Here is a 121896-nt window from a genome sequence, read left to right as displayed (position 1 = left end):
CTGTGCAAAAAGGCACATTCTGTGGGACAAGGAGGAAGCCTTATTCTGGAGTGACCACTGCTTTTGTGCAACTTCCATTTGCAGTGTGGGCCTTGTAGGCAACAACAGTGTGATGAGTGCAGCGATTTATGTTTGAGGGAGTCTCATCTTGAAAAAAGGCCGTTCCAGCAAGTGGGCATGGGTGCCTGTGAGTGGCAGGTGCCTGGAGCAATGACAAGTTGCGTGAGGGATGACTTGAAATTCTGTGCATGACCTTCTTAGTTTACTACCCACCTCTCTTCCCCACATTTTAGCTTTATTTACAGGGACAAAAAACCAACCTTAGAAAAAGTTAAAATCATGTGTTATCTTACCATTCATAGACTTTTTTAGTTCTACATTTCTTAGCTGCCTCCTTTATGCTTAAACTGACCACCTTCCTTTGGAAAGACTTGATACCCACTTTAAAACAAGTTCACAGAAGACTTCTGTAGCCCAATTCAGATTTCAGCTTCTACTCTGACTATTCTCTTCTGACTCCCTGCTTTAGAACACATGCTTTTTGGACTATTACACTTTAACACGTAATTTCTCTTTCCCATCCTTCTCTGCTTTATTATTGTCTAGCAGAGACACAAGCTACCCAATGCCCAGCCAGCTCATATCCCCTCTCAGCACCTACCTGTTTCCAGCCACCTCACTTCAGCAGGGATTTTTGTTTCCTGTTGTCTCAATGCCCAATCCAGATGGAACTAGAAGGACCAAGCAGTGCAGTTGGGTTTTGCAGGGTGATTCTCTGAAGCTGCAAGTGCTTGTGATGCCTGGAAGGCTCTACTGGTGTGTTGCAGCTGGCTATAGTTCCCAGGTTAGGAATCCCTGATGTTTTTCTGTCTAACACTGGTGGTCTTTTTAGAATTTGGACTGAGGCTAGTATGGGTTATAATTTAACTTGATTGGTATGAAGCTACTTTCATTCCAAATACTGCTGGCTGCACCAATCACACTGTTATACCTGGGGAGCTCAGAGACAGGGTAAAGGTGACTGATAATGTCCAAATTTTTTGTTTGCTGTAGAGGAAATAGATGGTGAGCAAAAGTTGGAATGAAGAGAAGGAGGAAAATCTGACAAGTGAGTATGGTACTCTAACACCTAATTAGTGTTTACTTGAGATGTAGGTTATAGGCTCAACCTTCTGAAAACCTACCAAGAGTAATAGCACTAGAGGAATTACTATGAAGTGTCTTCCTGCTGAATGTTGCAATTCATAACTGTATGGATTTATTGGTTTTTAGAGATACTGTGTGTGCTGTCATAGCAGTTAAAAGATAATATTGTTTTAAATTAATTTATTTTGTATGGCTATTTGGGATTTTCTTAGGCATATTAACATGTTGGTGCCTGGCTGCAGCAGCAGGTAAAGATGGGATCTGTCACCTGTTGCAATCACTGATTTTTAAGTTTCAGTGAGCACTATTTTAAAGACTTCTCTTTGCTGGGCTATTACTCAGCTGTGCTGTGTTTGTAGACCTAGATCCTGCAATGCAGGTACTGGCCCAGTTTATTGAACCAGAGAAGTGCCCTGTGAGGTGTTAAACTTGATTCTGCCTGGTGTGGTGCACTCTGGACTGCTGTGATTTTGGCATCTACTGCTAAATTTTTATTCCACCAAAACCAGGTTTATCTTTAAATGCCTCAAGGTAGTGCTTCTGGGAGCAGTGATTGCTATGGTAATCCTGCTCATGCAGTAGGCTTGTGAATACACCTACACTTGGGCAACTTCAGTGGCTGCAGATATAGCTGGTGACACAGCAGTCAGTAGGAAGAGTTGCAATTGTTTTGTTTAACATGGATTTTTAAAAATTGGAACAGATTGCTTTCATCATCCAGAGCTTTTTATCAGAAAAGGAGCTGAGTGAACAATCTGTTGCCTACCCTTAAAGTTTTCAGTGGGGGAGGCAGAAAGCTGTAAGCCAGCCTTGGAGGTCTGCTCTTGCCTGCTAGGAAGACAGCAGTCTGTGAATGACTCAGTTGGGAACCATGGCAAAATGGAGCTTATGTAAAGGAGGTATTGCTGCCATCAGCCATCCTGTCTGGGTGAATGGTCCAGAAGTGAGGTCACTGTGCAGTGCCTCACACACAAGGTGCCTTCCTATAGCCATCAATGATTTGCAGCAAACACCCCTTCTTTGTGACCCAACATAAAAATATGTGAACAACATCATCTTTCCTGGGGCTAGGATGAAGCACAAATTACAGAGGGCACCTTATAAACATGTTTAAGGCAATTTAGACATTTATGCAATCTTTTAAGTGTCTTTCCTTCTCAAAGCAGAACGTTTTTGTAATTCTGTTTTGCTGCCATTTTTACTTTACTTTTAGTAAGAAAATAGCCTCTCTGCTCCCTCATTTGGTTTTGGTGATACCGAATAAATTTAAGAATTTTAAATTGTTACCAAAAAGGTTTAAAATAATACTTTCTGAATTGGGTAATGTAGATTTACAGATTCTTTACTTTGCAGTAATATAGCTTCCATAGAAAGCTGCATTTGGGCATCTCCTGTTTTGACTGAAGGGTCTATTGTGTTCTGTCCTGCCTAATCTTTTGGTAATAGTTGGATGAAAAGGATGACTACCCTCAAATGTATACTTTCATCTTGACAAATGTACTTTCATCTTGACTTTTCCATACCACCAGTAGTGACTCTTCTAAAGAGCAATAACTCTTTGTATAGAGCTGTAACAAAGTTTTTGCCTGCCTGACCTTTCAGCATGTAAAAGATTGCAGGAGCCAACAGAAACACCAAATGAGGGACAAAATTTGGTGTTCACAGTTACAATTGTTTGTGCTTGATTAAAGGTATTTACACTGCAATTAAATAATATTTTGGTATAAAATTCATAACAGAAAGGAAAGATTCAGGGGTGTGTCGTAATTACAGATCAAATCCCTGGAATGTGTTTAATTACGTGTTTAGAAATCAATGGACTCTGCCTATGTCTCCAGATTACTTCTCTCGCTATTGCTAGTAGCTGCAAGGTAATGTGAACAGTGACAGCAGAGATAGTAAGACTGTAAATGTGTGTAAAGCACACACCAATTTTAACTTTATGTTGTTGTCCCATTTCTTTACCAGAATTCCTTTTGTTGTGCATTGCTTTTGAAAGATTAAAGCAGACATCATAATGTTTTCTCAACAGCTGGAGTGCTGTGTTTGCTAAGGTGTACCTCAAAATGATGCAAAAAGGTTCAGAGATTTTTTCATAACAACAGTGACTGATGGCCACATATTTGAAGACAATTGGCCTTCTTACTCTGAAAGATGAAGGTGACTTTGCTATAAGCACTTCTCTGTATGAAACTTTCCTATTGATGATGGATTAATCTTAAATGGTGTCTTGAAAATATCCCCACTAAAGAATGATAGGAGATTTTTTTGTGAATAATTATAACTTTTCCGTTTTTCCATCTTGATTCAATTTATCAGCTTCATTTTCTCTCTATAGAAAACCAAGTGGGACTTCCATATTTGATGCCTTCAATTCTGTAAAGCACATCCTCATAACTCACAGTATAATTTGAGAACAGTGTCCTAAATTACTTATTATCCTCAAAATATTTCCCAGAGTGATTGTTGGCACAGAGCAAAACAAGATTAAGTGTTGTTCACAATGGGTCGCTTCAAAGTTGTTTTGATTTTTTCAATGTGTTTTGTCTTGTTTTCAAAGCCAAGCCTTGTGGTTTAGCCTCAATTAGCAAGCCAGTGCAGGCACCTGCTCACCTGAGAGCTGGAGCTGAACCCCTCTGTCACCCATCAAACAAAACAGTTTGTAGGACTTCTGGATGTAGTTTAGTACCCTGAAACTCAGAGCAAGTAAAATTCTGGTAGGCTGAGATACCCTGTAATATATTATACCCTGTACATATTTATGCATGAGCAATTTGATTCCATGAAACCCTTCCTGGGCAAGATTTTACCTGACATCAGGAAGCCTGAATGAAATTCTGAATGAAATGCAGTCATGTTCAAGGACAGAAAAATCAGGTGAAATATGGTAATGAAGTAAATGCATCTTCATATATTTTGGTTAGGAAAGTGTTTTTGAGTTGAGTGTTTTTTTCCAGCACAACAATTAATTTAATAAATTCTCTTTAGAAGGAAACATTGAAGTTCCCTAAGAGTAATGGAAAAGAAAAAAATTTTCATAACCTGCAGTACTAAAATTTGAAATATTTTATATAATTTGGACAATGGAAAAATATCAAAGCTCTGAGTCCAGCAAAAAGGGAAAACTCTTGTTAGCTTTTAGCAGGCTTTATCTATGCCCAGGTGTTTGCTTGTACTCCTTGCATAACTTTACACTTAGATAAATACAGTGATGTAATAGTTTATGGACCATATCCCAGGCTGCCAAGGTAATTCACCTGGCTTGCACTCTGCTTTTGACCATCCAAGAATTTCTTGTCCTAGCAAAGGATGAACCACAGGCCAAATCCATATTCTGATGGTAGCTGCTTATTTGACAGTCTTGACCTTCTCTCCCTGCCAAAGACCAAAATGAAGCAGTGAAGAGTTTTGCGATCTGTGCAGTAAGCATATCTCTTCTGAAAATGTTCTGTAAATGTTCTGAACTGTACACACATAGCAGTTTGTGACATGATAGGAGAAAAACTGAGGTGCATTATTCTAATCTCCATAACCGACAATTTTATCAGCAAGGTGGATTCCTTTCTATTAAATTAAAGAAGTGTTCACAATTAGGGAAGCTACCTACGCAAAACTCTTGAGGTGGGGAGGGTGTAGTGAAGTTATACACATCTGACAGTGGGATAACTAACATAAAAAACTTTCTATTTAGATTAGAGTGTTATTCTGAAGCAGATTTTCAATTTGCTTCTAACCCAACAGAAATCCATTTGATCATCAGTGTCTGAATTACACCATAAAATTGAAGCATTATTCTTAATCAGGATTATAATTAGATAGATGCCAGGGAAATGGAAGTTGTGTTAATGAAGATGAGAAGAAGCTTTAAGGCCAAGGAAATTGTTACTGCCTTTCACCTAAGTCCATGCACCAATAATAATGGCTGATGAGGATATAAATCTAATTTCAAGCTGTGTCCAGGGATCTGGGACGTTCAGCATCAAGAATTTCTGCTGGAAATATTTAGTAACTTTCCAGAGGGAAAGATAGTTCTAGGACAAGACATGGGGACAAACAGTCAAGTGAGGTGCATAGGATAATCCCACTTTGTGGAAGGCACAGGTTGCTGTCCTAGGTGATGCAAAAAATTGAAGGTAGACTGCTTCTCTGTCTGTCTCATCTTGTTTAAACTTCCTTTCCCTTAAAGACAGAAAATCTGATTTATGCTTAAGCTTATTGAGAAATTTTGGAATATAAAATACAAGACATGGCCTTGAAAGTTAATGTTTGACGGCATGCCCAATTGCTTTGAGGATTATCATGAAAAATGACTACTACTGAAATTCTTTGTGGTATTGTTTTTAAGCAGGAGTTTGTTAACTTTCCAGACATACTTTTCATATCCACCTGGCTTGTAATAATTTACTTGATAACACATACTGAAATGTTTGTCAGGCTTATTAGGATCTCGGTTGGTTAGTTTCAAACAAATACAACTAAATATTTATAAAGCTTCTTGCTGATAAAAAGGAAATGGTGCAATATACACACCATAATACTGTAGCTGCCTTGTTGGTCATCAGTTCCTTCTGTGCTTGGAAGTGTGTGCATTTCTTGAACATGCTGTAACTCATCGCTATTCTATATTGGTGCAAATTCCTGAAAGTCAAGCAAGCATGCTTTTTAAACAGAATCCTTGGCAACAAGAAGAAAGGGAAAAAAAATCCAAAGGGCTTGTTTTTCTAAAGACTGACAGAGGCTACAAGTTGAGAGGTGAATCAAGTAAGCTGGATAATGTCCAGAAAGTGAGATTAAGAAGAAAGGAAGGAATCCTAGGCACAGGCAGCAGAATGATAGAGTAATTTTCTAAGACTTAATAGCGTGACATCAGTGGGCCTTTTAGTTCTGTCTGCCAGTGCATTTATTTCCTTTCTAACTTAAGTTCAGTTTGTTTTACTTTTAATTCTGTTCCTAGCAAAAGCATGAGTCACCTCTTGCAAATAGATCCATGTTCCTGAACAGTACAAGTTTTTATACGTGAACTGAACGGTTTTCAAAGTCAAGAGAATGCAAAACAAACAAGTTCTTTAGAATATACTTGAGCTGCTGTTGATCACTAAATAGTTGCAGACAGATCCTTTGCTGATGCAAATGGGTATAACTTCCATTGATTCCAAGAGGGCTGTGTTGAGCCTTTACAATACAATAAGGTACTGGGTAGAGAGCTGTTACCATCCCACAATCAGGTTTTGTTGAATAGAAGTCTTGCAAAGTTTTCTCTTGAGCGTCTATGGAACTGCTTGCAACAGGCTTCAATAAATGCTGCTGAATGAAGGAAATAGTTTTAATTTTCCTCTGCTCAGTAAGTATTTCCAGCCTGGTCAGTACTACTAGTCACTTGAAATGAGCTTCTTCATTTACTGGAGCATCCATGAAGTTCTAGAGCACCAGAACCCTAAGAAAAGCTCTATTTCCTGTGGTTTCACTCCCAGGTCCAGCATGAAGAGTCAATAGCTAATATCAGCTCAGAAGAGTTGGAACAGGAGACATCCAGCTCTAGGACTGAATACAAAACAAGTATTAGATTCTTTATGCATATGTTGGCTGCTTCCTGCTGTGTGATAGAACAGTCAGAGTTAAAAATTTGCTGCTGATAAAGAAGACATCATATTGCATCTTATTGCCTGTGAAGGAGTTACATTATCAGTTTCTTTAGAAGTTTCTTTAGAATAAAAGGATGTAAAGAAAACTTTATAGTAAATATGTTTCCTTCTATTGAACAATCAGGTGTTTAAAGTTCAATAGTTACTTTTTGGCTTTGCCAATATATAGAATTTTATTCTATTATATGATCATGTTTTTTCCCATATGTGCATCATTTGGGATATATGGCAAGTATATTTAGAAGAGTGTCAAAATGAAACATATCACTTATAATTTATTTGAATATATTTTCTACCTACAATTGAAAAAATTTTTTGCTTTCACCGACATGTAAGTAATAAAAATCCAAGAGTCTTCTAATGCTATAATATTGATTTACTTATACTAATTTTATGGTTTACTATATAGTATCAGTTTCCCTGTATTGTAGTTGAAAACTAAAATGATGAGTAAAATGACAGTGGAGGAAACCTTCTTGCTCCCTCACCTTTTTCTAGTGCACATTTCAGGACATTAAGAGTATTAGAAGCTTTAGCTAGTTAAATTGAAGTACTATATAACTTATTCCCTCTTCTAGATTATGTAGAGGCCTGCATAGGTGAAAATACCATGCTTTAGGACACATTTTTAATTCTTACCTACTGTCAGACATTGAAAGGGGTATTTATTTCTCCACCGTTGGCTATCAGTGCAATACAAATGGGTTACAGCTAAAATTCTAGACTTTTGGAGCAGATGTTAATCCCTGATTTCAGATGAATCACTATACCCTGTTCCTGGTGGAATAAGACTAACTCAATTTAAAATCTAAATTTGAATACAGAAGTAGACTACCCCTGTGCACAAATTCATTTGAGTTTGCTGCAATATTGCATAGTCTACTCATAAACTATCTCTGCTTAAATGCATGCTTAATAATGCTCAAATGTATAAATAAATACATTGACATTGGCTGTTTCAGTTTCTCAGCAGCACCCTGTAAAGATCTCAGTTAAGGCTCATGGCTTTCTAACAATATTATCAGCAAACATTTTCGTGTAACACATATAAGGTAAAGGGAGTCTTAAATTTGCTTTCATTATAAGTGGTACATTTGGTGCTTCTCTTTAATCAAGCTCAGATTTGACCAAGTGAAAACACATCAAAAGGAAACTAAGTTGGCTTGGTCTCTTTGGAACGGATTGTGTGAAGTCATAGTTGAAGATGGAAGAAGGACCTCTGAAGACTATGCAGTCAAAGTTCTGTGCAAAGGAAGGTCATGTAGAGAAGCTTGATATTAGCTGTGTCCAGTCTGATGTTGAATATCTCCAAGAATGGAGACTTTATAACCTCTGAAACCTGTTCCAGTGTTTCATCACCCTAAGTAAAACATTTTTTAAACAATTTCCAGTATTCCCATCCTCTCTCTGGCTACTACTGAGAAGAGGATTGTACATGCTCCCATCAGATACTTCTTCAGGCTGAACATCCACAGTACTTTCAAACTGTCATGTGAAAAATGTGCAGTCCTTTCATTGCCTTTGCTGCTCCGGTATATTTATGTCTGCCTTGCAGCCAGGGAGCCCAGATTGCACACAGTGGCCTCAGCAGTGCTGAGCCTAGGGAGAGAACTGCCTACATCAGCCTGCTAGCTATTGCAACTCAAGATGTTGGCAAGTTTTGCTGCACAGGTTGGGTCCAGCTTGTTTTCCATGAAGATCTCCAGGTTTTCTACCACGCCACTTTCCATTCAGATGCGCCCCTGTGTGTGCCTGGGTACTAGGGGTTATTCCTCCTCAGGTGAAGGATTTTTGCACACCCCTTGCATTAAAAAGTATTACTACTTTTTAAAATACTGTTTTTCTTAGAGATTACATAAAGCTTCAATAGCAAAATGCTTTGGATTTGGGTAGGACTATGAGAATCAGAAAAGCAAATTAGGACCTTAATAGTTCTGAATACTGTAACCTTAAATCAAAACTTGTGGGTAAGTACAGATGTAAAATGAGTTTATATAGACAGTCATTTTATCCTAATTTCACCGTGTATTTCCCTAATACTCCCTAGAAAATGCAAATTTGCAAGTGAGGGCTGGTAGTTTTGTACAAAGTGCCTCTTCCAGATTTTATTTTCTAAAACTATTTGTGCAGTGCTTCAAGTGGGTGGCACTGGTGGTATGTACTGCTGGAATTTTGCCTTGACCCTGCCAAAATTCATTCAAGCAATGATCTTTGAATACTTCTTTCCAAACCACATGATGGGCTTTTGGCTTCTGCAAAGGTTATGTTTATCCAAAATCACCCTTAAAATTCAGTCCAAAAAACTCCAAATGCCCTGTTTAGGATATCTAAACTCAACTTCTTGTGGTTGTTTTGTTTTTTTATGCAGCCATTGGTCATGAGCTCAGGCTGTGCTTCCAGTTGGAGTGATTAGTTGTAATGCCACTGTTCTCCTATCCTTGCTGGCCACGTGTGTACGTGCATCTATAAAGATCTTTTTCCTTTTACTAATGCTTGATCCAGGGTAGTAATATAGTGAAAAATTTCTTTTGATAAGTGAAAGCTGTCTTTGCTGTATTTCATTGCAAGAGCATTTCAAGCATCAAAATGAAAATTAAAGAATTTAAAAGCCAGCTAGGTTGCACTTGCCACAACATATGTATCTGTTGTGATGACAGATTTGCAACAGAGGTCCTGTGTAGCTGGGGAAGACTTAGTATGGCTTCATTGCTACCAAGAAATGAGATGAGTGTTCTTATCTTAGGGCCTTAAATTCATTTCAAAGTATTACACACTTACAAAAGTATGATAAGTTTGGTTAAGCAGCAAAGCTGTGGAAAAACTTGCTGATCAATTAAAAAATACAGTAAAAGACAATAAAATACTGTACAAGCTGCAAAGAATTTAATAGTTATATTGCTCTGTCTTCTGCAGATAAACGTGGCATCAAACCTCTGTGAAAGCATCTTTTTGATACATTCTAAAGTAAAAAATAATTTTAATAAAATTAAGGGTCTGTAACTCCACCCCCTTGTTGGACTGTGCTTGTAGGAGGGCTCTTCACAGCACAACAAGGTTGATAGTGAAAAGAGGTGGTGACAGGTTATCTTTTAGCATCTCAGGGATGCCTGAATGCAATCCCCATCATACTAGCACTAGAAAGGTTCCCTGCTCCTGGAGCTTGGCAGGTCAATGCAGTGAGGCAGCACTAAGTGACACTCTGCAGTGTGCTGAACCTTCTTTCCATTAGGCATGCTCCCTTGTCCTTCAGAAAGGAACCTCAGCACATCTTCCACTCTCTTTCCAAAGGGTTCTGCTTCGGTCTGTGTAGGAGATACAAACATAACAGCTCACACAAGAAGTAAAGTACATCAAAAGCAAAACATCCTGGTAAAATGTCAAACCCCAGAAGAAGATACCTCTGTATGTGTAGGTTGAAAAAAACATAAAAAGACTTATATCCAACTGTGCCTTTAGTGCCTAGCTTTCTTGCTTCCTTCTTTTACTGAAATTGAATATCCACTGCAGTGCATTAGCTTTCCCAATCAATGCAATTTGACTGGAGTTAAGTGAACACTTGTGCCATACTTTTTGTCCATTCTTTAAAGAAGCATTTGAAAGTAATTTCATAGGGATGAGTGATTTAAGTTGGTAGTTCAACATCTTCCCATGACCAAATTAGTGAATTTATTATGCAGTGAAATAAGGACCATAATGTGAATACTGAGGTGTCACAGTCAAATTCTACTTTTCCTCAGTTCCAGTTATAAGAGCAGGCTTTGTAGAAGAGTACTGAATAATGAGTTTGTGCTGGGGAATGCCCATGGCTGCCCAGCATTTGATGCACTGTCATCTCTATTTCCTATTTCACAGCTATAAGACTGCCTTTTATCTTGGCACATAAATATTTGGCAGACTTTCATTATTTATGTTTATCACAGCCCTTATGCATTTGCATAAATCATTATGATTGGTTTTTAATGTGACCTAGATAAATAGAATCTCATTGTACATTGCAAGAAATTTTAACTTAGAATCCTGTTTCATGAATACCTGTATTCATTATCTACATGAGTACAACATTGATGCTTGTCACACTCATTGCTTTCATGTTTCCAAAGACAAGTTTGGAAAGGTATGCATGAGAAACCTACTGCTGAGACCTGGGGTAGCAAGTTTCCCATAGCATTCCTAGAATAACAGAGGAAGAAATATGCAAATCACTTCAAACCCAGACACTTTGGACACAGCTTACAAATTAGTCTTTTTGGCATAAATCCTAGTTCAATAGCTTGATTATTCAACTGTAGTTTTGCACTCCTGCTACAAAAGGAAGGAATTTCAAGCACGTTGTTTGTGAGCTGCTTACAAGCCCTCCCCTATGAACCCTGGACCCTTTTCTTAACTGCAGCAAAGCAGGCTGAGAACATACCACAGAGCAATGTGCTGGAATAGTTTTTAAATGTTAATGAATAATATGATTACTTTATTAGAGGACCCTTCTGTGATGTGTTTCCAGGCACTGTTCAGGAATGTATTTATGCACACAGTGTTTTATTTGCTTAAGAGAACTAGTAATTTTTTTTTTATATCCTTTGACCTTCCCCTCACTCCCCCTTTTCAACTTTTCAAGTTGTTGATGTAAAACTTCTGTGAAACAAAGCAGGGTAACTGGCAGAGAACAGTGTTCTAATGTCTGCTATAAGTATTTTTGAAGAGTCACGAACTATTCTGTACCCAAATGATTAAGGAGATCGTGTCTATGCAACAGCATTAATCACTCCTTCAATCATGTCCCTGAACTGCTTCCAGAGCTCTGATATCTTATTTCTTCATCTCATATTACATGTGACAGGAATGAAAAGAGGCTGTAAAAAAGAAGTGGGCACTACTTCCTATTCTAGTTCCTGGTATACATAAAACCACAATCCTACTTGTATCTGCCATTAAGAATCTGGATAACATTCTACTTGTGCAGAGAATACTACAACAGTGACAGGAATAATTCAGGCATTTTTCTTTAAGCAGGTTTTCAACTTGAAAAACTGTGCTGTAAATTAAAACAGCTCATCCAAGCAGCTGTAAATTGCATGACTAGCACTTACTCAGCAAATGACTTCCTGTGGACCTCACTGACCTTGTCAATATTGTGAGGGGCATGGCTTCACATGGAGAGAAATTGCTTTTGAATAGTTACTCTGAACATGTACAAAAAATTAGCTCTGTAACAAGGAGGCATGAGATAACTTAAAAATACATGAGAATTTTTAAAGCATAGAAAGAACATACAAAAATTTTCTGTGTATTCCATGTTCCTGATCCACAGCTTTCTTGCTTGTCTCACTATTTTTTTTTAAGTTATCATTTTAATAATAGTTCTTTAAAAACAAAAACAAAAACAAAACCAAAATAATCTCAGCTTGTTTGGAGGGAAGGTTATTCATTAGCTGTCATATTTATGTAAGAGCTTCCAGCTGTCAACTTAATTGGACTAACATGCAAAATAAAGCATTCTTAGCCCAAAGTTTTACTCCTGATGTCAGGTCAATTTCAAGCCAAGCTGAGTTTTTCTGAGAATCTAAATTATGTGTGTGTCATGGTTCCAGTTGGCAATATTGGTGAGATCTGCTGGTCTGCACTAGATTCCTTTGTGTACTTGTTTACATTAAAGTAAATATTACCTATTGAAAAGACATTTTTTCAAGGCATAACACTCATTTTTAGCTTTAAGAACCTGGATTCTGTGAAATTTATTCTTTCCTTTTTTTTCTCCTAATAACTTTTTGTAGCCAAAAATTTATCCACGTAACCCAATAGACAATCACAATAAGATTTGAACCCTGCTATTTTTAAACTTGTGAATATTTTTTCTCCCTTCATAATTTTAATTTTTTTTTTTTGCAATTGCCTCTGCAGTTGTCTACAAAGTAGACAAATTACAGAACTGTGCTGTGAACTCTCTTGCTTCTTGACAGAAGTGATTTTATTTGCAATTTGAAGGATTTGCTGTCTCTTGCCTATTGTTTCCTGACTATCTGCTGCAATGGCCTTGGCAGCAGGGAGTATTTGGAAGTTGAACAGTGTAGCTCAAGGAAGCACCGTTTGACTCAAGCAGTTTTGCTGTGTGCTGAGATGAGTCCAGCCATTGTGACTTAGGTAAGACAGCTCAGAGCTGTTGCACACCCTGAAGTGTTCCTGGACTGTAGAACTTGCATTGTGGATCTTTTGCAGATTTTTCGACATTTCAAAGTGGGATCTTTCAACCAGCACTGACACTATGGTAATGTCCAGAATTTAAGGCTGTCAGGTGCTCTATAAACTCAGATACTCTCTGTGCTACAGGACTTAATTCACACAATACCCAACTGCCTGTAAGAGTAATTTCAATGGAACAAGAGAGAACGGAGAAAATCGCAATACAATAATCTGCTTAAGGAAACTGGTAAGGCCTTAGATTTCATGGTCAGTTCACTTTCAATACAGGTGGGAAAAATCTCATGGAAAGAACTGATTTGGAAAACCAGTTCAGTTCTAGGCTGTTCATTCCTGGCTGCACACAAAAATACAGCTGATAATATGCAGTATATTCTATCTGCAGGTGGCCATGTTTGCACTAAAAATTCAAACCTAATTTAATCTCCACCTATAAGATAGAGAAATTGATAAAAGGGTAGTAAAATTGCCAGCCCAGGCTTACACTGTAGAGAAACACCAAAGGACAGAATTTCTTATGATCTGCATACTATTTGCAACACATTTTGCCCTTATTACCCTTATCTGAAACAAAGCTAATAACATTACTTCCTACTGAAATTATTTGGAACAAAAGTATTAAATCAAAATTATTCATTACATCTGTCTCTAATTCATGTCTTCTTAGATACAGTAACCTGTATTGAAATTTAAGTACAAAAATGTTCCACTACCTATGTGCCAGTTTAAAACAACTTACCATCACTGTGTAAGAATAGATTTCATAGCTGGCTTTGATGAGCAGTGCAAAAGTCTAGATTCCAAAACCAAGTGTTCCTACAGTGTGAGTTTTCACACTTTGTGTTCAGATCTGCTTGCTTCTACAAATTAGCACAAGAATTCAGAAAGAAAAGCCAGGTCAAAGGCATTTTAGTAAGGCATATATCATCATGGCAGGAAGTAAAGTAAGCTGATAGAAGAGACACTTAGCTGAATCAGAAGAGAAATTCTCAGGTGTCATGTCTGTTGCAAAAAAAACCCCAACAAACCTTCCAAGTGCTTTCAGCTTTCTGGCTTGGTGTTTTGTTGTTGTTTTTGTTTGTTTGTTTTATAATTGTAATTAACCTACCACCAGAAAATCATATGAATAGTTTGTTGGGCAGACTTGGGAAAGGTCAAGGCTTGTATCTTAGGAATAATAAGCCATGTATTTTAGGTATCTCAGCACTGCCACACCTCTGAATTTTACAAGACGTAATCTGTTATAAAACTGTTAAAGTGCAGTTCTGTCCATATGTTACTCCTTATGTTATTTGGATAGAATTCTGGTAAATTCAGTAGCAGCAGCAGGCGGCTTATGAGTAGTGATGGCAGTACATATACCAGATTCCATAGGCTCTGGTCCTGGCCATTTTGTTTTTTTTTTTAGCCGAATAAAACGATTCATTCCATGTATATTAAATGTTCAGTTACTTAGGATAAGACTTTGCAATTTCTCGTAATTCTAAATTTAATTCAATAAAATGGAATCATGCCAGTCATATAGCCCTGATTCCTGAAGCAGCTGAAGGATCCGTTTTCCTTAATGAACTTTGGACTTCATGAGCTACTTTTAGGGTTTGTGCCGGTTTCTAAATAGAAACCAACCGGTTGCTTGGCATTTTGCAGAAAGTTACTGCTGACATCTAGTGGTGTTCTTTGAGAGTACTAAACCCTGACAGATATGAAGCCTTCAGTAAGTGAAACTGCTAACCTGATGCTTCGATGCTGCCTTTTCAAAATAATACAAGGCGACACTTCCTGTTATAAATAGCTTTCTTTGCTAGGGGTGGGGTGGAATATGCCAACAGCACCAATTGCAGCTCTATGCTTTTGAAATTATCTTACTCTCAAACAGAAAAGGGGATTCAATGCATTTCTCCTAACTTTCTTATAATAAAGGTACCTAAAATATTTCTCATAGTTCCATTATTAGGTCAGTTGCTAAATAATGCAGTACAAAAAAAAAAGTATTCAGGATCCATTATTTTTGTATCAATCTATTTGTATTTCAGCTATTAGCCATAGTAAAGCAGTGACTAATAGTTTCAGGTCTAAAAATCTCAAGGAATTTCAAGAAACCTATTCAGTAATTGCTTACATATTTGGCCAGGTAGTACTATATGAGATCAAATCTGCTGTCTTTACTACCTCCTATAGTTTCTCCAAATAAAAAAATCTTTTTTTCGGTGCTTTTAATTTAAGGTTTTGGTTTGTTTGGATTTTTCCCTGATACTAATAACACAAGGAATTCAAATCAGAAGAGATGCATAGTATCCACTGTCTTACAGTAAAGGAGATCACTTCAAAAGTAGATTCTTGGCAGCTAGAGAAACTTCAGTTATGTAGTTTGGAGGATACAAATAAGAGTTTTGAGACACTCTGGTTGATGCTATATATACACATGCATTTGTTTTCACTACAGGCACAGATATTAGGTATATAGATTTAAGATGCTGAACTTCAGTTGAAGAGAAATTAATTTGATTTATGGTCATGTTTATGTAGATATGTGACCCTGATTTTACAAAGTATTTCCCAGTGTGATCAGGAGCTGGGATGAAGAACATAAAACCATACCCAGCTTGTGTGGTGCAATTAAAAGGAATCATTGATGTGAAGTGACTTTTAGACAACACAGCCTTGTGTACTTTATTTCCCCAATATGGATTCTACTTTATGCTTGACACAGCCATGTATCCTGAACTGAAGTAGGCTTCTTACATAAGCTGAGACTTCATTCCTCGCTTAAATGTCAAGATGTCCAAAACATTGGAATTATTAACTAGACAGACACATACAATGGTAGAATTATAATTCTAGACATAATCTTTGGACAGTTAATACAAAATTTCTGATGAGTTGTGTTTATTCAATTGGGTAGTATTAGGACAAGGATGCAAGAGGCTTCTACTGCCTAACAGATGACCTTCAGAAGGTCAGCCTGTTTTAAATTTAAACTGCCAATAATCTTTGCATGCAAGTCTTATTTTCACATGTACATGATCACAAACAGTGTAAACATGGGAGAACAACATTGTGAAGAAACTGCAGTAAGGCTGAAGCAATAAAAAAAGGCAGTATTCCAAAGGGAAGGGCTCCAGGGAAGCTGGAACATAAGCATGGTGTTTTGGCTAAATACATGTTCTGGGTTTACTTTCCTCATCTTCAGTAGTGATGTCAGGGCAATGAGCTTCAGGCAGATGAAACCCACCAAACCTTTCTCAAATCTTTCAAGATTCATGCAAGACACATGCAGAAACTGCTGCTTCAGAAGGCTTCTAGACAGTCCAGAAAGCACTGCTTGGCAAGTTCCCCCTTTCTTCCCCCACTGTGCATTGCTTCTACAGACTGTAATGCTACAACATTAATGTAACAGTTTTTCACAAAAGTTTTTAATGCTCTTCTCACAACTTCCTCTGGCTGTCTGTCTCTTTACACTTGCTTTCTCCTTAAGCAGCTTCCAAACAACTAGGCCTGCTTTCACCATCCAATAAGCAGAAGACAGAATTGAAACCTTAACAAAAAATAATAAACTAAATCTATGAATAGAGATTTTTTTTTTCAGGCTATCTTCACATCGAGAAAAACATCAGAGTGCTAGTTTTTACTTGTTTTCTATTGATCAAATGAAAAGAAGCCTATAAACTCATCTTTAAAAGACAATTTCTGATCGTGCATAATGTCAATGACATGACTGCAACCAATAGACCAACATGTTACATGTTTGCATTTTCCTTTTTGGAGAAACAGAAGACAGGGATTCTAAAATCTCCCATTCTTTTGTTAAAAATAGGTTTAGTTTCCTGAAAAAGTAATGCCGTAATCTCTGTATTGCTGAGCAACCCAGCAATTCAGATAAGTGTGTGGTATAATATCTGTAAACCATAAGCAAGCTATCAGTTGACAGGAGGCAATGTCTTGCTTCATGTGACAATTTCTCTTATAATTCTTTGCCCTGTAGATATTATAGACAGGTCTACAACAAATTTTCTTATTGTGGGATGCTACCATTGTCAAGGTATGTTCTCACTCCTGCAGTTTTCCTGTGCAATATTCTCTTTGCTTTTCAATTTGTACTGCAGGTTTGGGGCGCCTCACATTGTAGGTAGTGTTTTGTGGTCTGTGACAGAGGCCTGTGCAGAGGTTTGATAGATCTTCCTGATCTAGACTGTCTGTAAAAGCAGGAAGCAGATCCCAATGACATGGATCGTCACCTACAGGTTTTATTTGGCTGTGTTGCTTGGCAAGATTTTCTGCAGAATGTAAAATAATCTCTTGAAGAATCTTTCTAGCTCTCAGTATCTTTTTTTTTTTTAATTAGCAATGATCAGTGATTGGTTGCATAACACAAGGTTTCCAATAGATATTAAAAGCTAATTAGATTTAAGTAGTCTCTCTGGTGACCTTCAATCATCAGGTCATTTTGCATATTTCCTGTGTTATTAGCAGTGAGTGATAAATCCTTACTTCTGGTAAATTAGGTCAGAATTTACTCAATGTAACCTGCTGTTGAGCAAGCTGCGAGTCTTAGATGGAATTTTTCTATCTACTCTGTCCTGAACCCTTGTCCTCAGGCTTCTTGTGTTTCTGTGTGCCTGGGGTGCTCTCATTACTGCAGCAAGGATCCATATTTTAACGATCCATTTTTTTTTAAGCACTATATCTCATTTTCTGTTGTTTGCATAAATGCATCACACACTGCAGGATTTCTTCTTGTCTTTACTGCCTATTTATATTATCCTCACGCACCCTCTGATACTTTAGAAAATAGAAACTCTACAGAAAACCAGTTTCCAATGTTACAGGCATGCTGCTTTAGTTGTGCTAAACAGAATGGTGACTCACACTTCCTTAACATTGTTCTGCAGTTTTACTTTCCCTAATGCAAATTAGTCTGAAAGTTATCCTGTTATTCCATTAAATTCCCCACAGGGTCAAAATTACAGCCAAGTTACTGGCATATTAGGTAATTAAATCCACTTATCAGGATGGTTAATGGAGAACAGTAGAGCTATTACCATGCAAGGGAACGTATTTATATGCAAATGCCTATTTGTATTTACAAACAAATGTTTCAAAATTTATTTTGTCTGCTCAAAGCAACAAGCTGTAGGCAAGAGGAAACTGACCTCAAGGAATGCATTTTGTGCAATACAGCAAATAACTGTACTAGTCTCTAGCTTCAACACACTGAATCAGGCCCAGTCACTTACAATTTGTTTTTAAAATATTTCCTTGAATTTCACAAATTTTAACAGATAAACTTTTGTCCATAATAGCAATACTTCCACTACTTGCATACAGCTTGGAACAATAATTAAATGAAATTGTAAATGTGTATCAACTGTTAAACCTAGTACTTTATTTAGCCAGTTACAATAAGACCCACTTCTCTATTTTTGGTGCCCTTTTTCTGGCTAGGAGAAGGAATTGAAAGATATTGTTCCATGCTTTATTTATAGATAAGAGTTTTCACATTCTTAATCTTAGAAAAAACAACAGATGTTTAAGGTCTGCAGGTGAATTTGGTAATAATCTAACACACAGGACCTCATATCTCAATCTGGCAATATTATAGTTAAAGCCTGATATTTTTGCCAGTAGTTGTGGCTGACCTTTCTTTTTTTTTCTTCTCTGTGAATGATTTTCTAACTCTCTCTGTTTGTCTTGCAAAGAGAGGGCTGCAATGGCCCTGTAGACAATTGACCTAAAAAAGCTGTTGATTAGATTAAAATAGCTTTTGTATTCACTAGGATTCAGAATTAAAAATAGAAATTTTAAACACCTGTAGAATCAAAGTTTTGTTCTAAGAACATTGAATCATGTTCCTTCATCCTATACTTTTACTGAATTCATAATTGTTGTGTTACATTTGTTAAATTTAAAATTACACAGGTCACGTTTACCACTGCTAAAATAAAATCTAACATGAATGAGGAAGTTGAAATTATTTGATATTTCTTCTTCAAAAACTTTGTCCAAGTAGTTCTTCGCCAGATACCAGAATCTGGTTTTATAAGGACTGTTACCATTTCTTTGGCTATCGTGCTCAGCAGCCTCAAACCTGTAACTAAAATTGTATTATGTTGATTTCAGTAGTTAAAAGAAGGCACATTAAACAAAGTTGTGTTGGGAGAAATGTGCGAATATCCTTGAATTTTCACAATAAAACAAAGCATTTCCAAAATCCCACACAGTTAGATAGAATAGACGGATCATCTCTGTGGAGTCCATGTAAACAATGATATTTCCACAAGGTTCACCATCAATATTCACTGCATTTAAAAGCATGCTCATGATTTGATTACTACCTTGTAAGGGAAGTTAGATGTGGCAACTCGTGTCTATGGCTGTTGTGATACACTTGAGAAACTTTTTAATACCTGGCAGCTGAGAGTGTCTCCTTTCATTGCACTGAAATTTGATAGGGCTTAAAATATACTTATTTTCATAAAGAAAAAACAACCTAAAGAGTAACTCATTGCTACTGTTTCCATATTTTCATGGGAGACATTAGAAAATAAGTGCGGACAAGACATGTGCTTGGGCCATTGAAAAAAGCAATTTTGGATTTTGTTGGAGAATTTTGCTCAGAAATGGCTTAAAAGGCAGCTGTGAGGAGCAAATTCTCACAGCCTGTTTCTGTAAACAGCTAAGTTCTCAAGCCTGTCTTCAATAACATGGAGGCCTTGAGAACTTTTATATCAGGGTGAGAACACAAATCTGGGTTTCAATAAACAAACCACAGGTATTGAAAACAAAGGGAGGGGTTAGTGTTTGATCTGTGGCCTATGGTGAGCTCGAGTTTTGCAATATGTATGAACTTAATTAACACGGTTATAAAAACGTGCCTTTGGATCAATAAATGGAGTTCGATGCTGATCAACAAGGATGGGTCGTCTCCCTTCGCTGTCAACAGGATTTGAAGTCAGCTGTCAGCACAGCCAAATTCCATCCTTGCATATGAGGAATTACAAAGTGTGGACTATCTGTCTGCTTTCACAGTTTTTGCCTTTTGTGCATCTTATTTTCTGTGAGCTCAAAGGGAATCTGAGTATTTAGATCTTTGAAGCCACAGTGACTCCTCAGGAAAAACAATCGACGAAAAAAGATATTGGATAGAGATTTCAGTAAATGGAAAGTTGAAATGCAACTGTGGTTCTTTTAGATACAGGTTACCTTCAGAGTCCAGAGATTCCATTGCCTTAAAAACATAGTGGGAAAATATTTCAAAAAGTGGTAGGCTTGTCCTAATGTTTGCTCTTTGTGCTGCAAGCATGGCTGTAAATCAAATGATGGAATTTCTGCTTTATTATTAAATTTTGCTCTGTTCACAGTGAAACCATTTGGCATAGGAGCCACAATACATGACCTGATTTGGGGTATAGATTTTCTGTTGGAAATATATTGCAAAAAATTGCATGGCAATGTGCCAGAAAAAGGGGGAACAACAAAAAAGGAAGGGATTCTGAAACCAGACAATTAAATACTGGGGGAAGATGCTGTTAAATAGAAACTATTGCAAATAAAAAATATTTAATATGCATGCTTAATTGAGAAATCTGGATAAGAATAAGATTTTAGGAAGGCTGTCACCTTTTGGGGAGAATTCTTGCAGGTACAAAAATATTTCCACAACACAAGAATATCTAAGTCCTAAATTCTAGCTTATTTACTCCTTCCTTATGAAAAAAGGCTAAAATATTTAAGAGCAATAGTTATATATACATTAATCCAGTGCTGCAAGCATGAAGCATTGAGGGACCTCTTTTATAAAATAGTGGCATAATGAAGTGAAACATTTTGACCTTCTCTAACCCTGTCTAAAAGGTTAACTTAAAAGTTAGTGACTTCTCCTTTATCTGGCTCCAGGGTCCTCTTTTTGGGGTTGGAATTCCCTGGATGAAAAGTAAAGGCATTGACATAATATATGTGCTAGTATTGATGCATCCTTGCTGGAGCAGTGGAAGATGCAGTGAAACGGGTTCCAAAGCCTTTGAAACTGTCCCAATAAAGAGAGGAGAAGTAGTGCTTGAACAGGAATCCATCCCAGAGCTGAATTCTCAGTTCTCTAATTTGGCTCCTGGCTAGGCTAAGTAAAGCAACCTAACCATAGTGAAATGAACTTTTGTGAATGCTCTTACAAGGCAGAATATTTCAGATACCTGTTCTGTTCTGCAATGTGACCTATTCTGCAGTAGCAACTGATCTTTACAGTAAGTGCAACACATCAGAAAAGTGTCAAAGCTGATGAGTCAAAGCTGTACTTTATCTCTGCATATTCACTGGCATTTTGAATGTTACTTCCAGGTGAAAAACATTTTAGTCAAAGCCACTGCTCTTGGCTGGCTGCTAGATATCTTAAATCACAAACAATGGCTGGCGTTTTCAGCTACCTGCCCAGGTCATGTTCCCAGATTTCATTCACAAGCACATTTTTTATTCCACAAGAGGAATTAAACAAAGAAATGAATGGAAGTAAATTCTTCTGTCTTTGAGGTTTGGGAGGATGCTAATGAACATATTCTGCCTGTGAATCTCCACGTACTCTTTTCCACTTTTGTGTCCAAAAAAAGCCAATGTAATGTAATTTTTACAACTTGTAAATAAGCAGTATTGACTGAGCAGCCTTAGAAGAACTACTGGATCCAAAAGTCGCGTGACCTGCTAGGTATTTCAAGAGCACAGTCAAACTTAGCTAAATTAATATAATCACAAGAGAAGAAGCATCTATTCTTTTCTCAGGAGGCACATCCAAGCTAACTCTGTGCCACACTATCCTCCCTACTAGCTGCCTTGATGTTGCAGGAAGTCCCCCGCCAAGACTTGACTCAGATCTTTAATGTTCAGGTCTGCTCTTTCCTGCTTTTTTTCTCCTGGAAGCTGCGCTCACTTCCAGACATCTTTAAATTCTGTTTCCATGAACCTGTCCATTGCATAGGATATCTGAATCCAAGCACAACGAAAGGTCCTTTCCCTTTTGAGTGGCTGATAGTCATTGAGTCATTGCAGCGTCTGCATGTGTTCTCTCAGTTTAGGTCTTCTCCCTGATACTTGCAGTGTGACTTGCAGTTTACAAAAACACTGAAGTCCCATTGTATTAACTGGGAACATGTTAACCCTTGTGCTAAGTTGATTTTTGTACACATTTTTGTATCTGAGGATGGGGTAAGATGAGTAGACTTCCTTTTTCCTAGGCTCAGTTTTTGGTGGCTCTGGCTGTGTTCTCTGAGATACTGCACATACATCCCCATCCTTCTGCATTTATAGACCAGATCAGCTTAAGCTGGGTCTGTGCAGCAGCTGGTTACACGCTACTAAACATGTAAATGAAATGGCTGCATCTCCAGTATTTTGCCTGACTGTGTTTTGTCACCATTCAGAACCACCTCACTCAAGCTTACCCTGACCCCAGTGTGAGAGCCTTGCCTAATTTTTGAGCTGCTTTTTTTCTAAATTATTCCCTGGACATGTGGATTGCTTAACTCTGCCCTCCATTATGCGCTGTCATGTTCTTCCCAGCACTTGAAAACATAAGTATAGGGTAAAGTAGGCTACACAGTGGTTATGGCAACTTGGGAACCTGATGAGACTGCACACTGCTGAAGTAAGCACAATTGTATCCACTTTGCTGCCTACCAACCATACTTACTGAATCTGCAATGGTTCTGTAAGCCCTAGATTGTAAATTACACTGCAAAATGTTTACAAGAGCTTCATTGCTTTGAAATTTTCTGTACTAAAATAAATGTTCTTACTCCCAGTGCAAGAGGTCCAAAAGAATGGAGATTTTGACCAACCATGTGCTGTTGTCTCCTTGAGCCTTGGATATTTTTGAATGGCTAGAGTGTTGAAAAAGCCTTAGTGAAAAAATTAACAGTTTCAGCATCATTAGATGGTTTTCCTCCATTGTGCCTGGGACAACTGTAGCTTCCTCACAGTCTCTTATGTGTATAGGGAAGAGAGGTTTGAGAAGCAATAAATTGGGAGGTAAGACCAAAGACCATATTTTTTCTGTAGTTATGAGCATGGTGTAGGGAGAGATAAAATACCTGAGAGTATTGCTATGCTGGAATAGTGATCTACAAATATTGTTAATTACTATGTTTCTTACCATCAATGTGATCTTCTATGTTCTAAAGCAGCAGAATAACAACACACAAAGCAAAAAATTCTCTTCAGATTAACTTAATGTGACTTCAGCTGGCTGTCCTTCTGATCAAATGACCTTATCCTGACCCGAGCACACTGGACAGCATGGAAGAGAAATTTACTCTTCCCACACCAAGGAGAAAAGGAGGATCAAGGTTTAAAATGGGAATCAAGGTATAAAATGGGAATGAAAGGCTTTAGAGCCTTTCAACTCCAAAGGATCTTGGCTCTGGTCTCAGTTTGTGCTCCAATTCCAAGAATAAACATTAATTTATTATATCCAGCAATTGCTGAAAGAATTCAGAGAACAGAAGTGGGAATTAAGGGCCTCAACCTCATTGTTATCCAGCCCATCTCCCAGCCAGCCTCCTCCACAGCAAAAATGTTGGTAGTCCCATATTTAGGGTAGAAACCAGCACAAGCTCCCTCCCTCCCCAGAGCTCCTGATGGGCAGGCAGTTAACACCTTGCTGCAGGTTATAATTTCAAACACCTCCCATGACAAATTAAAGCCCAACTTTATTCTTTTCTGGATTAGTCTGCAGCTACCCAATCTTCACTTAAGAGGGAACAGCACAATTACTTAAAAATGTCAGGTGACCTCAGCAGTTAATGTGCCCTACGTATACTGGATCAGTTCTGCAGAATATTCATGAATGCCAAAGTAGTTGAAGCAATAGCATCCTGTCATGTTCAGAAGGTGGTACTGAGAAAGTCTCCTCCAGGAAACTGATGGTCAGGTTCTTTGGAAATTAGGGGCACACAGATTCACAAACAGTATCAAGAGGACACACATATGAAAGCTGTACCTGAAACTTTAACTTAGACTTAAAAAAAAAAAAAAAAGTTGTTGGTTTCTTTTTAATTAAATATGAAATATTTTATTTCTCTCTTAGAAATTAAATATATTACTATCTCACATAACCAAATTCCCTTCTAAAGGGAATACTGTACATGGCTCCGTAGGAAACATTGTTGCTGTTTCTACTTTAGAAAACTTATGTCAGTAATCTATCAGTCAGGATATTGGCTTTTGGTATATGCCCTTGGGGATTTTCAGACACTGGAAATAGCCAGGAATAAATAATATCTGAGTTTTAAATAGGATGGCGTGATGCTGCTGCTCATCTGTGATAAATCTGTGTGTTTCAATCTGTTTACTTGTGGTCAGCATCCACAAGGAGCAGCCGGACTGTGAGGTTAGGAGCTATTCCCAACCCTCAGCACCTCTGAAACCTTTCATCTCAGGAGGTTCGCTGCGAATGGGGGACCCGCGGCTGCCGCTGCCCCGGGGTGTTCATCCCGCCGGCTGCCCGGGACCCTCATCCTGCCGGCTGCCCCGGGATGCTGATCCCGCCGGCTGCCCGGGACCCTCATCCTGCCGGCTGCCCCGGGATGCTGATCCCGCCGGCTGCCCGGGATGCTGATCCCGCCGGCTGCCCGGGATGTTCACCCTGCCGGCTGCCCCGGGACCCTCATACCCTCATCCTGCCGGCTGCCCGGGATGTTCATCCTGCCGGCTGCCCCGGGATGTTCATCCTGCCGGCTGCCCGGGATGTTCATCCTGCCGGCTGCCCCGGGATGTTCATCCTGCCGGCTGCCCGGGATGCTGATCCCGCCGGCTGCCCGGGACCCTCATCCTGCCGGCTGCCCGGGATGTTCATCCTGCCGGCTGCCCGGGATGTTCATCCTGCCGGCTGTCCGGGATGCTGATCCTGCCGGCTGCCCGGGATGTTCATCCCGCCGGCTGCCCGGGATGCTGATCCTGCCGGCTGCCCGGGATGTTCATCCTGCCGGCTGCCCCGGGATGTTCATCCTGCCGGCTGCCCGGGATGTTCATCCTGCCGGCTGCCCCGGGATGTTCACCCTGCCGGCTGCCCCGGGCTGTTCATCCTGCCGGCTGCCCCGGATGCTGATCCCGCCGGCTGCCCGGGATGTTCACCCTGCCGGCTGCCCCGGGGTGTTCACCCTGCCGGCTGCCCCGGGATGCTGATCCTGCCGCTGCCCGGGATGCTGATCCCGCCGGCTGCCCGGGATGTTCACCCTGCCGGCTGCCCCGGGATGCTGATCCCGCCAGCTGCCCGGGATGTTCACCCTGCCGGCTGCCCGGGATGTTCATCCTGCCGGCTGCCCCGGGATGTTCATCCTGCCGGCTGCCCGGGATGTTCATCCTGCCGGCTGCCCGGGATGTTCATCCTGCCGGCTGCCCGGGATGTTCATCCTGCCGGCTGCCCGGGATGTTCATCCCGCCGGCTGCCCCGGGATGTTCATCCTGCCGGCTGCCCCGGGATGTTCACCCTGCCGGCTGCCCGGGATGCTGATCCCGCCGGCTGCCCGGGATGTTCACCCTGCCGGCTGCCCGGGATGTTCATCCTGCCGGCTGCCCGGGATGTTCATCCTGCCGGCTGCCCGGGATGTTCATCCTGCCGGCTGCCGGAGCCGCCCCGCCGCTCCCTTCTTCCCTCGGAGCGCCTGGCCGCACTTTCGCTTTCACTTCTTCCGGCTCTGGGCAGAGAGCTTCCTCACGGTTTTCGTATGCTGAGAAGCGAGTGCAGAGGTGGGATGCTTCCAGACCCAAGGGGATAAAGCCCGCAGAGGTAAGTCGGTAAAATTCTTCATTTCTTAAAAATAAATGTGAATATTGAGGTGCAAAGGTAAAGCGCTGCCCAGGAGTTCGGGTGATTTCCTTGATCCTGGATTTTTCTTCGCTTGCAAGTTAGCCAAGTCAGTGCCAGTTTTTAAAGTTCTTGCTCATACTGTTAAAACTGTATTTCTTTCTTTTGCCCATCTGAAACGCTGTGTATGAAGTTTGATAATGGGTGTGTGCTTTCTTCACTGGACCCTCCCCCAGGCAAAGCTAAAACACCTGAAGTTGGTTTCAGACTTCTTACAATGAGAAATCCAGGAAAAGGCAGCCCATTGGGCCTCGCTGGAAGCCAGCTAAAGAACCTGATTTGTGATTGCGCAGTACAATTCTTCCGCCTTTTAAACTTAAAGGTGAGCCTGGCAGCAATTGCTGCTGCACCCAGCAGCTGGCTGATCACCCTAAAACTAGCCCTGAGAATGATACAGACCAGGATGCAAGCTTCTGTCACAGATAAAACTTCCCTTTTGTTTTCCTTAGTGTTTCCAGCAGTTGGGGTGCAGAGAAAAGAGGCAGGACAAGTGGTCCTTTATTTTCTCAGCCACGGGACATGGGTGCTGTGCTTGGCAGCAGCTGCAGCAGGAGTTTGTTGTCCCCTTCTCCTCCCCATTAACCAGTGGCAGATGAGTGGAGACCCAGGCTATAAGAGCTGCAGGATGTGGGTCAGCTTGACATGCAGTACCCAGCAGGGAATTGTTTTTTCATTAAGGTTTATTTTAATCCATCTTTTGTAGTCCTTTGTGTGTGCCTTTGCCATGTTTTATGTCCCTCTATCCCTTGCTTGTATGCCCACTCCCACTGGATTGTACAACTGTTTCCCCTTAGATGGCCATGTTGCTGCCAAAAGGCAGCCATGAGATTCCCCTCTGGCCACTCTAATGTGACTTTTGCCACTGGAGCAGTCCTGATGCATGCCCTCTGAAAAGGCAGGTCAGCTGTGGAGTCAAACTCTGCTGGGGTCTGACCTGCTAAGCTCCTGTTTGGCTGCAGGTTGCAGTGTCAACTCCTTGGAGTGTTTTGTTATGCTAATGGAAATTTGTCTCTTTAGAAAATATCAGTTATGAAGAATTCTTCCCTTTTTCTATACAAATGTGCAGGTTTAATTTCTCTTCTCATTTCTTGTTTCATTGTTTGCTAAAGCCTGATACTCTAATGTGCTCAAAGCTCAATCATATTAATCAAACACAGCATCCTAGCAAAAGAAAGTGGGAGCTGCAGAAGAAAGAAAGCTCACACTTCCCATGAGTTAGTCTTTTGAGAAGCTCTTCTAGCTTCCTGCTAAGTCTAGGCAGGTTTATTCCCATCTATAGCCTGTTCTGTACTGGGGCACTGATAGCCTTCTCTGCCTGGGAGCCCGTCCTTCTGAGACGGAACTAATTGGTAAATTGAGGTTGGCAGGTAGGTTCCAAGCTTGTTGGCAGAAGGCCATACAGATAAGTGTGTATAAGACTGTGGAGACACTGTCAGACATCAGGGTTGAAAGTATAAGCTTTCTATTTTTTAAAAAAGAAAAATATTGAAGACAGGAGCCTAAGCTTATTGTCCTGTGCTACAGCATGAAAAAAAACATTCTGGCAAGCACTCACAAAGTATATTCTCCCTCTACTAAGGATTAATTCTGTAGAGAATAATATGGAAGATACAGAGGATTCTTCTTTTGATTAGAAGAAATTCCATTTAATTAGGCAGGCTCTATGACTCAGAAGACTAGTCAAACCCTTGTCAGCTCACACAGCTCTGTTCTGATCAGAATTTTTATGGAATCAATTTTCTTTCTTTGGGCAGTAAAGTTTCATTACAAGATCACCAGGTGAATTTAAATCTAATGGATACCAAATGGAAAATGAACAAAATATGAAAAAAGCCTAAGATTCATTAGAAATGTAATGACAAAACAGGTATAGCCATTGAAAATTAGAATTTCAATGTTGATACCCTAATCTAAATGAACAAAAGATATAGGGTGGAGTATAGAAATTCTTAAATGTATAAGTTTTCCTGAAAGTATTTGGATAATTATATTGAATCTAGGGGCAGTGTCTCCTCTACACCTTGGCTGTTATCGATTTCTTTCTCTGATTAAGTTGGTGCTGATTTATTTTTTGTGTTCACACTTTCTCATATATGTTTCTATAGCCTGGTATTCCTTCTTTCTCTATAAGATGGAAAGACAGATAGAATTTTGTGTGATTGACTTGGAAAATAAAAACTGGCAAGAACAGTAAAAGAAACAAGTGGTATATTACGTATTTTTACTGCATATAACTGTAAATATTTTAGATGTAATTAAGCTCAGGGATCAGTTACTAACATTGAGAGGCTTATGTACAATTTGTCATATTTATTGTATTTTATGAATGTTAAAGCCATGCCAAATTAATCAGAAAAGAGAAAGCAACTGGAAATTTTCATCGATAATAGATAAAGTTGGTAGCTTTTTGAACATACCTATTTTTGTGCGAGACAATATTATTGCTTTTAAATAAAAGTATTTATTTAGAGCGATTATTAGACATAACTCTTCTGCAGAAGTAAATGCAGAAGAAGTTCATGGATTAAAACCACTGACTGCTTGCTCAGTATGAAATCACATATTTTTTAAGACTTGCTTGCTTAGCCTTCAGCTGAAGACGCAAGTCATGTCAAAATGATTGTAATTTGCAGTGTTCTTTTTGCCTTTGCAGATAGAATGATGCGAAACGCTATTCTTTGGTGGAGCAGCTTATGTGTCAGACTGATGTTTGTCTTCTGGCCGTGTGCATCAGCTGGAAAGCAGTGTCATATCCAAAATGAAATGGCTGACTGCAGTCACCTAAAGCTGACTCAAATTCCCTCTGATCTTCCAGGCAATATAACGAGTTTGGACATTTCTCATAATCAGCTAAAACAGCTAGGTCCTGTAAATTTGACCAAGTACAGCCAGCTGGTTTACTTGAATGCAGGCTACAACAGCATCTCTAAACTGCAACCAGAATTGTGCCAAAATGTGCCCCTGTTGCAGATTCTGAAGTTAGAACATAATGAATTGTATAAGCTCCCTGACAGAGTCTTTGCTTCCTGCACCAACCTGACTGAGCTCAATCTAGGATACAACAGACTAAATATAAAAAATCATCCTTTCAAAACCCTGAAGGTAAGAGTTAGAAATGCACCTTTTCATGTAAACAAAGTATAAATGGGGAATTTACTGTATTTTCCAGTGTTATACAGAACTGCTTTGCTATCTCAAAATACCCAACATATAATCTTTCACTGATTTTTGCTGAAGAAGAGGCCTTGTGGCTTCTTCTGTTATAGCATGTTGGAGTCTCAGTCATCTTTGTGAGTCAATGCTCTCCATTCCTCTTTCTGTATTGCATCCCTTTGAAGCATCTCTCCCATGCAGGCTGTGTGCTGAGCCAATAGCAGCAGCAGATGATGACAATATTGAAGTGGATGCTGTGGAATCTGAGCTGCCTGGGTAGCTGGTAGCCTCAGTTCTCAAAGTTGAGGTTTAAATATTCAAACCAGGAAGGCCAGTGCTTAGGCTGAATGTATCTCTCAGGACTTCAAGAGCTGTGAAAGAGTAAAAATGTTTTTATTGTACCTTTGCTTTCTCTGCTAGTTTACATGTGGTTAAATATTCGTGTCTGTAGCAGAGATTGGGGGACCACCACAGAAAGCAGGAAAGGACTATTTCACTGTCTTTGTACCAGGCAGGACTCATGCAAAATGAAGAGCCCAAGGACAAAAAAAAGTAAAGTAAGGACAATGTGTAGGTACTAATTGTCACTCAGTGTTCCAATGAGTATGTATGTGGTTTGGAATAGGTCTGAGCTTTCCTGCTAAACTCAGTATTCCAGTTCAGTTGCATGAAGTGTACTTGCTTGCACTGTAGGACTGCTGGCACAACTAAATACAGTGAGTGCAACCAGCTTCCGTGTTGGGAACTTCACCTTCCTCATTCCATTTATGGGACTGGACCACGCTGAAAAAGCATGGAATGCAATGTCTTACACTGCAATAGTTGTAACTACAGCCATCTGTAGGCTTTTGCATTTATCACTTTATATGAGTGAGGGCCTTCAGTGAATCAAGGAGCTTTAATTAAATCTACTTTGGTTTGCAGTAAATACTTTAGCAGGTTAATACCATTAATACCATGAAAGTTACTGGTGTGAAAAATATAGAATACTTGTTTCAGCAGGAGCTTGAAAGCTGCCATTTCTGTATTGCAAATTTATTTTAAGTGTAGTATTGCAACTAATTTCTGATCAGTTGTACTTTAATGAAATATTTCTAAATTTTTTTGTGTATTGCATAAAATAAAGATTAAAAATTAATTTTATACCTTTTTTTCTTGCATATTCTCTCCAGAACTTGAAAATTTTGGACCTATCTCATAATTCTTTGAAGTCAGCCAATTTAGGATTGGAGCAGCAGTTGGAGAAACTTCATGAACTCATGTTGGGGAGCAACCAAATCACTGAGTTGAAAAAAGAAGACTTCAGTTTTCTTAGCAACACATCATTAAATAGTCTTGATTTGTCATCAAATCCACTAAAAGAGGTAGGAAGTATTTCAACAGAAATTTAACAGGTGTAAGTATAAAATGGAACTATTCTGATTTGCCCTTTATGGTTGTATGGCGTTTACATTACAATTTTGATCCAGTGAGGTCCAAAACCCATTCCATTTTATACAGCATTCCTCCTGACCTCCAGCAGTGATTTACAGAATTACTGTTTTGCCACTGAAATTGGCACAGGCTGGTTTCATATGGGTTGGTTCCATGTAGATCAGAGGTCTCAAGCAAAACCTAAATTGAGATGCTCTTAGAATCCTTAGCAGGTATTTTCTGTGCAGAACTATTTTTGCACGTGCTGAAGGTGAAGGGCTGACGCGCTTTCTAAGTGGGTATAAAGTGTGGTAATATGCAAGTCTGGTTATACAATCTAGGTTTCACTTCTCAGTTAACCAAAGAGAGCGTTCAACTCGAGGCTGTGGGAACATCAGAGAAATAATCATTCCAGAAACATATACCTATTCCTTAAAAAAAACCCCACGTGGGTGCTTTGTCTTCCATCTGTGCTCTCTGACCTGCTTCTCAGTGTTTCGATTCTTTGAAGAGTGATGGTTAAGTGTGGCAATTCTAAACTGGTTGACTCTCAGCATATGAATACTGAATATGCATTGAATTTCCTTGGTTCGTTTGGTTTTTGTTTGTTTCTTTTGCTTTGTCTCCCAGTTGGTTGATCTCTAAAAAATATGTACACCGAACCTACAAGAATATTTTAAAGTGGTATAAGTTTGTATCCATGCTAAGAGTGAATCCCACCATCCTCTTTCACTTGGCCTCTTCATCCCTCCCTCTTTCTGATACCAGCTTTTATGAGGCTTTGTGCTGGATCACTGAGGAAACTCTACAGGTGTTTTGGCTTGGTTGGCTTGTAGTCACACTGGTTCCCTGCGTGGTTCACTGTGTGACTGCAAGTGGGGCTATTCTGGCACAAGGGCACAGGGTGTAGATGAGTAAATGGCACTACTTTTTTCCTGGGCACTGCTACTTTGTGCCAGTTTCAGCTGCTCTGGTTTTACAGTACTGCTATCTAAAAAGCAGCCTTATGCATTTGAATAATTCTGAAAAATGGAGTATTTAATCCCTCAGCTGTATGTTAATCAAGATGAGGGGCCAGCACTATGATAAAAGCTTGTGATCCATATTGTGAAAGCAAGTGTGTAGTATTAGGTTTCATATTAGCTTCAGTTTGCACATAGAAACTGGGTTTCTTCTTGTCTGTCTGCAGACCTAATAACTAGTAGATTAGTATACCTAGCAGATATCAATAAAAGAAATTTGAAAAAAGAAATCAAACATTTTAAGATACTTCTAGAGAAGAAGTTTTGGTTATTGGATTGAAACTTGCATCCCACTAAGCCACTTTCTGTCTTCTTCTGAAATAATACTACTCAGATTTATGATAATCATGTTATAAGTGATAGAACTATTGTCACAAGAAGTGTAAACTCCATAAAGTGTTTGTCTGAACTTGGCTGTGAAGCAATCTGAGTGTAGGAGTTCTATTCTTCTAAGAAATTGCATTTGAAAGCCTTTCCAAGTTTTCGTTTTATTGGTCAACTTTCTTACATCATTCTTGTTTAGCTCAAGTTTTTTTTCTTATCCTTTCAGTTTCATACGGGATGCTTCCATACAATTGGAAATTTGCGTGGCCTCATACTGAACAATGTTGAACTTGGTGAAAATCGCACAAAGAAACTTTGTACAGAATTGTCAAACACAGCAATTCGAAACCTCTCACTAAGCCATGTGAAACTTTCCTACATTGGCAAGTCAACTTTCCAGGGACTGCAAGGAACAAATCTTACAATTTTAAACCTTTCCCAAAATTCTCTCTCTGTCATAGAAAACGATTCATTTCAGTGGCTTTCAAGTTTACAATACTTAAACCTGAAGATTAATAATATTCATGTAACTTCGCGTTTATTTTATGGATTATCCAACCTTAAATATTTGAATCTCATAAACTCACTTGCTGGGAAAATTGAAGATTTTTCTTTTCATTGGCTGTACCACCTGGAGTACCTTATAATGGATAATAACAATTTTCCAGGAATTACTGCTAACATGTTCACAGGTCTGAATAACCTGAAATATCTGAGTCTCTGCAACTGCAACATAAACTTACAAAGAATAACTAATAAAACATTTTCATCACTTGCTAATTCTAGCTTACAGGTTCTCAACCTCACAAAAACCAGAATCTCTACAATAGAAAGCGGGGCATTTTCTTCCCTGGGACACCTGAAAATTCTTGATCTTGGTCTCAATGAAATTAGTCAACAGCTTACAGGTCATGAGTTTAAAGGTCTCAATAATATACAAGATATTTATCTTTCCTATAATAAAAACTTGACTTTGCAAAGCGAATCATTCATTTTTGTCCCAGGCCTTAGAAAACTGATGCTGAGGAAGGTAGGCTGCAGTAATCTGGCCTTTTCTCCTTCACCTTTTCATCCTCTACGAAACCTAACTGTCCTGGACATCAGCAATAACAACATAGCAAACATACAAGAAGACTTGTTTGATGGACTTGACAAACTTGACATCCTGGACTTGCAGCACAATAATTTAGCCCGGCTTTGGAAACATGCAAATCCAGGTGGCCCTGTTCTTTTTTTAAAGGGTCTTCCCAATTTGCAGATTCTTAATTTAAAATCAAATGGGCTTGACGAAATTCCAGTTCAGGTTTTCAAGGGTCTGTTTCAATTAAAACACTTGGATTTAGGCTCAAATAATTTGAATTTGCTTCCAGCAACTCTGTTTGACGACCAAGCCTCTCTGAATTCATTGAACCTTCAGAAAAATCTGATAACCTCAGTTGAAGAAAAAGTATTTGGTCTACCTTTCAGGAGCTTGAGAAGACTAGAGATGGATTCCAATCCCTTTGATTGTACCTGTGAAAGCATTGCTTGGTTTGCTGATTGGCTTAATGAGACCCAAGCAGATATACCCGGATTGAGGTCCCAGTACATTTGCAACACCCCACCTAAATATCATGGCAGTCTGGTTTTGTATTTTGATAGCTCAGCCTGCAAAGACAGTGCTCCATTTAAACTTCTTTTTGTGATCTCTACCACTATTGTGACACTATTCATTTTTATCGTCCTTACCATCCATTTTGAAGGGTGGAGAATAGCTTTCTACTGGAATATTTTAGTCAATCGAATGCTTGGTTTTAAAGAATTTGAGAGACAACAGGAACAGTATGATTATGATGCCTATGTTATTCATGCAAGAGAAGACAAGAATTGGGTGTCTAAAAATTTCATGTCTCTGGAAAAAAATAACCACTTTGAAATTAAGTTTTGTTTAGAAGAACGGGATTTTGAAGCAGGTGTATCTGTATTTGAAGCCACAATTAACAGCATAAAAATGAGCAGGAAGATTATTTTTGTTGTGACTGAACACCTTTTACAGGATCCCTGGTGTAAAAAGTGAGTAGGATTTGAAATTTTATCTGTAAGAGGAAAAATTTCTTAAGAGATATTTTACCAAGTTAAGTTTTTAGTTGTAATTTAATGAAAAATACCATTTAATGAAAAATACCAACTCAAAATCTACTTCAGTATATTTACCTAATATATTGTAACTTCAAAATAATTCCTAAGTTAATAAAGTTAATTGTTTCACACATATGGTAGTGTACATTTGAATATCTAAGTCAATGTTTTAGGCATTTTTTTGGGTGTTTTTTGTGGGGTTTTTTGTTTGTTTGATTTAGTTGTTTGGGTTTTTAGATTTGTTTTTGTTGTGGTTTTTTCGTTGTTTTTTGTTTGGTTGGTTTGTTGGGTTTTTTTTTGCTTTCAGGGCTTTTTGGGAGGGGTCTTTTGTTTAGTTTTGTTTGGTTGGGGTTTTTTTCCCAAAAGTCAAGATGATACCTTTGCAGTTTGCTTTCCTTAAATCACACATTTGAAGAAGAGCAACAATGAGTGAGACCACTAGAATTGAAAGATGGTTTTTGTTTCCCTTTAAGTTAGTCTTTTCACTATTCTTATATAGTGGTCTCATAAAGAAAGGGATTTTGCTAAACAAGGCAATATCAAGACAGTACACTTAGGTTATATTTTTAGAGCGTTCTTTTATTTTTTTTTAGTTAGAGGCAACTTTTAATTTAAGGAAAGTAATAACCATTGTATATCACAAAATAGATACTAAGATCCCGTTAATCTTTTCTTTCTCTTTCACATAAAAGAAAACACTGATTTTTGTCTTATTTTTGCTTCAGTTTCAAGGTATATCATGCTCTCCAGCAAGCCATTGAACAAAGTCGGGACTCCATCATACTGATCTTTCTTGATGATATCCAAGATTACAAGTTGTATCATGCACTTCACCTGAGAAGAGGAATGTTCAGATCTCGCTGCATCTTGAACTGGCCAGCCCAGAAAGAACGAGTCAGTGCATTTCATCAGCAATTAGTGATGGCACTTAAATGTAGAAGTAAAGTGCACTGATTTTTGAACTACAGATTTGAATTATGGGGCCATTTCATTGTGTACTTTCTACCACTGGAAAACTAGCAAGCCTTCATGAAGGTCTGAAGAAGTTTGTCATCCTGTAAATATATGTAAGGGGCACTATCATTTAAATTTGTTTATATTCCTATTTTTGCTGATATTTTAATTCAGCTGCACTGAAGTGATGTTAAAAGAGATCATGGTGGATAGTCATTTCAATCGGTGTATTGAAAATGTGGTAGAAATTCTGAAAAGCAGTGAGAATCACTGATGTTCTATGAAATGATGTAGGATAGAAAAGACAGACTTTCTAAGGGGATATACAAAAGAAAATGCATTAATGATAAAACAGCAAAATCTTTATAGAAGGTAGAGTGGACACTAGTTCTTGCTTTTGAAACATGGGGGATTCAATGCCTCCAGCTGGAAAGCTTTCCTTGTGAAACACATTAAGCAACACAGAAAATTACTTCTGTAATTCAAAACAAGAATTTGCAGTTCAAAAGTGAGTTTCAAAGTGAGCAGCTTCAAAGTGGGTTTTAATACCTATGTGATTATGCCTTCTGGGGGCTAATACTGGTTGCTGTCAAAAAGTGATGAGTCAAATGATTAGGCTGATCAGTCAAATGATTTAATAAATTTGGTATCAGGAAAAAAAATTTTTGCTCTTCTCTGGTTAAATTCAGAGAGCTGGCAGGACATTAACACTGAGAGGTGTCACCTTGATTCTTAGAATGCACACAAAACTGTACACAGAACTTGAAATCAATGTGAAACATTGCTGCACCTATATAAAATTGATAAAAGCACAGATGTTTCTATAATATAGCCAGAAGACAACTTTGTGGAGAAAGTGGTGCTACTGCAATTTCATTACCAAAAATTTTGTTAATGGTAAAGCAACAACAACAAAAACAAAGAAATCATTTTAAATAGTATCAGAAACATTATTGTGACCACAGGTAGAGGTGGAGTGGGAAAAAAATTTCTGTGCTAGATTAATTACAGGTTTTTTTAATCCCTTTATACACAGCTTTGCCTTTGATAGCTAAAAACAAAACTGTAAAAAATCAGATAGAATCCTGCAGTTTATTTCTTGCATATTCAGCTAGTTTTTTTCCTGAGCATATTTTACAGAAGCGTGGGCTAGATGGCAATTGCCAGGGCATTAAGCTTCAAACATATGGGCTAGTAGCTTGATCTGGAGAGAGAGCTGAGGCTGAGCAAAATGTGCTTTCAAAAGTGTTTATAATGTTTAACACTGGCTAAAATGATGGTGAATATGAGCACAAGTTATTGTAAATTAGACACAAGTCAGTCATTTGTATAGTTTTGTTAATATTTAATTGCTACTGCAAGGACCTTTTAAAACTTTGTCAGCTTTTAGTAGGTCTGTGATCCTTCAATAGCTCAGGAATATTTTTAAATTGCCTTTTTCCCCTAGCATTTCCCTCATCAACTTCAATACCACTGTTGCTACAAGAATGCTGTTTTACTGCTTTAGAAAACAGTTCTGTACTTCACATTTAAAACTGCTTTTCTCATTATTTGCTATATGTGTAGATGAAAAATTGGGTTTTAACAGGTTTCCTATTGTCCCATGATGATAGAAACCTAAACAAGACAAATAATTAGTGAAATATAATTTTTTCATGCACTGGAATAGTGAAGGGGGTGCAGATGTCTTCACTTGCCTGGGAAGTCCTGAGTGAAAACAAAACAGGCTTTGTTTACAGCTGAAGTGATAGATGATGATTCCCTAATTACAGCAATAGGATTATCCCCATTGTGATGCTTTCATCTCATCTTTCTCACCTTTTCAGGAGAAGTGACAAATTCTTTCTTCATGCTTAGGCCATGAAAGTTGAGGAGGCAAGTTGGTAATTATGGTGTGCCAGGTATGCACCATATCAACTGTTCTTTGTCTTATTTAAAGACTAACATGTGACAGGGTTCCTATCCTGAATCTGCAATGACACATAGCAGCAGAATTTCTCTTTCCACATTAACATAAATTGTTTAGAAAATGCTAGTAGTTCACATGGATATTATTGGTATTCACATGGATATTAAAAATGACATAAAGATGAAGAGAACACATGGAGAAATGCTGCAGTGAAATGTGATGCAAGAGGTCAGACTAGATTATCTAATGGTCTTTTCTGATTCTTAGAGCCTGACAAATGACAGCATGTCTAAATTCTTAAAGATTTTTCTAGTTACTACAAAAGTCTCCAAAATTGGTTTCAGAAGAGTGAAAAAAATCTTATAAATGCTTAGTTTTGTAATACAGCTAGGAATACAAAGAAGTACTGGGTGATGAATGAAAAATCCCTTTAAATTATAAAAATATGATGAATATATTCTAAACAGTTATTTTAGTACATAGATGCAGTTTAAAATAATCTACCACAGTAATAGACATTATAAAGGTTCACAATGTATAAAATAATAAAAAAACTGGTTCATAATGTAGAAAAAAAAAAGGCACAAAAATAATAATCACAGGGCCAGTGATAATCATCAGTTATAGCAGACCTAAAATTTTCCTATAAATTTTCCCTGTTTTCCTGAAAGTTACTTCTAGTCTGCTCCTCTTTGTTTGACAAATTTATTGAGATTAAATAAATGGGCTTAACATGGCTAAGAGTTGTAAGTGCTTTCAGTATTCACAGTCTGTATCTGAGCTGGGCAGTCTCATTGCAGTGGGTAGCATGAAATTACATTATGTTGATTTGCTGATGAGTTAAACACCAAATAAATGAAAAGTAGTTCACTTGTAATATCAAAGATGTTACATAGGACTAAAGAGAAGCCATTTGTATTGAAAGCAGAATATATAAAGGATTTGAGTGAGGTAGAATGCTCAAGTCTGGAGATTTGGAGTGGAACCTGATGGTTTCCACAGATCTTGAATGACAGGGTGTCATGGTTTAGGAATACTATTCCCCAATGTAGTGTTCTAAACTGTGTGCTGCTCGCTCACTCCTCCCTCCCCCTGGCAGGCTGGAGAGCAGAACTGGAGACACAAAAGGTGAACATCATGGGTTGAGATAAGAACAATTTACTTGAAAAAGCAATGAAACAAAAACCAAGCAGTAATATGAACAACATTAATAACAAGAGTGTACAAGAGAGGTGATCGATTCACATGCGAGTTCTTACCTCATGGAACACAAAGGACCCCTGCCCCTTGTGCTTGATGTGAGGAGACACAGAATTACCTCGGGCTCCTAGCTGTGCCCCTCCTTGCTATTGCAAACATTAACCCAGCCCTGGCCAAAACCAGGACACGGGGAGTAATGAACGAGTTACGTGTAGTGATGCTCATACATATAGCTGAGATAAATATACTACCCACCAACAAGCTCAATTATGCTACTTTCACTGTGGCTTAGTCAGGGCTTTTTACCATGGTACGAATAAATTCAGGTTGTGTTGCCGTTATTAAGTGCACCTATTCCATAAGGTTTTGTCAGAACATATCCTGGTTTGTAAGAAAAAGGCCAGGAATACTCCAGTTTCAAATCTCAGTCCTCTACTTGGTGGTCTGTGTGCTCTCTCTGCCAGCTCATTGCACTCCTTGATGTGCTAGGAAGACAAGGCAGACATAAAATTCCTCACTTTGTACTCCTGGTTGTTGTGGACCAGCAGCTGCCAACTTAACATCAATAGTACAACTAGTTGGTCGATGTACGATCCTGGGGCTCACATGTATAAAGCAACTGGTCTAACTTTCAGCCTGTGCTGTTCTCTTGGGCACTCCAAGGGCCACATAACCTGTCATGTTCTGAGCTGGCACAATATTTGCCTTGTCCATAATACTAAGAATTACAGTGTTCCCAAACTGCTGCTGGTTGTTCATATTGATCTTCAGTCAGGCAGACAACTCAGTGTTGGAAAGCCAGGGCAAAGTTAATAATTCCCCACTGTGTGCCCTCAGCTGACTGGCTTGTGCCACTGTCACCCTCCAGTGCTCTCCAAACTGCCTAGGATGTTTGGGAGCGCCTTTAAAAGCCCGCGAGCTGTTGCTTCCCCACAGCTCCTTTCTGCATCTGCCTGGCACGGTGACGAAGATGCGCTGGCTTGGGTCGCTCTCGCTCCCCACTTCTGGTTAAGCCCTCCCTACGCACAGATGTGTGAAGAAGGCCCTGCTGCCCTGGCAGGTGGGCTTCGTTTTTGCCCTGTAACATTAGACGGAATTCTAACTGGAGGGTAAATGTGACCTTTGCCGCGGCCCGGCGCCCCGCAGGCCGGTCGGGGCTGCTCCCGGGCCTTCCGCCGGCGCGGTGCTCCCCGCCCAGGGCGGTGCGTGCCCGGCGGGGTTTGTTTCGCTTAGCAACGCCTGCCGGGCCGCAGGCAGCGGGCAGCTCCCGCCAGAGGCCGCCGGCCCTCGACAGGGCTTGCGGCGCCGGAAAGGGGCTCCCGTCCCAGCCTGCCATGAAGGTGGCGGCCCTGAGGGCGGGCGCCCTTCTCTCCAGGCTGCGCCGCTCCCCGCCGGCCCCCAGCCCGCAACCCCCGTCCGCCGGGGGCCGCGCCGAGGGCAGGGGCGGCCGCGCCCCGCGCCCGGCCCCCAGCGAGGCGGACAAGGAGCCCGGGGGGCGGGCGGCGGCCAAGGCGCTGCTCGTCACTCTGCCCGACATCGGGGAGGAGGCGGTGGCCGAGGGCGACGAGGCGGCCGGCAGCCCACAGCTTCCCGTGTGAGTGAGGGAGCGCCCCGCGAACCTGGGTGCGGGGGAGGTGTGCGCCCCTCACTGCTGGGGCTTCCTTCCACCTGGCTTTTTCTGCCTCTGGGCGTCCTGAGAGGTACCGAACATCTTCGTGGGCAGGGTTTTCCCTCCGCCGGCAGTGTGCCAGAGGCAGGGAAGCGCATCTTCGCGGGCAGGAGCGGTGGCTCGCCCCGCTGTGTGTGCGCGGCGCCGTGAGGAACGAAGAGCTGCACAACGCTCGCGGTCCCGCGTGGAAGGGACCGGAGTGAGAGCCCGGCCCTGCACGGAAAATTGTGCCGGCCCCACCGGGGGATGCGCAGGGAGAGAAGCCGGGGTGCAGAGGGCGCGCAGGGGATGGTGAGCTTGAGTAGGTATCGTGAAGGTCCCGCACGCAGGTGTGCGAGTTGTATCAAGTTCTGTCCCGAGGCTGCTACTCCGCATCAAAGCAGATATTTCAGTCACTGCCTAGTGAGGTTCTAAAGTGACAGTAACAGGTGTGAAACTTGGTTTGGATGCTTCTGTGTTTGATTTTCAAGTCTCACCTTGGAACGTTTAGGGTTTGCTGCGTATAAAAGAAGCCTGTTAAATACGTGCTTCCATTTGGTGCTATTTTACTACAGCAAAGGTATACTGAAGTGGTTTCTTAGTGTATTTAAACCACTGGAATTTATAAAAGTGAGCAACAGTTGCATTACTGTATAGGTGGAATTTTTCATACAAAAAAAAGGAAGGTTCTGTATATATTTCATGGACATCTATAAATGATGCTTTTGTAGTGTTAAACTGTGCTAACCTTTACAACAGACAATCAGAAGAACAGTAATGTTTTGTTAGGTGTTGATAGGAATTAATGTGTATTTAAGTTTTTAACTCTAAAGGACTGGAATCTCTTTTAGTACACTTAAATCTTCAGATGGATTTTGGAACTTCGGCTTTAAGTTTGGTTTCCATGTAGGATAATATTTAAAGTAGGAGCACAAATCTTCCCTGATGTGCTTCTTTTATTTCCCCCTACTCCAATCTAGAGCTTTTTATTCTGTTTCAGAACATATTGTACGCTCTTTCAGGCTTAACACTTTTACTGTATTTGTAAAATAGTAGCCTTTTATGAGTAGGGAGGTTAATCTGGTTTTATGTGTAGTAATAGAGCTCTGTTTCTAAGATGTTTGGTGCTTTATATAAACAATGCCAGAACAAATCGGTGTTAAGTCCATGTAATTTCCCCCTAGCTACTTATTTTTTTCAGTACCAAAAGTAAAGCTAAGTAAAATGTCTATGACTTTTATTATTAGAAAAAATTAAAGAATGGAATCCACTCTTAAAACAAACTGATTGTATTGGGATGAAGAATAAACCCTATTATTTTAAATCTGATTGTATCCAGCAAAATACTCATTTTGACTTGCTATTGAACCACTTCTAATTGATATCACCTTATTATCCCCTAACTTAAGCTTTTGTATTCATGGTGGCATTTCAAATATTTTATTAATAGCAATCAAGGTTATACTGATAAGGTATTGTCTGTCTTCAAAAAACAAAACCAAACCAGAAAGAGATAGAAGAAGGAAAAAAATACATCACTGACAAGGAAAGTCTATACCTCCACATTAGCATTTTTTTAATTAGATGGTTTCACTTAAGCTTTTAGAAGAAGCATCTTAATTAAATATTGAAAACCTTAGCATTCCTTGCTTAGAGTTGAGAATTTGTGAGTTACAGAATATGATAGTGCATTATTGATAGTTATACACAGGAAGCTTTTGCTTACGCAAGCAAAATTCCTTCATTTCAAGTTTTATTGCTGTTTAAAATGATTTAGAAGACCTCAATGGCCAGTGTATTTTCATTGATAGCAATCTATGATGAATAATTGGTTAATAAAGGATCCATTTTATATCTTAGTTAAGTACATACGAGCTGATAGCAAGGACAGTACATGGATAGTGCAAAACTGTGAAAATCCAGCACTGATTTCTTTCTGTCTTTCTCAGATATGCTAAATTTTCTGATTTCCACAACTACCAGCTATTTGTCCTAGTAGTGTATAGGGCTAAACTATGGCAGTACATTGTGAGATTTAACATTTGCTATTAATTTACATAGCAATTTCCTGTTCTTCAAATTGAAGGAGGATTTATAAGGAATAAATCTTTTTCTTCATAATGGAGAAAGAAATTCACAGTTTTTTAGTCTTATTTGAGAGAAAATATATTCTGCTAAAAAAGACCATGATATTTCTTGAGAGAATATGAAGATGCCTTATGCTACACTTGCAATAATATGTTAATGTACCAAGATACACAGATTCCTTTTTAAGGAAACATATTATTGCTATCCTAACATCATGTTGCAATAGGTAGGTGAGATAACAACCCCTACCTAATTTAAAGATAAACTGGGCAAAGCTTAAGTTATGTTGTTTAGGGTGGGTAATATTTTGTAGAAACTAATGTTGCTGCTCCCTGGTTTCAAAATAGTTCTGACATATCGAAAAAAAATATTTGTGAACTAGGTATGAGAAGTGTATCTTTTTCTGTGATGTACCAATGTCATTATCTTTTGTCAATTCTTATTTCTCGAGGCTCAAGCTCTGAGTGTCAGAATTACTAATTACTAACTTTGAAAATGTGGATATAAGTAACCTGATGAGCTGCAGAAGAAGGTGGGAACTCTGATTCCCTGTCTCCTGTTTTACCCACTAAAAGCACTAGATCTCTTTCACACTGTAATGCATACTAACCTAGATGGGCCATTGTAGTGTTACCAAGCTGTCACTCCCCTTATTGTACTGATCTAAAAGAGTAAATACAGTAATGTGGTGGTTTGCTATGGTCTGTTTTTTTCATTGCAATTAAGTGCACAAGAACTCAGAAGTAAATTTTAATTTCATATGGTGCTACACATTCATCTGCACTCTCTAGATGGATGCAACTAAAAATAATTACTAACATTTAGTAATATTGTATATAAACCTCAGTTTTTGGAAAATGTTAATGGACTTCCAACAATGGTTTGGCTTGCAAGGGACCTTAAAGATGATCCAGTTCCAATCCCACTGCCATGGGGCACCTGCTACTAGACTAGATTGCTCAAAGCCCTGTGCAGTCTGGTCTTGAACAATTTCAGGGATGGGCCATCCACAACTTGTCTGGGCAACCTGCTCCAGTGCCTCACCACCCTCAGAGTAAAGAATTTCTTCCCAGCATCTATTCCAAACCTGCCCTCTTTCAGTTTAAAGCCTTTCTCCCTTGTCCTACCACTACCTGGCTTTGTACAAGAAGTCCCTCTCCAGCTGTCCTGCAGGCCCCCTTTAGGTAGTGGAATCCTTCTCTAAGGTCTCCCCTTTTCTTCTCCAGGCTGAACAATCCCTGCACTCTCAGCCTGTCCTCATAGGAAAGGGGTTCTGGATCTCTGATCATCTTCATGGCCTTCCTCTGGGATTGCTCCCAGGGGCTGACATCCTTCTTGTGCTGGGGGTCCAAGAGCTAGATGCAGTACAAGCTAATCAACTAGAGAATAAATGTGGAAAAGAAAACAAAAGGCAACCACCGAGCCCTAAAATCCAATGAATCTCATTTTAGCTTTAAGTCTTTTAATTGTTCTTAGATGCAAAGCACTTGTGTTGTTTGTTGGAAACTAAGATGATATGTTTAAAACCAGGCATTTTATTTCTGATCCAGTGCTCAATAAACAGGATTATTAAGTCAATCATGAAAAGAAGAGGAAGAACCTTCAGTCTTCATTGTTACCTTCAGTCTTCATTGTTACTCTTAACTGTTGTGAACTCCTCTAAAATTTTGTGAGTTAGGGGACTATTTTTTTTAAATTGTATTAATGTGGAATTCAACATGCATTGTTCATGGGAGTCATGCTTTTAGTTAAGGTTTGGGCTCATAATGGGCTTTTTTTTTTCATCAATATTTTGGTAAGGAAGAAGATTCTTGGATAATGCAGTAGTTTGGTGGAAATTTGTGGTCTTTTCAGTGGCGAGATTATTCCTCTCAGTTTTGTCAAATGCTAAAGGAATTAGAGATTTCTTGTCTCATAAAATACATGACTGACTGAATCAGTCTTTTCTCAGTGTTGCTACAGTTTTGTTGGAAAAGTTTGGATGTGGTGTGAATGTGTACTTGTGCCTGTATGAACACTATATGGATAACAGTGTGGGGACTTCTGAGCTGTTTGGACTCCTTCACTTGAAAACATGTGTTTGTAATGTTCACAAGTTGGCATGTGATAGTTTTTACATCCTTACTCTGATGACTTCTGTCCCCTGAGTAGATGCTGTGTTTTGGATTCAGTGTGAGGATGATGCTGATCACACTCTGATGTTTGGTTGCTGCCAAGCAGTGCTCAGCCCAAGTCAAGGACTTTTCAGTGTCCCAGGCTCTGCCAGTGAGGGAGTGCACAAGGAGCTGTGAGGGAGCACGGCCAGGACAGGTGACCTGAACTGGCCAGAGGGATATTCCACACAGGTGGTGAGCAGTGGTACCGTGCAATTGCTTGGTTTTTATTTGCATTTTATTGCTCCATCTCTGTCTCTCTCTCTCTCTGTTTTTTAGGAGAGGAGTTGTGGTTGTGGGATGAATAAAGGCTCGTTATTTTGTTTTTCAGTACTGCCTTTCTTCTAGTGCACCACCATGGAAGTCACACTATAGCAAGAATAGAGGAAAACTTTCAGGTCCTCAAATCTGTTTGGCAACATAATGGTTTAGCAATGTGATTGCACATCTTGACATCTCAAGCCAGGGGTGTTTGTGGTTAGTATGCCTGAGCTATGCAGACTAAGGTGTCCCCACAATTGCATTGTTTCACTCTGTGCTATAGAACTGTCACATTTCAGATTATTTTTGTTTTTTTGTTTTTTTAAATTCTGAGAGGATAAAGTTCTGCAGCTGTTCTCAGTGACTCATTATATGTGCAATATTCTTCAGAGATCAATGAAGAGAAGGGAAAATGTGTTCCAATCTCTATGATGTTATGCTGCCCAAAGAAGTCTGATTTAAAAAAAAACATTTACTGGATTTCCAAATTTACATAAAAAGAATACACAGGGAAAGTCTTGTGGATCACTTCCAAGTGTTTTGTTAGGGTGCTACTCTGTCCCTGTCTGTTCAGTCACTTGATCCTGCCGCAGTAAATGCCTCCTCTCAGATCCAAAGAAATAAAACACCTTCTCTAAGACACTAATTAGCATTCTTTATTATTGCAGTTAATTAAGATGATAGTATTTTTCTCAATGTTGATTCATAATTTATATTAAAAAGTCAGATTTACTTCTACAGTATCTTGCACTCAGAAATTGTTTATATTTCCTATAACCAAGAATTATACTTGCAGTTGCATTTTCACAGTGAATCAGAATTACAGCTAGATTTAAAATTAGATATATAATACCTTGCAAGCTCATGCCATCTTGAATGCATTTCAAAATTACAAAGCCTTTAAAATTTGCAGAAGAATAAAATTACTATATACAAATAAGCCTGTGACTGTGTTCACAGGGGGTCTTGGACGAGGGAAGAGACGAGAATGTTGACTGTATGTTTAGAAGGCTTGATTTATTATTTTATGATATATATATTACATTATAACTAACTAAAAAGAATAGAAGGAAAGGTTTTCTCAGAAGGCTAGCTAAGAATAGAATAGAAAAGAATGAAAACAAAGGCAGCTGGCTTGGACAGAGAGCAGGAGCCAGCTCTGCCATGACTGGTCACCAAATCTAAACATCTACAGGACACCAATCACAGATCCACCTGTTGCATTCCACAGCAGCAGATAACCATTCTTTACATTTTGTTTCTGAGGTTTCAGCTCCTCAGAAAAGAAAAAATCCTAAGAAAGGATTTTTAGTGAAAAGATATCTGCGACATAAGCCTGTCTTAAAAATTGGAGCAGTTTATCTTACTTTGTTTTATAAAGATAGGAGCAGAACTCAACACAGATCGTGGCTGGAAAAGCTTTAAATCTGTTTCAGGATTCAATATGAAAATGTCTAATAGGAGGCATTGCACTTAAGTGTATGTACTACAAATAGATGCCTGAGATTCTGTGTTGTGTGCACACAGATTGAAATTGTATTAAAAATGATGGCCTGCTTTCAGTGTTGTCAGTGATTCAAGAAAATAATTACATTACTTTTTTACTATTTTTCTTCACTCCAGATGAAATAACCAGTGAAAACCTTGACCCTAAGGGGAAGCAGGTCTTGGGTAAAAGAGGTGATTTTGAGTGCACCTAGTGAGCACTCTGTGCAGGAGGCAGCCACAGAGGACTGACAAACTGTAGATGGTGATGTAGGCAAGCACAGAGAAACTTCCATGCTTTTGTTCCAATGCTACCTACTTTTTGAACCAAGTGAGGCTTTTATGTTTATTTACAAATAGAATTTTAGCAACATATGAAGAAAGTTCACATTGTGGTAAATTATGGTAATTTTGTCAGATCAAAAAGGTAGAGAAAGGAAAAACTCACCAAGAGTGCAACTGCACAAATGCTCCCAAGGTAGTTTGATCATCAACACATCAGTAACCCATACACAGCTTCAAAGACAGTAAGTGACATTTTTGTAGGAGGAAAGGGCCAATCAGGTGGTATGATTAAACACCATCAGTGGAAAGACTCTGATAAAGATTTGTATTTTCATGCTTCAGATATAGTCAGTTCAGATATATATTTTCACGCTTCAGATATAAACAGTACTTCATTCATTGACCAGCAACCAGATGACTTGAAAGCATTGAAACATTTCTGGAAGTGCTTATTAATAAGGATGAGAACAAAATGAAAATTATCTCCAAGTGACACTCTCAAATGGAGACGTACTATAATTTTTGGAATGTTCTTTTGTTAGCTGTCAAGCCTCTGGCATGTTCAGTAAGAGTAATGACAGAGATGTGTTGCTAGAAGTTAAGATGGATCAGCATTTACTGTATTACCTTTCAAGGCAGGTTTTCTTTTTCATTCTCCTTAATAAGCCATGTCATTTCTAAACAAACAAGCCAAACATAATATAGCTGCCTTATAAAATAATTTACTGCAGAAGGCTAGATGAATATTCTATTAAATCTCTCATAATGCTGTTTAATTTACATGCACCTACTGGAGTTGCGTCAGCTGAACTATTCCCGGGATGCTTTTTCAAGATACGCCACAATGAGCCTGATTTTGAGAAAGCTGAGGCACAGGGATTGTAAGCAGGGACAGGCATTGTTGTCATCTACCTGGATTTTTTCTTTGTATTGCTGCAGTAAGTGATTAAATGCTGAGCCAAATGCTGACTGCTTTTATGAGCTGTAAAAGTCACTGGATATGTCTCATAAAAGGTCCAGACCGCTGGAGGAGGAACTTGGTGCTGCTGTATTAACCAAGTGTAAGCCCTGGCGCAGTTGTTACAGCAGTCTTCAGATAGTACTGCCTCCTCTGGGCTCTGCCAATGACATTCAATCCTGTCTGTTATACCTGCAAGTTTGTGGTCACTGAAGTTGTTACAAGAGAGTGAAAGTGCTTTTCCTAAAGATCCTCTCAATCTTGGAAAAGATGTGTTTTGTCAAGCAATAGAGGGCGAGCTTTCCATGGCTGACTGCAACCAAGTTGGACAGATGACTACCTGACCTAGAAGGAAAAGGATGTGTGTATTTCTTATGAATGTTGTATTTTCTTTGGTATAAATATTCAACTACAATACTGCAATGCATGCCTGAAATGTTGTACATTATCAATGTGGAAAGTAGCTGTGTCATGTCTGTTTGTTGTTACTCTGAAGATGGAGCAGCATTAGCTGGTGAATGTGTGGAAGGATCATTTTGTGCAGTGGCAGTTTTTCAGTGTTGTTTGCAACGAAGTTTGTACGTTCTGCTCAGTGAACATGATACTGACCAGGAGTGTCTATTTACTTCCAAGAAAATGCCCCTGACAGGTGGGTACTGTGTTGAGTGAGCCTTTAAAGAGGAATATTTGAGCAGGCCGGATTTGTGGTGTTACTCTTCTGTTTGCTATATCACTTCAAAGAAGAATAAGGAATAGGCTTCCGTGGTAATTGTCCCAGACCAGTTTAAGAAAGATTGGTGTGACTTCAAAAGCTATTTTTCCTGCAGATGTATTTCCACATTTATGCTAGAGAGAGCTTATAGTTTAATTTCTTTTTTTACATACTCCACATCAAAGTTTTATAGAAATCTGGCATACAAATAGTTACATCTTGGTTTTACAAACCAAGAATGGGATAGACAAACAAGCAGAAAGTGAGAATATGAGTGATTTTAATAAAGAGACTCATTAAGGTTGGAAAAGACCCCTAAATCATTAAGTCCAAGCATTAACCCAGCACTGATGTGTTCTCTATTAAACTGTGTCCCCAGGTGTCACACACACTTCCAGAGTTGGTGATTCCACCACTTTCCTGAGCAGCCTACTGACCACCCTGTCAGTGAAGAATATTTTTCTAATATCCAATCTAAACCTCCTCTAGCACAACTTGAGGCTACTTCTGCTTATCCTGCCACTTGCTACTTGGGAGGAGAGAACAACCCCTAGCTGGTTACAAACTCCTTTCAGGTAGTTGTAGAGAGTGATAGAGTTGTAGAGAGTGATGGAGTTGTAGAGGGTTCAGGTCCCCCTGAACCCTCTTTTTCTCCAGGTTTGAGTGCCCCAGCTGTAAATGGTAGGTTAAAAGATAAAGATGTCTTGTTATGAGAGCATGATGTAGTTAGTATGTTTACATTTGTTACAAATCATACTTCTAGAATAGTAAAGAATGTGTAAAGATGTGAAATCTAAGAAAATTAATTATTTCAGACAACAAGGCAGCACCTAGAAATTAGGATATTATACCTTGTTGGCAAGGGAGCAATGCATAATATTTGCTATTGGGACTGTGGCTACAAAACAGACTTTGAGTCATCTGTGAAAGAGATCTCATAGCAATTGTGACAGATAATAAAGTTAGCATTTTTCTCTATTAATTGACTTTTCTAAGCTCCTTTGGTTGAATGTCTTTTGGCATGTCCTTTATTAGTTCTCTCCAGTTACAAATTAGAGTGATGGAAGTAGTGTTAATACTAATAATATACTCCTACACAATTATTTATCCATATAATTATCATTGTGTTAGTTGGAAAGGAAGAAGGGGCTTTGTTTAGAGAAATGCAAATGATATTGTGTGGTTTTGTCGTGGTAAGGTGTGGGGATGACCACTGGCTGAATCTTGTTGCTGTAATGACAAAAAAGCTCTCCCAAACGGTTGCACAAAATTAAACTCTTGTTCTCCACTGTGGAAATATAGGAGAAGGTGGAAGGTTAAAATTGCATTTTCTTAACCAGAACATAATTTTCTATTCTAGATTTCATCTGCTTGGGTAAGATTTTCTTAACAAAGTACTCTTATTTTTGTGTGTGTGCATGTGTCCGAAGCGTTGGACAAACCTGCTCCTATAGAAGAATGATTGCTAAGGACAAGGAAAGTTGTAATTATGTGTGCAGTTTCTTAATGATTTACTGACATGGAAGAATGGGCCTTTGAAGAATGTGGACCTTTCCTTATTGAACAGGTTAAAAAAAAATTATCATCAGAGAAAAAATGCTAGGCATTTTCTGTATGCCTTTCTTAGTGAGCAATATTTTGTTTGGTTATGAAACTTTAAATGTCATTTAAATGCTGCTGTTTGATTTCCTGTAAGGTGAGGCTTCATATGTCTTGCTTTTTCAGTCTTAATTTTCAGCATATTTAATGCTGCCTTTATTGTTATTTCCTCTTTCTTGTATTTTCTTTTTGCTTATAAGCATATCTGTTTCCTCCTTTAAGAGATGCTTTCTGCAAAATATGTAGACGCCAGAGTTTTTATGTCCTGGAGCTAGAGATGAATGAAGCTAGTGGATTACTGGAGCTAGTGTAAATCTGCAGCTGACGGTCTATGCTCTGCTCTGACCCATGCAAAAGAAGATCGGTGACGTGCACAGAGGTAGTTCAGAGAGGAACTCAGTTAACAAGGGAAAATCTTTATGTAGCTGGCCAGCATGGCATAACCATTGTTCATCTACGAAGGCGAGGGCAACCTCCTCTGGTCAGAAAGACCAAGCTCGGCGTTCTTTGGCGGCGTGTTGCGAGGCGAGAGATGGGGAGATGGCACCGCTCCCGCCCAGGCTGAGGCTTTAGCTTCTCGTGGGGAGGCCCGGAGGGGTGCGAGGCCTTGCGGCGGGGCGTGGCGTGGGGAGCCGCGGGCGGCGCGGGTGGGCGCTGGCAGCGGGCGGTGCGGGCGGTGCGGGCGGTGCGGCGCTGCCGCCGCCGGGGCGGTGCGGGGGGCGCCCGCCGCGCCCCCATGCGCAGGGCGCGGGGCGCCGGCCCGCGGGGCGGCTGCGGCGGGGGGCTGCTCGTCCTGGGGTGAGTGTGGCGGCGGGGCCGGGGGCTGCTCGTCCCCGGGTGAGTGTTCCGGCGGGGCCGGGGGCGGCTCGTCCCGGGGTGAGTGTGGCGGCGGGGCCGGGGGCTGCTCGTCCCCGGGTGAGTGTGCCGGCGGGGCCGGGGGCTGCTCCTCCCCGGGTGAGTGTGGCGGCGGGGCCGGGGGCTGCTCGTCCCCGGGTGAGTGTTCCGGCGGGGCCGGGGGCTGCTCGTCCCCGGGTGAGTGTTCCGGCGGGGCCGGGGGCTGCTCCTCCCGGGGTGAGTGTGGCGGCGGGGCCGGGGCTGCTCGTCCCGGGGTGAGTGTGGCGGCGGGGCCGGGGGCTGCTCCTCCCCGGGTGAGTGTGGCGGCGGGGCCGGGGGCTGCTCCTCCCGGGGTGAGTGTGGCGGCGGGGCCGGGGGCTGCTCCTCCCCGGGTGAGTGTGGCGGCGGGGCCGGGGCTGCTCGTCCTGGGGTGAGTGTGGCGGCGGGGCCGGGGCTGCTCGTCCCGGGGTGAGTGTGGCGGCGGGGCCGGGGGCTGCTCGTCCCGGGGTGAGTGTGGCGGCGGGGCCGGGGGCTGCTCGTCCCGGGGTGAGTGTGGCGGCGGGGCCGGGGGCTGCTCGTCCCCGGGTGAGTGTGGCGGCGGGGCCGGGGGCTGCTCCTCCCCGGGTGAGTGTGGCGGCGGGGCCGGGGGCTGCTCCTCCCCGGGTGAGTGTGGCGGCGGGGCCGGGGGCTGCTCGTCCCGGGGTGAGTGTGGCGGCGGGGCCGGGGGCTGCTCGTCCCGGGGTGAGTGTGGCGGCGGGGCCGGGGGCTGCTCGTCCCCGGGTGAGTGTGGCGGCGGGGCCGGGGGCTGCTCCTCCCGGGGTGAGTGTTCCGGCGGGGCCGGGGGCTGCTCGTCCCCGGGTGAGTGTGGCGGCGGGGCCGGGGGCTGCTCGTCCCCGGGTGAGTGTTCCGGCGGGGCCGGGGGCTGCTCGTCCCCGGGTGAGTGTTCCGGCGGGGCCGGGGGCTGCTCGTCCCCGGGTGAGTGTTCCGGCGGGGCCGGGGGCCGCGGCCCGTGGCGGGGCGGTGTCCGCGGCCCGCCTGTTCTCCTGCCGGGGCGGCGGGAGCGCTGCCGCGGTGTTGTTGTCCCCGTGTAATGCCCGTCGCTGCGGAGCTTTCGGTGAGCAGCTGGGAGCTGCTCCAGCTTCTGGTGTTCGCCTGCCAGCGCAGGGGAAGTGATGCTATAGATGTGCTGGGCGGGGTTTTTCCTATAGTTTTATTTTATTGCAATGATCTACCGGCGCGTCTAATGGCGTGTGGTCCAAGGAGTCAGGAGATGTAGTACAATAACATGCAGTGGAAAAATGTGGCAGAAACACTATTTTGCTCCAGCTCACATCAAAAGAAGGGGACACAGCCTGAAATTGTGCCAGAGGAGGTTTAGCTTGGATATTAGTAAGCAGAAGGTAACAGTAAGTGGTTTCCTCCTCCAGTGATGTTTCATGGGAATCCGACCTGGGCAGTTTGAGCAGGTAAAGAGCAGTGAAGTGTTAAACCTTGGTGGCGGTATTAAGTTGTGGAAAAATACTAAGAACAAGGGTCAGCTATGAAAAAAGTTGAAAGACCTTATAAAGCTCCCTGAGCAATAAATAACATGGCAAATGTTAGCCAGAGAGGGATGTACGGGAACAGAAAGAAACAGCATTCCACGTAGAAGATAGACTGTGAGCTCACTGTTACTTCCTGAGAGATAGATTTTGGTGTTAGAACAAAATAAGACTCAAGTCATGAGTCTGGACTTTATGAATATTCATAGAGCCTCCTGGTGCTTACTGGCCAAAAGCAGATGCCTTGGGAAGAGATAGGATATGAAGTGCAAACGCATGGAAATGCTTTCCACTGCTGTTTAACCAGCCTCGAAGAATTTTAAATTTAAGGTCTTCTCTGATGCAAGTTCAAGCTGATGGTAGGTTTTGTTGTTTTCTTAACCAAGACATAGCAGTAGGATGTGTGATGTCCATTTGAGTAGAGAGGTAGATTTTGACATATGTGTCTTTGTAATATGTGTAATGGAAAGATAAATCTACAATTCTTGTCTAAAAGAAATGAAGAAAATTCTTGGAACTGTGAGCTGTTTTCCTATAGTTACTCATTCACAAATGTACTTTGATGCCGTCATGCTGCTGTGAGGGTTTTATGGCATGAAAATAGGTGAAGCAATCAGTTGTTCTAAGTGCTTCCAAGGAGCACTTTCACACATCTGTGTATGTTCTGAAGAGCTGGGTTTAGCATATTAATGACCCAACTTCATGCATCGAATGTAATATGTAATTATGAACAGTTGTGTAATTATAAACAATTTCCATCTAAAAAAACAAACAAACCCCCCCCCCCCAACAAAAAGCCCTGCCCTCCCAAACAAAGAAAAAACATTCCTTCATTAAACTGTTCTATGGGCAATTACTGGTTTGTGCCTTTGCTCTGTTGTTGCAGTAGTGAGGTGCTGATTCATTTGTGTGTGCTTCTTGCGAAGTTTGAAGTGCAAAATCCAAGGAGGATGGCAATGGAGTAAAGCAAGTCTCAAAAGTACATTTTTTTAAACACACTTTTGTAAGTAAGGCAAATAAAAGCTATTTGGTTGCTTCAGGCAAATGTTTGTCTTGATGGATAGGACTGAAAAATGGAAAAATTCAACAGAGTAGTTGTCTTCCTCCTCTTCTCCTTTCCCCTGCCCTCCTCACCCCTACCTTTCCAGTGGAGATGTGAATTAACTTTATTTAAAATTATGGAATGTTATGTTTCTGTGTTTATAGGAAGGGACTGTCCAGAGGTTCCCCAAATCAGTGTCTCTCTGGAAAAAGTGGAGTGTCTCTTCCATCAGTTTTTGCAAGAAATGTTCAAGAAGCCATTGACAATTATACCTGGTATTCATGTACTTCTGAAATAATGCTTAATTAACTTACTTTTGACTTAGATATTTCCAGATTGGAGTTAATTTTCACTAATCATTCTTCCAATAATTCTCATGGATAATAACTATTGCACGATATAATCCAGGATACAAATTGACCTAACCTGCTGTTTAAAGGGTTTGAACTTTATTCCTGGTTTGTGATATGGATTTAAGTATTTTAAGACCATAGTAGAGGGCACTGATTAGGTCTGGAAGGGAAATCAGACTTCACGATTAAATTGAAAGTATGCTCGCCCATGTTGCAGGTTAGTTAACTTTCAAGACATTTTATTCCAGATGACACTGGTTAGGATTTGCCTGCACATCCTATTACCACTGCTTTCCCTGCATCCTGGGGTGGGTGGTAGCTGGCAGGGACCAGCTAAAACTTTGGGGGCTTGAGTTGCCGTGGCTCAATTTTAAAGCGCGCCAGATTTAGCAACATAAGAAGTGCTGCATAGGGACATGTAACTCAGTGCTGTTTGAAACATCTGTAGAGATCTTGTGCTTAGTTTTGCAAAAGTTTTCTTGTGGAAGCTTCTAATGTGAAAGAGTTAAAGAAACCTTATGTTATCTTCCATCTGTTTTTCATGTGATCACTAGCTGACGTGGAGAAACCAAAATAATTGTTTGAGCTGGAAACATAGATACATGCATATAATTATATTCAAAAACATAAACACATTCATATGCATATTTTAGAGTGCCATGGAGTTGCAGTGGTCTAAATGCATGCAAAAACTTAATAGTGTAGAAGGAATTGCCTTTGAGGTAGTAAATAGTACTAATGGGAGCATGTATTCACTCTACTTTAAACTATCTGCTTGCACCATTTACTTGATTTGTTGCTTTTTTTAAAAGATGTTTATACAGAAAATACATGTGTTCTTCATTTTAATTTGTCTTCTTTTCAGTGAGACACTTTCATCCCTTTCACCTAGTGATTGCACAACACCCACGGAGCTGAATAATTCTTGGTCTGGAATAAACAGCTATACTACTAGTTTGTCTACTGAAAGAAGTTCGATTTACTCCTGGAGGGATGATGTATGTCACAGAAGCTTTTATATTACTCTTTCTCTAAATATTGTAGAAATACTAGTTTTTTACTGATGTTGGACATGCAGCACCTCATCCATAATAGCCTAATGAATAAGTGTATTAATTGACTATTTAAAAAATAGTTTTATTTGCATGATGGTATTGGTGCAGCTGATGTGTAACAAAGGAAAATAGAATAAAATGATAAGTGATGAAGTTTGGGGAAAACAAAGCTGTTTTACTGAAGAAGGTAGGCTTAGGTTTTTGAGTGCAAGCAAAGGATAAAACATGTCCTTTCAAACACTATATAGTGCAGGCAATGTCTAAATTCAACTTTTCTCAAGGTTTTCAGTTATGAGGTACATTCATGAACATGCATTTAAATTTCCCACTCTTGGTAAACATTTAGCTCTTACATGAACTTAGTTATTTTTTGTAGATGACGCAAAGAGAGGTCCTACTGTTACAAAGGCTGACCTCTGAGGCATACCTGGTGCAGGCTGGAAGTTGCAGCATTGCAGTTGCTGCCACTTTCATTTCAGAAAACCTTCTGTGGCTGGTAGTGGTAGTTCTGCCATTCTTTTTGCATAATGCCCTAACCTTTAGCGTACTGACCCGGCCTGTCGCTGCCAGCCCTTCAGGAGAAAGCCTGACTCTGGATATTACAGTAACCTGTGTGAGAGTTATTTCCTCATTCTGTGTGATCCCTTCTGTGGCCTGAAGTGCTTGGAGGCATTCAGCTGGAAGGGAACAAGCATAATTTGGGCCTTGAGTTTTATCAGTTTTTTAGTGTACCAAAGTGTCTAAAGTACGTGGCAAATGTCATTACAAACAGTGCCTAGCTGAGGAACTCTCAGCCAAGTGCTTGTCTCCCCGTCACTGGATAAAATCAGGCATTTCTCTACTATTTTCATTTGCCTTTGTGTTAACCTACTATCTAGTAGCACTGAGTTGTAGGTTTAGTGAAGAAGTATGGAAGGGCATTTCTCACACTGACAGCTGTTTCCTAAGCCCTAGACTAGGTCACACAGGCATAAGGTGCTCCCTCTTTGCCCTCTTAGCTGTTGTACTTAGAAAGAAAGAAGAAGAGGACTTCTTGAAAGAGCAGGGTGCCCTGGGTGCTGGAGATGCAGTGTGCGTGCTTCACATTGGCACAGAGAATAAGCTGGAAGTCTGAACAACTTATAATGGTTGTTTCTTTTTTTTTTTTTTTTTTTTTTTTCTTGTAGTTCCTTTTTGCTAAATCATCTTGTTCAGGCCAGCTGTGTGGGATTTTTTGGGTGTTTGTTTTTTGGGGTTTTTTTCTGCATTGTGGTATATAAATTGTGTCAAAAATATATAGTCTGAACATGCATTTTGACATGCTCAGAGAAGTTGATTCATGTTGTTCTGTTCTTTAAATATTACAGAAATTTTACTATTCGTGCATATTTGCTAACAACTATTAACTTTATAATATATAGGAATTTGATAAAGCCAACACACAGAGAGTGCAACAGTTGTTTTGGGAGATTGATGAATTGCTGTTTGAAGGAAAAGTGACCTCAAAAACAGAGAACCTGCAGGCAGAATGTGCAGATTGGGTTGAACAATTTCCTCATATAAGGTAAGGAAATTCTTGCTAGTAGTAGTTTAAATCAGTTACCATTGTAATTTGATTTTTGGGGGTACCCTCTTATGGTTTGGGCATCACCAACACTTGTGCATTCAGATCTCTGTCCCTGGGACTGATCTGTGCCATAGCTGTGAGTCAGTCTGGGCAGTGGTGCTTTAGCAACTGATGCCCTTCATTTTGATTAATAAAATGATTGCAGGCAAAGTTGTTCAGAAATTATTTTATTATATAATTTAGTGTAAATTTATTAGAGTTACTTTTACCTTTTCGCTCTTCCTCTCTACATTATGCATGTTGGAGTTCACATTTTCTGAACTTTAACAGTAGCCTTAACTTTCCATGTAAACACTTTTGATTAGCACTTTTACTCACGTTAGGTGGATACTGGAGTTGGATAAGTCAAGTCACAGATGTTAATTGTCTTCTGCATCCATTTTAAAATGTATCTTATATAGTTTTTTCATAAGGAAGGAGGTGTGTTTACTTTTGTCTGGCTTTAGAATAATCTAACAAGTTTTACTGTTTGCTCTTAAAATTTATAAACTAGAATCTCGTATTGTGTAAATCAGCTTAACTTTAATGACTTAAATAATAGGCAATATTAAGGTAACACACAAGGCTCTGGCCCCTCAAAGCAGATGTAAGTTGTGCTTTTGCATTGCCTACTGTTTGCAGGTGCTTGTATTCTGGATATTTGCATATGGCTAAGGTTTCCATCTATGACACTGCTTATTCTCTCCTTTTTATTCAGGGTTCTAGGAAAGCAGCTCCTAGTGCCAAAGGATGAAGGCTTTCAGCATTTTCAGAGCAGAAATGATGCCCGTGTAGATACTAAGTGTGTGCCTGGCCTCCTTGAATGTACTGGTCATACAAAAGAGTATGTTAATTTTTTTAAGTTTCCCTTTTGAGAAACACGTACAAATATTACTCTTATATTACTGAAACATGTCAGTATAACTAAATATGCACTTTCTCCTTTCTTTGAATGTTTACTTCTCATTTTCTTAATATTTTTTTCAGGCTCTGCATCTCAGGCTCTAAACTGATCCCAACAGTATCTCCAATACATACATCACTGCATTCAAGTTCCAGTAGGATTTCTGCTTCAGACTCAGCCATGTATTCCTTCCTGGAAGAAGAAATTTATGATGAGGATGGAAAAATAGAGGAATATCTTGCCTTTGACAACAAGGAACTGTAAATAACAGATATATGTATTTTTGAAGAATGTAATGAAAAAATATCAATGAACTGAGTCAGGGTTACTAAACTGTGTTTCTCTTCTGCCCCTGTGTTCAGTAGCGCAGTGGTCAGGACACTCACTGGGCATGTGGAAGATTAAGATTAAGCTTAGTGGTTTAAAGCTCACATCTCCCATTTCGGAGGAATGTCTTAACTAGTTGTTTTGAGGTATTTGATGCATGGAGATTCAGTAAAATGAATATTTAATTTTAAGATTATTTTAATTTTGAGGATGAAGGCATCCCTTCTCCCCCAGTGAGTGCCTTGAGTGTCAGGGTGTTTAGTGTCATTACACTGTTTGTGCTGTCACTGTCTGCCCTAATGAGTCTTAAATTCTTTCTGTGCAGAGTACAGCAGCTTTGTGAGGAGAGCTGCAGGTTACAGCCTGCATTTAGAGCACTCTTGTGAGTGACGAGTCATTCAGTCATCTTCCTCACAGTGCAGCCTGGGTTTCCTGTGAGGCAGTTGAATGTTCCAGGAGTTAGGCTACTGGGTGGATGAAAGATCATCATGTGCTGCTTTCTAAAAGGCCTCTAAAAGGGGAAAACTTTGGTAGCACTCACTGGGCACAAAGCTTTTTGTGCTTAGGCCTTATGCACACTCAGAACAAAGACGTGGTTGTTCTGAAAACCTGAGGAACCTTTCAGAGAGAGACCATTTCAGTGCTCTTTTTGAAAGAGAAGGCTGGGATTGCTGCCTTTTTAGGAAGCATTTAGGTTTAAGAATGCTCTCAGTAGTTTTCTCTGTTTTAATAAGTAAGCAAACTTAATTTGGGAGGGAGACTTGTCTGAGGGTATGTTTCTCTCTTTTGTCTCCTTCATATGCTGCTTGTTTCCTTCAGTTGTGAAATACCTTGTTCTCCATAGCTAAAACATTAGGTGTTACAAAGCCTGACAGGAGAATAGCTTGGTCATTTTGTGAGTTGGACCAATCAGCCACATCTCACATACAGTTAAGAATTATGCAGTGTGGCTTGAGGAAGAAGTGAAGAAGTGAGAGAGAAGAGAAAGGGAGGTAGTAGAAACCTGTAGGAATTTGGAAGCATCTTTTTGATCTCAAAAAAAAAACCTCCCAAAAACCCCTTTCCTTAGGAAAAAATACAATGGCATTAACAAAAAGAAAAAAGTCAAAACATTCTTTCTCAGAGGGTGTACTAGAAGACCAAGTTAGGAGATGTTGCTAAAACATATTTCCCTAGAAACAGAGGAAACAGAAAAAAAAAAACCTAAACAGCGTAACTGTTCTTACTGTAGTGCATAGGAATAAGGTATGTGCAAGCCTATGGGCTCTACTGTTCTTGTTATACTGCAGAAATCCTTTAAAGTTGTTTCATCTTTGATCAGTGGTGGAAAATTGCAGATGTGTGCAGGTACACAGGGCATGCTGAGAAAGAAGTTTTCATGTGAGAGTCCTCTTGACAAATACAACAGATGTTGTTGCCTATTTTATTGTAAAAAGCATAGAATTTAGTCTCAAATGACTGTGCCACATACAAAACTTTTTCCTAGACCTGTAGATCTTTCTTTTGTAATGCCCTAATGGGATTTTTAAATTTTTCAATGGCAAGCAAATGAAAAAGAAATCAGTATATGTATTTGATGGGTTCTCTTCCCTTAGGTGAATTTGAGTTTGAATTTTTTGGTTATCTCCAGCTGACTGCCTTTTCTTCCATATGTGTGTTTCTCTATTGAAGGAGGGGGTGGTGGGAGGAAGTCAATTCCCATGGGAATTCTTTTGAATTTGTTTCCTTTATTAGTGAGGATGAGATTTGGGAACAAAAGAAAATGCGTCTTTCTGAGAAGAGGTGTAAGCGTGGCATTCCCCCTGTTTCTCCCAATGCCTGTATCAAAGATGCTGTGGCTTCTGAAGTGTTTGATCATATCTGGAGCAATGTCATTGGAATATTGGAGGAACTGATTAAAAAAAATTGGGAAACTAGTATCCCAGGTATTTGATATTTTCATTTGAAAATATGGTATTTGTTGAATCTAATTCAGAAAAGTCATCCTTCCCCATCTGCTTAAATTAAGTAAATGTTCCAAGCTTTAGTTAAGATAACCAGTGCTGTAGAACTGTAACATATGCAATGCCTTGCCACAAGAATGTGTGCACACACATGCACCTAAAATAAAACTTTCTTCCTAATTTTCAGGGAGTTTTGTATGACAGATGTAAATAGAAAAATACTGAAATAGCTTCATTGCAAGAGAGTGTGTTTTAAAAAATAAAAATATTAATCCCTGGCTTGAAGATGCAAATTGATGCTGTTAGTCATCATTAGTCAGGGGATCACTGACAATGTGATCTGGAACCTAGGAATCAGAGTCTCCTAGTCCTCATTGTTTAAGCTTTAGAAATAGAAAGAACCCTTGGGTGGTCAGAATGTTAAAGTGAGATAGACAGTCTTGCTGATGTGCAGGAATTCATGACTTGAATATAGGAGGAAGAAAAGGTGACACGTGGAATTTTCTTCTATGTTTTCATATTCTAACAGACTGCAGTGAGGAAAAGGAAAAGCTAGGAAAAATAGTAGAAGTGAAAATCTATTTAGTGTGCATGTGTTATCTCTGGAGGCTGAGGGGAATTTCAGTTCTTTCAATGTATTTTAAAAGGACAGAAGTAACAGAAGAATAACTGAGGGTGGATTTTGGAAGTTACCTCTAATGTAAGGTACACCTGACCTCAAATATAAGAATACAACAAAGTAAGAAATGGCAAAATTTTTCTGAATGCTTGCAGCATCAGGGAGTAACATTTCAGGTTTTTCTGTAATTTAAAAGTTCTTTTGACAGCGCAGGTGGATTGTTTAGCTCTCTGTATTATATTTTAGGGAGGATCATTTAGCAGTGTTATGATAGGTTTGCCCTTTTATATTTTTAAAGGTCATATAGCTAGTATTTAAACTAGGAAGGAAAAGAATTTGAGTTTATAATAGAAATAATATGGTAACATATACCCAAAATGAAACAGTGTATAGCTGCTGTCAGACGAGGCTGGTATCAATAGACTTTTTATTTGATACATTTTTTTTTTTTTTTTACTTCTTAGAAAGGAAAAGCTCTGGGGATTTTTAGACAGCATTTCAAAGGTCTTATCTGTATTTTCTTAAACAACCACCTCTGAATCTACCTGTATAGGCCAGCTTGTATGTCAGTGTCAGAGAAAGCAAAGACAAATGGAAATGCTTTCAAAAACCCATAATATATGTTAGATTTTTAAATAGCATGGAAATATAAAGCTATGTGCAACTCTTTATTTACTGTGTCATATTGCTTGAACCCCAAGAAATGATGGCTGGTAAACATAGAAAATACTTCTTGTTCCCTCTACTTTTTTTGCTGTTGTGCAGAGTGTGACCAACAAATAGAAAAACTGACAACTGTTACAGCAAAACTGCTGCATTTGCCAGCCATTCATATTACAGCAGATGTTGGGACCATTCCACTTTTCAGAGGCTCTGAAGCACAAAGTGTATCTTTTGGGGCTCCTTCAGTTTCATCACAGGTAAAAATAAAGCAAACCTCTCTGTCAAATGTTCTTTTTTTTTTTGTCAAACCTTGGACAGTCTTGAGTGAAACTTGAAAAGGCTCTTTTTCTTTATTTCCTGTTTTTTTTTTTTTTTTTTCTTCTTTATACCAATTAGGGGTACTTTAAGTCATCTGATTTAAAATGAGGTTTAATTCAACGTTCAATTTTTGTTTATTGTCAATTGTTTTTCTTTGGTGCTTCTGAAAGGTATTGCTGCCATTGATTTGCAAAGTCTTGTTAAATTCTTTTCTGTCCTTAAAAATTAATTATGCTTTTATTGTGATCCAGTAATTTCTTCATGCTAGAATTAAGAAGATAAACTGGGATGTGAAGTTGCAACTTGAAGAGCTTTTCTCACAACACCATGAGTTTCAGAATCTTCCATTCCTTCTCTTTTTCTTTGCCTCTTGTGAAAGGGGATTCTGCAGTACATCCACTAGCACGCTGGCACTAGGCCTTACCTGTCTTTGTAGAAGCTCATGGTTATATTGATAAAATGTCCTGCTTGCTGTCTCCTCCCTCTGTCTCCTGATTAGTGTATTGCACATTTGTTTCCTTTTTCAGCCACTGCTTCTGTTTGTGTTTTTTTTTTTTTTTTTTCTCTCCTGTCTCTCACTGCTGAGTTCAAGTGACTTAATTTTCTTCCATCGGCTCTTTTTCCATGCTTGCTAAAGAGTGAGATAAGGAACACAGGAAAGATAGCACAGCAGTCTTGGTTCTCCCTGTGGGTGTGCTTTGTTCTATAGCAGTCCCAGCAGCCAGGAGAAGTAAAATCCTTTGATAAATCATGCCCCTGTGCTGAGGGAAAAGTGAAAGAACGTGAAAAGTTTGAAGAATCAATCTTTGGCTTCAACTGAAATTTATATTGTAAATCGAGTTGCAATTCAGTAACTAAATTACACAAATTTTGTTTATAAAAATACGATGAAGGTAAGCAAAAGAAAAAAGCATTGTTGCCCCATCTACTCCTGAGAATTATACTGAACCATCTTAAAAGGAACTAGAAATAAAAAACAAGTAAAATTCCTCTTAACTATGTGCTTTTTGAGATCTTCCTTCTAAAAAAGTAAAGGTTAACACCTAGTTGTTGCTTTTAATAGGTTTACCGTTTCTCCAGCAACTTCTGCAGTGATCTGAGTGGTGTGATGACAATTCAAGCAAAACCACTCCAACAGAGGCATGCTGCTGTGGCAGAAAAACACCAGTAGGTGACATTGACATTTTAAAAATACAACATAATTCACATTATTCACATAAAAATTTTTTTGCAACTAGAAAAAAAATGGTAAAAAAGGCAGTGATCTTGTGTGATCTTGTGATCACTGATATGATAGTAATTTGCACAGGTAAAAATGATGCACTGTTAAACCCTTGTATTTCTTGATCCTAATTCCTTATTTCTTTTTCTTTCCCTAGGAATGAGCAAGAAGACAAACAGCATACCAGTACCTCCAGCACTCCAAATTCAGCACATGCCAGGTTGGGGAGAATTTCTGATAACAGTGTTCTCTCACCATCTCCGGCTCTGCTGGCATCTTCTAGGAAAGTACCAAGGTTACCCTCTCTCACCTCTGACCATCCCTGCTCAGAAGTTCCTAATATGCACAATGATGAAATCCGTAAAGGAAAAAAAAAGTAAGATTTTCATCTTATTCTTTTCTCAGAATTTTACTGAAATTTCACCACTGAAGGATTTTGAAAAATACTTGAGAACTAACCCATGATTTATTATTAATTTTAGAATTCAGAGGGAAGAAGAAAGCAAACAGAGCCATGATTGCTTTTGAGGAAAGGCATTTGTTCTACTTCTTTTTTGCTGTATTAGGTGCTGTTACTTTCTGTAGCTGAGCTTTATAAAGAAATCTACTACTTAATAATTTCATATTACTTCAGTGAAGAAGTCTGTAAGGTGAATGCTCTTAAAACAGGAATCCTTAAAATTCTGTAGGGTTGGCAGTAGTTTATCTTCTGCTCGTGCGCCTGCGACCCGGAACAAGTTACCCCCAATAAACTCCGAGGCTGTTGAACAACGTGTTTCAGTACCTCGAATGCAGCAGAGCCCTGTAAGTTGTGTTCATTAAAGTAAAGAACTTCAAGCTGTTTAGAAATAAATTATCCTATGTCACTTGTTGAAGTGAGTAATTTTACAGCTTGTGTTGGTTTGTATTTATTACATAGTTTTAACGTGCTAATGTGTGTTACATTGGGGTGCAATTACAATGCAAGAGGAGGCAGTTCAAAACCTTAGATCACAGACAGATCATAGTGGAAAGTGTCTGACAGCAGAAAAATCTGGTTAAAAAAAAAGCTAAAAAGAACAAGCCAACAAGATGACAAGATAGTAACCTTGCTCTTCTATGCATCTGGATTTAAATAGCTCTTTTCATTGTTTTATTCACTAATATTAGGTTGTAAGAATTAGAATACTATACTGACTGAAGTAGAAAAGGCTAATAACTGAAAAAAGCCAGATCTTATATTGGCTAGTTTTGAAGGCTGAGGCAGTAATCAATCACCAGAATGAAAGTAAATTTACATGTTGATATATCGACATGCCAACATAGAAACAGTCTTGCATCTGTTTAAAAAACAGGCAACACTTAAATTCGTGCTTTTGGTTATTGAAAACATATTTTTCTTACCTTCTTGTAAACTTTTGTATGTCAACAGAAAAAATATATTTTAACTTACTCAATTGCTGCATTCTCTTAATGCTCTTCCTAATTTTCTCAGCATCAAGAACAATATACTCAGAGCAGAGTGTCAAGTGCAATGGCTGGCAGGGCAGAGCAGCAGCCACTCAGAGAAAGAACTGTTACTGTTGATCAATTTCCAAGACCCAACACAACTCATACATTCAGGGTATGTTACAGTGTAAGGGGAGACATGGAAAAAGGGAGGAGGTTTTCTTTCATGCCTGCTGTTGGTTTACAGAAGGTCTCGTTTCCTGACTTCTGATGTACAGGGATTCCTGCTATCTCTAGAGAGGATGATGCTAAAAGTCTTGGGGAGGGTGTGGTACTGTTGTATGAAGAATTTTTTTTTTCAGGTTTTGAGGGGGTGTGTGTGCTAGAAGTGTGCAGTTTTAGTGCTGTGTTGAGCTTTGCACTTTGGTAGGGTCCAGTCTGCTGGACTAGATCGTAAAACCATAATCGATCTCTTTCCATAGATAAGTGTATCTCACTAGGTAAGAGTATATCTTTCCTTTGTACAGAGAGACACACCTCAGAAGAAGTCACTGACTCCTGTGGATTTTGCTAACCACAGAAGGACCGGTCAAGGATTTTTGATAACAGGTAGGCAAAGGAGAATGACTTGAAAGGTAAAAGGCCAACAAAACTTATTAACCCATCATACTGTCAAAAAGTCGAGTGCTTAGGGAGAGCCATCTCAGCATAAAAGAACAACAGGTTTTCTTGGCAGGATCTTTTGAGTTTGGTTCTGAAGTTTCTCCTCACTTGTTCAGAGGTAGTCCTAACTCTTATGGGTAGGAATCCTTTGAATCTTCTTTTTCTTGTTATGACATGAAAGGGAAAAGGAAGAGGAAAAAGATTCAGTCTCATAATCTCATCTTTTTTTTTTTTTTTTTAGCATTTTGACATATTTACAACTATAGCAAGAGTATGTGGTGTACTGGCAAGATATTCTTGCAGCTTCTAGAGTAGTACCACACTTGCATGCTGGTGAACTGCTAATGACAAATTTTATTTTAGGTCTGAAATTAATAAATTTCTTTTGTGTAGGAAAAGTAGATTTGAAAATGTACATTTTAAATAAAAATATAAAGCTCTCATAAAAAACAAATTAGTATTGATTTGCATCTCTGTCTTGAATTTACAACCCAAAAAAAGAGGGCAACCCTCATTTTGTTTAATTTTTACAATAAAGCTGACTATCTAGGTTCCTGGTGTATTTGAGTCCTTATAAGTAATCTTTACTTGTTTGGAAGTTCCTTGAGTTTAAATAATTATATCATTGACAAAATTATATAGCAGGTGATGTAAGAATAAGGGCAGGTTAGCAAATATTGATCTGAGCACATTGGTGGAAGTAATTAATATATAATCTTGGAGTGTCTTTCAGAAACTACAACAATTAGCAATGTTTTATATTTTCCAGGTTCACAGAATTACTCCAGATCCTTTCAGAAAAATCCTCCAAATTCAAAGAAGAGATTTCAGATTGCTTCTTAGCCTGTTTTAGGAAGAAACAGAAAGCCTCTGCACTGATTGAAAGACTGAAGCACTAAATTTGCCACTTAGTATCTTGTGTAACAAAGAAGGTGTGCATATGCTGGTGTCTGCTGAGCCTTGCAGTCCTCAGGATGTCTGCATTGCCTTCTTTTAAAATTATTTGACCAGAGCTTAGATTAAAAATTATAGCAAAAGGAAATAAATGGTTGAGGTGTCTGCTCTGCAGTATCAAGAGACTGTGGCTGCACTTTCTTCTCAGGCATTCCTCCTTTTTATGCCTTTCCTAGTGAATTGTTTTTCTGCCTATCAAATAAGATACTTTTAGAATATAATGTGCTGTTCCCACTTTTTTGTTTCCTTAAAGATGTTCTAGTCTATCTAAATATTAGTCATATATAAAATTTATACTTTTAAACAGAAGTTTGCAGTACTTCCTCTTTAACTGTTGTTTTAAGGTTTCTCCATTTTTCAGTCTGTCTGCTTATTATTATATTATAATATTTTATGTCTTACAAGTATTATCTGTACCAGCCTTTTTTTCTTCCTTTAATTCTTTCAAAATCTCATTTATTGCTGCTCTGATCATCAGTAACCACGGGAACTGCTTGGATTAACTTGTTTACAGCAAGTAATATTTTTCCTGCCAAGCCAAGCATTTATAGATGCTGAGCAATTGAACCACATGCTAACAAATCTGTAGGACCATTCTCACTTTTTGTGACTTCTTGTACAAATGAAGAGAAGAGCAGAACAATAAGCTTCTGTGGCTTAAAAAGAGAGATTTGCTAATTACTAGAGCAGCAATGGATTGCTCTCAGGTGGGAAGAGAGAGGAAGAGGGATGTTACTATCTACCAGAAGTATATTAACATTTCTCCCTTTTGGTCAGTCTTTGGGCACCTGACAATCACTGGTCATCTTACATCCTGATAATCATTGTAGACTCATTCCAGGTTGGAAGGGACCTCAAGGATCATCTGGTCCAGTCTTTGCTGGTGAAAGCACAGTCTGGATGAGTCACCATCACCCTGTCCTGCTGAATCTTAAGTCTCCAGTGCTGGGGAATCCACCACTTGCTACATAATGGAGAGATTATTCCAAAGGCTGATTATTCTCCTTGTGGAAAGTTTTGTCTTGTGTCCAGTTGGAATCTTCCCAAGCGTAACTTGCACATATCACTCCTCACGTTTCCATAAGACTCCTTATGAAAAGGGAATCTCCAGCTTCTTAGTAGACACCCTTTAAATACAGGAACACAGTAATAAGGTGTGCCTAAGCTTATTTTCTACCAGCTGGAAAAGTCCAGTTTTCTCAGCCTTTCCTCATGTGACAGGCTACCCAGTAATTTGGTCATCTTTATTGCCCTTTACTGCACCTTCTCCACCCTGTCCACATCTTTTTTGTATAGCAGGGACCAAAACTGCACACAATATTCAGATGTGGCCTGGCCAGAACTGAGTAGAATGGCATAGTTACTTTATTTCTCCTGGCATTGATGCAGCCAAGTCTTGTATTGGCTTTCTTTGCTACAGCAACAAACTGTTCACTCACACTGAACTGCTTGTCCACCAGGACCCTCTATGCTTTTCCATAGAGCTGTTCCTTAGCCAGATAGATCCCCAGCCTGTGCTGCTCTCCTGGATTATGTTTTTCCATGTGCAGGATCTTATATTTGTCCTTACTGAACTTCGTAAGGCTCTTGTTAACCTAATTTTTTAGCCTGTCCAGGTTTTCCTTCAGGCTGGCTCTCCCTTCCAAAGTGTCCACTGCCTCACTCAGTTGGTATCACTGACAAACTTCATCTGAGTATATGAAGTTGATCCCATAATGCCAACCACTGATGAAGATACTAAACAGCCTTGGGCCCACTGTGGTTCCCTGGGGGACTCCACTTGTGGCAGTTGCCAGGGTGAGAGGGAGCAATTTCCCACCACCCTCCAGGTGTGGCTGGGCAGCCAGTTTCCAACCCACTGCACGGATCACAGATCCACACCATCACATACACATTTCTGTAGGAGGAGGCCATGGGAAACCGTATCAAAAGCCTTGGAGATACCCAGGTAGACAACGTTCAAGCAGGTTCATTTGTTGTGAGAGGCAATCAAGGTTGTCAAGCAAAATTTGTCCATGGTCAGTCTGTGCTGGCTTTTCCTAATCATGGGTTCCATTTGACTTGTAAAAGCACACAGGAAAATTTTTTCCATAGGTTTCCTAGGGAATGAAGTAATACAGATGGCCCTATAGTTTTCTGAGTCCTCTCTGAAGTCCTTGTAGACAGGAGTGACATTAGCCTTCTTTTAGTCTTCTTGGATGTCCCCCAAATACCACAACTCAAAAATTATGGAGAGTGCCCCCACAGCTATATGGGCCAACTTTCCTTGGTTGGATATTGTCAAGAGCACATTGATGTGTAGAGGTCAAGCTCCTTTAATAGCTCACACACCAACCCTTCCTTCACAGATACTGGGTCTGTGTTTGCATCAGCCAGGATTTTTTCACAATGGGTGGAGCTGACAGAAGGACAAGGATGAAGAAAGGGTTGAGTACCTCTGCCTTTTCAGCCTTGTTGGTAACTAATTAATCTCTCCTCTTAAACAGCAGGAAAATACTTCCCTTCTGTTTCCTCTTGTTTACATACCTATCCTGGTTTCACCTTGCATAGAATTTGTTTTCATCATCATACCTGGCACAATGCTCTGTTTTAAATTGGTATGAGAATAATGTTAATTACACCCTAATGTTCTTGCTAAGTTGCGTTTGCCCAACAGCAAAGACTTTTCAGTGCTCCATGCTCTGCCAATGAGAGGCTCCACAAGAAGCTGTGGGAGGGCATGGTCAGGACAGCTGACCCCAGCTGGTTCAAAGGGATATTCCATACCACAGAAGGCCCTGCTCAGCACATGAACTGGGCTGGGGGGTGGTTGGAAGGGACCTGTTGCTGCCTGGGGCTACACTGAGGTCAGTGGGTGGTAAGGAATTGTTTTGTGTAATTGCTTGTGTTTCTTAGGCTTTGTTCCTCTCTCTTATTTTCCTGTTTTCATTTTACTTTATTATATTTAAATCAATAAACTTTTCTTATCTCCACCCATAGGTTTTATTTTTTCCCTGATACTCTACTCTGTTCCACTGGGATGGGGTGTATGCATGGTACTTTGTCATGGTCTAAGCCATGATAGTACTTGCAGAACTCTTGTAGTTTTTGACATCTCACAAATTTCCATTTGAGCTGAGGTTTTGCTTTTCTAACTTCATCTCTGCACACCCTCGCCATGGCCTTATGCTTACTTGGATGTAATCCTGAAACCCAGAAGAAGATTCACAGAGAACTGGGACAAGGTGTTTGGTAAGTTTTCCATTCTTTCTTTATCAAGATTGAAGAAATTGAGATAGGAATGCACCCTGTGGCCATTCTAGGGTTTTAGGTAGCCGGAGGTGGCTGGAATGGGTGCTACAATGTCTGCAGGAGAGAGTACTTACAAAGTTTTCCAGGTAAAGGGTAGGGTTTTTCTCTTTTTTATGTTATGGTAAAACAGTTATAGATAGCCACCTATTTGCTGTTTTGATCCTTCTTCCTTTCCCTTTTCTCTTAGGTGAAGGATATCAAGGATATTATAATAACATAACAACATTGCTGTTATAACTTGTGCCTTACCAAGATTTTCCCTGACCTGGAGGAGTTTAGTCCTGAGTGATTCTTCCCTGAACATTATAAGGAAGAGCACCTGTATAGTTCCCAAATATTTAATGTTGTTGACAGTTTTCATGCATCCATCACTTTGTAACTGACATTTCTGGTCTCACTAGGGGCTGATGTGAAGGATATTTCACCCCTATTTTCCCTTTCAATCTTGTGATTGTTTTCATGGTAGGCTTTTCAGCTGAGTGGAGATGTCATGGTGTCAGGAGCAGGGCTGCTACTGGGGTGGCCTCTCTGAGAAAAGGTTAGAGAGGAGAACACAGTTCCTGCTGGCTCCACTCTGGATCCACTGCAGGACACAGCGGAGCTAAGCAGCCAAACCAGTGGCACTTCAGTGAAAAAGTATTTACAAGTGTACAAAAAAAAGCTATGAAGTGTGGGGAGGGAAAAGAGAGGGAAACAGCAATGCAAACACCAAGCTCTGAAGGAGGAGGAGGGAATGGTCCAGGTTCCAGAGCAGAGATTCCTCAGCAGCATGTGGAGAAACTATGCTGGAGTAGAAGAAAAGAATGAGGAGGGAGCAGCAGAGAGGAACTTTTGTCTTTGGTTTTAGCTTCCTCATTATCTGTTTTTAACTGCCTGCAAATTAAATTGAATTTCCAGATTTGGCTCTGTTTTGCCCAAGATGGTAACCAATAAGCAATCTTTCAGTCTATTTTGGCTCATAAGCTTTTGTGTCCTGTTGAGGGAGGGGAGTGAATGGGGGGTCTGACTGCTGGCCAAGGCTAACCCACATCAGCTTCTAAGAGGATGTACAGCTGTGGCTGTGTTATGTGCACAAAGAACTTCCTAGAGCAAATACTGATACCAAATCTTCCATGCTGCAAGAATGCAGGTAGCAGATTTGCAGTGCTGTGCTTCTGTGCCCCACAAGTTTTTCATAGCCTTAAACTGCCCTGTTTATTCATTCTTCATGACCTCTGACTCACTTAATGTAGTGTGTTGCATGCTGCTACATGCTTTCTTTAAACTTGCTGGAGTTTAGCAAGGGCGGCCCTCTACAATCTAGCCAAATCACACAGAAGTGGGCGGAATCTTCACTTGCGACCTTGGAGGAGTTGTGATCATCCAGCTTGGGAGTGTGTCCTTTCCTGGAAACATTGATAAATAAACACAGGTGTGGTGCTTTGGTAGCTACTTAGTGTTGTCTATTAGTTATGCAAACACAACTAACACCTTATCAGAATTGCTGTGAAACAGTAGTCCGTGTTCTGGGGCATGAGTGGTGGTCTCTGTTATTGTAAGTCACCTTTTTATCCTGGTAGGGAAGATGATGATTTCTTAGCAGGCACGCTTTTGTATTCTGTTGCGGATAATTAATTCATGTAAATGTCTTGTAGTGAAGGAGCCAAACAGTTGCTGCTGTACAGTGAACCCTGGGTTGCAGAAACCAAGCAAGGTATGCTTGATGGAGATGGCATCAAACCAATCAGTGTCTCTGAAAAACAGCTGTGGTCTCTGTCACAAATGCTGTTAATATCCTTTAGCTGTGCGAGAAAGCGCCCACGGAAGGATTTGAAACTGGAGTCTTCCTCAGGATTTGTTCTTGGAAGACTAGACTTCAGGTATGAACCTTTAGTAGCCTTGTTTGAACATGAAATTTAGTATCAGGCCCTAAAATTCCTCTCTGAGGACTGGTGAGATCTCTGAGCTCTCCACCTGTCCAGCTGATGACATATTTTGAAATGGAGACATACTGTGTTACGTTTTCTTTGTCTAGGTGATGGCTATTGATGTCTACAAATATCCTGTTTATTTTAGAGTAGCTTTCTGCATAATGGTTAATCATGTTGCAATGGTGTGTGTTTAGAAAGAGAGAAGCTCTTGCTAAGAAAGCCTTTCTTAAGAAAAAAACAATTTTTCAGAATGGGTTGTGTACTTTTCTGTCCAGCTTGGCTGCTGAGCTATTCAGCTTGTACTTCAGCTTGGCTGCTGACCTCAGCTATGTTCTGCAGTGGATCCAGAGTGGAGCCAGCAGGAACCCCCCCTCTGTTGTATCAGATCCGCTTTAGACTTGATTTGCTTTGATTTTGTTTTGTTTTGTTTTTTTTTCTTGTTGCTAATGATGATTTTATTAGTTTTTCTTATTGAAGAATCCAAGCTTCATTCTAGGGACCAGCAGAAGCCTGTGTTGTCATTGAGTTTCATGGCTGACACAGCTGCCTAACAAGTTGCTTGTCTTTTGCCAGCACAGGTAGATAGGCTTCCACTTATGCAAGAGGCTGAAGAAGAACAGGTTTGCACTGTTACAAGGATTTATAAAAGCAAAGATTCACTAATCAGTGGAGTGCTCACAGAAATCCAACACTGAACAATAGTTCCCAGGGTAAAAAGGAAATGCTGATCACAATCTGGTAGAAAACTTATTTCCTACAGAGCATCCTCCAGGTTTTGTTATGATTCCAAGTCTTGGTGACATAATTAGGCCTCAAAGATGCTAGACCTCATTTCTTGTTTGTTGGGTATATATCTTTTATGTCTCATTCCAGTGTTTCTGCTGGTTTTTATTAACATCATCACCATTGCCAGCTGCTGGCAGGATGCTGCAATGTTTGCTTTGCAGTGTTCCCTACTGCTTTCCCAATGCCTTTCCACCTTCTTGCTGTTTCACAGGGTTTTTCTGGTTTTTGGTGTTTGGGTTTTTTGTTTTTCCTGTAGAAGGAGTAATCAGCAGTTAGAAGTACAGATTTTTGACTCAGAAACACAGATAGTCACTTAATCTAATTATTGGTGCAATTAAGGCAACAAACTGCAAGACTTTTTGTAAATATGAGAGTATAATTATTCAGCTGATCTCTGTGTTAGGAATACAAAAGGTGAGTCTCTTTGTCCTGTGTGCTTGCTTCCTCCCTAGGTTGTCACCTGAACAAAAGATGGGACTGATGGTTGTCTAACTTGCCTATGTGTTTGCAAGACTGGGTATATATCTGCTGCTTTCTGTCACAAACCATTACAAATAACAGCAAGAGTAGCAAAGTTCATTTCCAGCTGTTTACTGTGCAGAAAGATATAGCAGTCAGCGTTTATGATAAAGTCTCTGCTGGGAGATTGCAAGAACAAAGTGCCAAAATTTACCCTCCTCTGATGCCAAGGGTCACAGGAACTTACTTAACTTCTGATGTTCTGAGCTTTCTGTTAGTTTTTATCTTAGTTGTTTTGTTTATGCTATTTGTTGATTTGCTTAAAATGCTTCTGCAGTCAGTGCAGTCATTTTTGGTACAAAGCAAAGAGGATAAATGTGACTATGGCCATACACACATACCATTTGTGCTTTATTTGGAGGGTGAAGTTTTGTGAATTGGCTGTGAACCATGCTGCCTCTACCAAAATTCTGTTTGACCTAAAGGTTTCTGAGCACCCACTTAGAGAAACAGATGCTGAGTAGCCCTGCAGCAGTGAGAAGAGACCCTGGATCCTCCTGAGGCAGGAGGGGCAGCACTGTATATGGTGGGTTTGGTACTGTGAGTACCCAGGCACTTCGCAAGTTGGGGCACGGGTGCTGGTGCTGCCAGTTGTTTTACTGGTACCCTTTAGCCCGTGCATTCAACAATGAGATCAGTAAAGGCCATTTGAGCTGAGAAGCATCAGTAAGATTTGCAGTGCTGCTGTTGGGGGTCTTTATGGGCTTTGGTTTTTGAAACCCTTTGAAGCCATCAAACCAGCTGAAAAAGGGTATTCTCCATCTGGCCCTGTAGTTATCGTGTTGGACAGCACTGGAGCAGTTCTCTATGGCAAAATGGTGTTGAGCACCTGAGAACAGATTGAGAAAGATGATATTGAGAAAACTCATCTATCCCAAATCAGCAAAAAGGTATTTTTTCTCTTGATGGTACTTTGTTTTTTCCTTGTGAGGTATTGCATGGCCTGCAAAGATGGTTCTCACTCATCACTTGGCTCCAACCAAGTGAGGGCAGTGACTGTTCTCTCTGGCTTGCCAGCCACCAGGAAATGCTAGAATGCAGTGTCTCCGTAAGAGTGTCTTTCAACTCTGTTTATTTTCTTGGCCAGAAGCTACGCCAGTGGCTTGTGTGGTGGCTCCGCCTCCTGCTCTTGTGGCCAACTTTTCTGCAGTGCCTTGTACAGGCAGCGCCAGTTTCGCAGCAGGGATCAAGGCTCAGGGCAGGAGGCTGAGAGGTGATGATGGATGTCGTGGAAGGACTCTCAGGGAGACCCCAGCTGCTGCCATGGGGAGCTGGCATCATTGCTCTGCTTGTGACAATAGTGACTGTGTGCTCCCTGCCCTCCCTGATGGAATACTGGAGGCAACGGCGAATGCTGAAGTCCATCCCGGGTGCCAGCCCCTGCTATCCTGTGCTGGGAAATGCCCTGCTCTTCGAGCGGAAAGGAGAAGGTAATGCCAGCTCACACTGTAGCCCAGCTGTGAGGCCCCTGCACTGCCTGGGCTTTGCTGGAGGAGCCAGTGGTGGTGAGGCGCTTTTATGGCTGAGCTGTGGAAGCAGAGTGGGGTATCAGAGGATGTGCTGTTGCCTTTAGTTCTCTCTAGGCAATTTGCAGAGGTGAACAGTGTGAGGAGTGGGCAGTGAAGAGGAAAGGAGAGGAACTGCATAAATGTGGCATTATTATTGGTCTCAAAGACTAACTGGAGGTTAAATCTGACAGCAGCTGCTGCTGGGCTCAGACTGTTAAGTTGTTGGTAGGACTGAGCATGAATGCTGTGGAATGTGTTTGAGTGAGAGGGCGGTGTGCTGTGGGCTCTTGCAGGAAATGCTGCTTCACAAAGTTGAACACTATGTTCTCATGACTTTTTTGGATGTGATCCAAACAAAACTTGAAACAATTACCTTCCCCCAAGCATGGGCAAGGGACTTTAGCATGCCAAATAGTTTTTACCTGGGCTCACTTCCAAAATCATCTGTGGCTTAGATTTATGTGTTGAGTGTGAAAGAACTTGCTGAGCATTTATGGTGCATCACGCAAAAGCAAATCCTTTTGTTCTTGAGCTGATTAATGGCACCTTCTTTTTGCCTGGCACATGAGAGCGCACTAATGTGCTGGAAGTTCCTTTTCCATTTGGTACTCATATTTTAACAGGAACATATTTCTTAAGGAGTTTGTGGTATGGAAGTGTTGCTGAGTCTGCTGCCACACTCGTCTGTGTGTGTTTGTGATGCCTGTGTATGCCAGTTCTGCTCTGTGCATGTGTTGCTGCTGTGCTGCTGTCTATGCTGCCAGAATACACTAATGGGTCATGGGAGCATGGTGAAGTCAAGTGAGAGTACAGCACTGGAACACAAATTGCCCAGTGCTGGTCCATGCTGAGACACGGTGCCTCTGTTCACAAGGCACACTGTCATATCTTTCCTCTGGATCCAGTCCCACATCTAAGGACAAATATGAGACAACTACGGTGGATGTGAGGGCAGGCAGATTTCCACAAAGTTGACTTTGGGGAAGCAGTAGGAGGATGATAGGATGTTTATATGAGCTGGACTGAGAGATAATAATCTTTTCTTTTTTCTTTCTTATCCTCTTTTTAGAAAAATCTTTAAAAATCCAAAGCAAACTGGAACATTGCTTCTGTCTCCAGAAAGCAATTTGATGTGAAATCTGATGTTCTGTGTAGTCCCTAACCTCATTTGTTAGCAGAAACCACATAGCTCCCTTGTTTTAGTTAAGGAATCACAGAGCTCCCAATCCAGCCTTCTTTGTTCTTGTTTATTTATGTAAAAATGGTTAAAGTTTGTGGTTTATAATATTTTTATTAAAAATATAAAAAAAAAACTTTTAAAAAGGGCAGTGTTCTATAACCGGGATGAAAATAGCTTTTCATATGATGAGGATTTTTTTAATTGGACTTGCTAGACAGTTGCTGGAAGATGGGCTATTTTAATCACAGCAATGTTTGGAAAAATATTTTAAAAATAGTAAAATAATCTGACACTGAATCGTGTTGAATGAGGTGTCATTAAAAATTTTTGTAAGTCTAGGGAAAGCTGTATTTGGGCATCTATTAGGAAACTATCTTTTTTTCTTTTTTTTTCTTTGATTTGGAGACCTTTGAATTTTCAACTCTGCAGAGGCTTGTAAAGGTATCATTTGTTTAAGTTTGTTTCTGAAAGGGCAAAGTGTTTAATCCTTGGACATCCTGAGAATAGTCCCCACTCTAATATTGTGGAATGAACCTGATTGTCCTCTATGATGAGATAGTGTCAAAGACTTTTTTGAATTAAATCAAACACCATCGACTCTTCTTACCCTGCCAACAGATTCAGCTGTCTCTCATGCTTTCTCTATAACTGAATTGACAAGATATGGACTGGATAATTGCAAAAGAATGTGGGAGGAGTATTTGCTGGTTTGCTGAGCTCACTGGTGTGAAGTCCAGCTGGCAGCTGGACAGCAGTGGTGTCCCTCAGGTTGATCTGTGGCATAAATGGTGCTCTTCTCTGCCTGAAGAGATTAGGATACCTGAATTTTAAAATCCACGAGTGTAAAATATGCTGCTAGGTCACAGCAGCAGCAGGTTAAAACTACAAAAAAAAATCACAATTGCAGGGCTTGGGGTGCTGGAGTTCATTACAGAAGCCTTGTTTATTTTGTAAATTCCCCTTGTTGAAGCTCTACTCTGATTTTCTATTCCAGATTTTTTTAAACAGATAGAGTTTTATACCGAAAAGTTCAGAAGTTGGCCACTGTTCAAACTTTGGATAGGACCAGTGCCTGTCATATTTTTGTACCACCCTGACAGTGTGGAGGTGAGTATGCTGGTCTCCTGTGTATTCTACTGGGATGCAGAGCAGTGCCCAACATGTTACTTCTATTACTCAATGTAATTTTTATTAAAAGGGGCTTGGATTGATTTGCTTTGGGATAGTCCTCTGAGTTAGTGGTAAACAAAGGCATAAAGGAAAGGAATATAAAAAAGCATAGTCATAGGCATTGGGGGGAATACTGAAGATGACCTGCAAATGAAAGCATCAAAGAAGCATCTCCTTTAGCTTGGTTTTCACATGTGCGAAAGCTTCTACTCCCAAGATTGGAACAAACAAGCAGATAGCAGGGAATATGGGACCACTGAAATAAGGATAGAACATTATGAAATTCAGGTTGCAGTGCTTGTGTCTCTTTACAGACTTCTGCATTAAAACTTGGTGGGTCTGTTTTGATGCCATGAAATGTAGTTGTAAGTTTTACTGCCGACAGTGATTGTCCGTGATCTAGTAAGACAGTGTTGTTTGTCTGTTGGAGTGTTTATTGAAGAAATAGTGAAGAAATCTCTCTCCATCTGACAAGTAATATTTTTTTCTCACTGTTAATTTTTCTGACAGGCTATTCTGAACAATTCAAAACATATAGAAAAATCATACCTATACAAATTCCTACATCCATGGCTGGGCACTGGACTTCTGACAAGGTATAATGTAAAATGAAGTGAATGTGCACTGCTACCTTTTTGAAATTTGCAGGGTATAGGTCAACAAGAGGTCTTGATGGCAGGAAAGCTGTATGTATTGCTGAATAAAGAGATTGTGTGCATTGCTTATCTCAGCTGGTCATATTGCAGACCAGTAGGATAGGCCTGAGGTTGGTGATGCTTTGGGGTAGGATCGGAGAGTATGTGCACCCTTTCCTTTATTTCATTCATGAAGAAGAGGATCATGAGAAATGAGTCTGGGTAGGAGCATAAATCAGGAGTGGAGAAAGGGAGGAGCAGCGGTATAAGCATTTGGTGTCCTCCAGTCTTGGAATGGGAAAGGAAGGATTGGTCTGGATGATGCAGATATTCAATAGTCAGAGCAAGGTAAGTATAAATTGTCTTTGGTACCTTTGAGCCTCTTCTGGGTTTTTGAAAAAAGGTCCAGGTCCCAGTGTTAGTGGTTAACTTTGTTGCTTGTTTGGAGCCCTCAAAGGTGGATTCCTCATGCTTTATGATGGGACCATGGTATTGTAAAAGCCAGCTGTGATCATGGTGTGGGAAGTACAAGTTCATGGAATAGGACTAGACATGCATTTTATCCTGAGTTTTGTTCATGGCCTGTAAGAAGGCAGTAATTAATCAGTAGCAGAGTGCAGAGGTGAAGTCCATGAACATCAGGCATGGTGTATCCTCACTGTTCTTCCTTACTGTTTGTTTTGTCTTCCATACATGTACAGAGGTATTTTGACTTTCTTGTGCTTGCACAAACATAATGGAGGAGAATGTTCCAGTCTCTGCTGATTAGGGGCAGCAGTGGCAGACAGCAAGCCAATATGCTGGCCTGTGGAGTGCCCTAATAGCAAATTAACAGGGGCAGTGGTGTGATAGTTTTACCCTGTAAGCAGAAGTGCCAGCTAGGGCATGTTATTTAGAAAAAGTGAACAGGGACCCCCAGGAAGCTGGTGACACTCACTGTGGCTCCATGCTTGTCACCAGCATGTGGGAAGTGATTGCCTTTCTCCAAGGAAGTAGACTGTAGCCATGCCTTGAGGCAGTCATTTTCATGATATCTCTAGGCCCTAGTTCTCTGCAGGCCTCATTTCATGGTCAGTGAATGGAGGCAAGCACAACCACTGATTGAGAGAGAGGGTGGAGTGGTTGAGGCCTTGATGCTGAATAGCTGGTTTGGCCTCTGGCTGGCTTCTGCTTGGTCCCTCTGGGCCTGTGCACTGACTAACAAGGATGTACTGTCTGGAGGCTTTTTGGCATCTCCACTGGTTGAGATCAGCTGGAGAAATGGTGGATTCTGCTTCCAGGAGACCTAGAGCAAGAAATATTTCCATTTGCTCCTTCTGTGGGTGCTATGAACAGCTTGAAGAGACATCTACAGTGTGTCCATCTCTTCCAGGCTGCAGTATTCACTGGGTACTTCCTGTGATGGTGAGGATATTATTTTTGGCTTGGAGTTTTTTAGCCTTCCTTCTCCCTATTAATTTTATAGCACTGGAGACAAGTGGCGGTCACGGAGGAAGATGATAACTCCCACATTCCACTTTGCAATCTTGAGTGACTTTCTAGAGGTCATGAATGAGCAAGGAAATATTTTGGTGAAGAAACTTGAGAAGCATGTTGACAAGGAGCCATTTAATGTCTTTATGGACATCACTCTGTGTGCCCTTGATATTATTTGTGGTAAGTCTTGTTCAGTTATTGTAGTAAATTGTGAATGATGCAGAAGATCATGAGTTTAGTGGTGCCAGTTTGTGTAACATAATTGAAGAGCAATGTCCCTGCATATTTTGTAAATACATTTCCATCCTTGCCAACCTTTTCCCCAGGATTTACTACTTGCAACTGAGCAGCTGAGTTTTGGCACTGGCAGGACAGAGGTAGCAGTCTGAAGTGAGGTTTTCTTGAGGAGCAGGATTCCTGGGCATGGAAATACAAAGAAAGCTCATTCCCTGCAAAGGGATATGTGTATTCACTTGTCAAAGGGATGGTGGTGATAGTCAGAAGCTGGGAGTAGTAGTAACTCACTATGTATACTGCATTTCACTTTGTACTTTTGTACTTGTGAAATGTTGATGTTTTCATCCTAGAAACAGCAATGGGCAGGAATGTGGGTGCCCAGAAGAATAAGGATTCTGACTATGTTTCTGCTATCTACAGGTAAATGCACTTTTTCCTTAGTTATTTTTCAGTTGAGCTGGAATTCATGCTGCTGGTGTCAGGAAGGAAGGCCAGAGAGTCAGAAGGAGGGATGTAAAGCATTGGAAGAGACTAACCCTGAGTCACTAAATACCCTGGAGGTGTTTGATAAGACATGTTCCTGCGGCACATAGGATCATGGTGTAGCAATGGGCTGGGTTAACAGTAGGCTAACTCGATCTACAAGGTCTTTTCCAACCTAAATGAATCTGTGATTCTATGATCTCACTCTTAACTTTTGATGGAGCTTGTTGGGACAGGTATGATAAAAAACAGGGGTAGGTCTGAAAGGTTTGATTATCATCAGTTCCTTGGCCTTTTCCAAATTGTAGCACAAGTGTGCTTGAAGTCAATAATAATTACTCTGCAGCTAAAGCATGTGCAAGAGCTGAATTGCAATAACAATCAGCCCTTCCAAATGTACTCTACTTGTGTTTGAGCATACTTGAAGTCTCATATTTTTAATTTTAAATACATTTTAAGTCCTTTACTGTGCAGTCTGGTGTCTGGATGTTCAAGTAGGAACACAATGCTCTCAGAAACTGTTTGAGCTCTTGGGGCAGATATTTTGGGAGCCTGGCCTGAGTAGTCTTTACAAGACTGTCAATGCTTTGCTGAAGTGGGGTGTGATGGGATTGGATGACTTAATAGGACTGTTTCAAGAGGATTTGGACTAAATGAGAATATGCTGTCCTTCTCAGATATCAATACTTAAAGAAATAAAACATGGTGAGGCTGGGATAAGTAGACAGAAATTTTGAGATGGTGTAAAATCAAGACACAAATGTGAATGGCCTTCCTTTCAAATAATGGGTTTAAACCTACACAATATGTTAAGTTCTACTTCATTAGGATACATAGAAGTTTTGTTTTGCTTTTTAGGGTTTTTTTTGTTGTTTTTTTTTTTGTTTGTTTGTTCTTGAAATGTGCTATAATTTGGTGTTTTTGTCAAGTAATGTTACATGATATAATTGTTTTGTCCCTAGGATGGGTGATCTAATCCAACGGCGACAGATGAGCCCTTGGCTTTGGCCTGACTTTTTGTATGTGTTGTTCAAACAAGGAAGAGAGCACAATAGGAAGCTCAACATCCTTCACAATTTTACAGATATGGTATAGAGTCTTTGAAAGAAAATATTAATTATAATATTTATAATGATAATTTTCATTGTTGGATTAAAGTTTTTCACTCAGATCTTCCAAATGGGGATGAGGTTCAGCCTCCTTGATATGCTGTCTCTCTATTGTGATGCTGAGGAATTCCCTGAAAAGAAGACAAGAGCTGACTTCCCTTTTAGGATCTCTGCTGAATTTAAACAAGAAAGTAGACTACTCCAAGGGAGTGCCAGAACTTGCTGCAGGTCCTTGAAAACTGAAACAAAGAACAGAAATTCATTGAACTCTTGTTTTGCCTGAAAAGCTCCACATCTGGATGACATCCAAGAACTCACTTCCAAGTTTGGAGCAGTAAACATAGGGATCTGCATGGTAGTGCCACTGGTTTTAGCCCTCAGAAACTGAAGCCTGTGTTCATTTTCCCCTATGCAGAACAGAACTGCTGAGAGGAGCAAACACCTGCAGGTCCTCACATCAGCAGTGAGGCATTCTGATAGAGAAATCATTAGGCATGCATTACTCACTTGGCATAAAATAAAGTGTTCTCTCACCTTGTTAGACTGTAGAAGTAACAGCCCTTTCTCTCACCAAATAATTCCTACATTATTCTTACCAAAGTTTGTCCTCCCAAATCTCTTATTAGGATGGTGTCAGAGAGGCTGCTTTCCCAATGCATGTACCCTATGATGTCATTGTATCACTGTCTTTGACAAAGGAAATCATCTTTGATCTTTGGCTACATATAATGAGCCATATTGTGGGTTTTTTTCTTGCTGCCTTTCATTGGAAATTGCAGCAGTGAGTCATGAGAGAGGCTCTTAACACTTGTACTCTTCCCATGCTGGGCTGGTGCACTGAAGAATATAAGCAAACAAATCATAGAAGATGACAAAGGACCATAAATAATAATTGCACCTATGTAGGTGCTGAAAGCAAGCACTGAGGTGAAGGATTAGTCAATATGTGACACTCATGCATGTTAAATGAGGAAAACAATGGGTGTGCATGGAACTGTACGTTTTTTCTGCCATTCAGTGATTCCTCCAAACAGAAATGCATACTCTACACCCTTTTAAATGATTTTGTTGTTTTTAAGAGCAATGCGAGTTTATTGAAGGGTTCTGTTTTGACTTTGCAACAACAATGGCAACAATAAGAAATTTATGTCTGTTACTGGGTCTGTACTTTGGCCTAAAAAAGGGAAATTCAGCCATTGCTCTCATACTTGGGAAAATTTGGGAAGTTTTACTGTAGTGGGTTCGGCAATACTGTGTGTAGCCTTGACACATGGTTCTGGGATCCCCTGGCTTCTCTTCAGTTTTCTAAGTTTTTTGGAGGTTGGAAGTGAGATCCTTCCTTAGTTCTCAGATGGGATAGAGAAGATCTTATTCGTGATCACACTGTGTTGATTTTTTTGATATGCTGTTACCACTGTTGGCATTCATTATTGGTGTGTTCCAGATACTCTGGCTATGTTTACACTTCTTGGTGGCCACCAAGTTGTTTATGTAGCTTGGCTGTCTATTTTCTTGATTGCACAAAGGCTGTTCAAGGTTTATTCTTTTGCTTGGGGCAAGAAAGGTTGGTCATAATTCACTACTAATAAAAAGTCAGTTAAATTTCATGACCTAATGCTGACAGCTGAGCTAACTAGCTCATGTAGAGTGCTACGGATGGATGTCGTTTTGATAAGTTAGGACAAAAGTGTATGAGGCAGACAGTGCGTGTGTGCTGAATTCATCACATCTGATGCAATGGTTCTAATCTCAGGTCATTGCAGAAAAAGCTGAAGAGCTTAAAAACACCCAGCAAAAGAAACATGATAATGATGGTAACTCTGAAGAAAGTGGTTCCAAAAAGAGAAAAGCATTCCTGGACATGCTGCTGAATGCAACAGATGATGAAGGGAAAAAATTGAGCTACAGGGACATTCGTGAGGAAGTGGATACTTTCATGTTTGAGGTAACCAAGGAACCCATTGGTTTATTGTTCTTTTGTTGTTGTTGTTATTTTGGAAGGTTTTATTTGCTGGGGTTTTTTGTTTGTTTTTTTTCCTCCAAACCCAAGATTCAGAATTTTCAGGTGGTGACTCTTGTCTTAGTTCAGGATGTTGTTTTTAGCATGATGTTATTTAAGCCCTGGAACCCTAAGAGAACATCTCAATGTTTCTATTCTACAGAGGTAGGATAGAAGCCTTGGTATGCCCTGGAAAAGCTTTGGACAATGCACATGTGGTAGACTCTGCCTGTGTGAGCAGGGTCTACTCATGAAAGCAGGAAAGAAATGAAAACTTAAAGGCTGACATGGACCATGGGCTCTTGCCTTTTGTTGCAAGCTTCATTAGCACTGAAGAGAGCTCTAAATACTTTCACTGTTTTGACTTGCATTTTGTCATGTCTCCTCATATTTTTTCCCTTGCTACATTGCCTGCAGTCTTCTGGTTCTGTAGTCCACTGTACATCAGTGCTTCATCTTGTAGAAACTCGTCCTAGAATGGCTTGGGTTGGAAGGGACCTTAAAGATGGTTTAATTACAACCCTCCTGCCATGGTCAGGGATGTCATCAACTAGAGTGGGTTGCCAGGGCCCCATCCCACCTGTCCCTGAACACCTTGAGAGATAGGACATTCAAAACTTCTCTAGCCAGCATGTTCTTCACTAATCTCTGAGTAAAAAATTTCTTCCTAGCATCTAATTAACATCTAATCTATTTCTTTTTCTCTTTTAGTTTACAATTATTCTCTCTTTTCCTATAAGTACCTGCTCATGTAAAATGTCACACTCCCTTTTTTTTTTTTTTTTTTTTTTTTTTTTTTTTTTTGTAAGTCCTGTAAGTCCTCTCTAAGTACTGAAAGGCCACAACCAGGTCTTCCCAGAGCCTTCTTTTCTCCAGGCTGAAAAACTCCAACTCTTTCAGCCTGTCTTCATAGGAGATGTGTCCCAATCCCTCTGATTATCTTCAAGGCTCTTCTTCTTGTCTGATTCCCTAAGGGAGGATCTGAAGATTTCCACAAGTTTTCTGCACACTTCCATTGGATGGACCTGAATTCTCTCAGAAGAGCTTAATTCATAGAATCATATTAATACTGTTGTAACCAAGAGAAACTCTCTTCTCATCTTGCCATTTCTGTACTACAGCAGCATCCTGAACTTCACCGCAAGTGTGCTTTTTTAGTATAAAGATTCTTTTTTGGTCAACTTTTCCCTTTTCTGTTCCTCCCTTTTTTATCCTTTTTATGTTTCTTTTTTCTCCCCTTCTTTGGTTCATGCTTTGTGTCTGCTTTCTTTTCCTCTCCTTCCCACAGTGCTGGGAACTAGTAGTTGATTCCTTCCCCAAAGAAAAGCAAGTATTTTCTTCTATGGCTTCTGTATTGTGTCTCACAAAACCATTTTTAGATACTTTTGAAATGGTTACAAGTTGTCTCCATTCTGTCTCTCCTGTGACAGTCACTGGCCCCCATAGATGTTGACTGGACAGTAACCAAAAAGATGAATATACATCTGATTCATTGTGTAGATACTGATAGTTCATGCAGCTCCTGAGAATCAGAAGAGAAGGGATTTTGCTTGAGTTGTTTCAAAACTTTCCCCTTTTCTCAGAACAATTGTGGATCACCTTTTATCTTGATAGTGAGTTTAATCATTCACTCTTGATTCCTGTTTTTATCATGGTGATGGGACCGATAAGTCTCACTTTTCATACTAACTGCACACCTAAGTATTTACAAAGCCCACTGGTACATGGGAATAGAGTTGAAATGAATGTCTTTGTAAATCTGGACCTGTAGGGCCATGATACAACAGCAGCTGCTATGAACTGGGTCTTGTACTTGCTTGGACGTAATCCGGAAGTTCAGAAGAAGGTTCACAGGGAATTGGACGAGGTGTTTGGTAAGTCTCCATTCCCCCTTCACTGGGGTTTTGCTGCATTTCTGAGTGGAAATGTGTTCAAAGCCTAGAAGTAGAAGGGAATTTAAGAGCATGCCTTGTGGCCCTTCTGGAGCTTTGAGCAGTTAGAGGTGCTTGGGAGGGGTGTGGGGAGGTCTGTTGTGGTGTACAACCAAACTTAAGTCTTTGGGGCAAGATATGCATGTTTAATATATTTGTAACACCTTCTTGTATGTAGTCTTGGTGCATGATGAGAGTTTCTGAGGAGATCCAGGATGAGTTTGTTTAGCCAAAGACGGGGAGTTTTGGTCTTGGTCATCCCTGTGTTTGTTTTTGGACAGACAATACTGAACGTCCCGTTACAACGGAGGATTTGAAGAATCTTCGATACCTTGAATGTGTTGTGAAAGAAGCTCTTCGTCTCTACCCTTCAGTTCCCATGTTTGCCCGTTCCTTGAGAGAGGATTGCTGCATTAGTAAGTGGTGTTCTGTCTTTGCCACTTTCTCTTCTGTTAGCATTTCTGCAGTGGAGATGTTTCCCAAGAAAAGGACAGCATTGTTTTACTTTTTACTGTTCTGTTGTGTATAGGAAGTCACTTGTTGGTTTTTGTTTTGACTCTTCTTCTCCCCTTCTCTCCTCTCTTTAGGGGGATATCAGATACCAAGAGGTGCAAACGTCCTCGTTTTAACTTATGCCCTGCATAGAGACCCTGAGGTCTTCCCTGACCCGGAGGAGTTCAGGCCTGAGCGATTCTTCCCTGAAAATTCTAAGGGAAGGCACCCATATGCTTATGTCCCCTTCTCAGCTGGTCCCAGGAACTGCATTGGTATGTGTCTGGAGAGGAAGCCCTTGTAAGGTTCTGCTTTTGAATGTGGTAACTGAGACAGCAATGAGTACTGTTTGTATAGTGTTCTTCCTCATTCCCCACCTCTGAATCTGGGCACTGCCTGTCCTGCAAGCCACACACTTCCATTAGATAGACCTGAATTCTCTCAGAAGAGTTTAGTTCATAGACTCATATTAATGCTGTTGAGCTATCCCATTTGTTTCTTCTGAGGCATTTCCTTTCTTCCTAGGGACAAGTGTCTATCCTGTTGATGTTTCTTCCTCACTGCTGTGCAGCCTGGCAGCATGTTTTTGGGCTCCTGTGTTAGGACATGATTGCTTCCTAATTTCTGATTCTCAGTGTCAGCAGCACAGAATAAGAGAAAACACATGTCCCACACCTGTTTTGCTCTGGAAACAGTTCATCTGTCTCTCAGGTTCTGAGCTGGATGTCCAAAGCATGCAATCTGCAAGTGATGTATTCTTTCCCTATTTCTGACACTGTAGTTGGTTTGGTGTCTTCTCTGTCATCCCAGAACTCATCAGCACTTTCAGATGCCACTGAGGTGCTTGGCATTTATCTGTGCTTCAAGTAGAGGCAGTGTTGTTTATATTGTAGAACATGTGAAAAGACTGTTCCCCGAACTGATTTTAAGTGCAGATGCGGAACATCCAAAAGTTGTCATGCTGTTATGATAATGGGAAATATTACTTCTTTTGGTTTTTTTTTGGTTTTGTTTCTTTGTTTTGGTTTCTCTTTTTGGGGAATACAATTGGTTTGTTTTGATTTGTCTCAGTGGTAGTAAGTGCCCTTTTCCATGAGAGCAGTAAACTAGGTCTTTCCTTGTTCCAAAGAGAAATTTTACTTAATCTAATTTAATATAACATGTCTAGCTAGTTCCTGAGTGTGCAGGAACATGTGCAGGAGAGGTGGTTCATTAGTAGAATTGCAAAAATGCATTGTGTGTACATATGTACAGACTTCTGTGTATATAATACAAAGGGGAGAACATAAAAAGTTCTCAGCCCTGTATTTTGTGTCCCATCTCCATTTTTTAGTTTTTGTGAACTGCCTTGTGCCACTTGGTTTGGTTTCCCTCACGTTTCTCTGTTCTCATGTTTCTGCCTTCACCTATCTCAGGATTGTAAATTGAACTTTGCCCTCTGTGCTTCCAAATCATCAGTGTGTGTGAGGCTTAGTGATAACTGAAGGAAGGTCTGTCTGTCATTCCGTTGCAGTTGCATCTCCTTTGCTCCCCTCCACATATATGGAACCATGAGATTTTTCTCTCCCCACAGAGCCTGTGCTGCATCTTCTGCTCTGGTCTGCTGTCCATCCCTCCTGCCCAGTCCTTTCAAGAGATGTGACTAAGCTGTGTTTTGTAGCAGTTCCAAATGAAGGGTTGACTTCATATGGAAGTACTACATGTTGCTGTTTGAGTTCTGTGTACTATGGGAAGGAGGACGGACTGTGGATTGTCCCGAGAAGGCCAGAGTTTTCATGCAGAGAAAAGTATTAGTGAAACTTGTATCCATATGACCTTGATTTTGGCCTAAAGCTAGTTCTGTCCTTAAGTCCTGTGAGCATGCAAGTGCAGCAGCTGTTGATGCAACTTGACAATAACTAATTTTTTTCCTGCCCTGTAACTCATAGGTCAGCGCTTTGCACAAATGGAGGAGAAAACTCTTCTAGCCCTCATCCTGCGGCGCTTTTGGGTGGAATCGTGTCAAAAGCCAGAAGAGCTTGGTTTATGTGGAGAATTGATTCTTCGTCCAAATAAAGGCATCTGGATTAAACTGAAGTCTAGGACACCAAATACTGGATCAGAATGAAAGGAATTTCAAGAGTTTACTTCCAAAAGTTTTCAATCTATTTAGTCTGAGACATATTTTAAAATCAAATATTTTGATGTCAGTCCAGAAATTTGTTAAAACTAGTTGCTATTGTTTTATTAAAGAAGATGCAGTAATAGCCCTAGTTGTTCTACTTTTATACTGCTTGTGAACTTCATGTTGATCTTTGAAATGCAAGCCTTTAATCCTTAAATTTTAGTGCCTTATGTGCTCAGATGAAACTATTCTATTGCCACAGTGCCATAAAAACTGAGCTATGGTAATAACAGCAGCAATGCCTGTGATGAAGTGATCACCTTACATGCCATAGCATTTTCAAAGTAACTGGGAAGTCTCAAGTGTTTGTAAGGTTTTCAGGTTTCTTTTTTTCTGAAAAATACAAGTGATAATCCTTCTTCTTTGCATAATTTTTTTTTTTTGGTGATGATTGCCTCTGTAAAGACCACACAAAAATCTGTGATCATTTCACTCCTTCTTGGAAGCATTTAAAGTAGTTTGTAAGAAGGGAGTGGTCTGAATTATTTTTTAGCAAACAGTACCAAAAGCATTAACCATAGCAGGAACTAGACCTTATGCAAATTACACACAGGATTTCATAATGACAAAAGCAATGTATTATTACAAATTTTGAGAATAAACTCATGCAATGCCTCAATGTGGACTGAAATGGTACCTGTTGATATTGCATGCCTCTGTGCAGGTAAATTGCTGATGAATAATTGTTTCTTAGCATCAGTTCCTCTAGGGGTGAGAAGCTGGAGGTCAGAGCTGATAAAACTAATTTGGACTGGTCCAGAAATGATTAATGTGTTACAAAGTAGGAAATGAGTAATCTGTTCTCACTCATTTTGTTGACATTTACATATTTTTTTCTCTTGTCTGTTTCTGTTTCCTTTCAACAACACTTAGTCACTTAATACCTAGGATACTGCTGTACTTTGCAGAATATCATAGTAATGACAAAATAATTGATATTTGTTCCAAATAAATTAGAGGTTTCCTTGAACCCGCCAAACTCTATGTATTCTGATAAGCCTAGATTTTACCATTTTCTGAGGATTTACTAAAAAGAAAGTGTGTAACAATTAGTTTAAAAAATGAAATCACAGATTTTGATGAATAGTCTACAATCACTGTATTTATTTTACCACTAAGACAAAAGAGCCTTTAACAATAGTAATACTTGCATTCTTCAGTCTTCTTTTTCAAAGATAGGTTTCATTGCTGTATAATAACAAGAATTTCAGTTTCCAGGGCTCAGTCTAAACATTGTCTTCTTTATAATGAGATAATTTTTGAGACCACCTCCATATGTTAATGGATATAATACACATGACACAAGTTTTCCTAAGAGACTCGAAATTAAGGAATTATTTCCTTGGTTTTACATACTTGGCAGTGTGAATTTTCAAGGTAAATAGGATTAGTATCCAGAATATGTTTTCTCAGGAAATTTGGCATGTAGTTGAAACCTGGAGAGGTACCTCATATCTTAAGGTATGTGCTTAAGTTAAGGACTTTCAAGACAAATGGAAACTAATATTACTTCCTTTCCTTCTGTGGGATGTTTTTTGTAGAAAATATTTGTAAGATAGACCAAATTATAACTTTATTTTTCCATAAGATAATTCTTACGAATTTTATCTACACTGACCAATATTTTTTCTTGCACTGTGCTTTTTTCTTGTACCATGCTCTTTTCATAAAATGTGTGTGTATCTCCTGTTATTTCTTTATACTCTTCAAAATGGACAAGAAAATAATTGAGACAAAAACTGGATAAAACTATAAAAAGAAAATCATTATGAAAAGTGCATGGGCTCAAATGCTGGCACGAGGATGCCAATGTGAAAAATCCCTATTTAGTGATGCAAAAAGTGTCTTTGCCAAGATAAGCATTGATGTAATCCTATAATTGTGTTCTGAGCTGCTCTGAAATGGCAGTGATCTCTTATCTTCTGTTGTGAAAATTGGTTCTGAAGCAATCTGATGCTGCTAAGGAAATAAATATTGAATAAAACAGTACTGAACACAGTACTGAACATACTGCCAACTTCGTGCCTGCTGGGTAGATGTTAAATACCTTGCATTATCTAGTGTGTTTTTATTAGGTTAAATCATGTGGTGTGTAGCTGTTGGTAGTGGTCAGCAGCAATCCTCTGGATGTGGGGGTTTGTTTGTTAGTTTTGTGTGGTTTTTTTTTTGTTTGACTGTTGATTTGAGTTTTTATTTGGGGGGTTGTTCCTGTAGGATTGTGGCATGCAGCACGGCATTGCAGGTTTCCTGATAAAATAATGGGACAATAAAATATTGTGTAATAAAAACTGCATGTGCATAGTAGCTGTTTGTGATCTTTTTCCAGATTTGTAGGTGTCTGCTGTGGTATTAAGGTAGCAGCTGATCTCTAAAACAAAATATTACACTGTCTATAAAGATTCCTTTTGTGTGGTGTCAGAAAGGACATGACTTTCTACTGGGATGACAGAAATGGAATGTGTGAGTGTTTCTGGATCATGGTTTATAGCTGTTCCAAGGAACACTGAAAACAGACAAGGTGTGACCTCCCTCTGTTGGGAAGTTCTGCTTGAGAGCACCTGTAGGTGCCCTGAGGCACTAGAATTTCCCAGCCACCTTTACACAAACTGCTTTTTGGTCTCTGAAAGCTGCATGTTTTGGACACATGCAGGAGGTGGAATAGTGGTGTACACTAGATATCCACTTGCCTTCCTGAATTTAATTCTCATGCTGTAAAAGACAAAAACCTGATATATAAATGTTAGTATGCTGCTGCAAACAAATAATTTTGCTGTGTTTGTTTTCATGTGTCATCTTCTTTTCCAGCAGCTAAAAGTCAGAGAATCCTACTCCAATTTTCTTCCTAAAGGAGTATTTGTGTCACACCTGGACAAAACTCCCCAGTATAGGAGCACCTCAGTTTATAGTCAGGTCATATTTCGAAGATGACCTTCAAGATCTGCATGGATTAAAAGATTAAAAACTAAATTAACTCACTTTCTAAACCAAAAAACTGCATAGATCTGAGATTCTTCTGAAAACGAGAGTCTCTTGGTTACAGTCTGCTGAGTAAAACTCTATCTTTTGTTCAACAAATGGACTTTTCTATTTGATGCCTGAAGTATAACTTGTGGAGATATTAAGTGTTCATTGAAATTGAAAAATATTTTGATCAAAGAAAGGCAAAAGCTATCAGTTAGCAAAAGACTCAGCATTTGTTGTATGCACAAACGACCTCATTCCAGGCTACTAATTGACATACAACATACAGCTTGCCCAAGAATTACTGTTTGGCAGTTTACAGGCCTTGATCAAGATACTGGGGCCCTTTGGTGTATGTTGAAACATCCTATCTTCTCTAATACCTAGCAATAACCAGCATCAGGTGCTATAGGTCCAAAAAGGAAGGCCTTGGGCAGTAATGTGATTCTCCATTTATTTAAAAAAATGGAAAATCTGAAAAAAATCACAGAGGACTTCAGAAATAACAAACCTGTTACCAGGGTTCCAAGGGTCTTTCAGGGTGAAGAGAGAGACGAGAATCTTGATCTCATGATCAGAAGGCTGGATTTATTAATTTATGATATATAATACATTATCACTATACTAAAAGGAATAGAGAGAAAAGTTCAGAAGCTGCTATGCCAAGAATAGAATAGGAATAGCATAGACAAGGGAGCTCTTTCTGATTCTGTCCCAGAGAGAGCTTGTCTTTGATTGGCCCTTAATTGCACAGAACCAACATGGGCCAATCCCAGGTGCACCTGTTGCATTCCACAGCAGCAGACAACCATTGTTTACATTCTTCTTCTGGGGCCTCGGCTTCCCAGAAGGAGGAAAAATCCTAAAGAAAGGATTTTTCACAAAAGATGTCTGTGACACAAATCCAGTAACTATTTGTTGTTTAATATTTGCAACTGTCTTCTATTTCATTTAATACAATCCTGAATTTTGTTTGCATTGATTTCTTATTTGACATCTGATTTGCAGTGTTTTCTGGGCTCTGTTTCAAGGAAGACTATTGTTGACGTGTAATTTCAGCATATGGAACTAGTAAACTGGTTTTAATCTGATACAATACACAATTCTGCACCATTCACAAATCAGTAAATTATTCTATCCATCTTTTTGCAGCCATTTGAGGTGGTATCAAGTCAAACAGAAAGTTCTGCCCTAGTGAAACAGTAGATTCTTCACTCAGATAGTGGCATCCTGACTCAGATGAAAAGGCTCTAGATTGTTGATTGTAAGAAGAAAAGATTGAGATTTAGATTTAGGGTTTGTTTTAGCAGCATTTGATATTTTATTTCTCTATCTCCTTTGTCATATACATAATGATAGCCATGAAGTTGTTCAGAATATTTTTGGTTGTTTGTTTTTTTACCTGCTGGAGCATTCAAGTTCATGAAATTATTATGGTATCCTCATTCAAATGGAAAGGGTGTGCACAAAGGCAAATCAAAATGAAAATTTGGGTTTTTCCTACCATACTGGTGCCTTCCTTTCCTCATTTCCTCTGAGAAACTTCTCCTCTTGCTCCACATCACAACCAGCAGGTGTTGTCTCATCACAGAGAGTAAATCCTCTTCCATGTTGAAGCTGTTTTTTGAATAGGACTGCCATAAGAAATGTGGGATTTGGTTCTGCCAGGCAGAATTAGACCTAAATCAGGTTAGAATCCAGTAATTTATTTCCTGAGGTGAAACAGTTCAGTAATTCCTGCCACCTTTGCAGGAATGAGATTTGTGCATGGATCACAGTGGAAATCAGCAGAAAGCAGTATCAAGCAAGTGCACTGCCAGGGAGATGTCATCCTGAAGAACTGGCTTAGGCTGCAGCAGGTTTTGGTTTTGTAACTACCAAGTCAAAATGAAGCAGAGTCAAACAGAAGAAACCTCTTAATTGTATTGTAGATTATTCAAATAAATTTTGAACTTTGATCATCAAAAATGTTTCCATTTATAAAAATGCTTTGATGAGCTATTCTTTTATTTCTGCTCTCTGAATTACTGAACCCTACATGCAAGATCCTGATATAGCTAACATTTAGAATATGGACAGCTAAATTGATACAATGAGGGACTTAAGACCAATAGTAAACTTATGTGTTGAGCCCGTATGACCTAAGAAGCATTAGATGATTTTGGCATTCTATGCACTTTAAATTTCTGTCTCTTCTTCTAGTTTAAATCATATAATCTCTGGATTTCAGAGAGGCACAGGAAACGTATACCAGCGGAGAATTTGTCTCAATTTATTTTATAATTTTTTCTATAATAAATATGTCCTATAATAAGCAATAACTCATCATCATAGAGTCTATAATACATTTTTTCTCTGTACACAAGAACAACTTTGTTCATTTGAGCAACAGCACAGCAGTGCAAATGGGGGTACATCATGTGAGTAGCAGGTCCAGTGAAAGAAAATGCATTTATTTTCCAAAGTGATCATGCTCATTGTGATTCTCTTTGAACAGCATTTCTGCCTTATTTCTGAACTTCACCATCAAATCCAACTGATGCCCTTACAGATGCAATTAAAATGATTTTTTTAGAAAGACTGATACCTAAATTTGAGAACTACTGTTTAAAGGAAATATTTTTTCTTCCTTTTTTTTTTATTCCTCAGTAGTTTTCTTCTGAAACAGCCATCAGCAGAAGATGCCCCTTCCTCAGACAAAAATATAAAATATAGTCAATGGATTATAAAAATGAAATGTTACAGAAGCTTCTGATGAATGTGGGTATGACTACATGTTGCATGAATGACACATATGTTCTCGGTAAAATTTTTCCAAAAGTGCATGATTGGAGATTCTTTTGTTTGTTGGTTTGGTTTTTTTTGTTTTTGTTTTCTTGGGGTTTTTTGTTCTCTTGTTTTTTGCTTGTGTTTTCATTAGAGCAGTAGCAAACTAGAATAACTGCCCAATATCTGAATAGGAAAGCCCAGATAAGAAGTGAAAATTGAAGAAACTAATTTCTTGGACAAAAGTTCTAACCTGTTTGTGCCACCAATTGAAATTGGCACACACATACACAGGCAAAACAATTATTTTATTTGAATACTAATATATGTTAAACAACACAAAAAATGGTCAGTTCAGCATACTTTGTTTGTAAATATTCAAATACAGGTAGATTTTGTGATTGCATCCAGGGACAATGAAAATTCCGTAATTTGATATAGAGGTGAAAATTTATCCAGGAGTTTTGAAATATTATCATAATTTTATAGGGGAGAAAAGAGAGACTATGTTTCATATGTGTGGTTATACAGGATCAATTCCAGTGGAGTGTGGATGATAGATATGTCCCAAGGTCAGTAGCAGTATTGACAAAAACAGTACCCGCTCAAAGTAAACATTAAAGATGAGTTAGCATTGCAGGAAGTAATATTTAACACAAAGTTTTGACTTTTTTTTTTTTTTTTTTTTTTTTTAGTAGAGTGCAAACCCGATGCATGCATCCAGACTTATTATGTGTTCAGGTATGTAATCATTATTGCAATAATGCACTGGTATTCAGTGAAAGGTTTTCATAGCAACAAGACAGTGCAAGTCGGAGTTTTCATGGATTGTATTTTGTGGTTAACTTATGTCACAGATTAAGTTGTTGCATGTGAAATAAATCTTAGAATTCTTATAGCATAGGAAGCAGTGAGTGTTCAAGTTGCTAGCTTGATAACTGTATTTACTAAACTATCTGGAGAGTCAGTATTAGTAATGTCATTTCAGTGGAATATTGTTCCCAGTCTAAGCAGGAATGAATATTCTGCTGTTAAAAGGTATGCCAAAACAGCCTGTCACAGCTGCAATTGTAATTTTCTATGTAATTTTGAATTAATGGTGAAACAGTACAAGTATAAATCAGTGTTAGGCTTAGCAGTGCTTAATAAAACTAATTACACACCCTTTATTGAACATAACCTAAAGAATGATTTTGTGGTTTTTAGGATGAATTGGATTTATCGGACTTTTTATTTCCTTTTCTTACTGGCTTCCGTTTACAGTGGTAAGTTAATATATAATTCCTGAGATTTACAAACAGCATAGAGAAACTCTTTTAGGAGGGGAGAAGATTAGTAACTGCAGTCTGTCTGCTCTTGAGGGAGCTGTTTATTCTGCTGGATTGAGTTTAGTTAGGTTTGTGTAACTGGCATAACCCTATTGTCTGGCATGGAACTTTCTAGTGGGGCTTTACTGACACTGTCCTGGCACCCCTGTGCTGTCACCTCCCCCAGCACTCGAGGGACCATGGCATGAGTGTGAAATTGGTGTGATGGTCCCTGTTCTGTGCCCAGTGGCCAGGTCAGTAGCCTGAGCAGAAGCTGGGGAAGGAGGCCCTTTGGGGGTGCAGGAGGCAGAATAATGTGTGTCTTGCACGATGAGTTAATGATTTACTTTATTCCAGCAGCAAAAGTTAAACTACAAAAAAAAACTGCGCTGTGCTTTTCTGAAATTCCCTTTTCTGATAAATTATTACTAAGGACTACCACAGGTATAAGTCCAGTAATGTATTAGCTGTTTTCTCAGAGAACAATTAGGTAACACCTTTTTAGCAAAAACAAATAGATAAATGAAATATTATTTAAGAAGATGTTTTACCTGGCTTTAAGTCTCAGAAGAAAAAATCTTGGACAATTTCGGAGACCTAGAAAACATTTTAATTAAGTTAAAGTTTTCAGAACTGGCACAGTTCTACATGGTGCATAGTTTTACAACATAAATAATTTTTTTTGTGTTAATTTATGCTAGAAGAAGATAAATAGGATCCAAAATATCTGATACAGTAAATAATTGCAATATTCTTTTCTTTTAGCTTTAGAATTCACTTGTTGTAATCTAAGAATTGAAAATGTTTTTAATGATGAGCTGAGACAATAAAAAAATGCTAATAAGACCAATAAATACATTTTTTTAGAGAAAGAGCTTGAAAGTTTATACATACCAGAGAATTTGGATGTTTATATAGTTCAATTTTTTTACTTATGAAGACTTAACCTTTGAAAGATATTAACACATCTAGCAAACATGTATAATAATGCTTATTTATTCCTTTCTTTAAAAATTATGTATTATACCTGTGTGCAGGAAATGCTGAATTGCATAGTTTATAATCATAATAACAAATAAAATCCACTTGTAGTCTTTTAAAACTGTCAAATCCAATATGATGTTACTTTTTGTTTTCATTTTAAATATCACTTGATACAGTATGATCACTCTAAAGTAACAGATTAAGCCACTAGGTAAGATGTTTTCAGTTGTGTTTCTACCCAGTCTGCAAAAGTACATTATTTTCTCTTTATCTTTTCTCTTTTCTCTTTATCTTTTCATTGTGAAGAAGATTTGGGGGGATTCTGGGTGGAGTGTGAGAGAGCCGAAGGTGTATGAAATCCTGAGAGCCTTTGAGGCTGTGCACAGTGGCACCGCTGTGACTGAATTCAGAGGATGCCTGGATAAAATAGGATTGTCTTTACAATATATAAAACTTACAATATATAAAACTATAAACCTTTCTAACTCCTTTTGTTATCTGCACTTCCTCTTCCTGGTTTTCCTCATAATGATGTTCTGTGTTGGCCTCTCTCAGGAGACGCTTCTGCTTTTTCTGAGATTTGCCATGGGACAGCCTTTTGGTGCCCAACATGGTGCCCACCACAGTCCTTTTTGGTGCCCAACATGGACTTTTCCTCCTTCCCCCTCTGCCATGCAGATCTGCCTTGAGGCCCATCCAGCTTCTTGGGTTTCTTCCTGGGCTCAAGCTGCCCTGCTTCAGCATTGGGTATGAGGCAGAGAACAGAGGGAGACACCCTAAACAGTATTATTTCTGCTGGAGTGAAAGGATGAGACTCGCAGAGGAACTGTGCTACTCACCCCCCCCTTATCCACTTTTCCTGACAAAAGCAAGGTTAATGATGAAGAGGAGAAGTGGCTCTCCTGGTGAATTGAGTGTTCCTGTCTCTAATAATTGACAATTTTGTTATTCCGTGTCAGAATGTGTGACTCAGATCTATGAAAATACATTCTTCCAAGGAGGAGACCTCACTACAGTTTTTACACCGAGTGCCAATTACTGCCAAATAGTGTGCACTTACCATCCTACCTGTCTGCTCTTCACCTACTTGCCAGCCACATGGACTACAGATCCTGCAAAAAGGTAGAACGTTCCTGTACTTGCTGGTCTCCTGTGATAATTTCAAAACCTGGTAACATTTTGACATAACACAGGCATGCAGGGAAAGGTGCAGGGTTGCCATAGGAAAAAATGTCTAGTATCTCTAAAACTGGTGATCTAAGGGTAATTGCTTGAATTCAAAAGGTTAAATTTGACAATGCCCAGTTTTTCACACTCACACACTGGCCTTTGAAGGAAAGAGAAGTGACTCTGCACTCCCTCCTTGAGGGCATGTATTTATTGTTGAGGGACAATGTGAATAATTTCACATCTCCAATGATCCCCTGTACTGTTTGCCATCCTTTCTATTTAGTATATTTTTCTCACAATTAAGAATTTCAGTAGCCTGAGAGAATGACGTTGTCTTCTCTCCATGCCCAGTGCATTTCTGTCCTCCCAGCCCTGGGCTCTGCTTCTCTTTTTGTTGAGACCTCTTGGAGCTCCCACAAACGCAAAATATTCTCATCTGCCACAACTGCCAACAAAGTGTGTGAGGCTTGACCCTATTTTTCTTCGAATTACACTTGTCAAAATTTTCATGTTGACGGATATTGGACAGGCTGCATTTCACCTGAGAAACAGTTATGAATGTCCGTGTTATACTGCCAAAACTGTGAATTGCTGCATTTTAAACCACAGGTTCTCCTGCTATTTAAAAGACAGCGATACAGAAATGCTGCCAAAAGTGGATATGGAAGGAGCTATCTCGGGACATTCTTTAAAACAGTGTAACCAAATTAGTGGTAAGATATGGTTGTTCACATGCATATATTTTATGCTCTGCATTGCATAGCAGCTGTTAAAAACTTAGCATTTTGGGAAGAGGAATAGAATCAGGGAGGCAGCCAAGCAGTAATTTCTGTGTTCTTTGCCAGACCACTTTCAAACACAGGTGACAAAATCTCCACTGGTTTTACTCTTCAGGCCCACCTATCCACCACTCAGGGTCCTGAGATGAGGTAACAGGGAAATCATGTTCCTGCAGTCACAGTTTCTTTTGCCAGAGGTCGATGGCAGCCCTTGTTTTAACTACTGTTTCCAGTTCTAAAGATTAATTTTCTACTAAAATTCCAGTCCAGAAAGTGGCTCATATGGCCTGTGTGACCCTGTTTTATAACTCTGAGGTGCAGATGCTTAGCAAAGCAAAAGTGCACTGTCACAAAGTGATGCTAATACTTTTGTGATTCTGTGTAATAACTTTTTTAGCAGCTGTATATTTTAGGGTATATGTACTTTACATGAAGACCTAATGTCAGCATGCCATGCCTGCAAGTTATCATCAGGCATATTAAAAGCCTATTAAATGTGTTATTTTGCGAATGTTTTAAATTTGGTCTGTCACAGTGATGTCATTAAAAGATCAACTTTAAGCATAGCGTGGTACCTTAGAAAAACAGAATAAGGAAGAATATAGTTATTCACTTCCTGGCTTGCGGACAAATAGTGTCCTACGGATGTCAGGCTAGTTTTTTAGTTGTATTGGTATAGCAGCTCAAGATGGCAGGACTTAGTGGGTTTTTATGCAAGTTCTCCACTGTAGCTGTTATCAAGAAGTTGTGCTTTCTTTTGCTTGCCACTTGCCCTTCAGAGCAGTCAGGCCCCTTAAAAGCTCTTTCCTGCCAGTAACCCTTCATGTTTGGATTTCTGAATATCTTGGAATTGAAAGAGATTTCAGTGGGATATTATTTTTTATTCTATTTGGACTAATTAATATCACTGAATTACTCTAGAATCAGACTAAATGAAAATCTATGCATACATGTTTAAAAATGCCTCCAATCATTGGCTGACTCTTCTTCTGTGAAATGACCTTCATTTCAAGCCCCATAGTTGCTGTCCTCTCTCTGTGAAGTGCAATATTCTGACTCAAGTGGGAAATGTCTCTTGCTTTTGAGGCCAGAATATGCCATTTAACCTGTTCTATGAATTTGGAACTGGGAAAATATATTTTAATATTGATTCTGAGTTCTTGCTTTGGTGAGTGTCATCCTGTTCTCAGTCAGCCACAGTGGTTAGAGCCCCTCTCTCATGTAGGCAAAGGCACTGTAAAAGTCTGCCAGTTTTTCCCCTTGCCACAAGGTACTACACTAAACCTACATTTCTGATTTGGTGCTGGATCTGTGTATAAAGTCTGATGTAACTGAGGGGAGCGTGGGATGTGGCATCTGGATTATGAAGGATGTGTCATAAAATCTGCTATCTCTTGGGCAATTTGGGGCAAGGGATGGGGAAAAGAATAGAAGTACATTTTCAGAACTTGGTCTCTCTTTCTTCACAGCTTGCAGCCCAGATGTCCATGTAGGACTGGATATGGAAGGGAATATTTTTGATATTTCTATGGCTGACAGCTATCAAGAGTGTCAAAAACGATGTACCAATGACAACCGTTGTCATTTTTTTACATATGCCTCTGAAAATTTTCACAATGCAAGCTTTTGGTAAATACAGGTTGGATTCATTCCCCTGGACAGCCCTGTGCCTAAATAGATTAAATCACAGAGCACTCTAAGGTGCAAGAATTTACTCAAGAATATTCAATTTATTCCTCCTTGAAATGTTTGTGCACACTTACAGGTAGGAAAATATCAATTGTAAATTGGCTTTCATTTATCTGTTGGTGTTGGTGAGAAAGACAAACTCGATTATAAGAGCCTTGAAAAAATCCTAAAATTCTCTGAAGATACTGAAATGCAAATTATGTTGATACCTGTGCTGCATTTTTGCTCTGTTCAATCTTACTCTGCTTATTGTTCTGGAAATGGCATCATCAGAGTATCCAGAGAAATGATTTCATTTTAACAAGACCTATTTTTGAGCTCTTAGTCTGCTCAGTTGTGGAAGTTCAACATTGTTCAGCTAGCTCTGTTCATCAGCTGAACTCAGTTCTGGAGGCTGGAGATTGTTCTGGCCCATGGCCAGACCATGCACAATGGTAGGAATTGTGGGTTCAGGAGGATGGTTTGGTCCAAGGAAGAAGACCTGTTTTCTTACCACTTTCTTTACTGTTTTTATTCAGTAAAAAATGCTTCTTGAAACACACCAGCGTCGGAACTCCAACCAACATAAAGGCACTTGATGGGGTTGTGTCTGGATTCTCTCTAAAGCCATGTCAGCTTTCTGAATTAGGTAACTATTTAAAATATCTGATTCTGATTAGTTTTAAGGGTCATGTATCCTGAAATGCAATCTATCACTCACATGTAGAAATGTTTCATTATGTAGAATAATTCTAAAATAATCCTGTTCTTAAAATATATTTCATACACTCAGGGACAAAGAGGTTCATTCTTTTAAATTTTTCATGTTATCATTTGTCTTACAGAAACAGTTCCCTTCTTTAGAGATCTAAAGAATTCTTTCATAATATTAGCTTGATGAAATAGTATGTTATCTTTGTATCATGGATACAAAAATTAAAGATAAAAGCACATCAGATTCAAAGATCAGGGGAAATATGGATCTTTCTACATTCTGCTTGTATACTGTGTATGCACTTGAAAATTTTTCTTGAAGATCTGCAGTTTTAATACAGCTGGCTAATAGGAAAGGATGTAATATGCATTTTGTGGGTGATTTGTGATGAAAGGAAAAAGTCTGTGCTTGTTCCTGCAATCGTTACTCATACAAAATTCTCAAGCATCTAACATCTAACAGTGTGTATAAAAATTCTTATTCTCAATTGAAACATCTTTCCCTTTTTATTTTTTTCTTTTTTTTTAAATTCTATCTCCACTTTATCTTACTCTGTGATATTTTCCCTTCTTAATGATGATGAGGTTACTCTGCTTTCCTTTAGCCTTATTTTGTCTCACAGATAATCTAATTTTCCTGTATAAACCACATTTCATAGAGTTGTGTATCAATATATTGCTTTCTAAAATCAGTGCTTGGTTTTAGTGCTGGGCAGTGCTGGCACAGCATCAGCACTCTCTCCCCAACATCCCACCCATCAATAGTCTGGGGTGGGCAAGATCCTGTGAGTGAATACACCTAGCTCAGCTGACCCAAGTTAGCCACGGGGACGTTCCATGTCTTATGATGTCAGCTCAGCTATAAAATCTAAGGAAACGAGGAGGAAGGTCAGGCATTTCTTATTTGCAGTTTTTGCCTTCTGGAGCAACAACTATGTGTGCTGAAGCCCTGCTTCCCAGGAAGATCTTCCTAGGAAGTGGTTGGATATCACTAGCTGGTGGGAATAGAAAATAAAAGAATTGGGTTTGTCCTCTTTGCTTGTGTGTGTGCAAACTTTTGCTTTTGCTTTGGTAAACTGCCTTATTTCAACCTATGTGTCGTTGTCCATCTTATTTTTGGTCACCTGTCCAGCTGGGAAAGGGGAATGATAGAGTAAGTTGCTGGGCCCCCAGCATCCAGACAAGGTCAACCCACCACAGTACTTTTTGGTGCCCAACATGGACTTTTCCTACAAAACAGTTTTTACCTGAAACCTCTAGTTATCTGGCTTTTACCCTTCTGATCCTCTCCCTGATCTTTCTGGTGGGGGAGTGAGTGAGTGACGGCATGGGGCTTGGTTGTTGGCTGGGATAAAACCATAACATCATGTGAAAATCAATCTTGTTCCTCCCTGGCTTTCCCTACTTTCTGTGTCTTGTGAAAGAGGCAAGAGCAGGCAAGAGAGAGAATAAATAAATTGTGTGATCTTAGAAGCCTAGACAACGCTACTGCATCAAGAAGTCATCTAAGGAGGTCACCTGTCCTAGTCTCAGACTGATCATCTGTACCTGTCCAGACAGAGATTTGTGTAGTCTTAAAACCTTAGTAATGTCTTCTGCCTTGTTTTTTGGTCAACATCTGAAATGGGTTTATTTCAATATTTGTTCGAGGTTTTCTTCTGAATTTATTTAGTTCATTCCTTTCTAGGTGGCCTTTCCTTTTCTGCCTTTGCCTCTCTGACTTTATTCTTGTGCATACACACTACTACGCATGCATAGCAATTTGTCTTTTTTCTGCCCTTTGCAAAGTATCTTCCTGGGCATCACTGGATGTTGAGCAAATGATCACTGAACGTGTTCCTTGAGATCATGGGTTAGCTTCCCTTATGTTTCAGATCCACATTTTTACTTTAAATATAATTTCCTTTGAAACTATCTGTTCTCCTGAAGGTTATGTCCCCTTAACATAGGATCTTAAGTACTAAATGTGAGAGTTAATTGACTCTACTTTTCTATATTTCTGATTATATTTTTTTACTATTCTTATTGTGTAATTACTTCCCAGTATTGTTGTCCATTCTTGCCTATGTTTTTTGAAAATCTCATCAAATTAACAGGATTTGGAGTAAGCTCTGCCTCTTAGTTTCATTTTCTGAAGTAAGATGTTCCCAAATGTTTCTATAACACACTGGGCAGTATTGACTTGGTTGCTGCACTTTCTCAACAGCTCAAGTTCTCTGCTGCCACCAAATCCTGTCTTTTGAATCATTTCACTATTTTTACTATCTCTGCAGTTAGATAGGTTCAAGAAACATCCTCCGTGCTGATGCTTCCAGATTTTCTTTTTAAATTCTTGCACTAGAATTGTAACTGAGACTTCAAGTATGTCTTTGAAGAAGGATACTCATTAATCTCTTTTTAAACATGCTAGTATTTCCTGTAATCTCTATGCCCATTGTCTGGTTGTGTGAACTATGCATCCAAGCTTCTGTTGTGTTTTGATATTTTGGCTATGTCACAGGGCAGCAATCCTACTTACTCTGCCTACTTTTCAAATAGTAAAAGAAGTGTTAAGAAGATCATCACCTTATTTTTTTTTCTAGTCTTTCCATGACCATAATATGCCCATTGAAAATAAATTTAAATTTTTCCCTGTTAGATTAGCAAATCTCTACTGTAATACATAACTAGCAAATCTCTACTGTAATACGTATTTTCTCTTTTCCTCTATATGAATCTTATCCCTGTAGTGCTCTCCATGACTTGACATATTCAAAAATATTCTTGAGAAATAGTTTTTAGTTAAAATGTTGTCTTACCTTTCCAGTTTACCAATCACAGAAGGAAAATGGGGATAAAGATAGAAATGAATAATCTGTAAATCTCAATATTCTGATGACATACTAAAGTTTTTTTAATTTTGATATTTTGTTCTTGTTTTATACAGATTGTCAAATGGACATTTTTGAAGATCAAGTGTTTTCAGGAATTAATGTTACAAGCTTTTTCACTCCTGATATTTCTGTCTGCCAAACTATGTGTACATATTTTCCAAAGTGCTTGTTCTTTACATTTTTTACCAGGAAATGGCAAATAGAATCTCAAAGGTGAATATGACAGTTAAATGATATTATCCATATAGATTATTTAAAATTTATTTTTTAAAAATACAAAGTCTTTTTTTAAACACTAATTTCTTATACATATGCAAATTTATGCTAAAAGGCTATTTTCAGTAAAGTGCAGCTTCTGATGGGTTTTGTTCAAAAATTTGTAATTTCATGTGGGCATTTCAACTGTTTTCCAATGTGATAAGAACTTTTGTATTGTGGTTGTGTATCTGGTCTTAATCTGAAAAGAATTATACATGTCAAAAATACAGTGAGCCTCCAGATTGTTTTAAAGACTTAAAGCTGAATTTTATGGCATTATCAAAAGAGCCATCTGGTTTCCTGGCAGGGCAAACTTATTTTATTGAAAAGATTTTTCAATTAAGTTAATGGCTTTAAAAATATTTCTATTTTTCTTTCTTCTTTCACACTTAGTAGTGAGAATAGTTAAAAATCAACATTGCACACAAATCAGAAGAATAGGATCTCTAAGGAATTTCAGGGAGAAGCAAAGCTGAGATGGCATGCATCTTCCAAAGTCACCTCTTCTATATATGTGTAAACACTGTACCACTTTTAGTAGTATACTTGTATGGCATTTCACAGCACAACTGATTGCCTCAATTTAGTGTGAACTAGTGAATCTAGGGAGTGCATTTTTGTATGAAATACTTCAACAGATTGAGATTTGGGAGAAAAGAGTGCATTTAGGAAAGAACCTTCTTTTACCAGTACCTAAACAATTATTTTTGGAATGTGAGAACAGGTTTAGTTATTGTGAAAAATATTTAATTTTAGAAATCTTTGCCTTCTGAAGACATCAACAAGTGGAATTCCAGAGGAGCTCATATCACAAGAAAATGCTGTATCAGGCTTTGGCCTCCTAAATTGCAGAAAATCTTTTCCTGGTAAACAATAAATTACAATAAACCCGCTAATTTTGAATTAATCTCAGTAATAACTTTCTGATGCTTTGAATGCAATCATTCTTACAGCCTGCACTTCTCGCACTTACATGCAGATGGATTTTTTGGGAGATGAACTTACTGTCACTTATGCTAAAGGACACAGAGCCTGTCAGCAGGTTTGCACAGACATGATCCGCTGCCAATTTTTTTCCTATTCTCTCCTCCGAGATTCATGCAATGAAGAAGGGTGAGATATATTTTTTAAAATGTTCAAAGATTGCTGAAATAATCATTCCAGACATGTGGTGGGTGAGTTAATGTATGTGCTGTTCAGTGAAAAAAGTACAAGCAAATTGTTTGCATTAATTCATTGGCAGAAAGTGTGAGTGTCACCTAAGAATGTCCTCAAATGGATCTCCAGTGAAAATAGTACATGGACCAGGAAGTATCTCTGGATACTCACTAAGGTTATGCAAAAAAAAAGCCAGTACTGGTAAGTACAACTTTTTTTTAATGAAAAATAGATGGTGCTTCCCTGATTTCAGTGTAGGAGGCCAAACAATATTTTTTCTAAGTGGTTGCACTGTCCCAGTGGGTGATCTTGTAAAGTTAGTGTGTTCTGGAAAAGTGAAGTCAGTCATAGTTGTCACCACATTTCTCTTCACAGAGAAAAGCAAGGCACGATTCTTCACAAGAATATTTCTGTGCTTCACATTCTCTGAACCTCAGAGAAAGGAAAAACAATTCTAAACATTTGCTGTGCCTGTGTTTATGCAAAAGTAGAATGCAATATGAAGACTGTTTACCCAAAGTGATGGTGTTTTTTTTCCTTGGCCTATCAGGGCCAAGGGTGTGCATGTGTCAAGACTGTCAGATGACGGTCACGAGATTCTGTGCAGTTGTGTGCAGAGTGGAGTGCTTGGCAGATTCAGTTTAATTTAATGTAATATAATATTGTCTAATATAGTATAATAAAGTAATTAATTAGCCTTCTGATATCAATGTAGTCCTCCTCATTGCCATCTCTCCCCTCATTGGGGTTGCCTTCAAATTTAATACATAGCAAACACTGGAACAGCACCGTGAATTTTATTTTAATAGACTTTACGACCATAACCCATGAAAAATGCATCATTTATCACCTTCTTCACAATAGGTGGTGCCTATTCAGTCATCAGCAGTAGTCTCATCTTCATTTCTCATTGGTGAATGCAAGTTGCCTTTAAGCCCGGTTTCGAATTGCTTCTGCACTTTTACAGTGTGTATGCAGCATTCTGCAAGAACCGTCAGGATCGTTGGTGGGACGGACTCGTCCCCTGGAGAGTGGCCGTGGCAGGTCAGCCTGCACGCCAGGCTGTCCCGCCAGAGGCACCTGTGCGGGGGCTCCATCATCAGCAGCCAGTGGATCCTCACCGCCGCTCACTGCGTCGCCAGGTGAGACCCCAATGCCAATGAGCCTCAAAGGTTAGCCCAGCAGGCAAGGGAAATTGAGGCCTGCCTTTCAGGGTAATAACAACGAGAACTAGAAATAGATGAATTGCGTTAATGCAGCCAAAAGGTGAAATTTTCGGGTAGACATGGTTTTCTTAATGTAACTGGAAGTCTCCGTATTTCTCCCTTTTTAGCGCTGCTAAATTGTACTGCTGATGCTAAATTATTTTAATGAATCTGGAAGGTGAAATTCTAAAGCACACAACAAATACTTACAGAACCCTAGACATTCTCATGAGATACGAGGTTTTTCTTACTATTTAGTCACAGGCTGACTGTTTGCCTTTTCCCCTCAGTCTAGAGAATCCCAACATTTGGCGTATTTATGCTGGCATTTTGAGACAATCTGAAATAAATGAGGATACACCCTTCTTCAAAGTGGAAGAGATTATTGTTCACTCTCAGTATAAATATGCACATATTGGATATGACATTGCTTTAATGAAACTCGCTGAGCCTATGAATTTTACTGGTATGTAGCATATTGCAGAGGAATTGTGAAAATGTGCAGGATGGCACAGGGCTGGCATTGCTATGGCAGTGCGTGACACCTGGGCTGGCCTCCTTTAACATGCAGCTACTGGGGTTTGAGGAGAATCTGTTCTGTTGGCTTCAAAAAGAAAATGGGTGGCTCTAAATTACGTGCTGGGAGTCACACATAGTGCAAGGGACAAAGCATACATGGCAGCTGTCATCAGGGGTCGTGTGGGTGAGCCCACAAAACCTTACTGTTGCAATTGTCTCTGCTGGACAAACTAATGTTTTCTCTTGTACTTTAGATCTTCAACTACCTATCTGCCTGCCACCAAAAGAAGACACTAACATATTTTATACTGACTGTTGGGTAATTGGATGGGGTTACAGAAAAGAAAAAGGTACAGAGAAATACTTTTAAACAGTGAATGTTTGTATATTTAAAGTCAATGTTTTTGACAAAAAATCTCTCCTTCTCTAAAAAAAGGAAAATTATTCTTAGCGACCACTATTCCTTCTAGACAGTACTTTAACATAATTCTTTATTAAATTTGATTTCTAAGACACCATAAAACATAAATGAAAGATGTATGAAATTATCATTAAATAGCTCCATGCTCTGATACAATAATTAATTTTATAAATTGGTTCAGTAGTTTGAAGTACTTGAGATTTCAATTCTCTACATACATCTAACTACATCTTCAACAACACTCAAATACCCTTCCTTAGATTTTAGTTTAAAATACATACCTGGGTTTTGCACACTCTTTTTTATTTTTTCCTAGTTGAAAAAAATGGCAATAATTTTACCACTGAACTGTTTTGAATTACAGTCTGCACGTAACACATGGTGTTTTTTTATGTGATTGTATTCACATGACTTTAGAGGTATGTTGCTTTTCTTATTCTGAAGATTGATTATAGACCATGCCAATGACTTGTGTTTTGATAGTATATGAGATTTGAACTCCTCTGATTTTATATGGAAGTAGGCCAAGAAGCTCTTAATTACTAAGCTGTGGTTTTACATCTCTTTATTATACTTTTAATATGTTTATATAGATGTATATGCATCACTTTAAAGAGAAACTTTTCCTTTATACACGTGCCTATCTGAAAGTTATAGTTCAACATGAAATCTAACAAATTTAGGCAGTTACTGTACAGACAAATTTCTTCTGTTAATTCCTAGAGAAAAAGCTGGTTTTAAAAACTCTTGTTTAGTCTATGTGCAATTTTCTCCATCTTAAAAACTACTGTGACAGAGAGCAGCACAGATTTGGCAACTGGGAGATTTCAGACTTATTGCAACACTTTACCAGGAAATAATAGTTACTAACACAAAGCAATGCTAACAGCAATGCTCCAAGGGGCAATGTCCTGAGAGCCTTTCCAATATGAGCATTTGTTGCACATCAGAAGCGAGTTTTGAAGCTTTTCCAGCCATGAGAAAGAAGAAGGCACCATAAAAGCATTTAAATTAGAAGACAATTCACGTTGTTCGCTAACACAAAGGAAGGAAAATCAGCGTAATGAACATCTATTGATACTCCTGAAGCAGTGACATTGTAATACCAGCATATGGGGATTTCTAGAGTTGAATTTTAACGTTTATTTTTTAGAACCAAACATTTCTCATCTCATACTGCCTTCCACATAGGTCGGGTCCAAGATATTCTTCAAAAGGCTCCTGTTCCCTTCATGTCAAAAGAGGAATGCCAGGCAAGGTACCGGAAGCGCAGAATAGGAGAAAAAGTGATCTGTGCTGGCTATGATGAAGGAGGAAGGGATGCTTGTAAGGTAATGACAAACAGCAGTGTATGGTTATATATTCCAACCATATGTTCAAATATGTAAATTAATAATGCAATTATTTTTAATTGTTATCAGAAAAGTATGATTATCAATAGAGCTCTTGATTAACTTGTCACTTTTGGTTGTCAAAAGCGCTGAAAACCAAGGTATATGGAAAATATTTCTTATATGACATTGAAATCTTTAGGGATAGATTCCATGGATAGGAAACTGTGAGTGTGGATATATAGATATCCATTTAAGGAATAAAACAGTGTTCCTTCAGGCTATCAGAAATCCAGAGAGCATAAGTATAGTACCTTGAAGCATTTCTCCACTAAGAGCAGATTTCCTATGTGGTTTCTTTTTTTTTTTCCATTTCTTGGTAGAAAATAGAGTGCCTAAAATCTTTTTTTAAAGCATCCATTGTGTATAAACCAGAAGGGAGGGTGCTAGTAATGCTATTAAAATGCATGGGGAGTAGAAGGCTGAAAACAAACAGTGAAAACAGCTCTGTTCATAATTGGAGTTGAAAATGTCACAACAGCATGAGATCCATGAGCCAAAGTCTCTGCTCAAGAGTAAACTCATGCACTTTCACCACTTTAAATATTCTGAGTTAATTTCTGCAAGAAAATAGTTTGATTATTAATATTAAATTCTCTTCCAAATACAGTTTTCACTGCAAACATTTAACTCTTAATAATTGAACGCTGAAATGTTACTATTACTATGGTTAGTTAGGAATAAAAATACTTGGAGCTGGGATGTAATTTTTCCTCTATGCCAGTTAAGCTTTTTTTATCTGATACAGCGTAACAGAACATGGAGAGCCTGTTTCAAAAAAATAATCCCTTGCTGTTGTCCTAAAAACTCATAGCATCTTCTCTAAGGAATCTTATGTTCAGAAAGGAATAGAAAAAGAAAACACAAAGGCATTTTATTGTGAGTGGGACAGAGTCACTCAAGCAGGAGAAGGCATGTAGAGAACTGAGATACTAAAAATATGGTCTTAAGAAAAAATATTGCCAATACTACATACAGTCTTAAATCACTATATAGATAAGGCAATAATGATAATAAAAAGAAAATAATATAAACCAGTAGTTTTGAACTTTTTGTTCAATTGTTTGCAATGACTATTCAGAAAGCAACATACTAAACAATCAGAATACCTGCTTCAGTCCTCTGTTAATGAGCTGTAAATGAGAGTGACTGAAATGTAGGCTGTTGTGCTGGTGGTAGCATTGAATTATGCTGATTTTATTCGCAGTTTTCTTTGTGATAGAAATACTGATGAGGCCTCTTCCTTGCATGCTCTCTCTTTCTCTCCTGTGGCACAGGGAGATTCAGGAGGGCCGCTGTCCTGCAGGCACGAGGAGGTCTGGTATCTGGTGGGCATCACCAGCTGGGGCGAAGGCTGCGCCCGCCCCAGGCAGCCAGGAGTCTACACCAAGGTTGCCGACTATTCTGACTGGATTCTAGAAAAAACTACACAGTACGAGCATTACTGACTCACTCAAAGTGCTGCTGTGGAATAACGACCCTCAGGGCAATGGGATAAAGTGTATTAGTGCTTTTTTCAATGGTGGTTTTTGTTAGCCTGGAGTGTAAAGTACCTGTTTTAAAATGCAGAAAAGCAGGAATGAATGAATTTTCCTATTACTAAATAAAAAGCAGTACTAACAATAAAGTCTGTGATCACTGATTTGGCAGAAGAAAATATGGCTGAGCCACAGACTTGTATTCTTGCTAGCATAAAACGGGGGTGGATGAGGTTGCAGGACATGTATGGACCTTGAAGCTGGGAACTATTTCTGTTTTAGGAGGCTGCCACACAGCAAAAAGAAATTCCCCTCCCTTGTCTAAATGTAGCTCAAATGGGTGAACGACTTACGAGCTTACTGGAGAGCTGGGGGGAAGGGAAGCTGAGGCATGGAAATGCTTACGTAGTTGCATTCCCTTAGTTTCATTGGGGAATTAACCAAAAAAGTGTCAGTACTGACCAAGAAAACAAACCCAGAGGTCTTGGCAGAGGGACACGGGTGGAGACACCACCAAGCCCAGTTCATGCTGGAAAATCCCATCCTGCAGCAGTCTGCCAAGGGTTTGCACAAGCGTGGATCTCCACATCGTGCTGTGATCTCCACTGGGCTGTGATCTTCTCAGGACCAAGGCAGGGAGCTCGAGCCTGACCAAGTTACCAAACACCCACGTTATCTATACACAGATGTTCTGGAAGCACACAGAACACAAACAGTGGAAGGCATAACATAAATACTTTTTTTTTCTTCGTTGCTGCTCTCCAGACTTTTTGCCTTTCCAGCTGCAAGGTCACTTGAGTGTGTTTACAATCCCCACCAGCCTTCCACTTTTAACCCATTGCTCCCAATGAGCTGTCACCTACAGTATTCTAATTTATGTGGATAACTTTGTGATGAAAAGCTTAATGAGGTTCTACTTCTCTTGAAGACTATCCAGAAAATCAATAAAAGCATCCCCTCCCCCAATATATATTTTTATTTTCCAAATACTTAACTCTGTGATTAAAAAACAGCTTTATCCTGTTCCTATATCTCCTTGCTTCCTTTTATAATTTTTTGTTACTTTGTGTCAGGTAGCAAACATATTTCATGGCTGAAATTAATACTAGTGTGAGAAACAGGAATCAAAAATTAATTACTTTCCCAAAGAAAGAAGCAACATTTTACACTGCATCAGCAAGGAGAGTAGAGTACCAACACTGTCTTTGCCAAACTTTATGAGCTTGTTTCCTAATCATCTACATTAACCATAATTGCTGAAAATATGTTCCAGAGTGCTACTTATAATTGCTTTACACCACACTGGGAGGTAAGCAGCAGGAGTGGCTCTGCAAGTAAATGAGGTCATGAAACTTAGGAATTAAACATCAAATTGTTTGGAGATAAGAATCAAGCCGCTGAAAATTACTTTTATCTTTAATTTTTTATGCTTTATTTGTAAATAATAGTGAGGGGAAAAAAAGTGTAATTCCACTCTACAAGCTTGTGCTCCTATCTGTGTCTGGAGTCAGGGCGTACAGTGCTAAGCTGACTGCAGTCAGCAAACCTGACACCCCAAAGCTGTATTCAAAGGCTGGGGAGTTGATTTACTTTGTTTGCATGTTTATTTTTAAAGAAGTAGAATTCAGAGAAGGGATGAGAACGGAGAGGAGAGGAGAGGAGAGGAGAGGAGAGGAGAGGAGAGGAGAGGAGAGGAGAGGAGAGGAGAGGAGAGGAGAGGAGAGGAGAGGAGAGGAGAGGAGAGGAGAGGAGAGGAGAGGAGAGGAGAGGAGAGGAGAGGAGAGGAGAGGAGAGGAGAGGAGAGGAGAGGAGAGGAGAGGAGAGGAGAGGAGAGGAGAGGAGAGGAGAGGAGAGGAGAGGAGAGGAGAGGAGAGGAGAGGAGAGGAGAGGAGAGGAGAGGAGAGGAGAGGAGAGGAGAGGAGAGGAGAGGAGAGGGTCTGGAGTCACTGGGCACGCAGTGCCAAGGTGCCGTGCCCTGGGAGTGCTGAGGGCAGGACATCCCTGCTCGGAGAGCCAGCAGGAACAGCCTGCCGTGTGCTGGGGGAATTGGATCGAGGGTGAGAGGCAAGGCACGTGGGATTTTTGCCAACACTGCAGAAGCAGAACAAGAGACATGGGAGGGGGCTGATTTGGTCTCTTCATGCTCTGTTTAATCCGCAGCTGGTTTAAAATAACAGCAAACCTCAGACATGCTGTCAAAAACCTAGAGACTTCAATAAGGGACTGAGAAGGAAAAAATAGAAAACAGGAAAAAAAAAAAAAAAAAAAAAAGAAAGATTCTTGGCATTCAAGTGTGATTTTGTCCCCGTGGGGAAGGAATGTAGACAGCTGGAAAAGAGTTGCTGACGGAAAAAAGGAATTGCTTCAGTAGGAAAACAGAGGCTGAAACTCTCTAAATAAGAATCATCAGGAGACTATCCAAAATACTTGTCTCTAATACTCAAACTGTGTAGGCTAAAGAGTATATGCAATGTCAATCTGACAGCCTTTAATACCTTCTCATAAAAATCCTGTCATCAGCTTTTTCAAAGGCACAAAAAATGTGTTATTAATTTTTTTTTATTTTCTTTTTTTCCTTCCCTCAATTTTGTTTTTTTTTTGTTTATTTATTTGTTTGTTTTTTCTGCTGAAACTTTTTGGTTTGTAAGCACTGCAGTAACAAAAAGAGGAATGGCAGTCAGCTGTGCTCTGTAGGCCTCTGGAGCTCCGTGTTTTGTTTCTCAGAAATCTTCCAGGTGACAGCAATATGCCAAAGGAAACTCAGCTCTTCCTGTGGAAAGGACCAGTGATCTCAATGACTACAGACATCCTTCATGAGTAGCTGTTGACCAGATAAAATACCTTACTGCAATATATTTTTACTTACAGCAGATATCCTTCAATGACAATTTATGTTATTTGTCAGTCCATCTGTAATAAATTCCTGATGGCTAAAAGTGAGTACCAGGAATATCTCCCAGATACGTGGAGAATGCAGGAATTTGTGGTGGCTATATGAAGTCCTTATGACTTTGTTTAAGATGAACTACATAAGGGAATGTCTGATCTTTTTGTGGGTTTATACACCAGCATGATATGTAATTCATTGAGACCTTTAGACTCATAGACAGAAGTATATTGGTGTTATTAAGTGTTATATTGCTTGGGCTTTCAGGTATCAATAGGTGACTTACACTAAATGAGAGGCAGTTCATGACCTTTGTTTATTCTCCCTTCTAATTTACCTCCTTGGGGAAAAGTGATTTTTAAAAACTGACAACCAAAAAACCCATCTCAATCTCATTAAGGAAAAGCCTGGTCTTATACTTTAAATCTTCCTCTGTTCATGTTGGAACAGAAGATAAACATCAGTGCTTTAGTTGTTATTCTGATTAATGACAAGTGTCTCCAGTTGTCCTGAAAGTCAATAAATCTCATATTATTACTCAGAGATGTAGGAAATTTGGAAGGGGCAAGGGCCATTGTTGATGTATCTAATGGCAGAATTAGTCTGGCCTGATTTTTTTAGTACAAACAAGATCTCTGATCACAGAAATTTTCAAACTTGTTCAGATACAGATGAAACACTTCCTGTGTGCTGTGACAGTCTGGAGAACAGTTAGTTAAGCATAAAGTAAAGACATATTCTTTTGCTGCTCAAATGGACTCAAATTTTAACTTGTAATAGCTTTCTCTGTAATCATTTAAATAGAATTGCCAAGTAGAAAACCCAGTTTCCCATTAAACTGGCAATGCAGTGTTTCCCACCACTGCTGGTGATTTGCCCAATGTCTGAGTTTACCTAATGTCTGACTTCATGAAAGTGACCTGAGCTGTGAACAAGAAGACATAAAGCCTCTCATTCCTTCTCGCCGGGAGAATTCAAAATCCTTGCAGTGAAGATCTAGAGAGATCACCTGGTGAGTCCATTTCCTCTGCTTTCCCAGCAGAGGGGAGTGGAACTATTTGGTATAAGCTCCTGGTGTAAGTTTAATTTGTTCTGTAAAAAATTATTATTCTGCTGTAATGAAAAATGAATCTCTGATGCTGAAAACCAGAAAAATGTATGGAATTAAAATAATTCACAATGGCACTCCTCATAGTAGGAGAATGGTGAATTCTAATTCTCAGCGTAATTTCCTATATGTATGGAGGATTCTTTGAAAAATTATTTTTAGGTGCTTTTTTTAAAAGTGAAATATCTGCATTTAAATACATTCAAATTGCATTTCTACTTCAAATAGGAGGCAACATTATTTTGCCTTTGAGCAATTATAGCAGATATGCAATACTACATATTTATAGTGAAAGATTTCCTGGAGTAGTAAATTGATTGTTTTTCCTGTGGTCTTTGTGTTGTATATCACATTATGGATATGTATAGATGTGTCAAAATTACTGGGGATTGTTGAATGCTGCAAGAACTTTTTTTCATGTCTTATGCAGTGGTGTTTGGAGTTTCCTTGGTATTATAATGGATTTTGGTTTCATTTTGTTTTTATTTATTTGGTTGGAGGTTTTGGTATTTGCTTTTATTTTCCTTAATTTTAGAAAATTTTCTGCAGTTATTCTTCATGTTTCTAATACTTTTTTTTGTAGGGGGATAGAATGTAATCTTATCCCCTAAAGAGTTGCAGCTGAACCAATTACCAAAGATTAGGAGCAGGCCTGACGTTAACAGGCCACAGCTGTGGCCCATCAGAGGAGTGTTATAAAAGAGTGAATTGGTGGGAGATGGAGCCAGTTGGCTGCTGTGGGGATAAAGAAGAGTCAGTGCCTGGAGGAGCTCCTATGAGAAGCATCAAGGAGGTATGCAACTCTAGCAATATGGAACCCTTGCTATGTAACGGTAATAGAACTCTTGCAATATAATGACAGCATTTTTCCCCATCACAATGTGATGTTAGAAAATACTGAGTCAGTTCCCGTATTTTTGTTAGCGGGTTTATTTGTGGGGGAGTAATGATACCAAAGGAAGAGGTGATACCAAAAGAGGACTGCGTGCATAGGGCGTGCAAAAATTTAAGAGGAGTTGGTAGGAACTAAATCAAAGTTAAAGTGAGTTAGAACAAAAAACCAAGTATCAACGCAACTTGAAGAAGGACCAGGCTAAAAAATAGATATGCATCTGGGGGTGGGGAACTGAAAATATGATGGAACACCTAGGTGTCCTTTCCAGGTGCACAAAACTGTATCCCAGGACCTGAAAATAGAATTCCTGTATTTTGTGTGATTTATTCTGTGCAAGGAAGTGTGAAATCATCTGAAGTGCAGCATTGCCCTAACATGATGGTACTGTGCTCAGACCTGAGCTTATTATCACACAACTCTGCTGTGATTTGCTGCTCTACATTGAGACACCAGATTCAATTGTCAGGCTCATATCTGTACCTTCACTCCATTTCCACTGACTGTATCATCTGGTAGATTCTGTCTTCCAAAACCTCTTTGCTTCTCTTTGTCCCTGCAGTCATTGCAGGAATTTGGAGAATGGTATGGTTGTAATTATCACAAGATATGTAAACAATCATCTGTTATGGGGTGTTATTGGGTGATGAAGTCTTCCTGAGGTTTACTGTGTTGCCCATCCCTAGTACAGCATCATTTTTTGAATGACTCTTGTTGGTTGAGTGCTGCTAAGAGAAAGGTGCTTCTTGAGGAAACACCGCCCGTAACACATCCGAAACTTTTGTGTTTCAGTGCTGTGATTCCATTTTTCTGTTCATGGTTCACTGTTTAAGAACCTTAGGCATGAGCACTTTGGTTTTGACCTTGTGCCCAACGTGTTGAGCAGGGAACAAGCCACACCACAACTCCACATGTCCCTCAGTGTCACTGGGGAAGGCGGGAGGAGCAGTGCCATCCTGTGGGGGAACAGAGTGCAAGTGTGGAGGGAGAAGGACAAAGGAGCTGCTGCTCCTCTCTTTGGGGCTGTTTTGGCAGATGACTTGATGCTGAACTCTATTTGTTGGAATAAATAGAATGAACAGTTAATAAAACTTTTATACAGTTAATACGGAATGAATCCACACAATCCAAAACTTTGGACTTCAAAGATTCTAAAACTTTATGATAGGCAGGACGGACTGGTGTGAGCAGTAGAGTTACTGTAAACACAGAAAATAAATGGGAAAAGTGGTTTTATAATTATTTCCAGTATATTTATTGTTCTTATTACCAGGAAGTTTTTTATGGCTCCTACTAAACCTCTGATTTCTTTAGCTTTCACTAAAATTTCAGGGGAGAAGAGAGGCTTTTTTCTGTATTCTAAAATAACTTTCAGTAGCTTGTCACTAGGTGGTGCTTTAGCTTTAATTTGTCTTGTGTTCAATGGCTCTGATGAGAAAAAGACCATCTAAGAGGATATTTTTATTTCCATAGCTGAGAATAAGTAATAATAAATAATTAAATTTCCATCTTCATTTGTAGAATTCAAAGGCAGCAGATATGTTTAGCTCCACATTTCTTCATGGCACAGGAACATAAAAGACTTTAGGATCTGGAGGCTGACCAAATCAAGTTAAACACAAGCCTTTTGCCCACAATTCCCTGCCTATGGAACCCTACAGAATTTCAAATTTAATAAATAGGCCTAAAGCCACTGAATGACACAGGCAGGGCCCTGAGCACATCTGCTCTCTCTGGGGACTTGGCTTGTGGCCAGATTGCCTGGCCCCAAATCAGGGAGATTGGGAGAGAGTTGGGGGAGCTATGTGTGAGCCTGGCCCTCACTACTGTGCTTTATGTGCTTAAAACAAAATTACCCTGTACTTTATTAATATATGAATGGTTCCTACAGCCAAAACCATACTTTGTGAGGTTTTAATATCTGGAAAAGCCTGTAGTGAGATTGTTCCAGATGGTTCTCCTTCGGTTGTGTTCAGGGGTTAATGCTGGAGGCTAATAGTTCAGATTATCATCTCTTCCCAATTCCGAGCAATTTATCCATTTCAGACAATGTCCCAGGTACTACAGGTCCTTGAGCAGAAGAATAAATAGTATCTTACTCTTCTACTACAGCTCTAACATTTGAAAGTGGCTGTTGATCTTAGTAAATCTTGGACCACTCAGGCAGGAGGAAAGAGATGTTTGTTCTGTGCATCAGTGAACAAAATAAAGATGTAGAGTTATTATTATTGTGGATTAAAGAACATGTGACTTCAAGTTGTACCAAGAAGGATGCTGAAAAAACTGTTTGGGGTAAAGAGAGTCAAGCAATGGGTAGGGGGCAGCTGAGGGTGCTCTGGAAATTCCATCACTGGAAGTATTTGGGGCTAGGTGGTAAGTGGCCATGTTGTAACGGGCCCTGCCTTGCACTTGTGATGGACTGGACCTTCCAGCTGCTGCCTGTGATCATGAACAGCAACACAAAATAATGGGGTTTGGTTTTTTTCTACATACGTGTTTTTGAATATTTTTATATTTATTTTGCATGCCTGTCTAACTGGTTCAGTCCTTTCATTCTCCTGCAACAACCAAGATTTTTTATTATGGGCTTAGTTTTCTTTTTCTTCAAGAGAAGTTGTTTTTATTTAGAAGACTCAAGGCCTATAAAATAGGCCTAAACATTACTAATATAAAGAAATGACTTAATTGTGCTGTCCTGTTCAATGTGATTTTGCCACTAGCGTGAGGAAATACCAGGCTTTGTGCTGACCTGGTTGTGTGGGGACCCAGCACTTGTGTGTGCCTCAGCCTGAGCTGTGGGGACTTGGTTTAACTCTGTGAAGGGGTCAGGGGCTGCTGCCTGACCTGGTTTTGGCTGGAGTGATGGGAGACTGTGTGTGGTAAATGCCAAGGAGAGCCATGGTGAAACAAACAGGGCGGCTGGGGGAGCACTGCTCAAACTTGACTGGGGAGTAAGGGGAAACTCACCATGATAAAACACACAAAAAGGTAATTTCAACAGGATCCTTGGGATACCCAGCAACAACATCATACTCCTCTCAGTGGAGGACTGAGGATGTGATAGTTGCTGTATGTACAATATCCCTCCATCTAGCAGAAACCTCACAGTGGCGCCTGAAACCATCGACCTCTGCATGCAAGGGAACATAGGAAGGGCAAGCACGCACCAGAGAAAAGGGGTATGTAGTTGGAAGGGCTATTTTCTTTCTAAAGCAATTGTTCCTGTATTATTAATGAAGGTTTTCTGTGTTAATTGGACAATATGGATTACTAAGCTATAAAAGCATTAGCTGTTATGGCAATATATATTGAACCTCCATGTGTGGTGCATTCCCTTTTGCCCAAATAAAGATTTTTTTCAGTGGAACATAAAGCAAATGGAGATTTACTTCAGGTTATGGAGACACTCAAAGGAAGAGTAGAAAACCCTTGAAATTTTGAAAATGCCATCCAGGTCTTTCTTCAAGTCACGTTGGCAAGTTTCCAGGATCACTTGAATGTTCAGTTTTGTTTGCATCTGTAATCATAAAACCATAGAATGGTTTGGGTTAGAAGGGGCCTTAAAGAACACCTCATCCAACCCCTAATGTTCAGGGGACCTTCCCCTAGCTCACGTTGCTCAAAACTTGATCCAACCTGGCCTTGAACACTTCCAGGGATGGGGCATCCACAACTTCTCAGGACAACCTGTGCTTCAGTACTCTCTTTGTAGAGAATTTCTTCCTAATATCTAGTGTGCATCTCTCATCTATAAGTTTAAAACTGTTTCTCCTTGTGCTTTCACTCTCTGCCCATGTAAAAAATCACTTTCTCAGCAAGCTCAGGTGTGCATATCAGGCACACTCAGGAGGTTTCTAAGCAGTAACAAGAAATCCCAACTTTTCACTCTCAACATGTGTTATTTCAATGCCAAAAAATTCTGGTGGCCATACCTTGAAGCAGCTAGCCATTGATGGGGTTAGGCTGGCTGGTTATTTCACAGCCCATGTGTGAGCAGCTCTCACCCAAGGTGCAGATGTTGACACCATGGGCAGCTGCACAAAGAGGAAAAACCTTCACACCACACTTAGGTGATGCCTGTGGAAAGTCAGGTTCCAAGTGCATCCATCAGATCTCAATTTTTTACTTGGTAAATAGAATTCTTAAGCCATTGTGGTCTCTGATGGGTTCCCTTCCCTATACATTGAATGCAGTTTTAAGAATACAAGCCTGAATAACCACATTAAATAACCTTTCATTTTTGACTGCTCTTATTTATCATACTTCCTCCTGGCACCAGCACCCTCACTTCAAAGACCATTTTTTGAGATTTCAAACAGATTCTCTATATCATAAGGGCTAAGTTGCTTTCCCCCTATGGTGTAAGTGTACAAAGAAAGCAAATGTCATAGCAAAAATCTTTGTGTAAGATGATTCATTAAGTATCTGCTGGAATAATTGCTTTTTGAAGATAAAATGGGAGGTCAGAAAATGTCTTTGGCATCAGAAAATGGGTTAGAAGAAACTGGAGTATGAGCTGGTGTTAAGCAGTACAGGTACAAAGGCTGGACCTTCCATGGCAATTTTAAACCACAGAAAAAGACTCAAATTTATGACTCAGGAAAAGATTGATGAAAGACCTTATGCAAAAAAAAAAAAAAAAAAAAAACCAAAAACCTGATGAGAAAAAACAGGGATGGACTGGGAGAGCTAAACACATTTTGGCAGTTGACGCATGCAAATATATAATAAGCAAGCAAGAGGAGTAAATGAAGTATTCTTAGCTTTTGGACTTCATTCCATAAACACAAAAGCCCAATACTTTAAAAAATAAATTAAATACAAAAATAAATAAATTCTGTCCATTAGCACTATAAGGTAATATATAAAAATAAATAATGAAAGAGTAGCAGTGCAAATTATAGTTTGCTGATTAATGTTCAAAGTCCAAGGAAGCATGGTAAGGGTTACCACCATTGGTGGTAATTCTAGCACTTTTTTGAAAACTGCAGATTCCAACTCGAACTGTCCCAGCTTTATTTTAGCCAGGGTAACATTTACATTCTCCTCATCTACCTTTGACTTGCAGTTTCTTTGAAGAATTATCCTTTCCTTTCCTGTCTCAAAACCAGCCTTGCTATATTGCAAAAATGAAATGGATGTCATGGACTCTTGACCCTGAGGGTCAGGGCACTTCAGACTTAGCTGAGATGTTCCATACACATTAAGCAAAAAATTCCATCTGGAGTGAACTCAGAGGTAAAGTCCTATGATTATAAAAGTAGCTGATGCTCAGTAGAGCAGCTCGGGACTCACACCAAGGGAAGGGAAAGGCTGGTCCTATTCAAGTTGGGGAGTAGCTCACCTCTCTTTCGTGAGGCCAGAGCTTCTCTCTGCAGGATATCTTCTCTAGTGTACCTCCAGGGCCATAAAGTGGTGTTAACAAAATGACTTCTGAAAGCTCTGCTGGAGAGGGCTGAGAGCTGTGTTCCTGTAAGTGACCCCTGAGCCTGGATCTGTATGAGCTGTGGGCTGCCAAGTGTGCTGCACAAGATCCAGTGGGGTCCAGAAGCAATCCAGTGTTCTTCCAGAGTAAATTACCTCTGCTCATAGCAAAGCTAATTAGCCTGGATTCGATATAGTCCTAATGCAAGAGTATTCTTGCTCTGTTTTTTTTTTTTTTTTATGCTTGACACTGGGGTGCTTGTTCATGGTGCTGAATTGCCCTGTTCAGATGCCTGCAAAGCAGAACATTCCCTACTACCTGCATAAGTAAGCAGGAACTTCACTTGGTAAGTGTCTCTCTACATTCCTCAGTGGTGTTATGAGTTGTTTTTGTCAGCACAAGAGCTTTTATCCTTAGTGGTGACTATTGTCTGAAGGTAGTGACACTTTGGTTGCTTCACTGGGCTGAAGCTCTGTTATTTATAAGGCTTAGTCACTGTGTAAAACAGATGTAACTTTTATTATCCTGGGAACCATTCAGGATCCAAAGACATGCGTGTTTCTCACGAAATGCAGAGGTTATGTCAGGTCTTCAGAACGGTGGGAAAAAAAGACTTGATTTTTATTTTTGGAAAGATAATCATGTATTAGGGTGACAACAGTAAAGCTGTATGAATAGTTGTTTTTATTCCTTGGCAGATGAACCAAACTCAAAAGATTATTCAGGTCAAACTTCAAAGCAAGTCTATTTGGTGAATTAATATGTTTCATTTTCATGTTGACCATTTTTCACTAAATAAGGGAGGCAAAAAGATAAGTTGCTGAGAGAAGCTGCTGACCTTTCACAGAACAGAGAGGAGCAGAGATTTGATCTTCTTGGAAGTGCTCCCCTATCATTAGACAATTATCAGAGTATGGCTTTCTCTGTCACCTCAAGCATATTCTACATAAAAGAAACCTATTGCAGGGAAGGGTTGGAAAACTTGATTAAGGCTCTTGCTTGTGGTCTGACCTTCTATGCATTTTACATTCTTGTCTCTGAGCTTGAATAGATAACACCACTGCACTCAGGTATTTTGTTACATCTTTATGCCCCCTGGTTTTTATGCAAGTGTTCCATTATAATGAATCAAGCTTACAGAGGTACTGATAATAAACAGGGGGAGAATTTAGGGTAAGATTTCTTTCATCTTATGATGCATATGGCTTATGGTGTTCTTGCATAGTTTCAATCTTAGTATTAATAAACTTATAAACATTCCTACTGGCATTTAGACACCTAAATCTCTAGAATTTATAAGTTCTGATGAAACTGAAGGAACCTTGTTCTAACAGTCTCAAATAATTATTTTCAGTGTTTTCCTGAGGTGAAGGAGACATGGTGCTATTTTTTGCAAGCTTTATAAATGCATTCACCTTAAACTGTGTCATCTTCTTCAGATCTCTTTTATGATCAGTTTCAATTCCCTGGGAATCATGCACTCAGTATAATAGCCAGTTTTGTAATCTGTGAAGTCTTCAGTTAATATTTGAACAGAAAGAAAGCATTTCATTTTTTAATAAGAATTTTTGTTTTTGCCATTGGGAAAAAACCCCAACATCTTGTGTTAATTTGGAAAATCCTGATTCTGTTCATAGTCTGCTGAAAAGGCTTCAGATTCATTTCATACCTCACAGGCACAACCGAAGTGTTAAGAACAGAGGGACTACCATCTCTCTCATTTGACTCAGCCTGTCTCAAATGCTACACTAGGGATGCAAAGTGGCTGCTACTTGGCCTGCCTTGTGCTGGGACTGAGTAAATAACACATTTTCCCAAGCAAATGTAGCAATGTGGATGAAGAACTGCTCTATTTTTGAGACACACTTATAATACTGGTTTTACAGTAAAGCTTTTTTGGAGAGGAAAGGTGGATGTTAAAACTTTTATTGTGTCTTTTGTTGGATTTTAGATGGAGTAACAGATTCTGTCTCATTGCATATTTAATTTTTCTACTGGCATAGCAAAAGACAGGAAAGTGAATCTCACAGGTTTTGCTTTAGCAGTCTTGAGACTTTAGGAAAAAGAGTCTGAAAATTTTAGGAAAAATAAATGTTAAGACTCTTAGCTATTCAGCCCAGCAAATCTAAAATTGTCTGGACTGCCCTCACACTTTTCAGTCCAGTTGCTTTGAGGACTGACCACACAGCTCAGTTCCAAAGTGAGTGCAGCTTAGGCCTTTGGGAGCAGCAGAGCTCAAAGCACAAAGGTCTCTGACCTTTTCCTTGTGGCATCAGATGCTTGTTCTCACCTACTCTCCAAGACTTTGGATTCAGAAGACTTCTGCTCTATTTTATTCCTTGCTACTACACTCTCAGCTTTGAAACAGAGAGGAGAGAGCCCTAACCTTTGAGGACACCTTTGTGCTACTATGCCCTGTTAGAAAAATTTATGTTAAACAATGCAAAATTGCATATTGAGTGCATCTGGTTTGCTGTTCACTGAATGGAAGTAATGTTACACAAAAGGTAATAAAGGAAGTATGTTTGTACACAGTTTGAAGTATTAGGAAGGACTTGAAGACGTGGAACCACTGTTTGCAGGATTTCTTCTGTGACAAGGGAAAGATAATCATGCTGCAGGTGTAATCCTATCTTCTCCCAGAGCTGGGATTTTGACTCAGGATTTTACCTGGGGAAACAGAGCTCTTTTTGTTGTCTTGTTCAGTGTAACACCAGGTCAAATAGATCTGATTTCCAGCTGAATAGAGAGAGGTGTGGATCAAAGGAAATGGAAGGATTTGCATCAAAATGTACAGGGTCTAGCAGACAAAGCTGATATAAAGCCAGGATCAAGAGAAACCTGAGTTTTGACGTTCTGAAATTCTTGTTTTATCTGACTATTTTTAAGCTTTGCATGGTCTAAAACCAGATTTAGTTTACCTTCTGGAAAAAGAAGCGTCTTGATTTGATCCCTAGGTGGCCAGTGTGCTTCTTGCTGGATATTAGAGAGGAAACCAAAGGTGATATTTTGCTGTGAAGATAAAAGCATTTTCAGTATATAATCCAACGCTGACAAAAACTGGCAGAATGCATTACTTTCTAGCCAGGACTTCTTCTGTCCCTGCACCAGAGAGAAAAAGGATGGGAAGTGTTATGGTGTTACCTCATTTTCCTGCATGAGAATTGACTGAAACGTCCTCCATGAAGAAGCATCATGCTGTTTTTTCAGTTATAGGCACAATGCATGAAGGCGCAAAGGATTTAACAATGACACATTTAGCACTTCGGGTCATTTCTGCTATGGATACTCTGAAATTCATAAAGTACTGAGGAAGACTTTCCCTTAGTGCTACTTTGAACCATCAATAAATGAAATATGCAAAATGTGCGTAATAACGAAGACTGTGCGTGTTGACTTGAATGATTAAACCCTCTAAAGCAACTATATTAAAGTTTATATTTATATATTTGTAATTAAAGTGTATTGATTCATAGGTGGCAATATAAAATGGTGAGTTTTTTCATTTTGTAATTTTGCTGTTAGAGTGTGGCAAGTAATGAGGGCTCCCAAAAAGTAAAGTACATGGAATCACAGGCACTGATATGTGCACTTGGAATTTATCTGAAATAGTAAAGAATTTTTATGCAAGAGTGGGACAGTGAGGAATCAATATAGGTAAAGTGCTCTATTGATTAACTGTGTACTTAAGGTTAAGCAGATGTCTGAATGGTTGCTGCATCCAGTCCAAAGAACATGAGCTATTTGCAGCTGATTTTGGTGTAAAATCTACTATTGCCACATGAAGAGAAAAAAAAGGGGATGATTTTTGCAACACCTTTCACTTCTCCAGCAGCTGGATTTTATTCAGTGCAAGTCACTTTGCACTGCAGACTGGTCCCAGGAGAATTTTTGGAATTGTGATGCTCATGCTCTCTATCCTGATTAAAAGGTGGCAAGGCCAACCAAATTTTAAATCAAAGCAGAATCTGATCGGTAAAGTTTATCCCAAAAGAGTAGAAGAAAAAGGAAAAGAGAAAAGGCTGAGAAGAAGAAGGGGTAAATATAAAAAAAGGAAGAAATTTGGGGGAGGATTTTGTAGGTGCTTATTGGGGAAATAGAAACTCTGCTGTTGGAAGAGATATTATACTTTGTGGGTGTCACTACAGTTATAACTCAAAATTCTGATGATTCCTTATAGAGGTTGTTTAAAGTTTACCTCCTTACTTTAGCATTTACTTACTTACTGTGATTTTTTTAATAATTATTGAAAAACCTAATTGACTTTCAATAAGCACATTCTTCCTCCTTTCTAAGTACCTGTATATTCATACAATATATTTTGAGGTGTGCCTACATCTAGATGTATATAAATAAATACATGCGTTCATTTTTTAAAATGTATATGTTTATGTAATCTTTATGTTCTTTTATCCAGGAGTGTAAGTCACAGACAGGGTGGGAGTTTCACTGTGGTATCACTCACCCTGTGCCATTGATTAC

General features: G+C 39.5%; 4 protein-coding genes across 13 annotated transcripts; all 4 read left to right on the top strand.

Annotated features, from left to right (window-relative positions):
• The first annotated feature begins 743 nt into the window (after positions 1-743).
• Positions 744-35405, top strand: TLR3 (toll like receptor 3). Of its 5 annotated transcripts, none has more exons than XM_063156067.1 (6): positions 744-844; positions 1056-1108; positions 28481-28929; positions 30153-30344; positions 31966-33791; positions 34583-35405. In XM_063156067.1, the coding sequence occupies exons 2-6, from the start codon at positions 1063-1065 to the stop codon at positions 34809-34811; spliced, it is 2742 nt and encodes a 913-aa protein (XP_063012137.1). In that variant the 5' UTR covers positions 744-844; positions 1056-1062; the 3' UTR covers positions 34812-35405. The 5 variants fall into 5 exon arrangements, with proteins under 5 accessions (XP_063012137.1, XP_063012140.1, XP_063012139.1 ...); XM_063156070.1 differs by lacking the exon at positions 744-844 and adding an exon at positions 26004-26149 and having other exon boundaries at positions 975-1108; XM_063156069.1 differs by lacking the exon at positions 744-844 and adding an exon at positions 25961-26149 and having other exon boundaries at positions 1003-1108.
• Positions 35406-39254: 3849 nt separating this feature from the next.
• On the top strand, positions 39255-64677 carry FAM149A (family with sequence similarity 149 member A). Of its 2 annotated transcripts, none has more exons than XM_063156018.1 (14): positions 39255-39514; positions 52691-52801; positions 53745-53877; positions 55335-55477; positions 56238-56363; positions 56507-56683; positions 58485-58675; positions 60078-60232; positions 61357-61460; positions 61673-61891; positions 62205-62319; positions 62990-63118; positions 63471-63552; positions 64376-64677. In XM_063156018.1, exons 1-14 carry the CDS (start codon positions 39255-39257, stop codon positions 64447-64449), a joined length of 2019 nt encoding a protein of 672 aa, XP_063012088.1. In that variant the 3' UTR covers positions 64450-64677. The 2 variants fall into 2 exon arrangements, with proteins under 2 accessions (XP_063012088.1, XP_063012089.1); XM_063156019.1 differs by lacking the exon at positions 39255-39514 and adding an exon at positions 49846-49907.
• Positions 64678-64868: 191 nt separating this feature from the next.
• LOC134418163 (cytochrome P450 4V2) lies at positions 64869-87754 on the top strand. Of its 2 annotated transcripts, XM_063156021.1 has the most exons (12): positions 64869-66986; positions 67757-67791; positions 74749-74861; positions 75435-75520; positions 77025-77215; positions 77623-77692; positions 78718-78844; positions 80618-80809; positions 82635-82737; positions 83076-83210; positions 83382-83561; positions 85215-87754. In XM_063156021.1, exons 1-12 carry the CDS (start codon positions 66949-66951, stop codon positions 85391-85393), a joined length of 1449 nt encoding a protein of 482 aa, XP_063012091.1. In that variant the 5' UTR covers positions 64869-66948; the 3' UTR covers positions 85394-87754. The 2 variants fall into 2 exon arrangements, with proteins under 2 accessions (XP_063012091.1, XP_063012090.1); XM_063156020.1 differs by lacking the exons at positions 64869-66986; positions 67757-67791 and adding an exon at positions 71713-72496.
• Positions 87755-91865: 4111 nt separating this feature from the next.
• Positions 91866-107251, top strand: LOC134418161 (coagulation factor XI-like). 4 transcript variants are annotated; one of them, XM_063156015.1, is made up of 15 exons: positions 91866-91918; positions 92384-92442; positions 94428-94590; positions 95248-95351; positions 96887-97046; positions 97625-97734; positions 100726-100885; positions 101687-101796; positions 101884-102043; positions 102174-102289; positions 103056-103230; positions 103584-103759; positions 104067-104162; positions 105425-105564; positions 106902-107251. In XM_063156015.1, exons 2-15 carry the CDS (start codon positions 92385-92387, stop codon positions 107070-107072), a joined length of 1899 nt encoding a protein of 632 aa, XP_063012085.1. In that variant the 5' UTR covers positions 91866-91918; position 92384; the 3' UTR covers positions 107073-107251. The 4 variants fall into 4 exon arrangements, 2 of the variants coding, with proteins under 2 accessions (XP_063012085.1, XP_063012086.1); XR_010027729.1 differs by lacking the exons at positions 91866-91918; positions 106902-107251 and adding an exon at positions 104598-105332 and having other exon boundaries at positions 92385-92442; XR_010027730.1 differs by lacking the exons at positions 91866-91918; positions 106902-107251 and adding an exon at positions 104598-105293 and having other exon boundaries at positions 92385-92442; positions 105425-105477.
• The last annotated feature ends 14645 nt before the right edge of the window (positions 107252-121896 follow it).

The sequence above is a fragment of the Melospiza melodia genome, chromosome 5, assembly GCF_035770615.1.
Source record: "Melospiza melodia melodia isolate bMelMel2 chromosome 5, bMelMel2.pri, whole genome shotgun sequence".
Lineage (NCBI taxonomy): Eukaryota > Metazoa > Chordata > Aves > Passeriformes > Passerellidae > Melospiza > Melospiza melodia.
Note: the sequence above shows the minus strand (reverse complement) of the source record. Positions and strands in the feature narration are given on the sequence as shown.

What these genes read in the sequence shown, in the direction of transcription:
- TLR3 (XM_063156067.1), top strand. Translation starts at nt 1,063, where the DNA reads ATGGTGAGCAAAAGTTGGAATGAAGAGAAGGAGGAAAATCTGACAA. An exon ending in ATCCTTTCAAAACCCTGAAG is followed by an intron (nt 28,930 to 30,152) that starts GTAAGAGTTAGA and finishes TATTCTCTCCAG; the next exon opens with AACTTGAAAATTTTGGACCT. An exon ending in CATCAAATCCACTAAAAGAG is followed by an intron (nt 30,345 to 31,965) that starts GTAGGAAGTATT and finishes TTATCCTTTCAG; the next exon opens with TTTCATACGGGATGCTTCCA.
- FAM149A (XM_063156018.1), top strand. Translation starts at nt 39,255, where the DNA reads ATGAAGGTGGCGGCCCTGAGGGCGGGCGCCCTTCTCTCCAGGCTGCGC. An exon ending in TTTACTCCTGGAGGGATGAT is followed by an intron (nt 53,878 to 55,334) that starts GTATGTCACAGA and finishes TATAATATATAG; the next exon opens with GAATTTGATAAAGCCAACAC. An exon ending in TGTACTGGTCATACAAAAGA is followed by an intron (nt 56,364 to 56,506) that starts GTATGTTAATTT and finishes TATTTTTTTCAG; the next exon opens with GCTCTGCATCTCAGGCTCTA.
- LOC134418163 (XM_063156020.1), top strand. Translation starts at nt 72,283, where the DNA reads ATGATGGATGTCGTGGAAGGACTCTCAGGGAGACCCCAGCTGCTGCCA. An exon ending in TATGTTTCTGCTATCTACAG is followed by an intron (nt 77,693 to 78,717) that starts GTAAATGCACTT and finishes TTTTGTCCCTAG; the next exon opens with GATGGGTGATCTAATCCAAC. An exon ending in TGGTCCCAGGAACTGCATTG is followed by an intron (nt 83,562 to 85,214) that starts GTATGTGTCTGG and finishes TGTAACTCATAG; the next exon opens with GTCAGCGCTTTGCACAAATG.
- LOC134418161 (XM_063156015.1), top strand. Translation starts at nt 92,385, where the DNA reads ATGAATTGGATTTATCGGACTTTTTATTTCCTTTTCTTACTGGCTTCC. An exon ending in ACTACAGATCCTGCAAAAAG is followed by an intron (nt 94,591 to 95,247) that starts GTAGAACGTTCC and finishes TTTAAACCACAG; the next exon opens with GTTCTCCTGCTATTTAAAAG. An exon ending in CAAAAAAAAAGCCAGTACTG is followed by an intron (nt 102,290 to 103,055) that starts GTAAGTACAACT and finishes GCACTTTTACAG; the next exon opens with TGTGTATGCAGCATTCTGCA.